Source organism: Dromiciops gliroides, chromosome 3 (genome assembly GCF_019393635.1).
Source record: "Dromiciops gliroides isolate mDroGli1 chromosome 3, mDroGli1.pri, whole genome shotgun sequence".
Classification (NCBI taxonomy): domain Eukaryota; kingdom Metazoa; phylum Chordata; class Mammalia; order Microbiotheria; family Microbiotheriidae; genus Dromiciops; species Dromiciops gliroides.
Window position 1 is genome coordinate 510,692,570 of NC_057863.1, and position 113,913 is coordinate 510,806,482.

General features: G+C 38.4%; 1 pseudogene; it reads right to left on the bottom strand.

The window, feature by feature from the left end:
- Nucleotides 1–35,541: 35,541 nt before the first annotated feature.
- On the bottom strand, nucleotides 35,542–113,406 carry LOC122747865 (annotated as a pseudogene).
- Between the last annotated feature and the right edge of the window lie 507 nt (nucleotides 113,407–113,913).

Below are 113,913 nucleotides of genomic sequence, written 5' to 3' on the forward strand. Positions count from 1 at the left end.
GAGTTCTTGAAAAAGTAAGTAGAACTCTTGTGGCTAAAGGAGTAACTATCTAGTAAGCTCCCGTTATGAGCTGTGCTACATGCCAGGCATGCAAGTATAACTATCCCTGTCATCAAGGAGCTTACATTCCAATGGTGGAGGAAATGAATACTTATTTAAAGTATTTACAGCATAAATATAAGGTGAAAAACATATATACAAAGTAACAAAATGCAAGATAGTTTGGAAAGGCTGGCACTAGCAATTGAGGTGTGGAGGAAGAACAAGAAAGGCTTCAAAGAAACAGATGGCAGAAAATGCATTGAATTGGATGGGGATCCTCATGTACAGATCTGGTGGTGGCCCTCCTTTGCTCAAAGATCTTCATTCCCTGCTGCCTAAGAATAACATTCAGATCCCCTTGCCGGGTATTGTAGGCCTTTCATAATTAGGCAGTACCTTCCCTTTTCCTCGTTTTTTCTCATTTACTCCTTTACATGCATGCTACACTCCAGACAAACTGGACTGCCATCTCTTCCCCCAAATCTGCCCTGTGCACTTTCCCATCTCTGTGTCTCTGGTGAGCCCCAGAATGAGCCTGAACTATACCCAGCACCCCCTTTTTCTTCTCTTTTTTTATTACATTCCTAATCATCCCTTACAATCAATTCAAATATTAGATCCTTAGTGAAGTCTTCTCTGATATCCCTAGATTGTAACAAGTTCTGATACTGTGCTTCATATTTTGTTTTATCAGGAGGAGATCATGGGTGAGATACTGAGAAGGAACACAAGCACTCAAGGTTACAAGTCAGGCACTTTATTACTCAGAGACATATAAACATGCAGTTTCCCAGCCCTTCAGTCACATGGGCAATCACAGGCAGCGATGAAAGTTTACAATGGATGTGTAACCAGTTAATTGCCCAGAACTCTGGGTCTCTGTCCTCATATCAGATCGCTGTTGCTGCACAGCTTCACAAGGACCAGGACGGGGACCTTAGGAGCAGTTGATCAGTGAATGACTGGACTGCCACACCTTCCTTTTCCTTTATCAGACACAAAGGTGTTGTGTTTGGAAAAGTTTGCTAAACTGGTTATGATCAAGTGAGTTTTATTTTCATTTGCTGTTGTTGTTTTGTTGGTTAGTCATTTTTCAGTCATTTACAACTGTTCCTGATCCCATTTGGGGTTTTCTTGGCAAAGATAGTGGAGTGGTTTGTCATTTCTTTCTCCATGAATTATATCTATATGCTCCCTTAAATATTATTTATCTAGGGGATGTAGTTTTAAGGTTCTGGATAAACTCCTGATCACTATTTCCTAATGGGAAAAGGAGGACACCAGGTTTTAGATCCAAGGCTTGACTTACTTCCTACAAAATGCCAGTTCTACAACGAATACACATAGGAAATAGCAAAGAAATCCATTTATTTAAGTCAATAGCATAACAGTCATAGAAAATATATACAAGGCAATACAGAATGAAGTAGCATTCCCATTGGTACCAAGGTAAGTCACCTTAATGGAGAGAGTCCTACCTCTTGCCCCAAAGGAAATTTCCCTTTGTCTCTAGCATAGAATGCTGAGATTAGGGGCATGATCACAGTTCCATGTGTTGATTCTTCCTAGAGGCTTTGTCTTCCTTTGGCCACCTGAAGAGAGATTGCTCATCTTCTTACTTGAAGCTAGAAGTCAGAAGAGCCCAAAGTGCTCAGCAGCCCAAAAGACTAAAGAGAATATATCTTCTCTCCTCAGTCTCCACCCTGCCCCTCACAGTGGCAGGGCATTGATCTCCATCAAGGAGGAGAGAGTCCCATACCATTTGACTTGGGGACTTGATAAACCAGCTGTTGGGTACATAGGAACTTCCTGGAATGTAGGTGAGTCAATACGTGATCCAACACAAAGCCACTTCTGGCAGCTGCGGTGTAGCAATAGGCCAATCCTCACATATACCTCTCTAAAGCACTTATCATATATTATAATTATTCAATACTTCAATCAACTGATCAAGTATGGAAAATAAGTTCAGGGTATATGGGAAAGGAAAGGTACCAGCAGCTGAGAGGATCAAGACGAATGATGTATAATGTGGTACTTGGGCAGAATCTTGAAAAAAAAATACAGGGATTCCAAAAGGTCTCAGAGATGTGAAGGGAGAGTAATCCAGGCATAGCCTAGACAGCCAGAGCTCAGGCATAAATGGTAGGAAAGGGAGTATCATGTGAGGAATGGATGAGAAATAGCAAAAAGCCCAGCTTGGCTGTACTGCAGAGCTTAGGAAGCATGAATGATCTATAATAGCCTGGTGCAAGGTTGTGAAAGGCCTTAAATGCCAAGCAGAAGAGTTTTTATTTGATCCTAAAGACAACAGAGAGCCTTTGTAGTTTACCAGGTAGGGCAATAATGTAGTCAGACCTGTGCTTAAGGAAAATCATTTGTCAGCTATGTGGAAGATAAATCAGGAAAGGAAAAGACTTGAGATAGAGGACCAATTAGAGCATTGTTGCAGTGGTCTAGAAGAGAAGGCTTGACCTGAGGTAGTGGCCATTTATGAAAGAAAAGGGGTCGGATCCAGGAAAGGTCATGGAGTAAAATCAGTAAGACTTGGTGACTGAAGGGATTGATGGGATAATAGTGAGGATTTTAAAATAATGCAGAAGTGCCAAACCCTGGTTTCAAGCCTGAGGTATTGTGTATGCTGCTACTTAGGCATGACTCTACGACAGATTGGTAGAGAGAATGATGATTCATCATGTCTGCAGGGGGCAGAGTTGACTCTAGAACTTTGGAGTGGTAAGACATTCTTCATTCCTTTTGAATGTGTGTGTGTGTGTGTGTGTGTGTGTGTGTGTGTGTGTGTGTGTGAGTGAGTGAGAGACAGAGACAGAGACAGAGAGACAGAGAGAGAAACACATGGTTCCAGATTTTTTTTTCTGGGAGAGACCCATGAGGAGTGAAGGGTAAAAAAGGATTGCAAAAATGGTAGTCTTTGTTGTGCATGCAGGCATACAGCAAATCATCATTCTCTCTTACCAGTTTGGGAGGGAATTATAACCAAACAGCAACATAACAAATGCCTCAGGTTTGAAACCAGGATTAAATCAGCAAAACTAATGAACATATTAACTGAGTATGGCAATTTTGCACAGTTCTACATCTCTGCAATAAAAAGGAGGGAGTTGTATTTTCTTATCTTTTCTTCAGGGCCAAACTTGGTCAATATGATTACAGGTCATTTAGTTTCATTTTTTTATTCTTTCCATTTACATTGTCTTAGTGTCACTTATGGCACAATAATATTCCATATATATGACATTTTATATTTATCCATTCCCCAAGTGATAGGCATCTACTTTGTTTTCAGTTCTTGCCTTCTGCAAGAAGCACCACCACAAATATTTTGGTGTAAACTTTCTTTCTGTCTTTGACATTTGCAAACAATCATCAATAAAAAAGCATTTAAGTGCCTAATATGTGTCAAGCACCAAAATACCAAAAATACAAATAAAAGAAGAAAAACAGTCCCTACCCTAGAGAAACTTATAGTCTAATGGGGGAAGACCATACATAAAAAAGAGCTGGAGGGGTGGGACCTGGGGGAGGGGGTGAAGGTCCCTGGAACAGGGTAGAGAACGTCCTGTGGCAAAGAGTCAGCAATGCTCCCTGGAGAGGCATGAAGCCCTTGGGGTATATACTTAGTAGTATGATCTCTGGATCTGTTTGGAGCTGGACCTGAATCAAGCCAAATCCCTGGTGGTTTAGGTTTGATTGGAATAAAATGCAATACTAGTAGATCATTCAATTGTTAACAAAAAGAGAGACTTACTTAGCCTTAGCAAGAGAAGGATATTAAAAAATGATAGGAACTGAAGACTTTTCAAGTTGATTTAAGTGAGCAAATATCCTTTGTATAAGTTACCCATCATGATCCACCAGCCAAATGTCATCATGCCTGAGAGCTCTTCCTGGATGCCTTGTACTCAGGAGATGAAGCAACATCAGCTTTCTGAGCCTTTAGTTCTCCAAAATCAACCAACTCTCCAGGAATGTCTCAATACCTTTTAATGAAAAATTAGCCTGACTTATATGGGAGAAGGGGTTAGGCTACTGCTTCTACCACAAGGTCAAAGAACATAAACTTCTTAGTTATTTTAACATAATTTCAAATTACTTTCCAAACTGGTTGAACTAATCCACAGCTCAACCAATTTGTGTCTGTTCTTGTCATGCACTTGTCTTCTACATTTTTCATCACTGTCAATAACTGTTAATGACCTTAGTTTATTTCCTAATGACATTCTTTTATCTTTTTGTTTTTGTACAAAGTGTATTTTGTTCAGTTTTTCAGTACAATAATACTGTAGCTCACATTTATAAAGCACTCAAAGGGTCACAGACTATTTCCTTTATAATAACCTTGTGACTTAGGTAGTGCAAGTATTGTTATCTCCATTTTACCAAAAAGGTTACTTAGATTCAGCCAGGTTAAGGGACTCACCAGGTTAAGGGTGACCAGGCTAGGAAAATTTCAAAGCCAGCATTAGACATATAAATTAAGCACAGCAAAGTAAACATCGTCAAATGGTGGTATTATGAACTTGAAAATGCCAAAATAAATTACTCCCCAAGGGCTATAGAACTGTGAATAACCTTTGATCCAGCAATATCACTGCTGGGTTTATATCCCAAAGACATCCCAAAAAGAAAAAAAAAGACCTATTTATACAAAAATATTTGTAGCAGCTCCTTTTGTAGTGGTTAAGAATTGGAAATCAAAGGAATGCCCATCAATTGGGTAATGGCTAAACAAGCTGTGGTATATGATGATGATGGAATGTTATTGTGCTATAAGAAATGACAAGCAGGATGATTTCAGAAAGGCCTGGAAAGACTTATATGAACTAATATATATAATGAAGTGAGCAGAACCAAGAGAATGTTGTACACAGTGACAATATTGTTTGATGAAGAACTGTGAATGACTTAACTATTCTCAGCAATACAATGATCCAAGACAATCCCAAAGGACTAATGATAAAGCATACTATCCACCTCCAAAGAAAGAACTGATATTGATTGAACAGACTGAAGCATGCTATTTTTCACTTTCATTTTTTCTTTTATTCAAATTTTCTTATGCAAAATGACTAATATGGTAATGTTTTACATAATGGCACGTGTATAACTATTGCTTATATGAGGGAGGAGTGAGAAGAGGGAAGGAAGGACAGAGGGATAGAATTTGAAACTCAAAACTTTAAATAAAAATGTTTATTATTAAAAATGAAGTTCATAGGGCAGCTAGGTGGCTCAGTGGATAGAGCACTGGCCCTGGAGTCAGGAAGACCTGAGTTCAAATCCGGCCTCAAACACTTAACACTTACTAGCTGTGTGACCCTAGGCAAGTCACTTTAACCCCAATTGCCTTACAAAAAAAAAAAAAGTTCATACAGATGAGGTAAGCACCCCCCCCCAAAAAAAAAGAAAATGCCAAAATAAAAAAGGTACATGACGATTTTTAAAAAGTAATTTTCCAGGGGCAGCTAGGTGACGAAGTGGATAGAGCACCGGCCCTGGAGTCAGGAGTACCTGAATTCAAATCCGGCCTCAGACACTTACCATTTAATAGCTGTGTGACCCTGGGCAAGTCACTTAACCCCAATTGCCTCACTAAAAAAAAAAAAAAAAGTAATTTTCCTGATCTGTGCTTGGTTTCAAAGTTTATGTTTGTACATTTTTATGTTCAGTTATTTCTGCAAGCTAGGGAAGGAATAGTATCTGCACCACAGATCTGGTGGCTAGGCAAGACTTGGAAGGAAGTGGGTTGCCTCAAAGTCTCTTTATTTAAAACAGTAGTGGGAAATTTTTTAAAAACCCAACATTTTGAAGGTAGAACAATTTAATTTAGTTATTAATGAGGGCCAATTTTGAGAACAAATGAAAAGTGCATCTTGCCCCCTTTTAACAATAAAAAGTAAAAACCTTTATTCAACAATACAACAAATAAGAGGGAAAATGCCCCCAATTCTATATTATGTATGGCCAAGACCTCACAGAGGCCACTCCAAAGTCAATGACTAAGGGTGAACTGCAATATTAAAGTATCCTTAACATATATCCAGAGAGGTGCTGGCAAATATTTCACAATCAGGCTTTCCAGGAAAAAAATATACACAGAAAGATTTAAGTTTGATCTTCATCATTAACATTTTCTCTATTATGTTCTTAAGTCAACTGTCAACAAAACAGCAAATCAAGCCCTCATTTGTAGAGTTCACAGACTTCCTAGGTGTAAATGCTTACAATGAAAATTTAAGGATTGACTCCCACAAACCTGTCAGAGCCGTTCCACTGTGCCAGTGTGTAACCATATCTTTTTGTTGCTGTTCAGTCATTTTTTCAGTTCTATCCGACTCTGTGACGCCATTCGGGATTTTTTGGCAGAGATACTGGAGTGGTTTGCCATTTCCTTCTTCACCTCATTTTACAGATGAGGAACTAAGGCAAACGAGGTTAAGTGACTTGCCTGGAATCACACATCGAGTAAGTGTGTGAGGCCACGTTTTAACTCAGGAAGATGAGTCTTCCTGCCTCCAGGCCTAACACTCTATCCATTACACTGCCTAGATGTCCCCTTTATATCTTTCTATTCTCTATATATCGAAGATAGCAAGGTGGTACAGTGGATAAAATGTGTGGGTCTGAAATCAGGAAGACCTGAATTCATATCTGACCTACCCCCATGTGAGGATCAAATGAGATAATATTCATAAGGTTCTTTGCATATTACTTAGCACATGGTTGGTGCTACATAAATGCTTATTCCCTTTTCTGTTCACAGCTAAGATTCTGGGAAATATCCCAGATCTTATGTTCATGGAGAAGAAGTAGTAGGGTAGGTATTTTCCTAGTCTCATACCAGGTACATACAGAAGAGTCTTATTTCCTCACTAAAATAGCTAAAGCTGAAGCCCAGAGGCTCGAAGCAAATAGAGAGAAAGTAGAACCACTCTTCATTCTTTGGTAAAGTGGTAGCACCTCTGCTGAGGTCTCCAGGCCTCAACTACCCAGCGCTCAATGGAGCAATAACTAACTATAGCCAGAAGACCAGAAGAAGGAACCTCAAGAGCAGGGGATCATCCGATACACACAAAACCAGTGGAAAACCACTGGACTGGATCAGCTGTGAGTTCCTCCTGCTCCTTTCTGTGCTCTGATCACATTTCTGTGTGTGTGTGTGTGTGTGTGTGTGTGTGTGCGCGCGTGTGCGCGCACGCAGGTTCCCTAGATATGTACAGTCTTCCCATCAATAGTGCATATGTTTGTTTCCCTAATACAAACCACTCATTGGAAGTAGCCCAGAGTCCCACAGATTGTAGGATCATAGGAAATGGAAGGGTCTTGAGTCAAACCCCTTCATTTTACAGATGAGGAAACTGAAGCCTCAGAGAAGCTGAGCGACTTGCCTCATAGTAATGTCTGGTGCAGAATTTGAACAGAGATCTTCCTCACTTCAATCCACTATGACATGCTGCCCTTTGTGGAAGCTCACCTATATTCCCCTATTGCATATTTATAGAAATATACAGGGTGTCCCAAAAGTCTCAATGCAGTTAAAAAAATTTTTTTTTTTTAATTTTGGTGAGGCAATTGGGGTTAAGTAACTTGCTCAGGGTCACACAGCTAGTAAGTGTCAGATGTCTGAGGTCAGATTTGAACTCAGGTCCTCCTGAACCCAGGGCCAGTGGTCTATGCACTGTGCCACCTAGCTGCCCCTCAATGCAGTTTTAAGTGGTCATGGCTGCACTAAGACTTTGGGGACACCTCATATAACATATAGTATGATGTGGTTTGCAAATAAAATGTACACACACACACACACACACATACACACACATATATATATTTACATATGTAAATGCTCTAAAGTGCCTGGCCCATTGTAGGTACTTAATAAATGCTTGAATTATAGGGAGATTCCTGTGTGGCACTGAATAACAGGAACTACTCAGGGAAGATTGGTTTCTTTCAGGTACTCAAGGTTCAGTAGAGGAGAGGAGCTAACTCTTGGGGGTAAAATAATTTATGTTAAAAGCTAGAGCTAGCATGACTAGAGCTGTGCTCCACATGTGCTCCTACCACAAGGTCAAATAGTAAAACCTTTTTACTTATTATCTGAGCATCATTCTAAATTTCCAAGATAGTTGAACACAGCTCAACCAATTAGTGCCCATGAGTGACATTGTCTTAATTTTTTTTTTTTTAGTGAGGCAATTGGGGTTAAGTGACTTGCCCAGGGTCACACAGCCAGTAAGTGTTAAGTGTCTGAGGCAGGATTTGAACTCAGGTACTCCTGACTCCAGGGCTGGTACTCTATCCACTGCACCACCTAGCTGCCCCGACATTGTCTTTCTTTCTTTCTTTTTTTTTTTTTTTTGCACAGGGCAATGGGGGTTAAGTGACTTGCCCAGGGTCACACAGCTAGTAAGTGTCTAGTGTCTGTGGGCCAGATTTGAACTCAGGTACTCCTGAATGCAGGGCTGGTGCTTAATCCACTGTGGCACTTAGCCGCCCCGACATTGTCTTTCTAATGAGATTGATCATCACCATCAATAACTTCCATTTCCCAGAATGGTTCCAATCCCTTAACTACCTTAGGCTGCCACCACCTAGGGTCCCATGCCCCAGAGCCATCCCCAAAGCCCCACCATGCTTCCTGGTGCATCACAGATCCATAGTTAATGGATATGAACAGAGTGGTACATCATCTGGGGAGCCAGCCTGCTGCTGTCCCCAGTCACCCTATAATAAAAGTCATTTATAAATTGAAAGCAATGTACTATCACTTCCTACCTCAAAAGTCACTTGGAGGGAAATATTTTGAAAGAAACTGTAAAATACTAAATAAAGATGGGTTTTTAATGTGTCACTCTTTCAGCTGATGCCCAATGACCAAAGTTCCCAGTTTCATAAAAGTCAGTAAATATCCTTGCAGTTTAGATGGACTTGAGAGATCAAGTCTAACCCTATCCTTTGAGAGATAAGGAAACTTAGATCTAGTGATGACTCAACTTACCCAGTATTTCACAGCTAGTTAGGACATTAGACTTAGAGTGAAACTATCTGGGTTCTAGTCCTGGTCCTGACATTTGTAGGTTCTAGGGATCTGGATGGAAAGAGTGCTAGACTTGGAGCCAAGACCTGAATTCAAATGCTGTCTCTGAGGCTTACTTAAGAATGTGACTCTAGGCAGTCTCTTTAACTCTCTCAGCCTTAATTTTGTTTTTGTTTTTGTTTTAACTAGGAAAATGGGGATAACTATAACTAGGGATGTGGTGAGGATCCAATGAGATGACAAGTGAAGTACTTGCAAACCTTAATGCCCCAGAGTACTTATTACTGGAGAGACAGCTGGGCATGGAGTTAGGAAGACCAGAGTTCAAATCTAGCCTTGGACACTTCCTAGCTGTCTGACCCTGGGAAAGTCACTTAACCTCTGATTGCCTGACAAAATAGATCCACTGGAGAAAGACATGGCAAACCACTCCTGTATCTTTGCCAAGAAAACCCTGAGTGGGGTCACAAAAGGTCAGACGTGACTGAAATGACTGAGTAACAATAGAAATGTTGGGAATTATTAGAAATGTTAATACTTTAAGGATTGTTTAGTTCATTTGGGAAGATATTTGCCTCCACTAACTCTGACCTCAACCTCTGTAGAACTTATTAGAAATATTTTAAGGGTTATTATGACCAAATGATTCATCCCTTTGAGGCCAATGTTCTTGATACACTATTCCAAACTTAGGTCAGTTCCCATCCAACAGCCCTTCTTTGATGTCTATTGCATCGTGAAAGTGTCCCCGGGCTGTCAAAGGCTTTGCCAGCAGAGTGTAAGCTTTGGCAGTTCCTAACAAACTGGAAATACTTCAAGTATGGGTCTAGTGATGAGAAGAGTGAATATTTGATTACAATTTTTCTATCCTCTTACTTCCAAGCAGGTTTCCCTACTCAGAAAGCTGCCTCTCTTACCTGTGAAAATCTCCAGGATTTATGACTAAACAAGTGATAGAGAGCATGACAAAATGTAAAATGGATACTTTTGGTTATATTACCCTAAAAAGATTTTGCACATACAAAACCAATGCAAGTAGGATTAGAAGGAAAGCAGAAAGCTAGGGTAAAATGTTAGTGAGTATTTGTGATAAAGGCTTCATTTCTCAAATATATAGAAAAGTCAATAAAATGTATAAGAATGTAAATCGGGACAGCTAGGTGGTGCAGTGGATAAAGCACCAGCCCTGGATTCAGGAGGACCTCAGTTCAATTCCAGCCTCAGACACTTCACACTTACTAGCTGTGTGACCTTGAGCAAGACACTTCACCCTCATTGCCCCACAAAAAACCCCCAAAAACAAGAATGTAAATCATTGCCAAATGATAAATGGTCAAAGGATATAAACAGGTAGTTTTCGGATTAAGAAATCAATGCTACCTATAGTCATATGACAAAGTGCTCTAAATACAAATGAAAACAACTCTGAGGTCTCACCTCACATCTATTAAATTGGCTAACATGACAGAAAAGGAAAACGACAAATTCTGGAGGGGATATGGGAAAATTGGACCATTGTTGGTGGAGTTGTGAACTGATCCAATCTTTCTAGAGAGCAATTTGGAACTATGCCTAAAGGGCTAGAAAACTGTACACAGCTTTTAACCCAGCAATATCATCACTAGCTCTGTATCCCAAAGAGACAAAAACATTTATAGCAGCTCTTTTTGTGGTGGCAAAGAATTGGAAATCAAAGGGATGTCCAACAATTAGGAAATGGCTAAACAAGTTGTGGAATAGGATTGTAATTGTGCTATAAGAAATGATGAGCAGGATGATTTAAGAAAAATCTGAAAAGACTTACATGAACTGATACAAAGTGAAGTGAACAGAACCAGGAGAAAACTGTCCATTGTAACAGGAATATTGTATGATGATCAATTGTGAATGATTTAACTATTTTCCGCAATATAATGATTCAAGGCAATTCCAAAAGGCTCATAATGAAAAATGCTATCTACTTCCACAGAAAGAACTGATGGAGTCTGAATGCAGATTGAGCATACTATTTTTCACTTTTGAAATTTCTGTGTGTTTTTTCTTGGTCATATCTAATATGGAAATGTGTTTTTCTTGATTGCATATATATAACCTATCTCAAATTGCTTACCATCTCATGGAGGGGAGAGAATGAAGGAGGAAGAGAACTTGGAACTCAAAATTTAAAAAAATGTTAAAAATTGTTTTTACATTTAATTGAGAAAAATATTTTTAAAAAAGATCTCCAGGGAAAAGATATTATAGTCTCCCTTAGCAACCCATTCTCATTGTCACTTAATTAACTACAATTCACAGCAGTAGTAGATAACATTGGGAAAAGTAGTAGTAAGAGAGGAATACTTCTCTGTCAGTGTTGGCAACAGGAAGTATATAACAGAAAAGGGAAGATGGGGAAGCCCAGGACCTTTAAGCCAATATCCACAGGAATAGCAATCCTTATAGCCCAGTGTACTTAGTCATCAATCCTGGGTGGTGCAAACTTTTTGGAGATTCAGCTTGGCAATTGTTCCTGCAGGTACTACAGTCAAAACTACTGATTGCTCGGGAAATAAAGTTCTTGACACCATAATCCTTAACGCTGTCAAATGATTCAACATCAGAAACTGATATCCTTTTATCAGTTGAAATGGCCTTAAAGAAAAGATATTAACAACTGCTTTAGCCCTGTAACCCGAAGATCATGGGTCTTTTCTGTCTGACTTGCGTCTGAAACCTTCCACATGTGTTGTCTCCATCCATTAGAAAGTGAGATCCCTGAAAATAGGGACTAACTTTTCTATTTGTATCCTTAGAGCTTAGCACAGTGCTTCACATGTAAATATTTAGTAAATGATTTATTCATGGAAGTGTAGAACTGAGGGTAGAATGGAAATATGAAATTGAGAGGAAAAAAAATGGAAATTGTCCTCTTTGACTGACATGATCTTTGTAGGAATGAGAAGAATTTATTACTTCCCTTTATCATCAACCTACCAACTGCAAATGAGTGTCAAAAATTGACTTTTAGGGGCAGCTAGGTGGCACAGTAGATAGAGCACCGGCCCTGGATTCAGGAGGACCTGAGTTCAAATCCAGCCTCAGACACTATACACTTACTAGCTGTGTGACCCTAGGCAAGTCACTTTACCCCAATTGCCTCACCAAAAACCAAACAAACAAATAAACAAATAAATAAATAAATAAAATTTACTTTTAAATTCGGGAAATAAGCGATATTATTGGTATTTACATTTTATATTTTTAAATAGGCAATAACTTACAAAACAATTACAACACACTTTATATTCATTACCGTGTTTATTCCCTTTAGCTGCTTCTACACATAGCTTAACTCCTTGCTCTGTGGTCTTTGTGAGTAGCTGTGGCCAAAATAAATAAATAATTAAACATCTAGCAACAAACATAGTGGTAAGAAGTCTACCAACTTAGCAAGGCTGATCCTTGATTAAATAGTATACACTGCCAGACCTGTTCTCAAATGTTTTCTACCTTGGTAGAATTTACAGAGCCTATGCTCTGCTGTCACCTCCATGCTACACAGAATGAATTGGAAGGGACTTTGGTGGCCATCTAATCTAACTTATACCAGAAAGGAATTCCTAATTATGACATGTCTAACAAATGACATGTCTAACAATGTCTAACAAATGGTTCATATAGGCTGAGCCTAAAGACCTCAAATGAGGGGGAAAAACCCACCATCTCTTGAAGTAAGTAGGCTTTACACTTTGGGACTGCTATAATTTTTAGGTTTTTCCTCCCATCAAAACCAAATTTGTCGGGGCAGCTAGGTGGAGCAGTGGATAGAACACCAGCCCTGGAGTCAGGAGGACCTGAGTTCAAAATCCGACCTCAGACACTTAACACTTACTAGCTGTGTGACCCTGGGCAAGTCACTTAACCCAAATTGCCTCACAAAAAACCAAAAACAAAAACAAAACAACCAACCAAACAAAAAAACTAAATTTGTCTTTTTGGTAATTTCTACTCAATCCTCTTGGCTTTGCCAACTGGATAGAATATGAGGACAAGCCTAAGCTTCAGGGGAAGGTGATGTAGGTGGTCTTAGTATTATTATCCTCATTTTAGAGGTGGTCAAACTGGGGCCTAGAGAGGTTCTGTTCCTTGCTGAAAGGAACACAATTGGTAGAGACTGGACTCAAACCCAGGTTTTCTTACTCAGAGTCCAATTCTCTTTCCACTATATCATAATGTCTCTCTAGCTTCATAAAGTATCATATTCAATTTAGATTATACTATGCTTTAAACATTATGTACACACACACACATATATATGTATACTTCACTGTTTTCATATATCTATATACATACATACACACATATATTCTTTTTGGGGGGGTAAGGCAATGGGGGTTAAGTGACTTGCCCAGGGTCACACAGGTAGTAAGTGTTAAGTGTCTGAGGCCCGATTTGAACTCAGGTATTCCTGAATCCAGGGCCGGTGCTTTATCCACTGTGCCACCTAGCTGCCCCGACACACATATATTCTAAGAAAACTTGCTTTTAAGTATACACTTCTCCCTCCCACCCAAAGTTAACTTATTCCTTTTGGAGATAAATATACATGTGTAAGCTTTAACACCTCTAATGAATGATGAAAACACTGAGCACCTCACCTTCTGTACTACTCCAAAGATATGAAGGAATACAGATGCTTTAAAAAATATTGTTATTTGTTTCCATTTTAAGCTTAAACCTCAACCTAAAAGGAAATAATTTCTTTTTGTTTTTCCACCCTGATGAATATATTGTTTCCAAGAACAAATTGTGTTTTCTCTCAGGCCCTGAGAATTAATGATACATACAAAAAATTAGAATTGTTCAGTATTCTGCCTCCCAATTTTAGACCTCCATCAAGGTCTGATTATGAGGCTTCCTCTGATGGGCTGTCAGCATGAGTTTTGGTGTAGCCTGCTTTTCACCATAGGACAGATCCAGGGGGTGTTCATAGACTCCTCAAAATAAATGGGTCACCACTAGTAATGCCATGCAGGAAGAATCCTGGATTCTTTGATACTTGGATCACTTACCATAGAGATTCAAGGAGCCTGTTCTTAATACATTCAGTAAGCCTGTTAAACAATAACAGAAGCACTGGGGAGATAAAAAAGAACTTTCCCTCACGTTGAAGACTTGCCTAAGAGATGCAGGTCCCCAGTGGGCCTCATTAGAAAAAAACAAAAAACACCAATATAAAAAATGCCAGCTGGTAGAAGAAAATAGGAGGAGTGGAAATTGGAAACCCTCTGCCCAAATGGTGGGACAAGTGTGAAAGCCTTACTCTGACCCTTATTCAGAAAAGATTTGAAACCAAGAGATCCCCAACAGAGAGCAGTACTGCTTTAAAACCTAAGAGCTCCAGCCTTTTTCATTTCTAGCTAATCTCAAGAACCTATTGGACCAGTTGCTTCTATTTATCTATGCTTCACTGTTTCCCAGTCTATTTGTTTATTCAGTGATAATAACATCTAATCACCAAACAATTCTTTATCTGATTTTACAATTAAGACAGTCAGATATCTGAAGCTCCTTATCTCAATGGATGCTCAGATTTTATCAACTGAATTAGATGGATCTCACTGATCACTCAGAGATTCTTCATACAGATCTGGCCGGATTCCAGATCTAATTTGCTGTCAATCAGTCTCTAAATCTTATTGTTTGTTTTGTCCGCACCACCTCCCATTTACAATACCCAGATCTATTGTAATAGTCAAACTTAGCCCTTAATTGTTTGGCTCATTTAAATTTCAAGAACCAAAAACCTGATTCCAGAATACAGCCTTTCTCCAGGGAGAAAGTTCCCTAGTCTCTACATTAAAACAGCAGTGGTCTAGAAGGCTAGGATGACAGGTTCTTAGTGATCTCTTGAGAATGATATAAATAAATTACTTCCTAGTTGTGCTAAGTTGTGTCCTTTAATGTATTGAAGAGAAATAATATAGCTAGCTTCCAATCTAATGCCTCCATACAAAGCATGAAAAGGAAAAAAAGAAAGAACTCTCTGATTATACCCAGAGCTAGGCTGAGTGCCATGTTATAGCTAAAGAATCAAGGAAATCCAGATAAGATAGATCTCAGGCATTGTCACCCAGGGTTACAAAAGAATGTACTGTTAACTGTTACTTCCAGTGGATTAATTCCTGGGAGGGTGGTTTTTGGAAATTAATGCCTTGAATAATGTTTACACATGTTTTGCTGCTAAACTGTATAATCTTTTGTGGCCATCTCATTTTATTGATAAGACTGAATCATAGAACACCAAGGTGTTTCCTAAACAGGGCTTGCCAAAAGGCTGTTGAGAAGGGGAGAGGAGTCTAACAGTCACAATCTTTCTTTTCTCCCTAGTGATTTGCAATCCCATTCTAATCCTCTCTCCCCCACAGTTATCATAAACCTTAATTTAAGGGAAATCTAACAAAATGGTGTAGATTCCTGTTTAATGTGTACCTCAACCAGGTACAGAATGATTCAACATAGTCTCAATTAAGATTCAGTAATCTCAATCAAGGATATCCTGCAGACAAATTTTGTCTGGCATTTTGAATCTACTGATCCAGATCTGCAAAGGAAGTCGATTGCTTCCATGAGGTTTACTGAGATGGTAATCAGACGTTTCCCCCAGAAACCTCCTGATTGCTTGATAAACAGAAGAGATTGTATGCAGTGATGTTTGAGCCAGAAGATGGCGGAGAGCATCTGCCCTAATTTCTCTACATTATAGTTCTGTAGCAACATTGAACAATTTGCAGAATGAGGATGCCAAACAGAGCAAGTTGTACTTAAAGGCATCAAATCTCTCTCTCTCTCTCTCTCTCTCTCTCTCTCTCTCTCTCTCTCTCTCTCTCTCTCTCTCCCTCGCTCTTTTTTTAGTGAGGCAATTGGGGTTAAGTGACTTGCCCAGGGTCACACAGCTAGTAAGTGTTAAGTGTCTGAGGCTGGATTTGAACTCAGGTCCTCCTGAATCCAGGGCCGGTGTTCTATCCACTGTGCCACCTACAGGCCCCAGCATCAAATCTCAAAGAAGCCAATGTAGGCATTAAAAAGCTGGTTTCTGTAATATCTCCCTTTCAATGCCTCTGTAATCAGAGAGGAATTCTTCATCTCACACAAAGAATCTTGGAGTGGGAAAGCTTCCAAAGGCCAACTTGTCCCTCAACAGGAATCTCTTTAACGTCTCAGATAAGAGGTCACCCAGCCTTTCCTATGACCCTCTTTTCTTCCTCATCCTTTTCCTTTCTTCCTCTTTTCCTGCATTGGCATCAGAAGGCTTGGACATCCCCAATCTCAATATCTTCTCTCTGGGCATCACTATCATATTCACCCTCCTGACATGACTGCAGAAGACCATCATAGAAGCAATAGTACATCCTCCTCCTCAGAAATCTAACATGAATCCCAGATAGGGATGGAATTTCCTACTGACATGGTTTATAGGACATTAGAGTTGGAAGAGAATCTAGAGATGATTTATCATAACCTCATAGTTTTATGTGAGGAAACTGAGGCCCTAAGAGGTGAAATGACTTATCCCAAACTGCAAAGGTGTTAGAGTGTGCTCTATAAGTATATAAGTACTACAGGCAGTATATAAGAACTACAGAATTGGGGGCATCTAGGTGACACAGTAGATAAAGCATTGGCCCTGGATTCAGGAGGACCTGAGTTCAAATCCGACCTCAGACACTTGATAGCTATGTGACCCTGGGCAAGTCACTTAACCCTCATTGCCCCGGGGCAGGGGGATGAACTATGGGAGACTAATACTAGAATTAGAAAGATGTAAATGAAAGTCCTTTCTCTGAGACAAATTGACCATGTGGTCATAGAAAAGTCAATTAACCTCTCAGTGATAAAAGTAATTCCTTAATTTACAGGTAAGTTGACAATCTGTATTGGTGAAATCGGTTTCTATAATGAGAGTTCTCTACATTTGTGAAATGTTAGATCCCTTGTATGTATGTATGTATACGTGCATAATTGCATGTTTTTTTATCTGAACCTGTGATGTGGCTGGAAACTCCTACTAAAGAGGTCAATTGAATTACCCAGTATGTGTGAGAGGCAAACCTTGAACTCAGGTTTTCCTGACTGTGAAACTAGCTCTTCATTCTTTATACCATACTGTAACAATTGGAATGATGCCACCTGCTGGAGACTTACTGTAGAAAAGCTCCGCCATGAGGTGAAGGTCTCTGAGGGCAAGACCATGCATCTTTTCTTTGGCATCAGGAAGTGACATTTGCTTGTGGAAGGAAGAAGGGGGAGCCAGGCGCTCTGACTCGCGCTCTTTCCTGTAGACTCTGGCAGAGAGTGGAGCTAGGAACGCTCTCTCCTTTTAATAGGTAGGAATCTAGGCCTTTCTCTTTCTCTTCACCAAATTCTTATTCTCCTTAATAAATGCTTAAAAGTCTAACTCTTGCTAAAGCTTATAATTTATTGGTGACCACTCATTGGATATTTTAGACAGACTAGCTAGAATTTTAGCCTTAACAATACTGTCTTTCCCCTTTAATTTATCCTCCACATAATTGTCAAATGGACTTTCATAAAGCATGTTACTGCTCTATTCAATAAACTCCAGTGTCTACTACCTCTAAGATGAAATACATATTCATCTATTTAGCATTTAAAGCCAGATAAAAGCTGACTCTAACTGACCTTTCCAATCTTATTAGATATTTCTGTACTCTGTGGTCCAGCCAAACTGGCTTTCTTGTGTCATCTCACATGTAACACTATATATCTATCTCCATTTCTTTGTACAGCTACCCCAATGCCTATAATTTATTTCCTCTTCACTGTCACCTCTTAGAATCCTTGGTTTATCTCAGAGCTTATTTCTAGTGTCACATACTATATGAAGTTTTTCTTGATTCTCCTACTACTAGTGCCTCCTCATTCCACTGTTAACAGCAATGAATTCTGGAATTAGAAAATAGCCTCAAAAGTCCACTCTTTAACATTTATTACTATATGTTCCTTTTAACTCCCAAGTACAAGATTTAATTCAGAAAGAGACTTCCTATACATCCTATTGCCTTGACCTGGTAGAGAATAGTGTAGCAAGCGTGAGTGGAGGTGTCCTCCATTCTACCCATTGTAGGGATTTACCTTCTGATGTCTCTAACCAAATTTAGTTTTCTGTCTTCTGAAATAGTCAAATGTTGAGATGATTCCTGCTGCTGTTCACAACTCTCCCATTTACAGAAAAGGAAAACTAAATCATGAAACATTTACATATCTCTGTTGAGAGGTTCTTTTCCATTAGCTCTTTTGTAAGTTTTATTTTCCTTTTATCTGAATTTTCTGAACTGTATTCATGCAAGCCGAGTTGGTGATGACCCACGAGATGGTGTTTAATAGCATTAGCTTTCCAGATTTTCTTTATGGAGTCAAAAAGCCACAGTGATTAGAACTCTCCCAAAGTATACTCACATCCCTCATGCCACAAGAGGGCCTTCAACTCAAGGGTTAACTGCGAGGTTCTGTCATTACATATTTCTAGATTGATTCATTTTATTGATATTTACCATGGGAAAGGTACGCTAAACACTGGGAGTAGGAACAAAAAAAAATCCCCGCTCTCAAGGAGTTTCCATTTTATCATTAAGATATAACATACACACAGATTAATACAACACACACACACAAAGTAAATGTGACATTATTGTGGGGAAAGGTAACTAAATGGTGGAGGGGGTGGAGGAAAAGCTCATTAAAGGTCTCCTATGTCACCTGAAGCTCAACTTGAAAAGAGGTAAGGATTTTAAGAGGCAAAAGTAAAGAAGAGCATTTTGAACATAGAAAATAAGAAGATATGGAGGCAAGGAACGAAGCTCTGAGTTTTGGGAACACCAAGTAGCCCAGTTTGCCTAGAATGTAGATTGTACAAGTGGGGGAAGTAACCTGAACTAAACCAGGGAAGGTATGATGCAACCAGATTGGAAAGGGCTTTAAACGCTAACAAATGATTTTGTATTTTACCCTATATAAAATAGGAAGTTACTAAAGATTTTTGAACAAAGAAATAATATGGTATTTTAGGATTTTCAAAGTACTCAAAATATCACTAAGAAATAGCAAATTCTTTGTCTTTCTGCATAGGATGATGGAACTACTGGGCTATAGGAAGCACAGGACTTGGAGTCAAAAAATAGGTTTGAATTTTCATTATGTCACTTACTAGCTAGCTAAGAGTCACTTAACCTGTCTGCCTCTGTTTGCTTCTTTGTATAACTGGGATAATAAGAACACCTAAGTTCCAGGGTTGTTGTGAGGAACAAATGGGGGGAGGGGGAACAAGCATTCAAAGCACTGCCAAACCCTGTGCTAAGTGCTGTACTAATATATATATATAATCAATATGACAAGATAATATTTGTAAAGTACTTTAGAATCTGAAAGCTATGTAATCTATATAAAGCTTCCCAAAGCCTCGATTTCCTCATTTGTCAAGTAAGAATAATAATGCTTTCCAATCTCATTCATGAGGTGGTTGTGTGGATCAGATAAAATAAATGTGTTCTGAAAACCCTATATAAATGAGAATTATTATTGTCTTTAATTCTTCCCTTTGATAATGTAATCCATAGCTTATTTAGCTCTGGCTTACTTCTAATATCCCTATATAGAAGTCCTTATGTGTTGTTATTGCCTGTTTATGACACATGCCCAGAGGCTCATTTCGCTCTTCCCTCTTCCTTCCCACAATCAGGTGTAATCACATTACACATGCAACCCCAGTGGTACATGCTCTGTGGAACAGGGCCTTCACTTTTCCTGTGTGTATGACATTTGAGAAGGTCAGAACTTGGGTGCCTGCCAGAAGGCATTACACCAATTTGTATCCATTCAAAAAGACTCTGGATTAATAATAATAATTAGTGCTTTTCATTGGATTACTTCATGTTTTTCCAAATACACTGCCACCGGGGGACATAGAATTTGATCCTTCCCTCTTAGCTTTCTTTACTCCACCCAACACCCACTCAACACCTTTACTAAAATTCAGGTTTGCACAAGCACCTTCCCTGGCTCTTTTTTCTCTTGGGTAATACTGAGGAAATGGTGTTACAAAAAGGAGAGTACAGCAGAAGGGGGGGAAATAATAAGCTGTGCCATCCACTTCAAGTTCTAACAAATGCCAGCAACCTTCTATTCTCTCCCTAATAATTCTCCTGCATGCTGACACTGTTTTCAGCCAAAAGGGCACTCACTGCATGGATCTTATTCCCTGGGATTGTTGGCTTGTCAGTTTCAGGTGGCTGGTTGCCTATTTAGCAGAGAACCTACCTTCATCCCCAAGGCAAAAAAATATCTGATGTCAGGGAAGGGGACTGAGCATAAGATTTAGAGCTGACCTGCAGTAGAGCCTTCCAAGCTCGTATTGGTCTAATCAGTCACTGTTGTTCACACTGTACATTGACCCCCCAACATCATGATGTCATTTTGGTCCTCTTTAAGCATGAAGGATAGACAACAGAGCTGGAAGGAAACTCAAAGGCCATCTAAACTAACTCTTTTTATAGCACAGAAAACTCCTCTCTCTCTCTCTCTCTCTCTCTCTCTCTCTCTCTCTCTCTCTCTATATATATATATATATATATATATATATATATATATATATATATATATATAAATATAAAATATATATTTTTTTGAGGGACAATGAAGGTTAAGTGACTTGCCCAGGGTGACACAGCTAGTAAGTGTCAAGTGCCTGAGGCCAGATTTGAACTCAGGCCCTCCTGAATTCGGGCCGGTGCTTTATCCACTGCACCACCTAGCCACTCCCCCCCCCCCATTTTTAAAAGTTCTAGTCAATCAGAAAGCATTTATTAAGCACCTACCATGTGCCAAGCAATATGCTAAGTGCTGGGAATACAGAGATAAAAACCAAACCAACAAACAAAACAGTCTTTGCCCTCAAAGAGCTCATAATCTAATGGGGGAGCCAACATGTCAATAAACATATACAAACAAGCTACAGAAAGGAAAAACTGGAAATTATCCACAGATTTCCTATATAAGGTGGAATTTTAGCTGGAACTTGAAGGGAGTCAGAGAGTACAGGAAGCAGAGATGGGAAGGGAGAACATTATATATTGTGGTAGCCAGTGAAAATTCCTGGACTTAGGAGATGAAGCGTCAAAGAATATGTATGTAGTCAGAGGGGGTTAGGCTATGAAGGGCTCTGAACACCAAAGGGATGATTCCCTTTTAGTATTGTCCAAGGTCATAGACCTAAATGTCAAGGATGGGATTTGAACCCTGGTCCCTCTGACCTGGAGTCACTGTGCTTTCCACCGTACCATGCTGCTTGCCCCAAATGAGGCATTCGGCCAATCCACACATCATTTTGAGCTTTATTTAGCTCCAACAAAATATGCAATGTAGACAATGGGTTTGATGTGGGATCACTATCACATTGTATTCAATAAAAAAAAATTCATTTTGTGGGATTATGAAATTTAGGGTAATTTTTTGTCATTGTGTATTTTATCAACCCAACTGATACTAACAGTACAACTGCTGTCATGTGAATGCCTTACAATTTTTTTTTTTATAATTTAAAAGAGGTTCTTGAGGCAGCTAGATGGAGCAGTGGATAAAGCACCAGCAGAAGGACCTGAGTTCAAATCTGGCCTCAGACACATGACAGTTACTAGCTGTGTGACCCTAGGCAAGTCACTTAACCCTACTTGCCTCACCAAAAAAATAAAATAAAATAAAAGAGGTTCTCAGACTTGATTCACTTAATAAATGTTTATTGACTGACTGACAAGAAGCAGTGATATAGACATGAAAAATAATCAGACCTTCACCTGACAGGTACTAGTTAACATCCAACATTAACAAAATCATCCAATCACTTTTATTAATAATAATATATTCCCCAATTGAGAAATGGTCAAAGGATATGAACAGGCAGTTTTCTGATGAAGAAACCAAAGCTATCTATTCCCATATGAAAAAATGCTCTAAATCTCTAATGGTTAGAGAGATGCAAATTAAAACAACTCTGAGGTACCACCTGACACCTATCAGATTGGCTAAAATGACAAAAAAGGAAGATAATAAATGTTGGAGAGGCTGTGGGAAAATTGGAACACTAATGCATTGTTGGTGGAGCTGTGAGCTGATCCCACCATTCTGGAGAGCAATTTGGAATTATGCCCAAAGGGCGATAAAGCTGTGCATACCCTTTGACCCAGCAATCCCACTTTTAGGTCTTTTGCCCAAAGAAATCATGGAAGGGGGAAAGGGACCCACATGTACAAAAATATTTATAGCTGCTCTTTACGTGGTAGCAAGGAATTGGAAGTTGAGGGGGTGCCCATCAATTGGGGAATGGCTGGACAAGTTGTGGTATATGAATACAATGGAATACTATTGTGCTGTAAGAAATGATGAGCAGGAAGAGTTCAGAGAAACCTGGAGGGTCTTACGTGAGCTGATGATGAGTGAGATGAGCAGAACCAGAAGAACATTGTACACAGTATCATCAACATTGAGTGTTGACCTACTGTGATGGACTATATTCTTCTCACCAATGCAATGGTACAGAAGAGTTCCAGGGAACTCATGATAGAAGAGGATCTCCAAGTCCAAGAAAAAAAAAGAAAGAAAGAACTGTGGAGTATAGATGCTGATTGAACCATATTATTTCTTTTGTTTTGGGTGCTGTTGTTTTTTTTTTCTATTTTGAGGTTTCTCATCACTGCTCTGATTCTCTCTCTTGTAACAGGATTAATGCAGAAATAGGATTAATGTTATTATGTGTATATATATGTGTGTGTATATATCTATATCTATATGTATATGTATAGAGATATATAGATATAACCTATATCAGATTACCTGCTGTCTAGGGGAGGGGGGAGGGAGGGGAGGGAGGGAGAAAAATCTGAAATTGTAAAGCATGTATAAACAAAAGTTGAGAACTATCTTTACATGTAATGGAAAAAATAAAATACCTCATACATTTAAAAAAAATAATAATATAGCTAGCATTTGTGTGGTTCTTTAAGGTCTGCAAAGCACTTTACAGTTATTATCTTATTTGTTCTGATACTCACAACAGTCTTAGGAGGTGGGTGCTATTATTGCCTGCATTTTACAGATGAGGAAACTGAGACAAATAGAGGTTGAGTGACTTGCCCAGGGATATGCAGGGAATAAATGTCTGAGGCTGGAATTACACTTAGATCTCCTTATTTCTAGGATTAACACTCTATCTGTTGCCACACTTAGCTGCCTGTTATTAGCATTTATAAGTAACATTTATATAGGGCTTGTGTGTGTGTGTGTGTGTGTGTGTGTGTGTGTGTGTGTGTGAAGCCATGTAACTTCTTAGAGAGAACAATTTGAGCACAGCTGCAGGAATAAAGACAAAAGTTCCCAGCCCCATCCTCCCCCTTCCAATCTTAATAAGTGAAACTCCAGGGTAACCAGCAAGGCTCTAGGGTTAGCTGCCAGAGGAATGATGGGAATTGAAAGGAATTTACTCACCCTTACCCAAATATCAGGTGGGCCTGGGGGAGTTAGTGTAGACCAGGAAACAAGAAAGTTAAAACCAGACAGATCTGGTCTGAGGAACTCTCAGTACACTAGTTAAGTTTCCATTTGTTCTTTTGCAATTTCATTTCTGTAGGAAACTCCCTTTGAGGAAAAGGCTTCTACCCAGGCAAGTATTCAAGACTCTAAGCTGCAAAACAGTTGGTGATCTGTATATATGGGTCTGTGGACATCCCCCCAAAATGTAATGATCACTCAAAAAACGTATTTTTTGTTGTTTTTTGTTTTTCAGTTGCATCCAACTCTCCTTGGCAAAGATACTGGAATGGTCTGGGATTTCCTTCTCCAACTCATTTTACAGATGAGGAAACTGAGGCAAACAGGGTTAAGTGAGTTTCCCAGGGTCACACAGCTTGTAAGTGTCTGAGGCCACATTTGAACTCACTGTCTTCCTAACTCCAGGCCTGGCATTCTATCCACTTCTCCACCAAGTTCCCCCCTAACCATCCCCACAAAATATTACTTATGTATAAAACATGACGCACTGACCAATGCTACACAAAACAAAGGGATACCATAAAGCACTGGAAAGGGCAATTACTCAATAGTCTCTCCTGCAGTTACCCTCCACCTCCATGCCCACAATTTTAGAAGAAAATGCTGTGTTTCACCTGGTGGTCTTCTTGGGTTATCAGCAGCCTTAGGAGCCTCTCAGAAAGGTTTGAAGGGGAAAGAAAATTATACTCACCAGCTACCATCCTAAGAGTACCTACTCTCAGCCTGGGACAACTTATTCACATGGTCACTATCTCCTCACCAGCTCCATTATCCATGTCCCTCCCTCAAATACAGTCTTTTTAGCAGCAAAATATCTGTTGTAATAAAGACAGTAGAGCCTGTGGATCCAGGAGAAGAGGTGGGTGGCTAGAAAAATACCTTGCGTTCTACTGCTCCCCCTCTGCACGTGTCTCACACACACACACACACACACACACACACACACACACACACACACACACACACACACACTTCAGTTGATATAGTCTCACAAGTCCCAGAATGTAATCACAAGGTAATAATGAGATGATAAATTCTAAAGATGCCTCTGGGCCCAGATTCCTTTATGAGGTGCAAAGGTCTTTTTGAGTCAAGAAGGAACTAACAGTGTTTGCTAAGCAAACAAATTAGTCATGAATATATTTTGTATATATGTATGTATTTAAGTACATGTTGTCTTGCTCCCTTCCCCCAATGGAATATAAACTCTTTGAAGTCAGGAACTGTCATTGAGGAACTTACTTTCAACTAGGATAGATTATATATATGGTATTGCCAGATAGAATCTCCAAATTAGATTGTTTGCTTTATTTTCATGGTAAATGAGGATAGGAAATAAAACTAAAGACAAAAGAACAACAAAATTTGTCAAAATATTTCTGCCAAGATACCTTTTTATGGCAACCAAATGCTATCTATGGGCACCTAGGTGGTACAGTAGATGGAGTGTCAGGTCTGGAGTTGGGAAGGCCTGAGTTCAAATCTGGCCTCAGATATTTACTATCTTTATGACCCTGGGCAAGTCATTTAACCTTGTTTGCCTCAGTTTCCTCATCTGTAAAGTGATTTGGAGAAGGAAATGGCAAACCATCTCAGCATCTTTGCCAAGAAAACCCCAAATGGCATCATGAAAAGTTGGACATGACATATTACTAAAAACAATAAAATTCTATTTATTTTTCTCGTATAATAACAGAATCTCAGAATTGAGGGAGGGATCTCAGAAGTCATGCAGTTTGAGGAGCAGAGCCAAGATGGAGGAGAGAATCCAACAAGTTGCCTGAACTCTCCTTCGGGGAGGGAAATGAAAGCAACACAAGAAAATTATGAAAAAAGAATTAGCAGCTTGGAAAAGGAAGCACTAGGATTGACTGAAGAAAGCAATTCCTTAAAAATTCATTTGGCCAAATGGAAAAGGAGGTACAAAAGCTTACTGAAGAAGTCATGCAGTTCTATGTATGCCTAAACAGGAATTTGACAACTCCAGCAAGTGATCATATAACCTTTGATGAAGACCTCTAGTGATGGGGAATTCACTATATCCTAAAGCAATCCATTCCATTGTTGGACAGCTCTACTTTGCTCACCTAGGTCAAGCGCTGCTATGGGTTGAAACCATTTCCAAAGGATGAACCTGAAGTGAGCTACCATAAAATAAATGAATACGTGTGCCTTGAATGAAAAACTAGTTTGTAAACCTTTCTATTATTCTCAGCCTTTCACAATGTCTCCTAGCAAGGTACTCAACAAATGTATAATATTGTTGTTGAAGGTGGTGGTGGTGGTGGTTTTAAGGCTATGTGGAAGATAATTCTGATTTAGGTCCCTTGTAGATGAGGGAATGGCTACAGCTATTATGTGCAATGAGGGGTGATTCAAGAACTTGACCTGATCCCTAGGGCAAAATGACAAAGATATAAGAAGCATCTAGTCACAGAAAGGATTTAAGCAGAAGTATAAGACTGACCCATTTGTATGTGGGTTGAGGATTAGTCTGTACTGTCATTGATGCAACATAAACCCTCTGTTCTGGTAGGATCTCTTAAAGGTCCTCCTGGAATACCAATGCCATTTAACGTGCTCATTTTCATCTTCCAACTTTGCTCATACTGTTCCTCCCAGTAGTAACTTCCCATTTTCCTCTCTGCCTACCAAACCTTTAATGATATTTAAAGGTCCAACTTAAATCCCTTCTCTTTGAATCCTCTAGATATCCCAGCCCACGATGATCTCTCCCTTCTCTAAACTCTTTTGGTAGTCAGTTAGCTCAGTAAATAGAGTATTTCACCTGGAGTAAGGAAGCCCTGAGTTCAAATCTAACCCCAGACTCTTGCTAGCTGTATGATCCTGAGCAAATAACTTGTCCTTTTATTTACTGTAATTTTGTTATTTTTGATTAATTTATGTAATTTGTCTGCCTCAGTTTTCTCATCTGTAAAATGGGGATGGTGAAAATAGCACCTAACTCCCAGGGTTTTTGTGAGGATAAAATGAAATAATATTTGTAAAACATTTTGTAAGCCTTACAGCTCTATGTCGGTGCTGACTATTATTATTGACTGTGCCTCACATTATAGTAGTAGATGTTCTACTGTCTTATAGACCTGTAACTATGGTGGGGTGACTGGAATCTTGCTTCAGGGTGACAGATTCAGAGGGTACTGAATTTAGAGGACACTGATAGCATTTGCAACCCTTTAGTAGGATGGAGGAAGTGTGTGTGTGTGTGTGTGTGTATATACACCTTAGTACCTAGATAGCAAGTTGAAATAAGTAGTTGAAATCAGTAGTACATAATGGAGGAGTGGAATGAGCCTTTCCCCACCTTGTTTTGTTACTGCCACCCTCCAAAGAGGGCATGTGTGGTACAGCTTATTCTGGACACAATTTATGATTTTTGCTTTGGGCACCAAAATTCTTAATTATGACTCTTCTATACCGTATTGCTCTTTTTTTTTGCAGGGCAATGAGGGTTAAGTGACTTCCCCAGGGTCACATAGCTAGTAAGTGTCAAGTGTCTGAGGTCGCATTTGAACTCAGGTCCTTCTGAATCCAGGGCCAGTGCTTTATCCACTGAGCCACCTAGCTGCCCCCTTATTGTGTTGCTTTCTAATGGATGCAAAGATCCCCTAGAGCTCTAAATCTTTTATTCTACATGATTCTAATTGTTGTTTTTGTCATTAGTCTTGTCCTTTCATTTACTGTATTTTTGTAACATCCCAAATGCTTGTTGATTGATTAATTTATGTAGACAATAGCTTCCTGAGGATGTTCCTTCTGTTCTCAGCATATGGCACAATCCTAGTTATTTAGTAGGAACCTAATAAATATTTATTGATTGAATGATAGCTTAATTCTCTCCCACATTAAAGGTTGCTGGGGCACTTGTTCCTCTCTATCTCTGTCTGTATGTGTGTCTCTCTTTTTGGATGAAGAACAAGTCCATAATGTAACAGTTGTTCTAGAATCCACCAAAGTTTAAACCTGCAATAAATGATCATTGGAAATTTGAGTTCAAGGGTCAGGAAAAGTTGGGCTGCTTCACAAAGTGTTAGTAGGATTATCAAGGCTGCCACCACATGTGTTCTTGAAGAAATAAATTATTACCAACATGACTGTAGAACTAGAAGATAAGCTTCCTGAAGGCAGGAACTCTTATTTTTGCCTGTGTAATCCCATAGCTTTGTACATTAGTAAAAACTTTAAAATTATTTGTTGAATGAAGGAAAAAGTATTTATTAAGTACTTGTTATATGCAAAGCCCTATGCTAGGTGCCAAGAGTACAAATAGAAAGACAGGGCATCCCCTGCTTTGAAGAAGCTTACATTTTTATAGAGAGACACAACACATGTAGGAGGTTTCAGATTCAAATCAGATGGAAAGACTCAGCAATCCTTATGGTGCAGAAGCAAAGCAGATGGTATATGCATCTGTCATTTACAATGATAAAATCATGTCTGTTTCTGATGTTGAAACATTTGAAAGTGCCAAGAACTTTAGTGATAGCAACTTTCTTTTCCAGGTCTTCAGTAGCTGCTAAGGAGGGGAGGGTCTATAGCACCTACAGAGGCAGAAGTAACATATCCACAAGGGCTGAACCCCTGGATGATGGCTGTGAAGCAGGGTTAGTCACACAGTTTGTAGTCTGCAGGACCGTGTTATTTCTAGGACTTGTGAGTTTACCTTTCCAATGCTCATAGTCGGTTGGCTTTTGGTGGTGGTGGTGGCAGGGATGTGAGGGCTTCCTCTTCAATTGGCAGGGTGGGGCAGGGAAGGAATGTGTGCTTAATAGGTTTAGTTATTTTATTTAGCTTAATCAAATCAATGTAACAGGCTTAAAATTACTGGAGATTTTAAGAATTAGACTCTCTTAAAGGTGCCTAGGGAAGATGATTCTTTAATACCCTTCAAGTCCCCATATGAATGACATAGTATGCATTGCTTGTATGGTTACATACAAAAGAAGGGAAGCCAGAGGAGATTATGTATGCAGACCTTAAAGAGTCATATAAACGTCAGCTCTTGTTATTATTATGAGTATACAGGGAAGGAATGGATGACTAAATGTGAAATGAGGCAGTCATGTGCAGAGAGAACTGAGCAAACAGATGGGGCAGGTGAGTGTGTAGGAGAAATGAGCAAATAAATAATATTATATGCCACATTACTAGAATTCATAGTGTGGTGGAATGAACATTGGATTAAAAATCAAGAGACCTACATTCTAGCCCTGGCTCTGCCACCAACTGGCTATGTGTTGGACCAAATCAACTTCCTTCTCTGGATCTCAATTTATTCAGTTTACTCAATTACTGCAAATGGAGAGGTTTTGAATACTGTGGCTGAGTTCACTTACCTTGGCAGTATACTTTCCAGGGATGTACACTTTGATGATGAGGTTGATGCATGCACTGCCAGAGCTAGTTCAGTGTTTGGGAGGCTCTGAAGGAAAGTGTAGGAGAGCAGAGGTATTATACTTCACTATCAAACTGAAGGTCTACAGAGCTATTGTGCTGACCTCATTGTTTTATGCATGCAAACAGTATACTAGCACCATGCCAGGAAACTGAATTGCTTCTGTTTGAATTGTTTTAGCTATTATGGTGATGTTTTACATAACTGCACATGTATAATCTATATATAATTGCTTACCACCTCAGGGAGGGGGGGAGGGGAGGGAAGGAAGGAGGGATAGAATTTGGAACTCAAAACTTTAAATAAAACTGTTTATTTATTTATTTATTTTTGGTGAGGCAATTGGGGTTAAGTGACTTGCCCAGGGTCACACAGCTAGTAAGTGTTAAGTGTCTGAGGCCAGATTTGAACTCAGGTACTCCTGACTCCAGGGTCGGTGTTCTATCCACTGTGCCACCTAGCTGCCCCTATTATTGTTTTTTAAAAGAATTATCTTAGGAAGATTCTGAAGATCACCTGCCAAGATAAGGTACTGGCACTGAGGTCCTTTCTTGAGCTGAACTTCCAAGCATTCAAACTCTACTTCAGAGAGCATAACTCTGATAGTCTGGCCATGTTGTTCAAATGTCAAACATATGCTTGCCTAAAAGACTATTTTATAGGGAATTCACACAAGGCAAGTGCTCACATGGTAGTCAGCAAAGGCGATACAAGGACATTTTCTTTCTTTCTTTCTTTTTTTTTTTTTTTAGTGAGGCAATTAGGGTTAAGTGACTTGCCCAAGGTCACACAGCTAGTAAGTGTTAAGTGTCTGAGGCTGGATTTGAACTCAGGTACTCCTGACTCCAAGGCCAGTGCTCTATCCACTGCGCCACCTAGCTGCCTCTGATACAAGGACATTTTCAAGGTCTGTCTCAAGAATTTTGGAAGTGATTGCATGACATGAGAGATACTGGTACAGGACTGCCCAGCATGACATGCCCTTATCAGAGAAGATGCTATGCTCTATGAGCAAAACAGAATTGAAGTAGCTCAAAAGAAACACAAGATGTGAAAATTTAGAGAATCCACCCCAAATACTCACATGGACTTTTTGTGCCCAACCTGTGGTAGAGTATTCCAAACTCATATTGGTCTGATCAGCCACAGTCGGACACACTGCAACTTGACTCTAACATCATGATATAATTTTGGTTCTCTTTGAGAATGAAGGACAACAACCAACTAACTCACCAATTCATCGTCAAATGAAGTTAGATCAGGGATTTTTAACCTGCAGTCTTTGAACTTAAAAAAACCCCAATAATTATTTCAATATAATTGATTTCTTTCATTATTCTGTTTTTTGAAAATTCTATGCATTAAAAACATTATTTTAAGAAGGGATCTATAGGCTTCACTATACTGCCAAAGAGGTCTCCACCACAAAAAAAGGTTAAGAGTCCCTGGATTATATAATATTAAGTTTCTAAAACTCTGAGACTGTGATTCTAAAGAATCCAAAGCTAAAGAAGAAAATGAGAAGGTAGGAGAAGATGGATTTAGGGTTAGAGAACCTTGTTTATAGTAGATTACTTCTTTCTTCATTCTAGTTCTAATAGATCTGTATAGGGTTTTTTTGGGGGGGGGTGAGGCAATTGAGGTTAAGTGACTTACCCAGGGTCACACAGCTAGTAAGTGTCAAGTGTCTGAGGCTGGATTTGAACTCAGGTCCTCCTGACTCCAGGGCCAGCACTCTATCCACTGCGCTACCTAACTGCCCCAATCTGTATAGTTTTCATCTATGATTCCTCTAAAAATGGTATCCACACTATTTTTTTAAATCATGGTTTTCAAGGAATCCAATGACAATAATAGCACCATCCTCAAAGAATTTGTTGTAAGGATCAAATGAGATAATATTTGTAAAATGCTTAGCACAAAACCACACATATTAGGCACTATACTAATGCTATTACATATATGAACATTTATACACATGTACAAATATATGCATGCATATATGCAAATATATCCTATATATAATTTCTTACTCTCCCTTCCTCTTTCTTCAGTGTATCTAATTTGTGCTTGATTCCCAATGCAGCTGCTTCCATCAGCCACTGCTATACTCAGGAAACACCATATCCAGTTGGAAGTCTCGATTCTTCTTACCTTTTTGAAATCTGAAAGATCTTCCTTTAGTTGTTGGGTTGGGGAGAGTAGACAGAGACTCTTTCTCCCTTTCCAAAGCTGTTCCCTCTTAAGAGCTAGGCAGGAACTGCTCCACCTCTATGTTGATCTGTTACTGGTGTTGCTGTTTTTATTTCATTTCCTGAGATGTAACTGATGATCTTCAGCCAATCCCAATATACTTCCTATGTAGCCATCTCCTTTCATCCAATGGCTTCAAGTATTTCTATTCTTCCAAACTGATTGAGGACTTTTATACACCTACCTTATACCTCTAATTTCTTGATGGCTTGAGTAGAGGTGTCTAGAAACTGGTCACACCTATTTTATGCCCTTGATCAATTTACAGAATTAATCAGAGGCCTGTCTCACCTGATAAAGGTATCAACCATATTGTTATTGTTATTTGGCCTTTGGTCTTGATATCAAGTGTTATCATGACTTGCAGTAAATTGGCTTTAAATGAGAGAGGGCTGTGCAAGGTCACCAATCTCATTCTCTCCTCCAGAACTATATGGGTCCAGTGGCAAGTTATATATCAGGATGACTGGCAATTGGGTTTAAGAGATTTACCCTGGGTCACACAGTTAGTATGTATCTGAGGTAAGATTTGAAGTCAGGTCCTCTGGACTCCAGGGCCAATGCTCTATCCATTGTGCCACCATTAGTTACATTAATGGAGGAGGACAGAAGTGATTGATTGATTCAGGGGAGAAGCCCAAGCCTTCTGTGTTTGATTGAAGCACTATGGATCCCCACTTCTATGCAATAATATTAGGAAAGGGACTCTCTTCTGAGCAAAAAATGAGACATGAAACCCATACTATTCAGAGATACCCCAGTGAAACTGGTGACTGGCATAGCCTTTGCTTTTCAAATTAGTTTCAATAGCTGAACAGCAACAGTTATGGAAATCACAGCTTTCAGGCTGAATTTTACTTGCATTCATTTGCTCCTTTCAAAGACAGTTCTTTTTTTTTCCCTCATCATAACTGTTAAATAAGCATTTTCATTAGAAGTCTTAAAATGTGAAGGCTTGAGTCACAACAAAAGTCCTATAGAAAACTCATCAGCTTGCAGGAAAGTTCTCCTTGTCCCTATCATTGTTTTTCTTTTCTTTTCTTTTTTTTTCAGGGCAATGAGGGTTAAGTGACTTGCCCAGGGTCACACAGCTAGTGTTAAGTTTCTGAGGCCGGATTTGAACTCAGGTCCTCCTGAATCCAGGGCCGGTGCTCTATCCACTATACCACCTAGCTGCCCTTGTCCCTATCATTGTTAACTCACCTCTTGGTAAGAAAAGAGGAGTGTTGTTCAAAGTCAACTGGAATGGAATGGATCTGGAAAACTAGGAAGATAATTAAATATAGTTCAAAACAGGACCACTCAGTAGCAGGCAAGACAGCAGGAATCTGAATAGGTTTTTATAAACAAGTACTACCCTACCTCTCCCCCAACATCTTTCCCTTCTGTCTCAATGGAATGGTTTTCTTTCTTTTCCAATATTTGATTGACTTCTACTATACACAACACCTCCTTTCAGATCACTCTCACACAATTATTTTCAGCTTCTCAAGCATCTACAATTTCAGTATCTTCATAATGCTTCTTCCCTTTCTTATTTAAACACTCAGATTTTCCTTATTTTTAGGTGCCTAATAGAGACTTAATAAGGAGACCAATAAAAAGCAAATCTCTCTACCCATTCTAGTTACCCTCTTCTCTTTCTCCTTTTTTCAGATGGAAACTTCCATTCTCTTCCTTCTCTAATATTTCATTGTGGTGTGAAGGTGACCTTAGGTTAGAGATTCTGCCAATGGAACAAAAGCTCTGTTAGATCCCATCAAGATGGAAATACTTTGAACCTGGGCTTGGTGAGGGACTATATGTCTTTCTTCTGAGAACCAACCTAGATCAGTTTGGAGAGACTCTCATTACCAGACTGGCTAGAGGGCAATGAATGTTTTTGGCCATAGCAATTCCCAAAGACCTTCCACTACATTATTAAGAAACGGTGATATGTACTGGTGGAGAGCGTACTTAGACTGGTGAAATCACAGTTCATTGAAGTATTGAAATTATGGATGTCAGATTTTTCTTTGAGTATGTGGTCTGCATCTGTTGTCTCTATCCTAATTATTCATTCCTTCTTTTGTTGTTCATTGTCTAACTTTTCATGACCTCATTTGGGGTTTTCATAGCAAAGGCACTGGAGTGGTTTGCCATTTCCTTCTCCAGATCATTTCACAGATGTGGAAAGTGAATCAAACAGGATTAAGTTATTTGTCCAGGGTCACACAGCTAGTGAGTGTGAACTCAGGAATATGAGTCTTCCTGACTTCAAGACTAGCACTCTATCCAATGTGCCACCTAGTACAATTCTGTCACCACTTTTTCCCTTTATAAACACCTGGGAGCACACCCTGATTCTCAGAGTAAGTCCCTCCAAATATAGCTACCCCAGGTTCAAGGTGTTCTATGGGTCTGCAACATCTAGAATTTATCTCCTAAGTCCCAATGATGTGTTTACCATTAGTAGCTAGATGCCACAATTAATTCAAAGTAAAGACATCTAATGAAATTACATGGTAAGAAAAGTAGCAACCAAACATTTCCCTCGTGAAGTTGAGAAGTTCTATCCCACAACACATGGCATCAGTGTGAAGAGCGGAAGCAAACAAAGAACTGTTCAACTCCTATCTAGATATCCTTCTTTCATAACTAGAAAGTTACTGAGGGAAGAAAAGACCTCGGCAGCTAGGTGGCACAGTGGATAAAGCACTGGCCCTGTATTCAGGAGACCTGAGTTCAAATCCAGCCTCAGACACTTGACATTTATTAGCTGTGTGACCCTGGGCAAGTCACTTAACCCTCATTGCCCTGCCAAAAAGAAAAGAAAAGAAAAGACCTTCATAATTTTTAGTTCCTTCTGTCATAACAGACACTTCCCAGGGTCTCTTTTCCAGGGGTGAATATTTTGACAAAGGTAACCATATTTATACACACATATACATCTATATGCACATGTATACATGTATATAGAGAGATAGATACAGATATAAACTCAACATAATACAATCCTACTGTGTTATATCTAATTCTACCTTTTAAGTTATTCATTCTATAAGGAAATGTTTGCTTGTTCATGCTTAAACAATTAATAATAATATACAAGAGCAAAAACCAAAGGTGTGCATAAGTTTATTTTATTCTTTCACTTTACAAATATGAGGTATTTTATTAATAACATCCATTCTTTCCATGATGGAAAAAAGAAATGGGCACAAGTTGCAGCATGAACAATTTGGTGTCATAAGAATAGAATGAGAACCTAACTATAAAGTTAAGCAAAGGGTTTGTTGGTTGTTTTTTCCCTCTTTGGGGTGGGGAAATAATCATCTCTGGTCAGGAACCAAGCAGTGCTTCATAATGATGGAGTAGAGAGAACTAGCCCAGTCATGCAATTTAGGTAATGGGTATTTATGGTTTCAATAAATCATTTAAAATGGTATTTTCTTTTTTTTAGTTATAAAAACATAGCATTCTATTTCTTAAGTTGGAATACAATGTTATTGGTGTCTTAAAAACCAATATTTTCCTGTCCTATTTCTTCATTGATGTCACTATAACCATTAACAGTTTTATATTCCTATATATTTTGTAGTCTGTGTGTAACACAGGTCAAATCTCATTTTGGAGAATCCCAAAGAATTGCTGAAATTCTTTTGTTCTTTTTGTTGAGTAAGTGGGCCGAACCTAGTACTTGGCAATCTTTATTAGGGGAAGTTTCTGTTGTAACCATATTTGACCCATAATTAAAAATAGTCATCACCTTCATGGCTAGTGTAGCCAAACCAAAGCATAATTGAGAAGAAAGAACAGAATTTCTTTGGCTGGTTCTATAGAACACATAAAGTCCAACTGAAAAGTAAAAGAACTAAGTTTTTGATCCAAATATCCAGCTATTGAGGCCACACAAAATACCAGGATGGTTTTAATCTTTTCTTCTTTTGACTCTACACATTTTTACTTTCAGTGTGGGGTTGGGAATGGGGGGGGAAGATGGCTGTGGCTGGGGAGGGGAGATAAGAAAGGAGGTGAGGTGAGAAGAGAGGAGGAGAGAGGCAGAGAAGGTAGAGGAGAGAGTGTGTATGTGTGTAAAACTTCAGTAATAGATTAGACTTCCTTCTGCGTTGCTCCTATTTGAAAATAAAATTCAATATAAATGTTTTATTTATAAACATATGATTTCAATGATTTAGATAAATGTTTCTTGAGGAACATGATGTGATAATGAAATGATTTGGTTGGCTAAATGCCAACTATTCATCAGAAAATCTGTGGCCAAAAAAAAAAAAAAAAAGGAAAATCTCTGGCCATTGGGCCTGTTATGAAGAAATCCAAAATCATTCAGAGGCTAAAGAAAATACATCCTCTGATTTGTCCATACGGAATAGGTCCATAGTACTTGGAATCTATAGATTTCTGGAGATTATCACCCTTTAGCCAAACATGACCTCTTGGGACATAATTATGGCTTTTAAGGTAATTGATAGGCCATGAATAAAAACTTTATCTCCTTCCAAACCATTTACTCATTTACTCTTTTACAAATATTTGATTTAGGATCACTCGGACTTTTGGCCATTATAATGTTTTTTGTTTTGTTTTGCTTTTTTGTTTTGTTTTAGTGAGGTAATTGGGGTTAAGTGACTTGCCCAGGGTCATATAGCTAGTAAGTGTTAAGTGTCTGAGGCCGGATTTGAACTCAGGTACTCCTGACTCCAGGGCTGGTGCTCTATCTACTGCTCCACCTAGCTGCCCCAAATGTCTTTTTGGTTTGGGGGGTTTTTTTTGGTGGCCATTATAATATGTAACATCTTTGGATAACATAAAAATGTTAGCAAAGATTTTCTGCAAAGACAATGTCAAAATTCTGGATTGTAGGTTCCATTGATAGTCCAGAACACCTAATAGCACCACCAATATATTTAAAGACTCAATGAGTTATATAGCCACACTGAAGAGTATAGCCTAGAAGTTGAAAGGTTTTTCCCAGAATACTTTGAAGCCTAGTTCTATGCAAATTCAGATACCACTGGCCTTCCTGCCCCTAAATCCAGGTCTATAATACATTCAGTTTTTGTGATAGTATCCCTAGAAAACCAGAGGCCAAAGTTTTCTCTAAACATACGTTGGTAATCCAAAATTTCAGGGAATCAAAATTTCTGGGAATCAGTCCTCAAGGAAATCACATCCTTCGTGCTATGCCAACTGGCAAAGATGACAATGTTGAAGTGGCAGTAGGAAGAGAGGTACGTTATTGGTGAAGTTGTGAATTGGTCAAACCATTCTTGATGTCAGTCTGGGCCTGATAGGTGTCCACTTGTCCCCCAGCCTGAGATTATTTTCAATGACACTAGAAGTCATTAAAAAGCTCTTGGGGGCAGCTAGATGGCGAAGTGGTTAAAGCACCAGCCCTGAATTCAGGAGTACCTGAGTTCCAATCCGGCCTCAGACACTTGACACTTACTAGCTGTGTGACCCTGGGCAAGTCACTTAACCCCCATTGCCTGCAAAAAAACAACAACAACAAAAAAGCTCTCAAACGATTACAGGAGAAATGAAATTTGTCTTTTCTTATTCTCCCCTTTCCTTTCTGCATGTTCCCTTCACCCTAGTGCTCCATAAAGTCATGCTATCTTCTTCCTTTCCACAGTCTCCTACTAACACCTTTGAACTCTCCTGAAGTACTTCCACATTCACAAATCAGCCCTTCCTAATTCTTCCTAATCAAAATCCCCATTCACACCTGATCTCACTCTCCCATTCCCATTCTACAAAGAGGAAAGCTTTTATTAAAACGATAAAGAGAATTTTTTCTTCCTTTGCTTATCTGACTTAGATATCCACTTGGGGAGGGGAAAGTCAATCAAGCATTTTGATCAGATAGACCACTAGAGCTAGTCAGTCATGACCAGGTTTGCTGGTCACTTCCTGCTCTCTTGTCACCATGCCGTTTGTTCTCTGGCCATCACATCATCATCATCATTTCCCTCCCATCACAACCTTAGCCTCTGATCCTGAGTCCCCTAGCTCTATTAGATGAATCTTATCTTACTGGGGACCAGGTCTCCATACCACATTTCCTTCTTATCACTTGCACAATAATATCCCCCTATATGTTTTCTTTGCCTATTAGAATATATAAGTTCCATCAGGGCAGGGAATATTTTGTTTGCTTGTATTTGCATCCTGTATGTATGTATGTATGTGCATGTATGTATGTCTGTATGCATACATCTATCTATCAATCTATCCTCTCTCTCTCTCTCTCTCTCTCTCTCTCTCTCTCTCTCTCTCTATCTATCTATCTATCTATTTTACAGACATTGCAAAATGACCATGAACTGGGCTCAGAACCAAATCCTAAGAGAGAAAAAGGCTGGATTGTCATTGGTAAATTGCATGGTTTTTAAAAATGATCTCAAGCTTCTCCTTGGAAAAAAAAGACCCTCTTTAATAAAGGCATATTTCAGTGATCTCATATGACTGTAAGTAATGGTGTACTTCTATCTCAAAAATGAAGGCTGAGTCACCCATAGAGGGATAGAGAGGCACACAAGGAGCACAAACAGGCTGAAATATACTACAAATGGCTTAAAAAGGAGAAATAATGTAAAAAAGGTCATCATAGGGTATATAACTGAAAAAAAGAGATCATTACTCATAGAGAATGAAGGATAGCCAATGGGAAGCTCACATACTACATTGGTATCCACAAATGTCAAAAGATGCAGGGCAAGGTCACCAGCAGCCACCAAATGCTTCCCAGGATGTAAGAACCTGGATTAGAATTGTACAACCTAAGGGGGAAGATAGGTGGTGCAGTGGATACAGCATAGGCCCTGGATTCAGGAGAACCTGAGTTCAAATCTGGCCTCAGACCCTTGACACTTACTAGCTATGTGATACTGGGCAAGTCACTTAACCCTCGTTGTCCCACCAAAAAAAAGAATTGTACAAACTAGGAGGCAACTGGGTGCAGTGGATAGAGCACTGGCCCTGGAGTCAGGAGGACCTGAGTTCAAATTCAGCCTCAGACATTTAACAATTACTAGTTGTGTTGCCCCGGGCAAGTCACTTAATCCCAATTGCCTCCCTCCCCCCCCAAAAAAAAGAATCATACAGGTTGGACAGGATCCCCTAGAGAGATCTTGAACTGAACATTGATGAAATGATAGGTCCCTTGGGGTACTGTAGTATATTTGGAACTTTAGTTCTAGCCTAAATTCAGAAATGATTTTCCCAAATTTCATTTTAACCAATAAGGACCTCAGTGACACCATTTGAATACCATATACGAGAGGAATTGTGGTGTAGTGGACAGAGAGCTAGTTGCAAAGCTAGGAAGTGGTATGTTTAAGTCTTCTCTCTGACACAAATTGGCTGTGTGGCCTTGGGCAAATCACTTAACCTCTCAACTTTCTAAGACTATATGTTGCAAAGAAGCCATTGATCTGCATGGGTAGATGGAGTTTCCTCACTTAGGAATTCCCCATTGTAAGAAAAAACAATTCAAGTCCCTATTACCTGGACTAGAGGCAGCTAGGTGGTACAGTGGATAGCGAGCTAGGCCTGGATTCAGGAAGACTCATCTTCCTGAGTTCAAATCCGGCCTCAGACACTTACAAGTTATATGACGCTGGGCAAATCACTTAATCTCTATTTGCCACATTTTCTTCAACTATGAAATGGGATAATAACAGCACCTAACTTGTCATTTTGGTGTGAGGCTAGAATAAGATCATATTTGTAAAGTGCTTTGCACAATGCCTGCTTATTTTTCCCTTTCCCATTCTAAGACAGTCTTACAAATGAGAATTGATGTTTTAATAATTAGTTCATAGATTTATAAGCCATTCTTTCCCAGTCAATCCACATGAAGCACTAGTATAATAAATGTATTTAATTTTACAATTTTATGAAATTGTCATTTTTGTTCTTCTTTTGGTATGGGCTCTTACTAGGCCCCAGTAAAAGGGCAAATGATTGTTTGCAGGTGGGCCTTAGGAGAAATTCTGGATTTTAATGACAATCCCTGTAGACTGTCCTATAGCTAATACTTTTAAGGTATCATTGAGATACGCTGGCTGTCCACTGTGGGGAAAAAAAAAACTTGTCCTATTTCTGACAGGGATAATGTATCAGATCCTTTTCCCACTCCTTTCCAACAGATCATTTCCCTAGAGATCTTTGGAGTTATTAGCAAGTGGCTCTCACTGACTCTACAAGTAATGTTAGGCAAGCCATTTCATCTTTAGATATCTCAGTTTGCTCATATGTCAAATAGAGATCATAATTCCTGCCCCGTTTACCTCAAAGGGTTGCTGTTAATGCCAAATGAGATAGTGTATGTGAAAATGCCATGAAAGTTTTTTAAAGTTCTCTACAATGGAATATAGTAAGATTTCTTTTTCAAAACTCCATCGATCTGTAGTTAAGACTTTTCCAAAGCAATTTGTTTCAGGGAAGTTTCTTGAAATGCCAAATCAATTGACCTTGGACCTTGCTGAACAATCTTTCATCAAGAGGCCATGCCTATTAAGCTCACACTTATTAAGATGCAGTTTTAAGATGCCTTGGAAGTTGCATTCCAAGACAACTGTTTTATTTATTCTTCTTTGAACAATGTACTGGCACCATCAGCACCTCTGTATTGAACCTCCCAGGTTGATACTGGGGCTATATTAAGACTTTGTGCTTTAGTTCTTCAAATGAGCCAGGATATCATTTGTGAGAGGGCTCTCTCCTTGGTTTAGACCATAGCCCCTGAGTAGATCCCCAAATAGATGTGTTCCTTTAATTCCATTCTTGATGGTGTAACAAGTTTGGTAGGGCAGAGTGGGGAGTGAGATGGGAAGAAGAGATTCAAGCACAAAGCTATAACCCCCCCCACATATATCTAGATATACAGGTCACCCCAAAAGGAACAAGTGGTTGCAGATGATTTGTACTCTGGCAAGGGGCCAAGTTAGATAAACTCTTGAGGTTCCTTCTAGATTTCCCACACAACATTCTTCTGTGAAACTACCTTCAACCATCACCTGTACTAAAGCATACTTTACATTTCCCCAAAACCACAGCTGTTAAGATTGACTGGGTTTTCCTTGTTTCTACTATTCTTTTCTCTTCTTATTAATGCTAGCACTGCATACTCCTTTTTTGTGAGGCAAACGGGGTTAAGTGACTTGCCCAGGGTCACACAGCTACTAAGTGTTAAGTGTCTGAGATCGGATTTGAACTCAAGTCCTCCTGCATCCAGGGCCAGTGCTCTATGCACTGCTCCACCTAGCTGCCCCTGCATACTCCTTTCCTAGAGGAATTAACCTTCTGTGAATTGATTTTCTACTGCTCTAACTACTAAAGTAGAATATCTGTGATCATGGAATTTTGACAGACTGAAGGGATTTGAGAGATTATCTGATCCAATCTTTAACTGATTCTTTTATCTGGTGACATGCAAAAATAAACAAAACCAGTGCCAATGAGTCTTTATAACACTATGTGATGTTGGTTCTCTTGCATAGAGATAAAGTCCATCAATGGGCTCATACTTGAAGATTTCAAGCTTCACAGGCCTTCCAAAACTCTGCCCTCTTCTGGCATAGTTTTCAAAGCCTATGGCCACCTCCATCTGATAAGAAGAAATCAGAGAAGGACTCAAGAGGAGGCTAGAATTGACGGTTGTCCATAATATCTATTAAATCAAATTAATAGCTCCCCATACCCAAAGAACTAGTAGCATCACTCTTCTGTTTTAAAGCTGTTTTCTTTTTTCAATAGAGAGTAGGAATCTTGATAACAGTCATCGTTTTGGATATCCCAGATTCCATATTGATAGGATATGATATTTTTGAGCTCTGCAAGGACTATTGTGTGTCCGTACTTGAATATTTTCATTCTGTGGCTTTGTTAGCATGTTATAGTGTCTGAATTTGGAGTCAGAGGACCTGAGTTCAAATTTCACTTGCTACTTTTTTGCCATTGGACAAGTCATTTCACTGCTCTGGGCCTTATTATTCATATATAAAATAAAACAGTAGGTGGCACAGTGGATAAAGCACCGACCCTGGATTCAGGAGGACCTGAGTTCAAATCCGGCCTCAGACACTTGACACTTACTACTGTGACCTTGGGCAGGTCACTTAACCCTCAATGCCCTGCAAAAACAAAACAAATTAAAATAAAATAAAACAGTTGAATGGGGATATTTAAGGTGCCTTCAAATGCTCACTATAATTGTACTCCCTGCTCCTAAACCTAGTAACAATCTATGATTTTTGTACAGTTCATGAGAATCATCAGCGCTGGACAAAATCATAACCTTCTGGCCAATCTAATTATAGACCTCTCAAAACTTAGACTGGTCCCAGGGTAACAGAAATATATCACTGAGATCCTATTGGAAGTTTTCCATAATGGTAGTGTTCACCATAACTTATATTCTCCAGCATAGTCTTTAAGAAGCCAAGACTACTTCTTCACCACAATAAAGCATTGAAATGGGATTTTAGTGGATGACTATTATTTATCAATGGATGAAAATTATGAAAATTATACTGTGGACTCTGCTGTCACCTAGTGGAAAATTAAATAATAATGTGTTCTTTTTTTGTTTTGTTTTGTTTTTTGTGAGGCAATTGGGGTTAAGTGACTTGCCCAGGGTCACACAGCCAGTAAATGTTAAGTGTCTGAGGCCGGATTTGAACTCAGGTACTCCTGACTCCAGGGCCAGTGCTCTATCCACTGCACCATTTAGCTGCCCCATAATGTGTTCTTTAATGACCATTAGCTTTGAGAGTATTTGCCACCCCTTAATACTCATGTTATTGTAAGATAAAACTTTGTAAATGGAATACTCTTTTCATCATGCATTCTTCCACCTGTCATTAGTAGCATGTGTGTTTTCCTGTGATGGTAGGTCTGTGTTTCATGCTAGTAATTGAGCATGAGCATGAGTTTGCATTTGTATATATATGTATGTTATTACCCTACTTTTCTCCTTATTGTCCTGGTCCCCAAATTAGGAAGCCTGAATATCACCTCTCCTGTACCCTTGATGATTGAGTAGCTTTACTGGGAGAAGAGGCACCTCAGAGAAAAGGGTAGTAAACATGGATATTCCATCACCATGCCTATGTGTCTCAGGGCCAAAATGGGCACAGAACATACTATAGGGACCAGATTTAAAACTGGGATCACAATAACCTGTGCTATGAAGCCCATGCAACTGGGAACTGCTTCCCTCTGCTGCCCAATCAGCATCCAGGAGTCTTTATAGAAGGTGTGGCAGCAGCTGCAGGAAGAGTTCCTTACTCCATCATTACTTTGGGGATACAGTATAGGATTCAAAGATTAGGCCAGCCTCCGATCACCACCAGGTGTCATGAGTCCTCAATCCTTGATGAAATTTTTCTGAATGATCAGAGGCAGATGGAGTTAATCATCTCATGCAGGGATAATATTATACCCTTTATAACCATAAAGCACTATTGAAATGTGATTGATAATGAATGTAATCAGCATAATTCAATAGAATTAATTATTGTTTACTTATAATAACTGGTTAAGTCAGTCTGGAAAAACCAAGCCTTGAGTAGAAATCTGAAGAAGAGCAAGAGGCTAAAGGCCTGGGATTGTGAAGATGGAGGCAAGAGTGAAAAGTCATATTAAGAGCATGTAGATGTCCTGGGCAATAAAATTTGATTAAGTGACTGCTCAGTGCCCTATGCTGAGTGTTAGGGATAGATAGAAAGGAGAAAAATTGTACAATTACACACCTAAAGTAGCTCACCTTGTAGGAGAGATGGAAGAGAGGGGAACCTTGTGCACAAATGACTATAGTGCAAGTTATAATGTGGTAAGTAAATAGAAGTCAAAGAAAAGGATTAAGATCACTTTTAGGTGGATTTGAGGAGCATCAGGGAATGGTTCCTGAAGGAAGGAGCATCTGAACTTGATCATAAAGAAGGAAAATTTTAGCAGGCAGAAAGGATGGGGAATCATCTCTAGGCTTTGTGCAAATGCGCAAAGATAAGTGAGGGCAGGATGAGAAAGGGGAACAGTTAGGTATCCAGGCTGACTGGAACCTCATTGGCTAAGCATAATACTAACTAGCTAAGCAAGCAGAGTCAAAGAGGCAACCTTGTCTCAAAAGACAAAAGGTACCACCACATCATTACTTTTCTATAAAGTCATTATTTCACACAGGGTTTCCAACCCTATTTGACTTCCTTGTCACCTAAGACAATTAGACAGCTGCCTACTGCCTGCAACTTCCTCCCACGACTGGGTGGCAGTTCTGACAGGGGCTCTGGGGGCTGGCAGGGAGAAGAACAATGAAGGATGTGCTATGGGTGCTAGGGAATTGACAGAGGTCTGTGACTCCCAGGTTGAATATGCTGATTTTGAAGAGAATTGCCCCAGGGACCCACTAGCAGGGGAGAAAGTGACAAGGTCAGATAGCCTGGCAAATATGATGATTTTGGCAGCTGTATTTTGAAGGTACTGTTAGTGAAGGGGGGAAATGGTGTGTGTGTGGGGGGGGGGATGAAATTAGTGCAAGCTGAGAGAAAGCCAATAAAGAGAAAGTTCCATTTAGAAGTAGCCTCTTCCCTATTAGTGGGTCAGCTCGAACCTGGGCTGATATGACCAACATGGGGATCCACCAGTCCAGCAAACAATGGGCGTGGCTGGGGAGAGAGAGAATGGGATAGGCATTGTACTTGTTGGTTATGTTATAAATATGATACATGATTTGGATAGGGGTTAGCCCATGTGATCTCAGAGGATCTTCTAGGTTTATGATTCTATGAAAGAACCATTTGTCCTTCTCTACCTGCTTTTATTTTATTTTTTGTTTGTTTTACAAGGCAATTGGGGTTAAGTGTCTTTGCCCAGGGTCACACAGCTAGTAAGTGTCAAGTATCTGAGGGCAGATTTGAACTCAGTTCCTCCTGACTCCAGGGCCAGTGCTCTGTCCACTGTGCCACCTAGCTGCCACCAAGCTGCCCCTTCCTCCTGCTTTTCTCTTCCTCTTCCTCCTCCTCCTTCTTTGTTTCTGTCTGTCTCTGTCTCTGTCTCTATGTCTGTCTGTCTGTTTCACACACACACACACCCAGAGTGCAGGAATATGGTACAATACAATACCTTTTTATTCCCTACATAACGCCACTCCTGCATCTAAAAGACATTCAAATCATTTTTGCATGTACCTTCATGCTAAAAAATAATTTCTTTCTCTCACCTTGAAGTGAGACCAAGAATGTTCCCCTCCCAGAGGCTGCCAGTATCAGGGAATCTTGAAGAGGGAACAAAGAGTGCTTCTTCCCTCTTATACTCACCAGGGAGGATGCATTACTAGTAGCCTCAAAAACTAATGAGGAGAGAGAACAAACTCTTATGTTTCCTAGCTATTACTCCATCTACCTCACAGTGGCAGTGTGAGACTTAATTAGTTGAAGCTTATGGGCTAGAAGTATGAAAAGAAAAGCATAAAATATATTTAAAGTTGGTCATAGAATTTCAAAAGAACTGGTTTCTCCTCCTGCTTTTGTCACTTGTATGCTCTGTGACCTCAGGCAATTCATTTGACTTAATTGTGCCTCAGTTTATTATTTTGTAAAAGGAGGGGGCTTATAATAAAATTTTATAATAGCTTTAACTGATATAGTGTACTTTCCACATAACACCTCTTGGGGTAGATAACACCAGTATTATAACCCAGTTTTATAGATGAGGAAACAAATTTCACAAATGTTGAAAATATAAGAGTAGAATTTTCTAACTCCAAGTTAGATTTCAACTGACTGGTTTCTGTTTGCTTTTGACCAGATCTATGATTTTAGTGAAATAGGGAAACCCCAGCGAGGAAGCTCCCTTGGCCAATGCAGAGCAGCATCTTTTCTGCAACTTATAGTTTTTGAGATCTTTGTTTAAGGCCATTGAAAGGTTAAGTGACTTGTCTCAGGCCTCCATGTTCACCCTCAAATTGCTTATTGCTCATAATTCTACGTATGGATTTGTGATATTCAACACTTGGTCCTCTATAGATAAAGAATAAAATCTTCTGGTACTAATTGCAAATCAGTTAGTGCATCTGCTTGTTAAGTACACTGAAGTTTACAAAGAACTTCCATCTACAGTGTGTCCCAAAAGTCAGTTCAGATTTAAGCTATCTTAATATTATTAATACTCTTTAATTATTATTAATATTATCAACAGTATTATTAATTGTCATATTTATAGCTAGCTTAAAATTGCACCAAGACTTTTGGCACACCTTGTATATTGTTTCATTTGATCCTCACGACTCCATGAGGTATGGTTTACTCTCTCCCACTCCTCCATACATACCCACTTGTCTTTTGATGGAGGGAATAACATTAAGCTTTAATGCTCCTTGAAACTTGCTATTAGCCCAGAAACTTGGGGATTTGACTCTTCCTTCTTTGATCTGGATCTGATACTGAGAATCAGCATGACCAGAAGCACGTCACTCAACCTGCTTGCAGCTGTTTGCTCATCTTTAAAGTAAAAGTAATGATGTCACTTGTACAGTGTGGCATAGTGGATAGAGTGCTGAACTTTTATTTGGAATTGGGAATATTGAGGTCCCAATCCTTTCCTGTATACTTAGTAGCTATGGGATCATGGTCAAGTCACTTCCCTTCTGACTGCCTCACTTTCCTCATCTGTAAAATCAGGATAATACCTGAGGCACCTCCCTCAGAGTTTTGTCGGGAGGAAACATCCCATTAATGTTATGGATATTTTTCATTCTGAAATACAAAATATCCCAAAAGTAAGTCAGTTTTAAGCTTTATCAACCTCAGAGATATAAATGCTACAAACTTATCAACCCTGCCCCTCAAATGAGATGGAATAGGTAAAGATCAGCAAAGCACATTATAAACATCGGTTGTTATTGTTGTCCACTTTCTGTAAACCTTACTGCTTTATATCAGCATGAGTCATTCATTAGAGGAAACATAGTGGGATCACAATTGGATACTTGAATATTTTGAACTTATTTATCTGATTGTTTAAAATTATAATCATTCTTCCTTCATACCTAGAGCTGGAAGATAAGGTTAACCAGAGAATGTTTTATTAAAGGAACTTCCTAACTTATATTTCATTTGGATTTGGGAGTTTTGAATTGTTTTGTGAAAACTCAAGGAGGCTTCTCCTGGTCCAGATGTTAAACAAAGAGAACTTTGGAGAAGAAAGGGACTCTAGATTTATACTAATCTCAAATTGGTATTCCATTGGCCCAAATTATATTATCATAATTTCATATTTTAAATTATTATATTTTACTGATATAATATAAATCTTGTATTTTATTTGCTTCTCCTTCTTTCTGTGATACCTCCCTTTGTATTCACAATGGAATCGCAAGCTTGTCATTGATGTCAAGTTACCAAGGACAGAAAAAAAATTCAAGTATCTAGCTGGCAACCTGGACACACTGATGTGCAAATGACTCCAGATTAAACAGGTGCATGTCTGCTCTCTGATAATTTAGTTGTGGTTCTCCCCAGAGTCAAGGGGAGCAATTAAAAGACTTTTTGAGGTTTCTTCCAGATCTTCCATGTAGCAGCCCATTCAGTAGTCATTTATTAAGTGCCTACTATGTGCTAGGCACCTCTGCTAAACACTGGGAATACAAGCAAAAATAAAAGACAGTCCCCTGTTTTTAGGGAACTCACAGTCTCATGAGGAAGACAACATGCAAACAACTATGTATAAACAAGCTATATACAAGACAAATTGGAAATATTCAACAGAAGGAAGGCACTGGCATTGAGGAGACTCAGGAAAGGTTTCCTGTCGAAGGTAGGCTTTTAGCTTTGAAGGTAGCCAAGGGAAGCCAGGAGGCAGAGATGAGTAGGGCAGAACATTCTAGTCACGGGAGACAGCCAGAGAAAATGCCTAGAGTCAGGAGATGGAGTGTCTTGTGTGAGAACTGGAAAAGAATCCATTTTTTACTAGATCACAGAGTATGGGAGCATAAGAAGACAAGAAAGGTGGGAGGGGAATGTTATGAAGGATTTTTATGATTTTTTGAGGATTTTATATTTGATCCTGGAGGTAATAGGGAGCCACATGCGTTAACTGAGTGATGGTTAATGGCAGGGGGTGAAAACATGACTGATCATGAACAGGTCTGAACCTGTGCTTTAGGATGGTGACCTTGATAGCTGAGTGGAGGATGGACTGGCATGGGGAGGGGTTTGTAATACAGAGACAAATCAGCAAATTATTGCAAGTCTCCAGGCTTGAGGGAATGAGGGCTTGCACTGAGTGGTGGCAGGCAGTGTCAGAGGTAGGAAGAGATGTTAAGAAGGCAAAAATGAAAGGCCTTAGGAACAGGTTAGATATGGGAGATGAAAGAATGAAAGGTCAAGGATGACATTTAGATTGTGAGCCTGGGTGACTGGGAGGATGGTGGTACCTTAAATAGTAATAGAGAAGGTAAGAAGAGAAGAGAGTTGACTGGAAAGATGTTGAGTTCAGTTTTGGACATGTTGAATTTAAGATGTCTAAGGGACATCCAGTTCAAGATGTCCAACTGTCATTTCCTCTAAATTACACTTTACCTTCCCTCTATACTATAAGTTTTAAGGGTGGCTTTCTTACTCTACATTATTTTTTTTACTCCCCCTCCCCCTAACTTACTAACTCATGTATCCTATATCATCTTACTGGAGAAACTCCTCTTTTGGGAGAGTTATCTTATGATGGTCATTAAATTAGAAAATCCTTTGATTCTATAGCATTGTACAATTTTTGAGGCAAAAGAGATCTTAGAGACCAGTTGGTCCAATCCTCTCAAATCATTTCACCCTTTTAGGATACTGAAGATTGCATAGTTAGTGAGTGGTAGAGGTGGAACAAGAACCCTGGTGTTTTTTTTTTAGATCTTATTGCAAATAAGTCAAATCTACAAGCATTGTAGAGTGACCTCCCTGCTCAGCATTGTGCTAAGTGCCAGGGATGTCCAGAGAGGCAAGAACAGTGCTCGGGTCTGAAGGAACCCAAGCTCTAATGAGGGAGACAATATGCAAATAAGATAAATGGAAAGTTATCTCAGAGGGAAAGGACTTGAAGAAGGGGCCTGAGAAAGGCCTCCTGCTGGAGGTGGGATTTGAGCTGAATTTTAAAGGAAGCCCAGGAAGTTAGGAGTCAGAGGTGAGGAATACAGTGCATTTTCCAAAATGTGTCCTCTTCTTAACAATTCTGCGCCTCCATTTATTTGTATCTAAGACACCTCCACTTGGGTGTTATGATTATGCCTCGAATTTACTGTGCCCTGAAAATTGAATTCATGAACTGAATCCTACGCTGCAAGTACCTTTCCAATATTCCCACCAACCTCAATAGCATGATTATCTATTTTTCAGTTTATTGTTTTATCTTAATCTTCTTTAACCCTTAATAGAGTGCTTCTCAAACTGTTCCTGGGAGTCCTATCATTATATCAGTGTGATTAGGGCTCCCATGAGGAAACATCCCATTCATGTTATGGATATTTTTCCTTCTGAAATACAAGATATCCCAAAAGTAAGTCAGTTTTAAGCTTTATCAACATCAGAGGTATAAATGCTACAAACTTATCAACCCTGCCCCTCATAATTTCAAAGTTTAATTATTTACATTTTGACACTTAGTTTTGTAAATTATGAATTATAAATGTTTCTATTAATTTTAATAAGATGGTGTACCCTGTCGTTAAGTGTTGAATGTGTGACAGTTTCTGGATGATGTAAAGAATTGTTATATGAGGTTTTTATGCCTCAGTGCGCACTGGCCTGGGGCTCCGCAAACCCCATGGTGGTCCACCCACTGGCGCACCAAGGCATAAAAACCTCAAATAATTCTTTACAATGACATATTCTCAGACCCTTAGTAGAAGAGGTCCTCTTACTTGGTCACCTCAGTTGCATGATCTATCTCCATTAGACTTTTTCTTGTGTACTCACATTAACACTGCTTTGTATGATCTTAAAGCTGGGATTACAAAAACAATCCTTTCAATCACCGAGCAGCAGCTGATGAAAGTTTTTACAAAATGTGAAAATCAACTAGAATATAGTATAGCACAAGACAATAGGTAGGTTGCCATTTCACAAGAAACTTATCAACATTTTAAGAACGTGAATAATTTACCTTTTAAACATTGTTATTATAAGCTTATAGTCATTATACTTCTGATTTTATTAAAGCTTAATACTGCAGTAAGACATATTAAATGTGAAATCATTTGCCTACCAAAAATATTTATGTGTAACAAATTTTCTGGAAAGAAAAAAAAAAGACTATGTCTGCAGACACCATGGTCCAACATTATGGATTCCATCAATATACTCCAAGCCCTGAATGTATTCAGTGGCCAAATTTAGTTTGAGAAATGCTTCTTTGATACTTTTCTCCCTCCATTTCTATCTCAGGGTTCCTGAAAGGGGTTGCTATTCATTATGAGATAGAACAATATAGAAAACAATGGAGAAACAACATTATTATTAGGCTCTGTGTGTGTGTGTGTGTGTGTGTGTGTGTGTGTGTTGGGGTTGGGTGGGAATGCAATATGATAGAAAATAAAGTTAAAATGGTGACAAGTAACAGCTGTCTACCCCTTATTATAGAAGGCTATTTCCTTCAAAGGTAATGTTAACTCCAACACAAAGGGAGCTGTGCTGTTGATGGTAATTTAGAGGAAGCTAGAAAGCAGAAGTGACCTTTTGTCACCAAGCATAAGAACTGCAGGACTGTACATACAACAGATTGTCTCAGCTCCTTTGTACAACCTGAATCCTTCTTGTGAATTCTTATTCATTTTGCTTCTGCTTTCTCTTCCAAGGAGAATGATCTTTAGATTGTAAAAGGCTAGAATGACAATGGTTAATGGGGATTTGAAACCACAGATTACTGGGAAGATAGTAAGAGTACAGAGCTCTCAGGTAACCCTCAATTAATTCAAAGCACAAGATTCAGACAAACTATAAACCAGGGCATTGGGGGAAACCTTTCAAAAAAACCCCTACAGAATGGGATTATTAATTCACTGCTGGTGATCTTGAAAAGATATTGGAGATCAGGAGGCATGTTGTAGAACTAAAGAAGGGAAGAAAGGGAGAACAGTAAAGTCTGAAAACCAAAGGTTAGCAAGCTTGATTTTGATTCTTGGCAAAAATTCTAAAATACATTTTAATTACTTTTATTTATTTCATTAAATATTTCCAAAAAAATATAAAACATTTTAACCATATTTTTTAAAATTTTGAGTTCCAAACTCTCTTCCCAGTTTTTTCTTTAGTTTTCTCCTTTCCCAATTATAAATATTAAGGAATCATTTTCTTCAGGGAGCTTTTGTACCTTCTTTTCCATTTGGCTAATTCTGCTTTTTAAGGAGCTTTTTTTCCTTAATAGTATCTTATTTTATTTTTTCCAATTACATGTAAAGATAGTTTTCAACATTCATTTTTGTAAGATTTTTTCATTCCAATTTTTTTTCCTTTCTCGCTTCCCTCCCCCCTTCCCAAGAAAGCGAGCAATCTGATATAGATTATGCAGTACAATCATGTTAAACATATTTCCATATTTGTCATGTAGTGAAAGAAGAATCAGAACAAAAGGTGAATGTCACAAGAAAGAAGAAACAAAAACCAATAAAAGTGAAAGTAGTATGCTTTGATCTGTATTCAGACTTCATAGTTATTTTTCTGGCTGTGGAGAGCATTTTCCATCATGAGTCCTTTGGAATTGTCTTGAATCATTGCACTGCTGAGAAGAGCTAAGTCTTTCACAGTTGATCACACAATGTTTCTGTTATTATGTACAATGTTTTCCTGGTTCTGCTCACTTCACCCAGCATCAGTTCATGTAAGTCTTTCTAGGTTTTTCTGAAATCTGCCTGCTCATCATTTCTTACAGCACAACAATATTTCATTACATTCATATATCCCAATTTGTTTAGCCATTCCCCAATTGATGGACATCCCCTCAATTTCCAATTCTTTGCTACCACAAAAAGAACTGCTATATATATTTTTGTTCTTGTGGGTCCTTTTGCCTTTTTTATGATCTCTTTGGGATATAGACCTAGTGTATTTGCTGGGTCAAAGAGTGTGCGGTTTTATAGGCCTTTCAGCATAGTTCCAAAATTTTCTCCAGAAAGGATGGATCAATTTACAATTCCACCAGCAATGCATTAATATTCCAATTTTCCCACATCTTCTCCAACATTTATAATTTTCCTTTTTTTCATCATATTAACCAATCTGATAGGTGTGAGGTGGTACCTCAGAGTAGTTTTAGTTTGCATTTCTCTAATCAATAGTGATTGAGAACATTTTTTATATAATTATAGATAGCTGCCTGTTCATGCCCTTTGACCATTTCTCAATTGGGGAATTACTTATGTTCTTATAAATTTGATTTTTCCCTCTATATATTTGAGAAATGAGGCCTTTATCAGGAAGACTGGCTGTAAAAGTTGTTTCCCAGCTTTCTGCTTTCCTTCCAATCTTGGTTGCATTGGTTTTTGCTTGTACAAAAGCTTTTTAATTTAATGTAATCAAAATGTTCCATTTTGTATTTTTAGTGCTCTCTATCTCTTGTTTGGTCATAGATTCTTCTCCTCTCCATAGATCTGACAGGTAAACTATTCCTCTTCTAATTTGCCTATGGTACCACCCTTGATTCCTGAATCATGTACCCATTTTGCACTTATTTTGGTATATGGTATAAAATGTTGGTCTCTGCCTAGTTTCTGCCATACTATTTTCTGGTTTTCCCAGCAGTTTTTTCAAGTAGTGAGTGCTTATCCCAGAAGATGGAGTCTGGATTTATCAAACAGTAGATTGCTATAGTCATTTACTACTCTATCTTGTGTGCCTAACCTATTCTACAGCTCTACCACTCTCTTCTTAGCCAATACCAAATAGTTTTGGTGAATGCTACTTCATAATAATTTTAGATCTGGTACAGCTAGGCTACCTCCCTTTGCTTTTTTTCCCTATTAATTCATTTGATATTCTAGGAGTTATTTTCATCAGTGAATTTTTGTGCCTCTTTTTCCATTTGGACAATTCTGATTTTTTAAGATCTTATTTTCTTCAGTATTTTTTGTGTCTCTTTTACCAAGCTGTTAATTGTCTTTTCATGACTTTCTTCCTTTGTTTTTGTTTCTTTACCTAATGTTTCCTCCATCACTCTTTTGAAAATAATTTTTAGCTTCCATAAAATCTCACTGGGCTTGTGTCCAATTAGCATTTTTTCTTTGAGGCTTTGCTTATAGTTGTTTTGATTTGGTTGTCTTCTGAGTTTGTGTCTTGATCTTCCCTCTCACCATAGTAGCTTATTATGATCAGGTTCATTTTATTCATTTTTTGCTCATTTCTCCACCCTATTTCTTGATTTGGAACTTAATGTTAGACTCTGTTGGGAGGGCAGGGAGAAGGAAGGGCTCTGTCTTAAGTTTCAGGCTTTTCTACATAGTTATTTTCAGAGTTAGTTGTAGGGATTTGGAAATTTTAAGTGATTCTGAGGTGGTGCGATCTAAGGAGAGGTGTGGTCACTGCTCTCTTGGTCTTCACTCTGGTTCTAACATAGGAAGGACTCCTGATAACTTGGGATTGTAATCAATAATGTTCCTTAGGGCCCCTCCTCCCTTGGGATCAGAAATGATACTGTATTCAGGGTCCTTGATCCCTTGGAACCATAAGTGAAACTACCACTAGGATCTTACTCTCTCTTGACTGAAGGTGCTCCTCTCTGCCCTTAAACAATGACCCAGAAGTGGGTATAGGCAATGGAGTCACCAAATAGTATCTGGTTCTGTTTCCAAGGCTAGCACAGGGATACCCTGTAATCTCTTTCTGACCAGTTTCCAGGTCCCCTTACTATTTCTGGCTTGAGAGTTCCTGAAGTTGCTTCTGCTTCTGTCTTTACCACCTAGTCCACTGGTGTTTCTATCTACATGGGCTCCAGGCCAGTCTCTGCCCCCATGTCACAGATCTCTCTTTCTGACCCCCTATGTTGTCTTGGCCTGGAAAATGTCTTACTCTAACCTTTTGTTGGCTTTGCCATTCTAGAATTTCATTTGAGTTGTTATTTTAAAGTTATTTGGAGGGGAATGTGGAGAGAACTCAGCTGAGTACTTTCTCTACTCTGCCATCTTGGTTCTGGCCCCATAAGAGGATGACTAGATGTTAGTCTAGAAGATATCTTCTCTCAAAAACATTATTGAAGGGGTAATTTGTAAACATTTTGAAAGTGAGGCAGAGATCGCTGAGTACCAGCATGGATTCATTAAGAGCAGTTAGTGATAGACTAAATTAATTTTCTTTTTTTTGACATGATAGCTGGACTAAAGAAGAAATATTTCATTCTATGTTTGGGGATATGATGGGAAAATATGGGCTAGACAATAATAAAGTTGGGTGATTAGGTAATGGTAAAGAATGGATTAAATTTTCAAACCCCCAAAGTAGGTATCAATGGTCTAATGCCAACTTATAAAAAGGTCTCTAGTAAAAGGATGCAAGGATCTGTGCATGGACTGGTGCTGTTTAACATTTGTATGCATAACTTGGATAAAGGCATAGGAGGCATGTTTATTAAATTTTCAGGTTACACAAAGCTGGGAGGGCTAGCTAATACAAGGCAGAAATAAATTAGATTGAATTAGATAGTAAACATATGATGCAAATAAATATAAATTCTTGTACTCTGAATTTTTTGTTCTCTCTGGGTGCCATGTTTTAGGAAGGACATTGATAATCTAGATATTATTTAGTGAGATTACTAAAGACCATAATACAGGGGGACTGGTTGAAGGAAGTGGGAATGTTCTCCAAGAACTATAGACCTGTCAGCATCAGGCTGCACTGCTCTGGTGTCTCTTCCCAACCTTGAATATGGAACCCTTCTGCCACAGATGTGTCCTGTGACTTGTTTCTCACTTTGCAATTATTGGAATTATTGGTCAAATTCTGCTGCTTCTTCTTTGTCTCTGTAGTTACAGAAAGGAAGGGGCTGGAGTAAGGTCATTACATTCTCTTCCCAGGGAAATATATACACTCCCTTGCCAACACATAGAATACATGTATTTGTGTATATGTCTGTTATTAGCATCATTACATAACAAACAACAAAATTGCAGGTAATTATCCTATCCACAAAGCAAAATATAAATGCAGGCACCCACTACATAGCATCCACACTAGAATTATATGAAGCTAACATTAATGCCTACAGCCAACATGAGAGAGTATCACACAAAAGTTGCATAAAGCTTCAGATACATAGATTAAATGTGGTACATACAATCACATATAGAAATAATACATACATAGCATTAATACTACCATAAATAGCTAACAAGCACCACATAGCAATAAAAGTACATTACATAATAAACACTTAGGTCATATATAGCAGACAATTCATTTGTTACATTTACCTACCAATAATACATTGTAGCCACTCCTACAATTATGTAACCATTTCTCATAGAGTAGGGATTTTCTGTGGGGTCTGTCTGTGAATTTATTTTTAAAATATATGTATATATGATAATTGTATTCTAATGTAGTTTCCTTTGTAATCCTAACAGAGACATCTATGTGACATGGTGGTTAGACTTCAGGTCAGGGAGAAGTGAGTTCATATCCTGCTTCAGACACTTGTTAGGTCTGAGCATGTCAATTAACTTCTGTCTGCCCCAGTTTTCTCATCTATAATATGAAGATATTATTAGTACCCACCTCCCAGGGTAGTTGTAAGAATCAAATGAGATAATAATTATTATAAAGCATTTAACAGTGTGAGGGACATAGTAAGCACAATATAAATATCTATCATTATTTCTGTTAATATTATTGTTATTATTATTATCTGAGAGTTATGAACAAAAATGTAGCCTGGACATAATATTTCAAGAAATCAAAGAAAATTGCACAGATCTCTTAGAACCAAATGGAAAAGTGAAAAAATGAAAGAATCTAGTGGTTACCTCCTAAAACTCTGAAATGAAAACTTTCAGGAGTATTATAACCAAATTCCAAAGCTTCTAGGTCAAGGAAAAATACTAAAAACAGACAGAAAAAAAAAGAACTCAAGTACCACAGAGTCACAGTCAGGTCACCCACAGTCACCACTATAAAGGAACAAAAGGCTTGTAATATTACATTCCAGAAAATAAAATATATTGCTTACGGTCAATAATAACCTACCCAGCAAAACTGAGCATGATCCTACAGAAGGAAAATGGATCTTTAATGAAATAGAGAACTTCTAAACATTCCTGTTGAAAAGACCAAAGCTTAGTAGAAAATTTGACGTAGAAACATAGAATTCAAGAGAAGCATAAAGAGAAAACAAGAAAGAAAAAGAAAGGAAGGAAGGAAAGAATGAAGGGGGAAAGAAAGGAAGAAACAAATAAACAAAGAAAAAAAGAACGAAGGAAAGCTTATCTATCACATAAGCATGGTGGTCATGCCCAAAAATGCATTTCTTATTCTGCATGTTAGTCCATCCTCTCTCTCTCTCTCTCTCTCTCTCTCTCTCTCTCTCTCTCTCTCTCTCTCTCTCTCTCTCTCTGTCAGGAGGTTATCAGTCCTCTGGAATCATGGTTGATCATTTTATTCTTATTTTACAAAAGTGTTCATTTTTATAATACTGATATATAATTCATTCTCTTAATTCTGCTTACTTTACTCTACATCAGTTCATACAAGACATTCCATATCAATTTTGAGGCATGTCTCATCTTTTTCTTCATTTCTTATAGCACATCAGTGTTCTATGACATTTATCTACTACAATTTGTTCAGCCATTCTCAATAGATAGATAAACCCTTACTTTTTACCTCAAAAATGGATGTTATAAATATTTTTATACATATGGGTCATTTTCCTCTTTTTATCTTTTTGGGATATAGGCCTAGCAATCGCTGAGTCAGAGGTTACTATTTACTAATTTTTTGTGCATAATTCAAAATTGTTTTTAGGAATGTTTGGTGCAACTCACAGCCCCACCAACAGTGTCCTGTCTGTTGCCAAGAATGTACTTGAAGACGTAGGAACTCTGATAAATAAAATGAGCAGTCACAATTCCAAAGGACCCACCTCCAGATAGAGAGCTGAGGGACTCACAGCAGAGACTGAAACATCTTTTCTTTTTTGTGGAACATGGATAAAAAGGGAGTTTGTTTTGTTTGACTATACATATGTGTAATAGGTTTTGTTTTTCTTGACTTCTCAGTGGGTGGGAGAGGGGTAGAGGGAAGGAAGGAATTCAGAACTGAAAATAAAATAAAATTGAATTTTAAAAAATCAATACAATGACCATTCATCATGATTCCAGAAAATTGATGATGAACCATGCTATCTATTATAGAGAAGTGATTGATTTGGGGTGAAGGATAAGATGCATATTTTTCATATGCAGCCATTGAAGAAATTTCTGTTGCTTGACTATGCATATTTCTTACAAGAAGTTTTGTTTTTCTTTTTTCTCACTGGGGTTGGGGATAGAAAGGAGAAAAAGAGGATTCTCATTTTTTTAAGTAGAGAGGTGGAGGTACTACAGATGTGGAATGCTTTATGCACTTTCTGTTGAGGTCATGGTATAATTAGTTTTATTTGATTATTTTACTTTGTTATGAGACTTTTCAGAGATTGAGAGGATCTGTAAATGTCTGTAATGTAAAAATAAAATACATCAATAAAACTTTAAAAAAAAACCCTAAAGTTTAGAGAGGCTAAGTGGCCTACCCAGAGCCAGAATGAAACCTAGGTTACCCAATATCAGAAATAATAACTATTGAACACTCATTCTCTGTGAGACCTTATGGAAGTCTATAATTTCAATCTGGCTCTAAGTGGGTCATAACCTCTCTGGCTTCAGGATTTCTTTTTTAATTTTTAAAGTTTTATCTTCCAGATTTAGTATTGATTAGATATGTTCCTCATCCATTATGGCTTACATAGAATAAATGTTCAATAACTATTAGTTAAATCAGTGAATTAATATTATTAACATTTGGTCCAAATGTCTGGATTTGTGATTTGATTAGTGTGGGGAGCTCCCAGTGAAAAACCTACTTCCACTACTGCAGATGGACAATTTCTCTGTAATTTTTAATCTTAGAGACTTGAAAGGGACACTGAGAAGTTAAGTGACTTGTTCCAGGTTACTCAGCTAGTATATGTCTGAGGAGGACTTGAACTAAGTATTCCTGGGATAAGCCATCTATCCTCTTCTCTCATCCCTTTCTTGTAATAAATTAATAAACATGCATATTAGTACTGAAAGGAAGCATGGCATAATAGATAGGTGCTTCTTCATAAATGCTTATTGATTGATTGAAGATACATTTATTAATAAATATTCAGGGAGATTTTCCTAACTGTGGGGCATAGACATAGTAATCTCCAAAGAAATGGAAATTATAAGAAATTCAAAGTTTTGGAGCCTTTTATACCTTCCCCCACTATTTTACATAGGGAAAAGATCAGGGACTGAATGAGATGGAATTGTCCAGTGTACTGAGGGTTTGAGTTATTTGCCTGAAATCATGTTGCCAGTATGTGTCAGTAGCAAACTTGAACCCAGATCTTCCTCACTTAGAGGCTGACTTAACAGCTACTACAAGGAAAAGATTGTTTTTTTCAGAAATAGAACATAAACATCAGGAGCAGCACTGAATTCAGAGAAGTGGTTCAGCAAATGGAGATATAAAAATGGGCATCAAACTGTTCAAGAGTTAGGAGGTGTGGGCCAGAAGATGTTCAATTTGATCTTAAACTATATGGAAGGTCAATTATAGGCCCAGTTGCTATTTGCTTCTTTCCCCTCCCAGTATCCCTAAATGTATGAGATTGGGATGGCCTTTCTGATTTGCTCCCCAAAAAGGGACAACTCTGTATGTAAAGAAATATATTCCTGCCCTCTGCCCTGGAGAATGTGGGGGTATATGGTTACACGACACTCAAGCAAAATACTGAGAATTAGTTGTAATGGAACCATTACTGAAGATGTAAGGGTCAGCACGTGATGCTTTCCTACACAGGACTTTCTCCTAAACCTGTTTGCTTCTGACCATCTGAACCAGTGTATTAGGAAAAGAGGTCTTTTTTAACTGACTCTGCAACTCAGCAGGATGCTTTTGATGGGGGAAGAGATGCTCATGATTTTAAGCTGTGCAAACCTCTAGGGTCTTGGGAAATCTCCAGAGTATTTAACTTAAGATAAAAATGCAAATTGGCATAGCTATAGCTCTTCATTTTTATGGAAGAAAGCACACCTCAGCAACATTTCCCTGACCCACATTTATACAGGAAATCATCATGGATTGGATTTGCAAGCCATGAGCCTGTTTCACTATATGACCATCTAGACACTTTGATTTAAAAAAAAAAAAAAGGAAAAACCAATCATTTACGTGTTTCATTTCTGTAATATCAAACAAACGATTTGGATGATTTCTCACCTGAATGGGAGAACTTTCATTTAGTAGGTACTTAATAAACATTTTCCAAGCTGCTCAGAGATCAAATATATCCAGCCTTCCTAGGCTGGCCTCCTTTAATACTCCCATTTCTATAGGGTTTACAATCCAAAGGTCACATAACCTCACAACCCTATGAGTTAAGTAGGACAACTATCACTATTCCCATTTTGCATATGAAGAAAAAGGTTCAGAGGTCTGCCCAGGGTCACACAATTTTTAAGTGTCACAGGTGGATTTGAAGCCAGATGGCCGGATATCAGGCCCTGTGGTCTTTCCATTCCACCACACTGCCTCATCTGAGATAGCCCCTGGTTTTACTTCGCATCTTTGGATATTACATTAATGCTTCAGCCACTAGGGAATCATTTAAGTTGACTGAAATAATATCTTTCTTAAAGAGTACCCTAGTGGGTACTTCTCTCAAGAAAAAGTGCTCTTGTAGCAGCATTTTGAATACCAAGAATGCTGATTTTACATCTACCAAGTGGTTCATTTAAAACTAGCTGTTAAAAGTTTTGGCCTCTGCAGTGGGATCACCCTTAGGGATAAGGAAAATGACTTCAGGAAGCAATACCATCTAGGCAGCAATTAACTGTACCTTTGGGTTTTCAGCTCATCATTGGCTAATTCCCTATTGACATCTGTGTGCCTGCATCCTTAGGCAGCTTGTCTATGTGGATGGACATAGACAGACAAGATCTGACAGGGGAAACATACTGTATAAGTAAATCTGATAGATGTCTCCTCTAGTCAAGAGGCGCTGCAGCAGTGTATAAGCTGTCATTTGTTGTTGTTCAGTTGTTTCAGTTGTGTCCAACTCTCTGTGACCCCATTTGGGGTTTTCTTGGCTAAGATACTAGAATGATTTTGCTATTTTCTTCTCCAAAGTTTGTTATTTTCCAGTTGTTTCAGTCATGTCTGACTCTTTGCCACCCCATTTGCCCATTTGGGGTTTTCTTGGCAAAGATACTGGAATGGTTTGCCATTTTCTTCTCCAGCTCATTTTACAAATGAGAAAACTGAGGCAAAGAGGGTTAAATGACTTGTCCGGGGTCACACAGCTAGTAAGTGTCTGAGACTGGATTTGAAGTCAGATCTTTCTGACTCCAGGCCCAGTGCTCTATCCACTGTGCCACCTAGTTTCCCCATAAGCTATCATAGCCCCATCCATATACACTTACATTATTGCCACTCATCTCACATTCAAGCTCTGAGTCCACTTGCTGTCCCATTTCTCAGGTTTTCCCATTTGAAAACCTCTTTTTGGCATTTAAAACTTTACAACCTAGTCTCCAAATACCTTTTCAGCTTTATTAGACATTAGTCCCCCTTCCTACACCTTACACTCCAACCAAACAGGCTTTTTTTAAAACTATTCTTCCTACACAATGCTACATCTCTTTTCATGCCTTTACACTAGATACCCCTTATCCTGAAAATTTATTCCCTTCTCACTGTCATCCCTTAGAACTAACCCCTAGTTTCCTTTAAGGGCCAACACAAATACCATCTTCTCTAAAAAGCCTTTTTTTTTGTGGGGCGATGAGGGTTAAGTGACTTGCCCAGAGTCACAAGCTAAAGTGTCAAGTGTCTGAGGTCAGCTTTGAACTCAGGTCCTCCTGAATCCAGGGTGGGTGCTTTATTCACTGTGCTACCTAAAATTATTATAAAACTATATCACTATAAATGCATTTATCTCACCCAATAGAATGTAAGTTCCTTGAAGGCCAGGATTGTTTAATTTATGTCTTTGTGTCCTCAGCACCTAGGCCAGTGTCTGGCATACAGTAGCTGCTGTGTGATTCGTTGATTTTTTAAAATGTTTGCTGATAGCTGGATAGATTGAATGCAGAGACCACATGAGTTTAGAATTTTGCCATTCTGAGGTACAGAACCTAACCAGTTCTCCCTCATCACTATTTCTCAAGGCAAAGGCATCACTGCCTGTTCAAGGCACTACAGCTCAGACTCCCTGAAGCAGTCCCTCTCACTTTAGGACTTAGTAGAGAGCAGGAGCATGCCAACCACTTTGGGACACAGCTCCTCTTGCTGGAAAATAGGCAGAGCTTGGGTTCTTTTCATTCCCTTTTGGACATACTGCTCCTCTACTCACATTTATGTTGCTATTCCATCTCTCCCTCTTGTTTACACACCATTCTCTACATTAAGTCAGCAACTCTCACTTCCAAACCTCCTCCCAGATACCCAGAGCTCATTTATTCCATGGTCTTTCATGAACACCAGTGATGAAGGTCCACATTGCTATTTCCTAAATAGGTCTGAGGAAGTAATCAGCAGCTACTGGCAGTTCTGTGCTCCCATTGCCTCATGTGAATGAGTGTTTTCCTCGTGCCAACATTCTCAAGCTCTGACATGAACACAGACAGAGAAGGAAAGGCAGTGGGCCATTTCCAGAACACTGGCCATGCTTACTTTTAAACAATTCATTTCTAAATATACCTCTCTTAGCAAAACTGTACCATGAGCATGGCCACACTCCAGTTAAGCATTTTAGCAGATGGGCTAACCCAGGTTGAGGGTAACTGACTGTGAATTAGGGAGACATCTACCCCAACCATGGGAAGACATGTAAAAACATTCTTGTGGAGTGGGTGGATGAGAACAATTTGTTCCAGTGGCCATGACGGCAGCAGAAGCGGGCACTGTGGAACCCTTAGAGATTGGTTAGATGTCTAAGATGCCAAGGTCTTCAACTGTATCCCAGGCCATTGCCAGTTGTCTTGATTTTTGTCTTATTGCTGGACTTTAATGACTCTGGAAGAGAGAGTAAGGCTGATGATTTTGTGCAACTCTGCCTCACTTAAATCCAATTCACATGCAAGTCAAGACAACACCCATATCATGATGTCATTGGTCTTCTTTGAAAACAAAGAATGAATAACACTTTTATATTTGGTACAAAGAATGGCCATTACAATTACCTAGCACAGTGGCTTTATTTTAGGGTACCTTTGCATTATCATAGTCATATATATTGCTCTCTGGTACTAATCCCTCTGTATCAATTCCAATATATCTTCCCATGTTTCCCTGAATGGCTAATCTTTGTCATTTCTTGTAGAATGATAATATTCCATTATATTCAATCATATTCCATAAGTTATTTATTCATTCCCCAACTAATGGGCAACACTTTTGTTTCTACTTTCTTGCTACCACAGAAGTGTAACTACACATATTTTGTTCTATATGAGAGCTTTATTTGTCTTTGGCCACTAATGTATGTGTGCCCAGCAGTATGATCTATAGTCCAGAGACAGGTCATTGCTAACTTGTTAAATCAGTCAGGAATCCCTTCCCACTCCTCTCATTCTTATTTACTTGTGATGGTAGTGGGTAGCAAACACAGGATTATAACCCAGGTCTTCTGGTTCCACCCTACCTTCTCCTCCTTCTCTATACAAACAGAACAAAATAAAACAACATCTATGCAATATTTACTCTGTACAAGGTGCTAGGGACATAATTCTACCTTTTTTTCCTTTCACATTCTAGCTACATGGGTAGAAAGCTCCATCTGTTCAACACTTTTAATAAAGAAAAACTAGCACATTTAATAAAGAAAAAACTAAGAAAGTCATTTTTTAAGTTTACATTTCTTTACGTGGCCATTAATTAAAGCATAACATTATTCTGGGAAGAAGAACCTGCTTTTGACCAGTTGCTTAATCCTTGATTGACAATATAGCAGTGGAGGAAGAAGTTCAGCTTTGCCCACACGTAACTAGTTTAGAACAGGAAAATAGGATGTGTGGCCCCATGTAGCACCAAACCAAAGCCTCCTTGACCTCCAGCTGATGCAAGGAAAAAATAAGTAAGTAGATCTGATTTCTTAAGAGAATGGCATAGAGAGGCACAAGATGACAGCTACATTACTTCTTCCTTTGCACTCAGGAATGTCTTCAGATTTGACTAGATTGTCTGGCCATAAATTGCTGTATAGTCCTGCCCAAGTTGTTCCTTCTGGCCATGTTACCCCACCATGACTGAAAGATCTCAAGTTGATAAGTACATATAGTGTGTGTCCTATGTAAGATATATATATGTGTGTGTGTGTCTAAATGTGTGGCTTGCAGGAGGCACTGATATATACCTCTGAAATCTTGTCCAACCCTCTGTAACAAAGACTATGATTCTGGCCTTACGGAGAGTAGAGAGATGTTCTGTGAGGCCCTGTACTTTTTCCTCTAGTCTCTGAAAGGAGTACTAGACTAGAATTGTATTACCTGTCCCCCTGAATATTGCTGATCTAAGTTCAGAACAAAAAAGCTGCTTCTCTAATCACTAACCAGTTTGACTTCTAACCAAATGCTAGTTACACAAAAGATAATCATAAATAATGAATATTGAGTCAACTCATTCATCCCAGCAAATAGCAAACAGAAATAGAACATAGCAATGAGAACATATTAGGAAAAACAGGACAAGAAAAGTCAGCTAATATTAATATTGTTATTACTTTGTCTAGGCCATCATCCTTACCTTTTCCCTTTGTCAGTCATTTCTCACCTATTTCTATGACAATATTTCAACCTAACTTTAAAATCAAAGAACAAAATGAAGATGTAGTAATTCATTCTTTCCATAGTGCCTTATATAATTATCCATTGTGGAACACTTAGCCCACCTAAATTCTTCTTCCATTTCTGAAGGGTAAAATGACACCCCTTCCAAAAGGAAAAAGGACACCAGTTTCTGTCCCTAGTATGGATCAAAGTTGCCACCCTCATATAAACCCTCAGAGGTATCCCCCATATGAGTTGGGCCAGTTTGGCTTCCAAATGGTGATGCACAGAATTATGTATCATTTGATGACAAAAACATTGGTAAATCAAGGGCCATTGAAGCACAAATAGCAAAAGAAATTGTGTCAGACTAGAACAAGAGCTTCCATTTATATAGTACTTGATAGTTTACAAGGGCTGTGCCCATGACTGATACATTAGTTTGATAATTGCTTTAAAGCAGAACTAAAGCTACTTTCAGCACCAAACGTATCAACTCATCCACCTGACTGTGTTTCTGAGTCTTCACTGTGGGAATAAGTGGTTGGGAACTGAATTTAATTTAACAGTATTTATTAAGCACCTACTATCTTCTGGTTTTGCCTTCTTTCATATCCCAATTACTCAAACACAGTGCCTGGCACACAATAAACATGGTAAATGCTTATTGATGACTGACTGATTCAAGGCACTGTGCTAAGCTAGAGGGGAAGCACAAAGATGAATAAGATGCAATCCCTGCTCTCATGGGGCTTATTTATGGTATAGCAGTGAGACAAATACTTCATCAATACTGAAAGAAATAATTCCTTATCAAGTTAGTATTGATTACCCTCATGATTTATTTTTAACTTGTAGGACCTAATTCAGATAGCTTTTAGATGTAGAGATATATAATTACTGTAGACTGAGTTACTTGTTTTTGCAGAGCTGAGCCCTGCAGCTGAACTGAGCTAGCATAAATATTTCATCATTCCTCAAGTCTAAGTTACACTCCATGTCCATCTAAGTTATCCTCTTTATTGAGCTGGGTTCAGCTAAATTAACATTTTAACCGCATTTACCACAAGTACCAGACCTTCCAGCAAGCTCAATAATTCAATGATATCAGTTGTAATTGATGTAATTCTATAGCCAACTAGATGGACAGTTTGATGATTGCTATGCCCCACAAATACTCTATAACACCTCAGTATGCCCATCAGCCCAATATTACAAATCACCCAAGTTCCCCATTCTAATCTGAGTCAACCCCCAACTAATCAAAAATAAATCAAAACAGATTCTGTAACTTTTAATTTTTCTTTATTTACTATAAAAATAGTCCCTGTAAATCTCTCAGTTTGTCTCCGCTAGGAGCCATTGACCTTATTTATTGGCAATTGCTAGCCTTGCTAATAAACTGATCATGCTCACAACTTTGTCCCTCGGTTTCCCTTATTTGCATATTTTATTGCTTGTTATTTTTGTATGTTATTTATTTTCATCTAACAATATAAATATATCTGGGACCTCAGCAACATGAGGACTACATACCTCACCTGACACCCCAAACTACAGAATATAATCCATCAGTTCTTTTGCATCCTGTGTGAGTCTTAATCATCTTTTGTCAAAAATCCTCTGTAGGGGATTGGAGGCATCCGACAAAGTGGGAGCCTCACTCTACCCCTCTTGGCATTGTCTGGATACCAGTGGATCACAAAAACTTTCCATCAACTGTTTCCTTGTTCTTTTACACATGACCTGCCCACATCCTTTGCCAATTATCCACTTCTTTGACTATGGTATCCACATACACAAATAATCATAACAGATTATGATAATTATATTAAAAAAGCTAAAAGAATGTGCAGTTTGGGGTTTGGTAAACTAGAGAAGACTTTGAGAAGTAGTTTGAAGGATATTGTAGCTTTATTTCTCCATCAACTAAAGTCTACTATGCCTACTGAGCCCTTCAGCATCCTATAAGTCAATGTTTTGTTCTCCTTGTGACAGACAATAGAAAGCTTAAGATTTTGGAAATTTATTTGTTTATTAAATGCTGGTTTTTTGAGAGTTCTCAAAGAGCACTAGCAAAAGCCCCAAGGCAATTTTGAGCTCTTCTTTTTTTAAAGCTTTAGCTGGACAGTTTTCCTCATTTACCCCTCTCTCTAGTGAATTTGTGCTGCCTACCAGGATGACAGGTGAAGTTTGCTTTATTGGCATGCTTAAGACTACATAGCTGGGAAGCTGAAAATCCCCAGTTTATTTCTCTGCTTTATCTTCTAAGGCCAGGCAAAAGTGAGTACGTGAAGTAATTTGCAAGGTTAAACAAGGATGACTGTTTTCCACCCCCAACCCCAAGTCCTAGCATTAACCATTGATCCTGAGAAGAGGTATTTGTAAAGCATTTCCTTTTATCTTATGCATCAAACCTGACTTTCTTGCCTTTATAAACTCAGAGATCTGACCTGTCTGTTAGCTCCCTTATAGAATGTTAGTCAAGGGATACTACCTATCCTTTCTCTGAACCCTTTAAATCAATTTCCCCAAACCTGGGGTATGTGAGAAGATATACAGCTTTCCTTTTCTATCACAAACAAGGAGGCTCCCATAATTTCCAACAGAGCAATTAATTCATGAGAATAAAATTCAGAGGAGAATCTCCCCTTGTTCTTCCTTCACCTGTTGAAGGAAGAAATTATCATTAAGGCAATTTGATAAGTTATTAGCTGTTCCACATTTAGCAGAGAGTTCTCATAGAAATCTATATTCTTTGTGAAGCTTGTAATCTCTTTCACTCATTCACTCAGTCATTCCATCAACAAGCATTTTTCAGTCACCTATAATGTGTCAGGCACTGTGCTAGACATTAGGGGTTTAAAAGATAAAAATTACAGAATTCCTGCCTCCAAGAGTTTACATTCATAGGGGAGATAATATGTACACAAATAGATATATACAGGGAAAATACAAAGGAGGTTTTCTTTCAAGGGGAGAAGACTAGTGACTAGAGGGCAGAATCAGGAAAGGCTTCATGTAGGAAGTGGTACTTGAGCAGAATTTTTAAGGAAATTAAATATTCTAAGAGACAGAGGTGAGAAGAGTGTGCATTCCAAGCATAGGGGATATCCATCACAAAAGCACAGAGATGGGGTTGGATGAAACAGCAAGATAGGTTTGGGTAGACAATAGTATGTAGGAATTCCTCATCTGTTTCTCTTTCTATTCACATCTCATGGCATATTCTGATAATAAAATCACTTGTTTAATTTCTCCATTGATCTCCAGCCATATGTTCCCCACCCTTGTGGTCCTATATTTTCTCAGAAAGGTATATATTCCTAATATACAGTATCATCCCTCTTCTACTCCCACCCCATTTTTACCTATTCTGGGTTTTTGTTTTTTTGTTTTTTTGGTGAGGCAATTGGGGTTAAGTGACTTGCCTAGGGTCACACAACTAGTAAGTATATAGTGTCTGAGATCGGATTTGAACTCAGGTCCTCCTGAATCCAGGGCTGGTGCTCTATCCACTGCACCACCTAGCTGCCCCTATTCTGTTTTTTTAAATAAGATATACCCTTCCAGAAGCATATTCTAGTCATGGGATCCGACCAAATCTTAGTGATATCTAGGAAGTCAAATTTGCCTCCTGGCATTAGGCCTTTTAGTTCATTATGCTTGTTCCCTAAACTTTGGGAATTTGTTTATGGACATTTAAGGCCATGAGTTTTACTACCAACTTTGGTAGTGTGGAGGAAGTGCTGGTTCTGTGACCAGAAGAACTTGGTTTAAATCATGCTTCTGACATGACCTGTCTAACCTGGGGGATGTCATTTAACTTCCCTGGGCCTCAGTTTCTTCACAAAATAAGGGGGTTGGACTAATGGTTTCTCAGTACCCTTCTAGCTCTATGATCTTCAATGATTCATCTATCTTGTTAAATGATTCTTGGATTTTGCCTCCTGTGAACATAATTTTTCAAATATAATCCATCCTGCTTTCCTCCTCCCAAGTAATTTTGGACCCAGTCATGGTCCATCTGCAATGTCTATCTGAGATATATGTACCCATAGCATAATTTCGTTATCCATCCAAATGAATGTCATAATCTAGGTAATTTACATGCCTTCATTCACATGTTTTCCTTGTGTGAATTGCCAGTAAGCAAACCTTTTGGAGTAGCTACAGATCTCATGGAGGAGAGCAAATAGTTTTTCATCTACAAACAAGAGTATCAGAGAGGTCCTCCCAAGCTGGAAAAGCTTTGGAAATGAATTCAATGACAGATTGTATGTCTGTCATCTAAAGGCCAACCTAGTCACATTCCAGTTGGTTAATCATTAGGTTGGCTTCAAGGTAATACATTTTTTTTTCAGTTATATAGCAAGACACAAAAACCCTTTACAAAGATATGGAGGGAAAAACAAAGAAAATAGAAAAAACAGGGGCAGCTAGGTGGTACAGTGGATAAAGCACTAGCCCTGGATTCAGAAGTACCTGAGTTCAAATCCAGCCTCAGACACTTGACACTTACTAGCTGTGTGACCCTGGACAAGTCACTTAACCCTCATTGCCCTGCAAAAAAGAAAGAAAAAAGACAAATGGATAGAGGACTTGTGATCAGCACTACTGGAACAAAGATCCACACCAATAAAATCATAACTGGTTCAACAAATCAGTCAGCAAGCATTTGTTAAATACATGTTATGTGCCAGTGTGTAATAAGAGATAAAGAGGTGGCTTTGGGAATTAGAAAGCTTCTTTCAAAATTGACCCCAGGAAGATGAGGTAAAGTGCTGCTTCTGGAAAATACTGTCTGCATTACCCTTGGCAAATCACTTAACCTCTTAATTCTCTAGGCAACTTTTAAAAAAATAATAAACATTTTTATTGAAAGTTTTGAGTTCCAAATTCTATCCCTCTTTTCCTCCCTCCTCTTCCTCCTCATTGAAGTGGTAAGCAATCATATATAGGTTGTACATGTGCAATTATGTAAGACATTACCATACTAGTCATTTTGTATAAGAAAACTTGAATACAAGAAAAAAATGAAAGAAAGGGAAAAATAGCATACTTCAGTCTGAGTTCAATCAGTATCAGTGTTTTCTTTGGCAGTGCATAGTATGCTTTATCTTTAGTCCTTCAGAATTTTGTTGGATCACTGTATTGTTGAGAACAGTCAAGTCATTCACAGTTTTTCATCAAACAATATTGCTGTCACTATGCATAATGTTCTCCTGGTTCTGCTCGCTTCACTATATATCAATTCATTTAAGTCTTTCCAGGCCTTTCTGAAGTCGTCCTGTTTGTCATTTATTAAAGCACAGCAATATTCTATCACAATCATATATCACAGCTTATTTAGCCATTCCCCAATTGATGGGCATTCCTTTGATTTCTAATTCTTAGCCATCACAAAAACAATTGTTATGAATACTTTTGTGCAAATAGGTATTTTCCTCTTTTTTGGGATGTCTTTGGGATATAAAACTATCAGTGGTATTGCTGGATCAAAGGGAATGCACACTTTGATAGCTCTTTGGGCATAGTTCCAAATTGCACTTCAGGATCTTTGGATCCATTCACAACTCCACCAACAGTGGATTAGCATCCCAGTTTTTCCACATCCTCTCCAACATCCAATATTTTCCTTTTTTGTTATTTGCCACTCTGATAGGTGTGAAGTGATACCTCAGAGTTGTTTTAATTTGCATTTCTCTTATCAATAGTGATTTAGGGCATTTTTTCATATGGCTATAGATAGCTTTGATTTCTTTGTCTGAAAACTGGCTGTTCATTTTCTAAGCAACTTTCTAAGCTTGTATGTTTTAGAAAATACATTGACCTTCATGGGTAGAGGGAATTTCCATATCTTCTGTTGCCCATAATAGTAAAATCATAGTTCTATTCTCTATCCCTATGTACCAGGCATGAAGGATGCAAAGATAAGACAAAAATAAGTCCTTCACTCAAGAAGGGTATATTCCATAGGGGAAAAACATGTACACATATAAGTATATGTGAAATATAGGGCTAGGGGCCAGACTTTTAGGCAGGGGGGTAGGGTCAGTGGCACCAAGGCAATCAGGAAAGGCCTTGTGGAGGCAATAGAGTTTGAGCTAAATTTTGAAGGAAGTTTTTAGGTGACCATAGCCAAAAGATTTTCATTATCAGATGGTCATGAATAATTCAGAACCTTTTGTTTTGTTTTGTTTTTTAAATCAGAAAGATAGCAAGGTCCCAAAGTAATGAAATACTCATAGATTTCAATGCAAAGTGGAGCAATTAGATGGGTCAGAAAGTGTGACAATACCCAGGAAGGACAGTGGGATTCCCACAGCTAAGGGGTAGAATGAAGTCAGTATATACTTAGGGTAGAGATAATATCAGAAGAGGAGTAAGCATGAATAAAAGGAAGAAGAGATGTGAAAGACTCTGTCTACTTGTTTTCCTGACTAAAATGTAAGCTCATTGAGTACAGAAACCACATCTCATACTTCGAAATTCCCACAATGACTTATACATAATTGATGCTCAATAAATATCAGTCGATAGGGGTATACCATAATTTGGCATAGGGCCATCCCTATCTTTGAGGAAAAAAGTATACCTTTCTGACAACCTCAATTGGACTGGAGATTTCCAATCATGTTAAATCATGAACATAACAATTTCATAAGCCTCACAATGACTACTATGGATAATGTTGCCCGATTTCATATCCATTATAGAGCATCTCTAATTTCTCTATTAGCGTAACAGTATCTAAAATCTGACTTGATAATTCCAACACATCCTTTTGTCTCTTAAAAAGGCTTTCATCTTATCACAGAGAGACATCAAGTTTTCCTACTCTTTAAATTCAATTTCAGTAATATATAAACTGAAATATGACAGTTGAAAATATTTTTATATCTTGAAGCAAATTTCTTCATCTCAGGATTTGTGAAAACTACCTTACTTATGATCATACATCTTTATGATATAATGTAATATGATTATGTTCATTTATTGAGTATTAAAATTCTAAAAAAGGTTAGAAAGACATCTCTTTGAGTGATCATTAAATAAAGTTTTCTTCCTATTAAAGTCCCAACCATATAAATGTCCCTGGTGGGTAATAGCTGTAGAAGTAAGAAAGAATCTTTCTTATGATCCTGAATCAGTAGCAATTGTATGTGATACAGATATTCACTCAAAGCTAGGTCACTTATTTAGCAAAGAGGGCCCAGTAGGGTCAGAATATTATCAAAGAATAGTTTTGTCTCACAGCAGGTATTCACCCTGATTATGGGATTTTGATACTAGATGAAATGTGGATGGGTCAGATACAGTGCTTTGTCTCTGCAAATGGGGACTTTTTTCTACCTATCCTATTTTCAACGAGAGGGCTGTGAGGCAAAAAATACTTACAACCCTCTGTGGTAATTTGTGCCACATAACTATGGGGTCAAATTACTCTTGATGTAATTTGTGAGAAAATAGGTCCTTTTAGTTACCCAAATGCTCAGCTCCTAAGTGAATCTAACTAGGGTCTTTCCAAATAAGACAAAAACCCAGGGAAAATCATCTGAGTGGACTACTATTTTCAACCTCAGGAATAGCAGTGAAGGTTGGAATGGAATCACAGAAGGACAAGACAAAGCCTAATTAATGTATATGGAAACAGTGAGAGAATATCCTATCCCTCTCATTTTTCCCCTCGTGCAATGGGTGGTAGTATATTGATGAGTCACATATCTTTTTCTACCCAAGTCAGTGACCCTAACTACTTTTCTTCTTGCTCTCCATTGCCCTTACAGGATACCTAGCCTAGAATGTAAGCTCCTTTAAGGCAGGGACTATCTTTTTGCATTTGTGTCCACAGTGCTTAATACAGTGTCAGGCACAATAAGCAGTTAATAAATGCTTTTATTCATTTATTATTCTGTAAAAGCTGGCACAATTGGCCAATTTATCCAAGTAACCACCTAGTATCTAGTACAAACAAGCATATCTAAGTATAGAACATCGCATAAAATCAAGGTTTATTAAAGTTTGTGGGACACAATAGAAATGCCAACACAATGGGCCAAATACTTTTTACAAAACACATGGACTCAAAAAGTAAACAAATTAACCCTAGAACAAAACTCTAAGGATCTATTGCCAGAACTTGACCAAAGAATTGAGCGACCTAGTCAGTGCTAAACAGAACAGGCCCTTTTATTTGTTCTATTTTAAGAGAAGACCACGTAGCTTAATTAGAGCCACTCAAGGGATCATAGAAGGGAGAGCAGAAGCAAAATGGGAAGGGTACTAGAAGAGACCATTTATTCTACCCCCACACTGGGGCCAGTACTGATACCTTAAAACCAGGTACACCAAACCAATTCTCTCACGTGTCTGTGAAAGGAAGACAGAATCCACAGTGGGTCTAGGACTCTTGGGTCTAGTCTTTGGAGCAGCTCACTAGCTTGGGAGTCCTGGCAGCATCTAGATCAGGGTTGCTTAAGTACTTTAGTGAGAGGACAAAGATTTTACTCAGGCAGGAAACTTCTTCCTATTAAAGGGCTGATTGGTTTTACACACCATTGGTCACAGGCAGGGAGATACCAATCAAATAGGAAACTGGAAGGTTTTAGCCTGGAATAGGAGATTCTAGATATGAGATATTCTGGAGAAAAGGTTGGACAAAAAGTAGGTGGTATTGGGTAGTTTTGGGAGTGATAGCCCACTGGACAGAGAATGACTAGGCCAGAAAAACCAGAGGTTTTCTATGACTACAATCAAAGGACCATAGATCCAGAGACAGAAGGGACCACAGGTGCCATCAAATTCAGCCTCTCCCCATCCCACTTTTTTTTTAGTGAGGCAATTGGGGTTAAGTGACTTGCCCAGGGTCACACAGCTAGTAAGTGTTAAGTGTCTGAGGCCGGATTTGAACTCAGGTACTCCTGACTCCAGGGCCAGTGTTCTATCCACTGTACTACCTAGCTGCCCCTTCTCCACCCCATTTTAAAGATGAGGAAACTAAAGGCTGAGGGAGGCAAAGTGATTTTCCCAAGTTCCCATCAAGCATTTAAATATCAGAAATGGAATTTGAAGTTGGGTCCTCTTATACCAGAGAGGGTCATCTTTCCACTATATCACACTGGGTCTCCTATGTATCAGGCAAAATAAAACAATCATCTATGTCAAGTAATCCCTGATATAACAAAAACATTTGATTGAAATGAAATTTAATTTACACTTTAAAAGAAATTAAGAATCTCATTATTTCCAGTTATAAGGTTATTTTAAGGGCACAGCAAAAATGCCAATATTATGCATATTGAGCACATTGCTCTGGCTTCTTGTGGTTAGTTGTACAACCCCAGTCCCAAAGCCAATTAGTATGGGAGGACAGTGGTGAAGAGAGTGGGAAAGCTCCCACCTTCTTCATTTATCTTCAGGATTCTTCAAGCTTCAGGGTGCTTCTGACTGCCATCTTTGAGAAGGAAGATGGAAGACATCTCTGACGGAATAGGTTCCTGAAAGAAAATACCTTAGGAAGTCTTGAGAGAAAGACTTGAGAGTCTCCATCATGTCCCTATCCCCAGCTTGCTACATCAGAGACTTTGGGGAGTTTTCCCTTCCGGTGAGATCTAGGACTCACTTTCTTGGTCGAGCTGTTATTCACTCTGAATGAGAGAGCTACTTTACTCTGTACCATCTGTCTTATACCCTTCAATATATACCTTCAATTTGTTTTGCTACCAAATTGGATAAACGGATTTTCTTTTATAATTGCTGCACATGTGTTCATTGTGAAACTGATATTTGGTAAGTTCAGGCCTTGGATATAATAACTGGGGTTCTGCTTCTCCCCCCCCAAATAATGACACAGAGATCAGAAGTTAGATTAAACATCATCATATCCCCTAGACTTCTAATACTTAAGGGAGCAGATAAATATAATTCTACCCTGGTACCCTTTCTCTCTGAACAGGGCAGAGTGGTAACATTTGGCCCCAACTTCCCACTTCCCCTCCTGGTGGTAAAGTCTCCTTTGGACAGGGATTGGGCAGGAAGAAACTAGAGGTGTCTATTCGGTCTCTGTTTGAGTCCTACAATGACACTGCCATCCTATATATGGAAGCTATACACATAAAACCTCTTTCTACAGTTGTAAATTCAGTGGGGTAAGATTTCCTCTTCTATCTGTTTTAATCCACAAGGCCAGACTTTATCGTGTAACCCTTTGTCCTTGAATGAAGAACGCCTAATGATTTTTAACCATTGCCTTTGTAGTCTACAAAAACAAACAAAAGCACTGATCTTTCTTTTTTCTCAACTTTTTTTGTTGCTGTTCTAATTTCTTCCTCACAAAAGGGAAGGCCCACATCTCCTTGAGATCAATAGAGTATGCAGGAAGAAATTGGACGGGATAAACCCTGAGGTCCCCAGGGTGTGATGCTACATGTTTAACAACCAGATATCCAGAAAAAAGGAAACAGCATACTTTTAAGTTTAATCTATATTATTAACATTTTCTCCATTACTTCCTTAGACAATCAGCAAAACAGTAAATCAGGGCATGATTTGTAGCAATAGCTGATTTCTGAGGTGTAAATGCTCATACTGAAAATGTAACATTTGGCTCCAGTTCAAGCTGGCTCTCAAGCACCACACCTCTGCCAACTCAATCTATTATTCTATGAATGTGATCCTAAACTCCTAGAACACCAATTAAACTGGATACTTCCTGAGAGTGTGGACTGGTTCTATCCTCCATAATGCATCCTCAATGGCTTAGCATTACCCTGTTGGGTACTCGATCCTTTTTGATTCACTGATGCCTTATTCAAGGAAACATGAAACAGACTAACCTACCCAAGTATATACAATTGAATAGGTATTCCTATGCAAAGGATAGTGGTGGGCTAGGAAGAATTGCAACATCTCTACTTTGAATCCTATAGGGTGTCAATGTAACTCTCTTACTAGCTCATTGTGGAATTAAACTTCTCTTTCTACCTCTTCTGCATCATTGGTTATAGATGCATAGATAGATTATGAGATAATTAGAACTGGAGGGGACCTTAGAGATCAAGTTCAATCCTATTACAGTACAAGTGAAGGAACTGAGAGCCCAGGGAGATCATGAAGTGTTGTAGGTCACACAGTAAATTATTGGCAGAACTGGGAAATAAACCAGGTATCCCATCTCCTACCTAGTTCAGCACTCCTTGATTACACTATTCTACAATTAAATAAACATATATTTGTGCCTTAACTAGATTCTTTGGAGAATGTGGTATTCCAAGATCCTCAACCATATAGCATCACTGGAAGGACATTTGTGCTGAAATGATGAGTCTGACTTTAGAACTCAGTTCACTGAAATGATAAACCATAAGTTCAGAAGACTGGAGATGAAACATATCATTCATATCCTGCTAGAGAGGTAATGAACTTAAAATACAGAGAGTTATACATTTGGGGAGTGACAAGTAAAACTAAATGTGTGGAAGCCTATGTCTGTCCCAAGTATAGGAAAAGGTAGTTAAGGTTTACTTATAAATTAGAAGCTTTAGCACCAGTCTGGGCATTAAGCATTTATTAAAGAGTACAGAGAGAACACATGGAGTTCAGAAAGATAGGAAAGCCTATCTACCCTAGAGGAGAGATAAGATTTCATCCTGGCCTCCTTCTTCTCCCAAGTCTTCTGCCACCAGCAGCTTGTTCAAGCCATGAACTGTCTGTCCAAACCCCCTCTGCTTCTGGAGCAGAGGTGGTCCATACACACTGCTTCAAGATGATTGGCTAGTGTCACCCCAACCCATTGGTTCACTGGACTTGAGAGTGGTCCCATGTTGATGTCATCATCCACAGCCTCTGAGAACACTCCCTCTTGAGAGTCAGGCAGGTGTGGTTTTAATCAAGTCAACTTTAAGTGAGTTAATCAGCAGAGTCAATCTCACTTAATTCAACCAATCTAAATCAATCTCCTCTTGTTGGGGCCTTTGGGTGTTGGCAAAAAGCCCATTATTTCTTAGGGGGTTGGGGGGGGGGCACATGGCCACTGTGAAAATTTGTTTTCCTAGACAATACATATTTATTATGTTTCCTTTTTCTTTTCTTTTCTTTTTTTTTTTGTTCAGTTGGTCAGGGTGGGGTGGGAGGGACAGATGATGTATGTCCTCACCTAGGTAGCCCTTCATTTTATGGTCTTATGCTAGTTAATTTTTTTTTCCTGACCTGATCCCTTGATGAGCCCATTACCTTTATACCCCATTTTCAAGCCTGGTGGCTAGGTTGTCACATCACAGACATGATAATTCTTGTACCTTGAGGTTGAGGAAGATGACTATTGTGAAGCTTTCCCTCACTGATGTAGCCATTACCTAATGCCTTCCATCTAATACCTCCCAGCATTTTAGGGGTCCAAAGGCATGGGTCAGACTCTCTGGAATTCTGACTACGTTCAGCCTAGTAGGATTGAATGGTGTATCCCAAAATAAAATCTGCATCCCTACCACCTCAGCAGTGGTCTTGAGGTTTTCCAGGGTCTCTGTCTTTTCTCCTTGGGAAAATATCCAAGGGTCTTTCCTTTATGGGGCATTGTGTTCTTTTTTTTGCAGTGCAATGGGGGTTTAAGTGACTTGCCCCGGGTCACACACAGCTAGTAAGTGTCAAGTGTCTGAGGCCGGATTTGAACTCAGGTACTCCTGAATCCAGGGCCTGTGCTTTATCCACTGCGTCTCCTAGCCGCCCCCGGGCATTGTGTTCTAAGGTGATCTTTCTCTAAGTTTCCTTTCCCTCATACTTGACCCTCACTCCATAAATTGGTGTTCATGATTGTAACACTAATTTTTAGGGTCTCCCTAATAATGTTTATAATTATCAAAAAGTCATTTTACATATATGAAATATGCATCCACCCCCACTATTTTAAGACTGACTAGTCACAAATATGAGTAGTTAAGTATTCCTACTATATGCAACAATGGATAAAAGCCACTTTTCTGTAGGAAAAAATATATTTTCAATCTTGATTGCTACTTTGAGACATTACATTTTCTTTTCTCTCCTTTTTTCTTTTTTTTTCCATTTTCTTTTAAAAGTGGGCATTTTATTCTTTTTGGATAACATTTTAAAATATGTGACATATTTGAGGTAGACAACACTTTCCCTGCTAAATCCATCCATTAGCTGTCCACCTTTGAAGTATGCATTTTCCTGTCTACATGGCTAAAGGAAGTGTTTACCATTAATATTAAAGACTTGATGGAAGTGTTTCTCTATTATAGTGAGGGGAACATCACATTAAAGTTATACTAGTTCCCTGGGACATCAACTGAAAGAAAGGGTTAAAGGTGAAGAAAGGGTTGAGAATGGGGAGGGACTTGTCTGCCAGCAATGGAACTAAATTAACAAGGAACCAGCCTGGGTCAGATAGAGTTTCTCAGATCACAGGTCCTACAAGGTAATAGTCCTTCAATAACCCACTAATAGCAATGCTGCTTGTCTACTCTCAAAAGGCTCTTGTGCCAATAGGAATCAGGCAATGGGCAATTTTCTTCAGTTGCTGGTGCTAGATGCCTTGTCCTATGCTATTGATTCTCTTTTGGAGCTACCCAAGGCAGCTATGTGGCACAGGGGATACATCACTGGATTTTGAGTCAGGAAGGCCTGAGTTCAAATTCTACCGCCAACATTTACTATCTATTTAATCCTGGGTAAGTCATTTAACTTCCGTTTGCTTCATTTCCTTCAACTATAACAAGGAGATAATAATAGCATCTCTCTCCCAGAGTTATTGTGAGGTTCAAATGAGGTATTTATAAAGCACTTTGTAAATCTCAAGAATTATATAAATATTATTATTGTTACTACTACTACTACTACTAACATTACTACTACCACCACCACCACCACCACACTACCACCTTGTCCCTAACTCCTATTAGAATTTATTTTACGAATCCTGCTTCTGCTTGCTTTTGTGTGATTCAGTACTAAGCTGCCTTTACAGCTTATATATATATATGTGTGTATATATAGCTTATAATATATATATATATATAGCTTATAATGATCACAGAATCTCAATTGAAGGATCAAATGAGATAAATGTTTCTAGTGCTTTGCAAACTTTAAAGTGCTATATAAAGATTAGATATGATTATCCAGTACTTAGCATAGTACCTGGTACATAGTAGGTGATCAGTAAATGCTTTTTGACTTGTCTTGACTTTACCTCAGTCCAATCTGTCCAGTACTTGAACAACAATCAAGAGTTTCATCTAAACTACACCCAACAAGCAGTCATTTAGCCTTTGCTTGAATATCCTCCAGTGAGGTGGATCTGATGCAGACCATTTTACTTTTGAATATCTTTAATTATTAAGAAGTTTTTCCTTACTTCTGGCCAAAGTTTGTTCCTTTCCAACCTGTTATTCCTAGTCATCCCCTCTGGGGCCAAACAAAATAAGTCTAATCCTTTTTCCACATGGCCACCCTTCAAATATTTGGAGCAAGTTTTCACGTTGCCCCTTAGTTTTCTCTTCTTCAGGCTAAACATGCACAGTTCCTACAACTTATACTCATTCAGTATCAAAGATCCTTAAGTACTCTCTTCTGGACCCCAGCTTATCAATGTCTTTCCTAAAACATGGTGCCCAGATTTAGACATAATGCTTCTGATGTGTTCTGACCAAGGAATAATAATTAGATGATCAATTTCTCATTTAAAGTAGCCTGAGGTTACATTAGGTTGTTTTGGCTTTCATATCCCATTGTTGATTCATATTTAGGTTGAGGTCCAGTAAAAACCCCGGGTCATTTTTAACCTAAATAAAGTCTAGCCAAACCTCTCTCTTGTACTTGTGAAACTGATTTTTGAATGCCATTTATAAGACCTTATATTTCATATTATTCATATTCAATTTCCAGTGTTCTAGATTGGATTCTAGACAAGACTTTTTTTGAATTCTCTTATCATTCAACAAATTTGTTATCCCTTTCAATTTTGTATCATTTGTAAATTTGATAAGGATGCAATCTATGGGTGACTTTTTTTCCAAGTCATTTATAAAAATGTTAAAGAGCACAAGGCCAGACTCATATTCTTAGAAAATTTGGGGGTAGCTAGGTGGCACAGTGGATAAAGCACTGACCCTGGACTCAGGAGGACCTGAGTTCAAATTCAGCCTCAAAAACTTGACACCTACTAGCTGTGTGACCCTGGGCAAGTCACTTAACCCCATTGCCCCCCCCCCAAAAAAAAAACCCTAAGAGACCTTCCAGGTTGATGTCGGAAGAGCAAAGTATATCAGTTGTTGATTTTTGACAGCTAGGAAACACCTTACCAAGGGTACTATCTCTTACATGTTTCACAACAAGGAAACTGAAGCCTAGAAAGGGCAAATGACCTTAACCAAGGCCAGAAAGGTAGTTTCATCAAGGCTAATGTCAAAAATCCCTAAATGTGTTTAATTTTACAGACAGCCAAAAGCAAAAACCTAAATCCTATGTTTTTAAATGAAAAACCCGGGTGTCTCCTTTCTCTGAATCATCCCCACTCTTCAGTGGATAGGCAAACATTCGTATAATGTCACAATAACAAAATCCCTCCTTCCCAGAACTCCAGCTCTGTGACTGCCCAAGTGGGGTACTGAAAGGGGGAAGGAGGCTGCAGGAAGGGGCAGAAAGGAAGACACAGTAAAGGGATGCTGAAAAAATAGATGCAGAATCACTAATGACTACTCTTTGGGCCTAGCCATACAAACAATTCAGAATCTATCTAATTGTACTACACTTTAGCCCACAGCTCTCCATCTTTAACATAAGAATGATCTAAGATAGTGTCCCTTTAAAGTACTGCTCATTTCATATTAAACACTTAAATTTGGACAGAATATGATCTGTGGTAAAAATCTAGAAAAATAACCTTGATAAATGTACAGGATGATGCCTTGTTTGTATGTCTAAAGGTTTTGATATTTTAAAGAAGCAGAGAAAGAACATTTCTTTATTAATTGCTGGAGAAATTTGAGTGGTACTTCTTATAGATCCTAGTATAAATCTGGCTACCCTTAAGCTCTTGTCTATTACCCTGTGATCATAATAATTCTATACTTAGAAATGAAGTTATGAAAAGGCAATTGCTTATGCCTCCAGTTGGAGAGCAAAACTCTCCAGTAATGAGTTGCAAGTTGAGCTCACAGACCTGAGCTAGAAAAAGGGCCCTCCAGGGTGGCTTCCAAGGCACCCTCAAGCCACATACACAGGGATACCAGACAACATAAAGACAGGACCAACCACAGGTATTTATGGTGACATTTGGAAATGAATTCTTTTTTTAAATAAAAGTATTTTATTATTTTCCAGTTACAGGTAGAGATAGTTTTCAGCATTTGTTTATATAAGATTTCCAATTTCAAATTTTTCTCTCTTCCTCCCCTCCCTCCCCCTTCCCATAGACAGCAGGCAATCCGATATAGGTTTTATTTATATATATATATATATATATATGTATGTATATATATGTATATATATACATACACACATATATACACATACCTATATCTATATATATACACACACACACACATATACATACACACATATATACACATACACATATATATATATATATATATATATATAAACAACATTAAACATATTTCTGCATCAGTCATGCTAATAAGAAAAGAATCAGAGGAATAAGGAAAAACCTCAAAATAGAAAAACAACAGCACCAAAAACAAAAGAAATAGTATGGTTCAATCAGCATCCATATTCCAGAGTTCTTTTTTTCTGGGTTTGGAGAGCCTTTTCCATCATGAGTCCCTTGGAACTTTCTTGTACCATTGTATTTGTGAGAAAAATCCAGTCTTTCACAGTTGATCAACACATAATGTTGATGATACTGTGTATAATGTTCTTCTGGTTCTGCTCATCTCACTCATCATCAGTTCATGCAAGTCCTTCCAGGTTTCTCTGAACTCCTGCTCATCATTTCTTACAGCACAATAGAATTCCATTACATTCACATACCACAACTTATTCAGCCATTCCCCAACTGATGGGCAACCCCTCAATTTCCAATTACTTGCCACCATAAAAAGAGCAGCTATAAATATTTTTGAACATGAGGGGTTCTTTTCCCTTTTCTATGATCTCCTTGGGAAAAAGACCCAAAAGTGGCATTGCTGGGTCAAAGGGTATGCACAGCTTTAAAACCCTCTGGGCATAATTCCAAATTGCTCTCCAGAATGGTTAGATCAGTTCACAGCTCCACCAACAATGCATTAGTGTTCCAATTTTTCCACAGCTTCTCCAACACTTATTATTTTGCTTTTTTGTCATTTTAGCCAATCTGATAGGTGTCAGGTGGTACCTCAGAATTGTTTTAATTTGCATCTCTCTAATCAATAGTGATTTAGAGCAATTTTTTCAAATGGGAATAGATATCTTTGATTTCTTCATCAGAAAACTGCCTGTTCATAGCCTTTGACCATTTCTCAATTGGAGAATGACTTGGATTCTTATAAATTTGATTTAATTCCCTATATACTTTAGAAATGAAGCCTTTATCAGAAGTACTGGCCATAAAAATTGTTTCCCAGCATTCTGCCTCCCTTCTAATTTTGGATGCATTGCTTCTATTTGTAAAAAACCTTTTGAATTTAATGTAATCAAAATCATCCATTTTGCATTTCATAATATTCTCTATCTCTTCTTTGGTCATAAACTGTTCCCCTTTCCAAAGATCTGAAAGGTAGACTATTCCTTCCTCTCCTAATTTACCTATATTATCACCTCTTATGTCTAAATCATGTACCCATTTTGACCTTATTTTAGTATAAGGTGTAAGATGTTGGTCTATGCCTAATTTCTGCCATATTATCTTCCAGTTTTCCCAGAAATTTTGTCAAATACTGAGTTCCTATCCCAAAAGCTGGAGTCTTTGGGTTTATCAAACACTACATTACTAATGTCATTTACTACTACTGTGTCTCCTGTTGGAAATGTATTCTTTAATAGAAATTTTTTAAAAACACAATTAAGTGGAAGTAAGTTGGGGAAGGGTAGGAAGCTCTTGTTTGTCAAGATTGGTTTCTTTCAGCACTCCTGTGACAGAAATGAGAAGCAAAAAAAATCAAACCAAAAGAAAACATATTCACTTGTCTGCCCATTTAGAAGTCATGTCTCATGGTCTTGAAAAACGGAACTGCAGATGTAGTAGAAAATGGCTGCCACAATCATGCTGTTGCCATGAGATATTGAACTCCTTTCCATTAACAACTACAATACGGGGGCAGCTAGGTGGGACAGTGGATAAAGCACCAGCCCTGGATTCAGGAGTACCTGAGTTCAAATCCAGGCTCAGACACTTGACACTAGCTGTGTGACCCTGGGCAAGTCACTCAACTCCCATTGCCTAGAAAAAAAAAATTGGAGTAACAACCACAATACTCCATATATGAAAAACCTCCACTCTCTCTTCTGAGAGTTGATGTTGTGTTAAGCTCCCCCTCTTCCCAAACTGGGGAGAACTACAGGTCCCAGAGTTTGGGGGTTCAGACAGTCCCTTGACAGAGGTTGTTATACTATACCTTGGCTACATTCTGAACTGCTTGTCTGGTCTACTTTTTTTGTTTTTATTTTTGTTTTTGTTTTGTTTTGCAGGGCAATGAGGGTTAAGTGACTTGACCAGGGTTACACAGCTAGTAAGTGTCAAGTATCTGAGGTCCGATTTGAACTCAGGTCATCCTGAGTCCAAGGGCCATTGCTTTATCAACTGCACCACCTAGCTGTCCCCTGGTCTACTTTTTTGTCCTCAGCTCCTCTCTCTAGTTGGACCTCATTATTTTGTCTTATGATTTTTATTCATCATTTCCCTCTCTTCATTAATGCTGGCTGTAAGAGAGTCCATCAGCCATCTGTACCAGGTTGCTGACCCTACTGAAACTATTTAATGACACTTGACCCCTAGTGGTTAACCTTACCCAGGCATAGTAAAATTAATCCCTGGCATTTGGGAACTTTCTGTAGGTCATAGATACTGAGCTAGAAAAGTCCTTAGAAATTACTTAGTTCAATTCATTAATTCAACAGGTATTTATTAAGTAGTAACTATGTGTCAGGCTCTGGGCTAGGCTCTGGGGATACAAAACCAAATATGAAACTATTCTTGTCCCCCAAAGAGCTTGTATTCTTTTGAGGGGAAAACAATATGAACAGAGATAAAAAAATACAAAATATGTCCAAAGTGAATGCAAATTCAGGTAAGGGCACTAGCACTAGTTACTGGAGAGCAGTGCCAGGTATCTGTAGAAGCTTTATGTAGAAGGTGGCAATTGAGCTGAGCCTTGAAGGCAGCTAGAGATTGTCCAAGCCAGAAACAGTAGGAAGACTGAGGGCCAGACTAGGACTCAGAGTAAGAGATTCTTTACATAGGAAGATTACAGTGTAGGGAGTCTTGGACTTGACTTCAGGTGATCAGCTTGTTCCAAAGTGGACTTAACTTAGATCTTATTAATTGGCTCTTTTCTTTCTGAAGCCACTGATGCTTGGCCCCCTGAATTCACAGAATCACAGCATTCTAACTAAAAGAGAACTTAGAATTCATCTAGTCCAATTTCTTTGTTTTGTAGGTGAGAAATGAGTCTCAGAGAGGTGACATAACTTGGTGAAAGTAACACAGTCATCTAGTGTCAGAACCAGGATGAAAATCCAGGTCTTCTTGGTTCCTAGGACTGTGCTCTTTCCAACTACCCCAATACTTCATGGGGAATGTAACATTTAACCTGGCTCTTAAAGAATAAATAGGACATTTAACAGGAGAACACAAGGCTGCCTAGAATGATAAAATCCCTTGGTTGCCAGAAGTGAATCAATCAGCCCTGATAAAAGAATAAAGAAAGATTAATAGCCTTTGGATATTTAAGCCTGTGGAGTTTGAGTACAGACCATTCATGAAATCGTGACTATCTTCTTAACTTGTTTTGGCACAGTTTTTGGTACTTTGTACTCCAATCCTTCAAGGACTTATAATTTTATCACTGTGGACACTTCCTCCACTGATGCACGTCATGATTCCTCCATACCTTAGTAGCTGTGCTCTGTGAGTTCCTCACTAGATGACCAATCTTGTAGTGATGAAATCTTTGGATTTATCTTCTTTGATACACAGATAACAGACATGCTGTGTATCGTTGGGTCTACACTTGAAGCATTTCCAGCTTGTTAGGACCATTATAACAAAGCTTATGCTCTGCTGGCATAGCCTTTGACAACCTAGGTTCACCTGCATCTCACCAAGAGGCATTGGAGGCAGGCTTTAGTGGAGGGGATGTTAATGTTCAGTTAAATTACGTGCCCAGTAAATACATGTTGGTTGATTCGTGTTGATGTCCTCAAAGTGTTTCGGGGGGGTTGTAGCCTTGCTATTTGAGGCATTAGTACAGAAATGATTTATTGTTGAGATTTTTAATCAAATTCATTTCACTGATGATTGGAAGAAAATTTGCTTTCCCATCATTTGAATAATTGTCTTCTATTTAGAGCAGACCTTATCATAATTTATAACTACCTGATTTTTGCTACTGCTGACAAATTCATTAAGCCTATATGATGCTATTGGAAGGAGTCCAGGAAGGTTTCCTTTCAAACATCCTTGTTTAGGACTTCTATCAGGGTATTTAAGTAGGGATGCCCTATGGCAAAACTAGAAAGCTAATGAAATGAATTTTCAATAACCCTTTACCTCTTCTCTCTGGGCTCAGGTTGAGCCCCAGAAACCCCACCTACCTACCTGCCCTACTTGTGTGAAATTCCATTTAGAGATTCATTTTTTTGGATTAAGACATTGCCTCTCCAAACATCATCTTTCTTTTTAAAGGATTTATTCATTGTCTTTGCCCTTTTTTAACATCTTGATTACTTTCTAATACCTAACCCAGTCTCAATATTCCCTTGTAACAAAGAAACATAGTTAAGCAAAATGAACCAACAAAATGACAGCATCTGACAGACAACATAAGCAATCTCCCCAAAGCTCTCTAGTGAAAAAAAAGAAAGTACTTAATCATCTGTTCTCCAGGATTGGTCATTGCAAATAAACTCTAATTGGCTATGTATGGACTGGCATAGCCATTGTATATATTTTTCTGCTACTATTTACTTTGTTTTCTACCTCCATTCACACATCTTCCTATGATTCTTTAAATTTGTTATTTATTTCTTCTTTCTAGGCAATAATTTTCCATTTCATTGATATTCCTCAATTTATTCAGCTATGCACCAATTGAAGAGTACCCACTGTTTCCTGTGTTTAACTACCATGAAAAAAATGCTGCTATGAATTTATCAGTGTGTGAGTATCATCTTTTTGTTTCATTTTGTTTTTGTTTTTGCAGGGCAACAGGGGTTAAGTGACTTGCCCAAAGTCACACAGCTAATAAGTGTCAAGTGTCTGAGGCCGGCTTTGAACTCAGGTCCTATCCACTTATCCACTGTGCACCTAGCTGCCCTAAGTATCATCTTTTAAGAGACAAATTTATCCCAAGGAAGAGTAGCTCTTCTTGATAATTAACATCTGACTGCAAACTAGTTTATTAGATGGATTTCCTCTTAACAGCAACCTAAGACTAAGTCCCTAATTTGGAAGATTTTCAACAGAAAAGAAAGGAATAATGGGCTCTGTCCATGAAAGATAATACCCAGAGGCCTGCCATCATAGAGGGCTCTAGCTAGGTACAATACTGGAAATCAGGGGAGGGGGAGAACTCAAAAGAGGCTCAATTTGAGTCCACAGAAAGGAGACGAAGGGTCATTGAAAACAAATTTTATCAGGTTCTAGTTTTGCCCTAGGCTAAACCTGCATAAACATACTGATAGAAACCCTAGACAAGTATGTTTGAGAGCAGAGGGAGAGAGGAGCTAAGCAAATGTATTCCCCTGGCATTCCCCAAGGCAAACTGATTGGCTCTTCCATGAGCCTCCAAAGAGGTCAGGCTGTGAGATTCTGAAATTAGAAGTCAAGCTCTCCTAGTTAGCAGGTGTGGAGAATGCCAAAATAGGTGGTGAAATGCCCCAGGGGAAGTATGTGGGAGAAATATGTTCTCTGTTGCACTTTAATGGATCCAAGAAAGAGAACTGGGCCACATTTTGTATGAGAGAAGGTATGATGATATTGAGTCTTTAAGAATATAATTTCTAATATGTTATCTGGTTTATAGCTTGACATTGCTTTTGAGCTTTTAGTTCCTCACATGTACTTACTCCCTTCTCAAATGTTTAAAATCTCATCTCCACTAGTACCAATCTATTGACACAACTCTCTGAAAGATCACTTGCTAGTCAACTACTAGTCACCAAATTCATTGTTGGATGCTTTTCCCTCATTCCTTGAGATCTTTATAATATTTGACAATATGGCCACCCATTTCTTCTGGATAGTCTCCCCCCTGAATTTAGAAACTTCACACTTTTTGTGTTCTTCTCCTACCCTTCTAACTACTCCTTTTGTCTTTTTTTGTGGGTTTTTCTTTTTCCTAGACCTTTAAGGTGGGTATTTCCCAAAGTCCCCTTCTCATCCCTTTTATCTTCTCTTTATATACTCTTTCTCTTAGCAATCTAATTCACTTCTTATGGCTTTAGCAATCACCTCTAGACCAATGACTCCCAAATTTGGCCTTCACTATATATTAGCTGTGTGTTCCTGGAGCCTTCTCTAAAGTTTCATATTTAAATCTGTAAAATAATAATATTTCTTCTAAATACCTTAATGTTGTGATTAAAATGATTTCTTTCTTTTAAAAAAAATTTTTTTGCACGGCAATGAGGGTTAAGTGACTTGTCCAGGGTCACACAGCTAGTAAGTGTTAAGTGTCTGAGGCTAGATTTGAAATCAGGTCCTCTTGAATCCGGGGTCAGTGCTTTATCTACTGCCCCACCTAACTGTGCCACCTAGCTGTCCCCTTAAAGTGATTTCTAAACTTTAACCACCATAGAAAAGAGAATATCACTTCTCTCCTTTCCTTCCTTTTCCTTTCTCCCCCTTCCTCCTTCCTTCTCTCTCCTCTCCTCTTCCTCTCTCTCTCTTAATCTTTCTCTCTGTCTTTCTGTGTGTCACTGCCTCCCTGTCTCTGAGCATCTGTGTCTCTCTCTATCACTCGGTCTCTCTGTATTTGTCCATCTCTAACTCTCTCCTTCCCTCTCTGTCTACTCTTCTCTATTTCCACTGCCAATATGCCCTTCATTAACTGCCTCTTAATACTACCTGTATTGGACTATTGTAAGGGTCTTTCAGCCTCTACTTCCTCTCCCCTGCAAACCATTCTTTTCACCTCTGGAATTTCCTTATACTGTAATCTGGTCATGCCACTAATCAAAAGTCTACAGTGGTTTTCCACAACATAATGGGCAGCTTGTTTAATACTACTGTCTCCAATTTATTCTACAGTCAAGCCAAACTGTAATATTTGTCCCCTCAATGAATCCCAAAATTTCCTTCCCTCTTCCTCATGCTTTTGCTATTATTACTATTATTACTATTCTCCATGCCTGAAGTGCCCTCCCAACTCCCTTCTCCCCCCCCAAAAATCTGTTGAATTCCTACTTATTCTTCAAAGCCAAACTCAATGCTTTTCTCACAGAAATTTTCCTTAGTCCCCAGCTGACTAATCACCTACTAGGGTTGAGATATTGAGCTATAATAGGAATATAAAACATGAAAAAAGACAATCTCTGCCTTCTAGGAACTTATATAAATGCTAGGAATACAACATATACCCTGATTAGTAAATTCAGAGAAGATTTGACTAAGAAGTGGTTGCTGAACTGAAGACAAGGGTTCTGAGAGAAACAAATGAGGAGGAAGTACATTTCTGAAAGGGGGTCAAATTGTGTAAATGCAGGAAGCAAGAGGCAGATGGACTGTTAATTTCAGGGGCACAGCTGGCATTTTAGTTTGGCTGGAATATAGTCTGTGAAGAGGAATGAAATGAAATAAGGTTGGAAAGGTATATTGGAAACAGATTGTCGAGGGCTTTGTAACTCTGGCTCATAGGGCCAATTATGAGGGACTCTCTTCATTGGTGAAGACTCAGGGTCTTGCACCTGTGTGTAGGGTAGGTGGAGTTGGCAAAAGTGGGAATGAAGATAGATCTGGGCTTTACTCATTTTCAATTCTTCTGGCTTCCAGCTTTGAGATAGAAGACAAGCCATTCCACCCTCTCTTCAAGGTGCTGAAGAGAGAGAAAGACTGGGAAGAAGCTGATATTAGAGGAACTAGCAATTTTTGTTATCCCTGTTCTTAGCTTGCTATATTAGAAACTTTGGGGGATTTCTCCTTGGGTAAGATCTTGGAGTCTTGGTTAAACTGGGTTACTTTGCTCCCACTAGGAGAGTTCCTTCAATATATATTATCTGGTATATATTCTCATATGCATACTATCTCAGTTTTGCTCCGATTTCTGTTTTGCTATCAATTGGGATAAGAGGGTTTCTTTTCTATTTACTATGTGTTTTTATTATGAAATTGTGTTTTATGAACAGGCAATCAAATCTTGGATACAAAGCTTGAAGTCCCTTTTTCCTATTAATGAATAATGATCAGGACTTTAGCTTGAACCTTAATATTATATCTCTTAGCCTAATAGTATTTAAGGGAGCAGAGAGATATAATTCTGGCCCAATACTATCCCTCTCTAACAGAAAGGCAGAGTAACTAGCCTATGGCTCCAATCTCCTGCTTCTTCTTCTGGTAATTAAAATCTCCCCTGGAAAAGGATAAGGGTAGGAAGTACTATAGGGTGGGCCAAAAGTCACAGTCACAAAGCGGGTCTTGATATTTAATAACTTCCTTATTTTTTGTTTTAAATCTATAATACCACAGCATCATATACAGTACATATATGTGTATATATGCAATAAATAAAAAATAATTTTCAAAAAGTTTTTAAAAACCAGACCCTTTAGTGACTTTTGGCCCATCCTGTAGATAGGTTTATTCTTGTCTCCTTGTGAATCACACACACAACAGCTCTCATTATAGCTTTAAATACTTGATTGTGGAGTTTGAATTTTATCATAGAATCAATAGGGAGCCACAGAAAGTCTGAGCAGGAGTATGATGTAGTCCATCCTCCACTTTAAAAGTATCAATTTAACAATCAAAAGTATCAATTAATCAATTGTGGACAATAAACTAGAGAGTGGAGAGGCCAGATGCAGGGAGAACAATTAGGAGGCTCTCATATAAGTCCAGGTGAAAGGTGACAAAGACCTTATAGTGAACATGTGAAAGAAGATAAAGCAACATATGAAAAAGCTGTTGTGTTGGTAAAATAAATAAAACTCAACAACTGATTGTATTGGGCTTGGGGTGGGGGCAGCAAGTGAGAGTCAAGAGTCAAGAGTAACTCCTAGGTTGAAAACCTGGGTGACTAAAAATAAAAAATAACAACACAGTAGCTTGTGGTGCAGAAACAAAACTAGGGAAATTCAGAGAATGGTGGTGTTAAGGGGAAAGATAATGAATTGTGTTTTGTTCTTGAAGGTATGGGAATATGACTGTGACCTGTAGCAATGGTGAACACCATGTCTAACACTGTCTTCTCTTTCTATGCCAAATGGGGACATTTACTGATTATCAGGGAACATTTATGACCTTTACTATTGCTGACTACAAGTATACAAAAGAGGCTAATGAAATTATTCTTTCCCCTTAACAACAACAACAATTCTTAACATTATAATACAAAGTCTTATTATCGACTGATGTTAGAGTCAGGAATGTTATCTATCAAGATGACCTCAAGGTTCTAGGCTGTAGAAATGGAATAGATATGCGCTTATTTAGTTCATTAAAAGAAACAGTTCAGAAAGGACAAATGTCAAGGACATCCTCTGAGCTCAGCCTTCATCCAATTTGAGAAATCTGGCATACGTCCAACTATGATCTTAGTGATATAGTCATGTAGTGCTAAAAGCCATTTCTGGGTCAGTAGAAACTGAAAAAAACATATTTAATTGTCACCTGCACATAATATCAGAATGTATGTCATCCAAAGGTTAGCCAACTAATATAAGAGAAGGTGTAGAGTGGATGAAGTCATTAGAAGGCTTCAGTGGAATTTTTTAAGAACAATTAGTTACTGGATATCATGTAGAAAACAGATTTATTATTTTCTTTACAATATTCAGATTTTGATAAAATAATTGTGGATGAAAGTGGCTCCTGGCATTGTAACCACCTGGGATTTAGGTGGGGAAGCTATATAGAACTCAGGTTGGTTTTTCTAATTTTTTTTTTGGCAGAGAGCATGCATGCAACTTGAATTGTAATGATTAATAAATAACAATGATAACAACTCATTCCTATAGTTCTATAAAATTTATAAATCTTTTTTCTCACAACCCTGTGAAATAGGTAATACAAGTATTATTTTTCCCAATTTACAGATGAGGAAACTGATGCCTGAACTTGTCCAGGATTGAACCATATGATCCCAAGTGCCACATTTCTCCCTGTTAGCTGGTATCAGAGCTGACTTATTTGAATGGCACCATGGCATAAGAAGAGCATGCAGAAGATGGTATCAAGATGATAAAAGGCCTTGAGTCCATGATATATTGTTGTTATTGTTTGTCCTTTGTTCTCAAAGAGGATCATGATATCAGGGTGATGTCATGATTGAAGTGAACTGGATTTAAGTGAGGAAGGACTTTGTAAGGTCACCAACCTCACTCTCTTCTCCAGAGTCATCTGGGTCCAGTGGCAAGATATACATCAGGACCACTAGAGATGGCCCCAAATATTTAAGGCAATTGGAGTTGAATGACTTGCCCAGGGTCACACAGCTAGTAACTGTCCAAAGTGAGATTTGAAGTCAGTTCCTCTTGACTCCAGTGACCTAACCACTGTACCACCTAGCTGCCCCATGATATATAAGAATGAGTTGAAGAAATCGGGCATGTTTAACCTAGAGAAAGACTAAGAGGGATTATAATAGCTGTCTTTAAATATTTCAAGGTCTGTTATGTGAAGAAGAGATTAGACTTGTTCTATTTGGCTGCAGAAGCCAGAACTCGGAGTGATGGTAGAAGGTAAAAAGAGGCACATTTAGATTTGAAAAACTTCCTAAAATTTAGAGCTGACCAGAAGTGAAATGGGCTTCCTCAAGACGTTGTGGGTTCTATATACAATTGACTAAGTGTACTTATTCCCATTGTTTTGAATTTTTCATAAAATGGGTATGAACTGTGTGTAACTTAAAATTTTTGAAAGGACTCAATACTCATAATCTGTTTTCTATCAGGTTTACTAGTTTCTGTGCTCAAATATATGATGTAGCTTTTTCAAAAAAGAGAGTCTGTAGGTGCTCCCTACTTGGGGGTCTTCAAGGAGAGGCAGGATCAGCCTTTGTCTGATATGTTATAGTGGTAATTTCTTTCACATAGAGGTTGTACTAAATTGTAATGGAGGTTACTTCCCATTCTCAGATCTTGTTGTTCTGAGTGTCATTTGTAATTTCCTTTTCAATTCAGAGCCCTTCATCAGTGAAGTTTGATTAGTGAAGTCAAACAGTCTCAGAAACCATCCTTCAAGCAAATTCCACCTTCTTCATGATGCCTGACCTGGTGCTCCAACCCACATTGCTTTGTCACTTCTGGGAAGAACAAAGAGTAGCACATATGTCCTAGTCCCTCTTCCAAATAGGGCAGGTTAAAAACAGATCAATAATAGCTGTTAAAGCAGGTAAAGTTTTACATCACTAATTGTGCAAAACTATTTTCTAGCTATCAAGTTAGATTCAAAGAGCTTTAGAGTTTGAAGAGATCTTGTGAATTATCTAGTGATAAGGGGTTCTTAACTTGAGGCCTATGAACTTGTCTTTAAATAGACACATATGGATAGATAGATTAGATATAGATCAATATAGACAAGAAAGACATATAGATATGTAGATAAGATATAGATATATAGAGATTGAGATATAGAGATAGAAATGATTGAGATAGTGATATGGATATGGATATGGCAAGATATACATATATAGATACATAGACATATACATATAGACAGATAGTTGACTATTTCAATACACTGTTTTCCATTATAACTCTATGTGTTTTATTTAATGTATTTAAAACCTTTATTCTCAAAAGGAGTCCATAGGTTTCACCTGACTGCCAAAGAGAGCCATTCCACAAAAAGTTCAAGAATCCTTGATCTAATAAAACTTTATTTTTCAAATGGATCAAGTCAAGTCAAGTCAACAACTGAGAGGATGGTAATCAACAATAATGGAAAGTTAGAAAGAGGGGAGGTTTGGAGAAGATGTGGGACAGATAATGAATTTGGTTTGGATATGCTGAGTTTAAGATGTCTATGGGACATCCAGTTTGAGATGTCCAATAGGCAGTTGGAGATATGAGTATGGAAGTCAGGAAAGAAGTTAGGATTGAATAAGCAGCTATGAGAATTTTCAGCATAGAGATGATAATTTAATCAGTGGGAGCTGATAAGATCACCAAGTGAAACAGAATAGAGAAAGAAGTGGATTCAGCCCAGAGCCCTGGGGCACACCCACAGTTAGGGGGAGTGACCTGGAAGAAGGGCCAAGAAAGGAAACTAAGGAGTAGTCAGAGAAGAAGGAGGAGAATCAGGGAAGTTTAATGTCCCTGAGAGAAAAGTTATATAGCAGTGGGTGATCCACAGTGTGAAAGGCTGCAGAAGCCAAAAAGGATGAAGATTTTTTTAAAAGGTCATTAGATTCAGCAATTAACAGATCGTTGGCAAGAAAATTTGTGCCCAGAAAACTTATAGACATAAATGTTTTGTCAAAGGTCATCTAAGTTCCCCATTCGAGGCTAGAGCTAAGCTGCCAGACTTCTAGTGTAGTACTTTGGTTACTATGTCATGATGCCTATCATTGTTGTACGGATATTCAATTCAAAACAAGAAAGATTCAAACAAAAATTTACATACATGTTATGTGCAGAGCCCTGTTCTTAGTGCTTATATAGGTAATAAGTTTAGATAATAGTAAGGAGGGGTTGCCTTTTTCCTTTTTAAACAAATACATAGAACAAAACAATGATTTAGAGTGAACTGTATATTTAATATGTGGGAAGATGCACTATCAAAAGAAAAGAAAGCGACTATAACTCAAAGGCAAGAGATATTATTTACATAATCTTTTGCTAACCTTTTACATCAGGAAATTCTCCTTTATATTCAACCCAAATTTTAATTGTTTCATTTAAAAACAAATCCTTTTTGTTTTGTGTTCATAGAAAGGAAGAGTCCCTAACCCTTTCCCCATGTAATAATTCTTCATATGCTAAGTCTCCAGGGTTAGGTCCCTCTCTTTCACTGTACTTTCTACCCCACCCCATAGCCAATCTGTCATGAAATCTTATGCATTTTCCCTTTGAAATGTTTCTCAGTTATCCCTTGCTCTTTGTTTCCATGGTCACAACTTTTTCCTCTCTTCACAATTTACCTTGGATTACTATAGTTTTTTTGTTTTGTTTTGTTTTTTTAACTTCGGATTACTATAATGTCTTCTTCACCGGTCTCCACTGTGTCTCTCCCTCTCCAGTCTATCTTACAGTGGTTTCTAAGTGTGGTGTGCAGACTATAAGTAGAACTCAAGCCCAAAGAATGAGGGCATCACTAAGCACCCTACATCCTCCAAGTGATCATACTAAGCCTAGCAAAATATTGTTTTCATAAATGTTTCATCATTTCAGTCTCTTATAGAAAACCTATCCCATTCAATGATTATGCTCCTCCAACAATCAAGCCACAATGTTCTTTTTTATCTCTCTCCTCTTTAAGGAGAACCTTCTACTTCGGTTAGCTACTCATCCACTGCCTCTTATACATGTCCTCCTTCATTTCATCTCCTATCTTCTCAGAAGAGAATGGCCTCCCTCCTATTCGAATCTTGAATCTTCAAGACTTTTCCTTCCCTGACTACTCTATTAGAAGCTGCTCACTTCCCTGAACCTGTACTGCCTGTCTGTATCTCATCACTTAGTAGCTGCTTGTTTTTAGCTTCTCCCTCTCTCCAATCCATGCACTGCAAAGCTGTAAAAGTGGTATTCCTAAAATAGATATGACCATGAAATTATCCCTCTCTGAAAAAATCTTCAATGGTTCCCTATGGTCTCTTTTTTTTAAATTTTTTTTTTTTTTGGTGAGGCAATTGGGGTTAAGTGACTTGCCCAAGGTCACACAGCTAGTAAGTGTTAAGTGTCTGAGGCTGGCTTTGAACTCAGGTCCTCCTGACTCCAGGGCCAGTGCTCTATCCACTGTGCCACCTAGCTGCCCCTCCCTATGGTCTCTTAAAGAAAATACATTAATTAGCTGTGTGACCCTGGGCAAGTCACTTAACCCTCATTGCCCTGCCCCCCCCTTCAAAAAATTACAAAATATTCGATCCAGAATGTAAAACTCTCCATTTTATGGCTCCTCCCTCTATGGGTTCCCAGGCTTATTTTCTATTTTTCCCATTCATATGCTGTATTTTCAAGCCACACTGAGCTGTTAGCTAATCTTTGTATATAACATGCCAATTCTGGCCTCCATCCTTTGGCACAGGTGGTTTTTCTTGTCTGTAATGCACTTTTAGAATGTCTGGCTTCCTGCACTTTCTCCTACTTGATGCCTTTCTTGTTATTCCACTTATCAGGTACACTCTGCCTTTTGAAATCACTTTGGATGAATTTTTATGTGTATGTTATATTCCCGAAAACATCAGTTCCATAAGGGTAGGGAATTGTTTCATTTTTTTCTATTGAATTGAACCAATTATATTCTGTCTTTTGATGGTCTCTGATTGTTTCATATGTTAGCTTTGTTTCCCAAATTAAACTCCTTGAGGGCAGGGACCCATTTGAGACATAGCCATTCTTCATCATAGCTTTAGGTCTCTTTCAGCAGCCCTCTTTGCTTCAATGACCTCCCATTCACTAAGTACCACCTTTCCAGTAAGATGGAAGGACTACCTGGGTTCTAAGGACCATTGGTAGCCCTTATGATCTGCCTTGTCACTGTTTTTTGCAGACCTTCTGCCCCCACCTTCAGGCACTGCCATCCCGTCTGCCACTTTACCTTTCGATCTGCCTTACGGCACAATTCTCCTATGTGTGGAGTGTCGTTGTTTTTGTTCAGTCATTTTCAGTTATATCTGACTCTTTGTGACCCCATTTGGGGTTTTCTTGGCAGAGATACTAGAGTGGTTTGCCCTTTCCTTCTCCAGCTCATTTTACAGATGAAGAAATAGATAAACAGGATTAAGCTACTTGCCCAGGGTCACACAGCTAGTAAGTATCTGAAGTTAGATTCAGTCTTCCTAACTTGAGGCCTGGTGCTCTATCCACCTAGTTGCCCTAACCTTATAGAAGTGATTCATTCTTTTTCTTCTTGTTGTTCAGTCTTTTTAGTCATATGACTTTGTGACCCCATTTGGGGTTTTCTTGGCAGAGATACTAGAGTGGTTTGCCCTTTCCTTCTCCAGCTCATTTTACAAATGATGAAATTGAGATGAAGAGGGTTAAGTGACTTGCCCAGGGTCACACAGCTAGTAAGTGTCAAGTGTCTGGGGCTGGATTTGAACTCAGGTCCTCCTGACTCCAGGGCTGACACTCTATTCACTGTGCCACCTAGCTGCCCATACATATGTAGGAATCTCCCCCAATTAGAACATGAGTACTTTGAGACCAAAGATAGCCTGAATTATCTATTTTTATCTCCAGGGCTTAACTTATGGTAAAGGCTTAAGAAATGTTATATCCTTTGTTAATTAATTTACTAAGTACTTTTTATGATCCAAGCACTTTCTAAGCCCTGAAAATATATATAGAAAAGCAAGTCAGTCCCTGGTATCAAGGAGCTCACATTCTAATAATCAGAGACAATACATATGAAGGGTTTCAGCTGTAAGTCAGATGGAAAGGGCCCATAATCCATAGGCTATAGTGGTCAAGCAGATGTAATGAATCTTTTAAAATGTCATTTACCTTGATAAACCATGTCTACTTCTTATGGTGAGCCATTTGACAGTGTCAGGGACTTGGTAGTAAAACTTTTTTTTTCAGTTCTTCAGTTACTATTCCTGCTGAGAAGACAGGGCTGTCATACCTGTAGGAGCAACTGCCAGGTCATATCTTCACACAGGGTGTTTCCTGGAAAATAACTGTGTGAGCCAGGCTGGAAGCAGGGCTTCCACTGTTTGGAGGATGTGGCTATTCTCAGAGTTTTGAGGCTCAAGTTCCTGGGCTGTCTCTTTTTGGGTATGAGAGTAGGTAATGGTTGAGGTGATTCTGGTTTGATTTGCCTAATTCTCTATTACTCTATGCTATCATGATAAAATAATTATATTGAGTTTCCACAGTAACTGTACACAGTGTTGGGCACATAGTAACTGCTTAAAAATAATCAATGGATGGGGGGAGGGAGTGGAAGGAGAGAGAATTTGGAATCGAAAATAAAATTGAATTTAAAAACTGGTAATTAAAGGTTGACTAATTATCATTTCTACTCTTTAGCTTCCACTTATACAGGTTAAATATTCCCATTCCATCTCCGAATAATTTTACCTATGTGGGTAATAAAAGGCGTGATTAAATGAAGCCTCCTGGGACTCCACTGTAAATGTGCTGATGAGCAATTCCCTCCAAACCACTTTTTAGATTTCCTCTGAAACTTCCAAGCCAATACAACAAGCATTTATTAGGCACTTACTGTTGTTATCAAGGTATTGTGTGTCAGACACAGGGGTACAATGACAAAAGGAAACATAACTCCTGCCTCCAATGAGTTTATAATCTACTGGGAGATTCAATGCAGATAAGTGTACACATGATAATTAGATAGGAGAGGGAATACTAACAATCAGGGGTATCAAGAATGACTTTCATAGGAAGTGTCACATGAGCAGAGCCTTGAAGGAACCCAAGGATTGGAAGAGACAGAAATAAGAAGGGAATGCATCCAAGAAATGGGAAGTGAGAAAAAAAGCTGCTATAGTTATTCAACTGATGATTCCATAAACATGGTCCCCATCAGCTCTTTCCCAGTTTCAGTTGTTCACTTTTTAGTGTCTGATGTCTAAAGAGATCTCTTATATTTGAAGTAATCCCTAAAGTCCAATTAATCTTTATCTCTGAAGTAAAAAAAGTTATACTTAACATGATTGAAACCAATACACAATAGAGCTGTTCTCCTTTTTTCATTCTTTTAGTACACATTTGTTGAGTCCTTGCCATATCAGACCTTGTGCCTACCTATTTCCTCTTGTTCCCCCAACTCCAACTTTGTGTCACTTTTCTGTTCTAATTTGCTTTATCTTCCAATGAAAATTATGCATATATCTAGTCTAGAAATAGAAAAAATGTTTAAATTAGTCCATGATAAGCTATTTAGTACAGATGAAATTTTTTCACTTGGTTTGAGAGCATAACCTTAGAGACTATCCAGGGCTAGTATTAGATTGAATGGGCTCAGTGTTGCTCACTTCTGTGGTAACTATTTTTTTCTCCTGAATGATATATATATATATTTTTTAAATTCAATTATGGCAATTTATTTTTGCAAAGTTTAAATTTATACAAAGTTTAGATTTCTTTTTATAAAATTTAAATTCCACAATTAGGAATTTTTACACCTGAGGAAAGCATGACAAACTATGGCCAGAGGAGCTGACACAAAGGACATCTTCACTTAAAGGTATAATATTCCCCCAAACTTTACAAAAATAAAAAAAGCCTGAAATTTTCAAGAATCATGGACTATTAATACTAGTTTATATTTAAGTATTGCATTAAGTTTTCTACACAATAACTTGTGAGGGAGGTATTCCAAATACTTTAATTTTCAAGATGAAGAAACAAATTGGTTAAGTAAGTCACAATAACTCAACCAAAGTGTCAGAGACAAGGCTTGCATCCAGGTCTTTTAACTCTAGCAACAATGTTCTTTACAATATGCAGGGGTGTACTAGAATGAGCTGCTACAGGCTTCTGATTGTCTAGATTTTAGAAAGTTCTGAAGAAAACATCAATCATGCCAATTAAATTTGTGATAAAATAATGGAATTTGGCAGATACCCAGGGGTCCCACATGATTGATTTAGTATTGTTTGAATTGGGTGAGAATGAGAAACTAAGTACCTACTTAAGGATGACTGAATGGACGCCATACCTGGCCGGCCCTGAGTGACATATTGGTGTTCTACTGATGTCAGCAAGAGACCACTATCAACCAACCAGCTTGAAGGGCCTCCCCTTTGGGGGAGGGAGAGAGGAACTAGGAAGTGGATGCTCTCTCATAGAAGAACTCTCTTTTTGGTGAGGAGGAACAAGTGTGGTGGCAGATGGAGAACAGGGTGGTGGGATGGGAGGGCCCTCTTAGTCGTTCGGACACCAGCTTAGTGGTGAGAGATTTCATGTGGGCTGCTAGGAAAGGAAATTGCTTTCTTTCTCTCTGGTTATACTGAATTAGATCTGAGCTAGGAGTTCCATGCTATAAGCCATCTGTTCTCAATCTCTCTTCACTAACTTATAATATATATTTTAATAAATCTTTAAAAGCTTAAACTCTTGCTGAATTTATCAGTGATTTTAGCCAGCTTCCCCCCAAGACTGGGGAGGGGCAGATTAGAACCCACAATTTAGATTTTAAACAACACAAATTTAAAAGTGCAGCCTGAAGAATTTTTTTTCCAAAAAGCCAGTTGTTATACACTTACTAGTCTGTCCTTGATGCTATGCTACATTACCTCAAAAGTAAAGTTTGAATAAAAATGTTAGAAGCTAGAGATAGTTCTCAGATTTAGCTTTGAAATTGGAAGGTACTGCACTTTGTAGAGTAATAAGATTTAGAGAATATTTTATAAAAGCATAAATCTAAGTCTCTTAGCAAGGAGGTAGAACAAAACTAGCCTAGACTTTGAAACACTTTTTTCTCCTGAATAAAATGGCAGGTCCTATAGGTTGAAGGTACTAAGCAATTCTTTTTGGGTGGGGCAGTGAGAGTTAAGTGACTTGGCCAGGGTCACACAGCCAGTAAGTGTCAAGTGTCTGAGGCTGGATTTGAACTCAGATCCTCCTGAATCCAGGGCTGGTGCTTTATCCACTGTGCCACCTAGCTGCCCCCTACTCTTAGCTAATTTAGCCTGCATCCTCTCTACTCCTCTCTGTCACATTGGAATTACTTGCAGATTATTCTACATTCTTGCTTTAATAAGCCTTGAAAGATTATAATTAACATGTAAAAATAGTTCAAAGTGACTTCTGAAACTGGATTGTTTAGTCTGAAAAATTGTGACTGGAAGCTTTTTAGTGTAAATCTTGAAAGCTACAGTTGACAGTTCACTGGTTGCCAGGAATATTGTTGTAATTGGTGAGAATTATTGTCCCTATATTGCAAAATGTAAATATTCTTGATTGATTTAACCACCTAAATTTTTTAGAAACCTAAACAATATTAATTTATGAGTTTTGAGGAAGGTATTTTGAAAAATTATGAATGTTCTTTATTGGAAGATACCAAATCAATACATGGACTTCTAACCTTCAGATTTTAATTAAAAGATATATCTTTATAGGAAACTACTACTTCCAGCCAACAGTACTCTTGAGTTATAACTATAAGGTTTTAATTCTATTAGTTTGGTAAATTATCTACTTATTATATGTATTTCTGGGAAGTCTAAAATACCTTATTTTTTATTACTGTTTCTGTCAGGTCTTCCATAAAACTTCTACTCTGATGTCATATAATGATGTGCAGGTGACCCTAATTTCTTACTATGTCAATGAAGCACAAGCTTTACTTAATGAGGATGATGATGGTGGTGGTGGTGGTGTTGATGATGTTATTTTTGTGGCATTGCAAGGTTTACAAAGTGCTTTCCATGTACTATGTCATTTGAGTGGTACAACCATCCCATGAGGACTGAAGGAATATTATCCCCTCTTTATAGAAGAGGAAACTAAAGCTCTGTGAATCAGTGGACACCAACTTGAATGGTATAGCCCCAGCTCCCCAGGAAGCAAGCATGCTATGGCTAATAAGGCTAGAAACTGGGCATTGCCTCTCACCCTCACTCCTAGCTTGTTGCTGGATGGCATAGTTAGAATTAAGTTCCTTATGTCCCTGTTCCTCACTCTTTATTAGACAATTTGGAAAATACCCTTATTTTACTTGTACCCCCTTATACTATCTTACATTATGTATGAAAGGAAGTTTCCTATTGATGCCATGTTGGCTCTTTGTTTAAACTTCTATGTTTGAGCCCTGAGAGGCTCTGAACTTTCCATCAAAGATTTCCCTACTGGAAGACATGTACTATATTTTGTCCTCAGATGAGGACAATACGGCCACACACCCAAGACTGTTCCCTGTTGGCATCTGTTTTCCTCCTCCCTTTGTGAGTAGTAATAAAAATGTTATTGTTATCCCTTTGTGGCTATTTATCCGAACTCTTCTGAGCTGTACTCTCAGAGAGATTAAGTGATTTGCTCTTATCACACAGCTGCTGTCAGAGATAGGGTGTGAATCTAGGTCTTCCTGACTTGCCCAGTCTTGGTAATGATTTTGAGTATTCATTACCTAGTGACTAGCTGAATCGTAATACGTCTTTCTGTATTTAGTGAGGCTAGTCCTTAAACTAAGCTAGCCACTAGGTTATGAATTCATGGCCCAGATCAAAAACTGGTCTTCACTTCTTAAGGTCCTGTTCCATTTTAACAATGGTAGGCAGGAAAATGAACAGAGAATGATAAGAATTACAATTTTAAAACTATCTTTAAAATTAATTATTGAAAAAGTCTTTCACTTTTTTCTATTACATATATGTGAGCTTTTGGTTTGAGATTAATACTATTTACTATATATTAAGGAAAAATTCATTTATTCTATGCCATCTAGTGTATTGTGTTTTTTTTTTAACAAAAATGGGTGTTGGGTAAGATCTGAAGCCATATTACAAAGCAGTAATTACCTAAATAATTTGGAATACATTAAAAAATAGGGAAGTTTTTCAGTGGAACAGATTAGGTACAAACAGTATGCACAAACAAACACAGTAGTCTAGTATCTGGGAAAAAATAAAAAAACAACCCAAACTCCAGCTACCGGGCTAAAAACTTACTATTCAATAAAAACTGGGAAAACTGGAAATCAGTTTGGCAGAGATTGGGTGTAGGCAAGCATTTCATACATACACCAAGTTAAACTCAAATGGATGCATGACAAATATAGGTGCCATCTTTAACAAATTAGCGGAGCAAGGAAGAAGTTACCTTTTTGATCTATGGGATAAAGAAATTTACAGAAGATAAAATGGAAAATTTGATGATATAAAACTAAAAAGGTTTTACACAAACAAAATCAGTGCAACTAAAGTTAGAAGGGAAACAGGTAACGGGAAAATATATTTGCAGCGAGTTTCTCTTGTAAATAATAATAACAAAAAAGCATCTACAGAATGCTTTAACATTTGCAAACTACTTTTTATATGCTATTTCATTTGATCCTTAGCACAACCCTATATGAGGTAGATAGTGTTAATATCCCATTTTACAGATGAGGTAACTGAAGCTGAAAGATGTTAAGTGACTATCCAAGTTCATACAGTTACGAAGTATTTCAGGTAGTATTTGAACTCAGGTCTTCCTAATTCCAAGTCCAACACTCCAGTTACTGCTCTGAGATATAGGTAAGGATTCACATTTATAAGAAGAAGAGTCATTTTCCAATAGAAAAATGGAGGTATAAACAAGTCATTCTCTGTTAAGTGAAGTTAGCAGAACCAAGAGAACACTGTACTCAGTAACAGTAACATTGTGCAATGAGCTCTTCACAGCAATACAATGATCCAAGACAGTTCCAAAAGACTTGTGATGGAAAATTCTCTCTACATCCAGGAAAAGAACTATGGAGTCTGAATGCACATCAAAGCATACTGTTTTCACTTTTTTGTTGTTATTTTTGTTTCATCTTTCTGTGTGTTTTTTTCCTTTTGTTCTGATTCTTCTTTTACAACATGACTAATGTGGAAATATGTTTAACATAATTGTACTGTATAACATCAGATTTCTTGCTGGCTTCAGGAGGGGGAGGGATAGAAGGAAGGGATAAAAATTTGGAACTTAAAATCTTATAAAAATGAATGTTGATCCTATCTTTACATGTACTTAGAAAAAACTAAAATGCTATTTAAAAAAACAAGTCATTCTCATTTAAAAAAACATTTCCCCAATGTAATTTTATATTTTTTTGGTTAATAAGTATTTTTTCTCCTTTTCAATCTTTATCAACTGAAAAAAAATTTTAAAAAGAAAAGGAAACCCCTCATAATGATTATTCATAGTCAAACAAAACAAAATCCCACACTCATCATATTCCAAAATGTATGTATTTTCTACATCCTAAATCCATCACTCCTCTTGCAGGAGGTGGGTAGTGTGCTTCATCACTAGTCCTCTGTAATCACAGTTTGTCACTGCATTAATCAGAGTTCTCAAGGCTTTCAAAATTATTTTTCTTTCTTTTTAAATATATTTTTTTCATTTATTCTCTCATTCTTTCTTTCTTTCTTTTCTTTTTATTTTTTTGGTGAGGCAATCGGGGTTAAGTGACTTGCCCAGGGTCACACAGCTAATTGTGTCAAGTGTCTGAGGCCAGATTTCAACTCAGATCCTCCTGAATCCAGGGCCGGTGCTCTATCTACTGTGCCACTTAGCTGTCCCAAAATTATTTTTCTCTATGAGGTTGATGTCCTTGAATAAATCATTCTCCTGCTTCTGCTCACTTTACTCTGCATCAATTCATATAAGTCTTCCTAGTTTCCTCTGAAGCTGTCCATTTCATAATTTCTTAAGGTACAATAAATAGTTGCATAATAAAACATTGAATATAATTTGTTTAGCCAGTCCCAAATTGGTGGGCACCCCCTTAATTTATAGTTTTCTGCTACTATGAAAAGAGATACTCCGCATATTTTTGTATATATCACCCTTTTCTTTCTTTCTTTGATCTCTTTGGGGTATATAGGGTAGTTTTCAATTGAACAAAATCAAGCTATCAACAAACATATGAAAAAATGCTCTGAAAATTAACTTTGATATCAGTACTCTAAATAGATCACCAACAGGTTGATCTCTGGTCTATTCATAGCCTAGCACTGAGGTAGAACATGGCACTTCAGAGGGAGACCATCTCTGAGCAAATTATAATGAATAAAGGTAGATCTCTGAGAGGAGGTCCTAGTATAGCAGGAAACCATTCCAAAAATGTGGAAGGTCATTCAGTCTTTGGCAACTTATTTTGGATTGGAAGAGGAAGGGTGAAGTCAACATGGTCTCAGCACAGCTTGAGTTTGGCCTTCAATGCTCAAGGAACACAACCTCTGAGTCAATTGGGGCTCAGGTCAATGTACCTAACTGAACCTGCCTCAGAGGATTGCGTTTTCCTTTTCTATATTAATAGACAAAGGCTCTGAACTTCCAGGGGCAGAGCCAAGATGGTGGAGGAAAGACATTAAAGACACAGAGCTCCTGACACAATAACCACAAAAACAGCAATAAAACAGCCCCTGGAGTAGCAAAACCCACAAAAGGATGAGCTGAGATTATTTTCTGGCCAAAGACAGATTAAAGGTAGCCATGCTGGACTGTAAGAAGAGTCCAAACCTGTGATCATGCCAACACAGACCCCAGGAACACTGTGCCAGAGGAACTTACCCCCAAGCTTCTGAATCAGCTGCAACACCAGCATCTTCTGGAACTGATCTTGTGGTCAGGTGAGAAGACTGAACAGCTGGCCGGGGGGAGGGGGGAATAGAGGGGTGTCTGTGGGACCTAAGGAAGAATTCAGCTATCCAAGCCCATCAGGGAATCAGGAAGAAATCTTGAGCAGCAGGAGGCCCATGGGGGAGAGGGGCGCAGCACACAAAATTCTGCTGGCTGTTTAATTAGCAAGTTGGCTTGAGATTATCTTCGGACCAGAGAAAAGGCCAGGCAAGAAAAAAACCTGCTCTCCCTCAAACCGAAACCACCTGGGATCCTCTGAAGCTTGGGACAGTGTAGTTTGGAAGTATGGCCCCACTATAAGAGGGAGTTAAAAGTCCAGTAACAGATGGTGAGATGAGCAAGCAAAGAAAGCTGAGAATTATTGAAAGTTTCTTTAGTGACAAGGAAGATTGAGGTGCACCCTCAAAAGAGGATAACAACCTTAGGGCCCCTACATACAAAGCTTCCAAGAAAAATAGCACTTGAAAGAGACTTTGAAGAGAAGGTAGGCAAGATAGAAGGAAGATTTAGAGACGTGGAGGAAAGAATGGAAAGAGAAATGAGAGCGACGTAGTAGTCATGAGAAAAAAGTCAGCAGCTTGAAAAGCCAAATGGAAAAGGAGATACAAAACCTCTCTGAAGAAAATTATTCCCTAAGAATTAAGATTGAACAAATGGAAGCTAATGACTTTATGAGAAACCAAGACACAGTAAAGCAAATCCAAATGAATTTTAAAAATAGAGGGCAATATGAAATATCTCCTTGGAAAAACAGTTGACCTGGAAAATAGATCTAGGAGAGATAATTTGAAAATCTGAAAACCCGAAAACCATGACCAAAATAAGAGTTTAGATAGCATCTACCAAGAGATTGTCAGGGGAAATTGTCCTCATATTCTAGAAGCAGATGGTAAAATAGACATTGAAAGAATCCACCAATCACAGACTGAAACAGATCCCAAAAGGAATACCTGCAGGAATATTATAGCCAAATTTCAGAGCTCCCAGGTCAAGTAGAAAATATTGCAAGCAGCTATAAAAAAGCAATTCAAATACTGTGGAGCTACAGTAAGAATAAAACAAGATATAGCAGCATCTACATTAAAGAACTGAAGGGCATGGAATATGATATTCCAGAGGGCAAAGGAACTTGGACTATAGGCAAGAATCATGTGCCCAGCAAAAATGTGTATAATCTTTCAGAGGAAAAAAATAGGACTTCAATGAAAAAGAGGACTTTCAGGCATTTGTGATGAAAAGACCCAAACCCAAACTGAATAGAAAATTTGACTTTCAAATACAAGACCCTGGAGAATCATAAAAAGGTAAACAGGAAAAAGAAATGGTGAGGGATATTAAAAGATTAAACTGCTTACATTTCTACATGAGAAGATAATACTTCAAATTCATAAGAACTTTTTCAGTATTAGGTCAGCTGAAAGGAATACACATAGAGGACACAGGTCTGAACTGAATATGAATGGATGATATCTGTAAAGCATTTTATTTTTTGTTTATCCTTGTTCTTTGTGGGGCAGGCAGGTTGGGGTGTCTTATGTCTGGGGCTGGATTTGGGCTCAGGGCCTCCTGGGTCCTGGGTCAAGGATTGGTGCTTTGCCCACTGTACCACCAACTAACCCATGATAACATCTTTAAAATAGGGTTGAGGAGGTAGGAGGAATGCACTAGGTGAGGGGGAAGGGGAGAGATGGACTGGGGAGAGGTAGTTCACATGAATGAAACAAGAAAAAAGCTTATGGAGGGGAGGGGAAGAGGGGGAAGGAGTGGGGGAATGAGTGAACCTTATCATCATCAGAATTTTCTCAAAGAGGGAATAACATACATAATCAAGTGGGTATAATAATATATTTTGCCCTGAGGGAAAGTGGGAGGGGAAGGACATAAGGGGTGGGGGGAGAAGAGGGGAAAGAGGGAAGGGCAGATTGGGGGAGGGAGTAGTAAAAAGCAAAACACTTTCAAGGTGGAGATGTTCTGCATAACTGCACATGTATGACATATTGAATTGCTTGATTTCATAGGGAGGGTTGAGGAAGAAAAATTTAGAACACAGAATTAGCTCAAAGACCTTAATCTCATCAGAGCAGGCTCAAGGAGGGAATAACATACATAACCAATTGAGAGGAGTAATCTATTTAACACCACAGGAAAGTAGGAGGGGAAGAAGGTAAGGAGGGAAGGGTGAAAGAAGGGAGGGCAGAGTGGGTGAGGGGGCAGTCAGTAGCAAAACACTTCTGAGGAGGAATAGGGTAAAAGAAGATAGAAACTATAGTAAATATCATGGGAAGGGAATAGGATACAGGGAAATAGTTATGATGATTGACTATAATGCCAAAATGTATGGTCCTGTTAAGGGCTAAAATTCTAGCTAGTCTGTCTAAAATATCTAATGAGTGGTCGCCAATAAATTATAAGCTTTAGCAAGAGTTAGACTTTTTTTTTATGTATAAGGTATTTTATTTTTTCCATTACATGTAAAGATAGTTATCAACTTTTGTTTATACATGCTTTACAATTTCAGATTTTTCTCCCTCCCACCCCTCCCTCCCCCCCTCCCCTAGACAGCAGGTAATCTGATATAGGTTATATCTATATATCTCTATACATATACATATACATATATAGATATATATACACACACACATATATATACACATAATAACATTAATCCTATTTCTGCATTAATCCTGTTACAAGAGAAAGAATCAGAGCAGTTAGACTTTTAAGCATTTATTAAGGAGAATAAGAATTTGGTAAAGAGAGAGAGAAAGGGCTAGATTCCTATCTATTAAAGGGAGATCACATTTCTAGCTCCCTTCTCCACCAGAGTCCAGAGGAAAGAGCCCGAGACTGAGCGCCAGTCTCTTCCTTCCTCCTCCCACTAGCCCGCGTCACTTCCTGACGCCAAAGAAAAGACTCCTGGTCTTGCCCTCAAAGACCTTCGCTTCATGGGCAGAACTCTTCTACAGTAAGTCTCCAGCAGGTGGCGTCATTCCAATCGTTACAGTCCCCCCTCTTGTTCCTCAAGAAACAAAATGTTTCCTTGACGGAACAGTAAAACAATATGATAACTATTGCTAACTAATAATATGTGAACAACAATATAGAAAAGGAAAAGAGGAAAGTTTTGTCCAGAGGGGCAATTTTTTTTTGTCCTCATGAACCGACGCTTTGACATTAGTCTTGCAAAGGGAGGGCCTCTGCAGAGAATACATGTTACAGATGGTGTATATTATAACAGAAAGAGAAAAAAACAACAAAAACAACAAATCAAAACTGTTCATTTAAAGTCTCTGAAAGTCTTTTCTTAGATGTCCTCTAGGTGTAGTCATGGAATGGAAGTCTTTTCAGGGGTTGATGTGTGGATGCTGGTAATCAGCCAGGAAAACTTCCTACAAAATTGAGCTTAACACAACTTTAAAATAGCTTTGTCAATAATCAAATCAAACAATGAAAGTTCTCAAAAACATGTCTAAGGGAATACAGAATCTTAGTTGTTAACACGTGAAACATACAATAAAACAAAAATTGAACCATTCTTTAAAATTATATTATTATTATAGTCCCCCCTTATGGAGAGTAATTGAGAAGACAATTGCTGTGATATTAATTTTTAAAAATAATTTTTATCTTTGTTTCATCACTTTTTGCATCATCTACCTAATTATCCTCATGCCATTATGAGAAATTAGAAAATCTAATATAATTGGTAACAGGTGTCAAGGCCAAATTCAGCACTGTTATTTATCATGACACCTGAAATAATTATGGGGGTTACCATAAAAGAACAGAGAAATGATGGGATATGAGCATTCCCACACTTGAGCAATATGTACTGTCCATGCAGTATGCCAGGCTTAAAATAGGTGGATGGAATATACGTCCATGCCACCGAACATATTGGAGGAAACTGAGTCAGACTTAATCAGATGCATGGGATTGAGATGTCCATGGCATCAGGCATATAGGAGGGAGCATAGAAGCCAGGTGTAGAAGTGAGATGGGTGGGATGAATACTTCCAGCCATCTGTACAATATTGTGGGGAAAAATAAAATAAAATATTAAACCAAGAGAATCCAACCTCAACATTAGTCAAAAGCCGTTCCTTCGGCCATACCTTGAGTTCATGCATGTCTCCCCTCATGTGACAGTTCAGTGTCTGCTCTTGCATGTATTCCTCTTATGATTGGATGGCATCTTGGCCAACTGGCATCTGATAACTCAGAATAAAGGCAATTAATACCTTAAATGATAAGTTCCCATAATCCAAGTCTCATATGGATTTAAAAATTGAGGATAATAAATGATTGCAAAAAATGTGAATACATCTTGACTCAGAACACAATATATAATTATGCAACAATTTCAAATAATACCCCTTTTTTTTACTTAGTATACAATTACTTTTGTGAAAAATCAGAACATATTTAAATACAAGTTAAAGCACAACAGAATCTCAAAGAAAACTTTTTTTTTGAAAAAAGAAAACTTTTACAAATGTTCCCCTCTTTTTTTTTTTTTTGGAATATGCTTATCAAAAATAATACTTCTAGAATCAATTTACACTTGCCATGGCAACCAATTTGCCAAGGAAATGCTTTAAAGAGTTGGATCAAATAATCAGTTGAGAAAAAATAACAGAAACAAACAACTCAGAATATGGGAGCACAATACTCCTAGAATTAATACTGTATTATGAAATCAAAACCATCTTGCAATTTTTTAAAAATTAGATAAATGAATAGAAGAAAATACACATGGAACAATAAAAGACAGTGAAATTCAAACTAAGGAAATCTAAATGAACATGAACTTAATATTAATGAGTATTATAAAATATAAACTTGATCACATGACTATTAAAAGCTTTTACAAATATTCTCCTTGTTTTAAAAACTAAGTATAAGACACAATCTCAAAAGCATTGAAAATCTTTATGAAAATAGACCCATACCATTAATTTCAAAATGTATATGTAATAACATAGAAATCCTATGTAACCTCTGAACTGACATTAATACTCTGAGTGAATTCAGAACACTTTTGATTCTGATATCTAAAATCCCCAATACTCATATCAATACCTTGCTGCTTACTTCTACATTTCTGTAAAATATATACCCTTCCATGGCAAAAGAAGTGGAGTCTTGAACTGTGTTGATGGTTGTCATTCTTATTCAGGTTAAGTTTTTCTTCTTTAACCCCTCTATATTGTCTGTCAGTCTTTTCACCATACAAATGCTTTATAATATTACTAATTAAAGACAAAAGCAGGTTAGCAAAATTATGAACAAAACGGGCATATGTGGAACTTAAAGGGCTTTCTAAGGTTGTCTCAGAAGCACAGCCAGGCTGGGGAAGGGCTGAGCCTGAAGCTGCAAGTGTAGTTAGAGAAAGCTGAGCATGCCCATTAGATCTCTGGACTTCCCAGGCAGGGGAAGCAATGGGCTTGGCCATGGGAGGAGTAGAGGGTGGGGTCTGGAGAGGGGAGGGACCAGCACAATTTGAATCATACTTGATTTTGAACTCAGGCCTGGATTCCTCTTCCCCCACTTTGCCTCCAGGTGCTAGGGGATTAAAAGCTTCTAGAGGGTGGGTCATTGCCTCCAGGCATGCAAAATTAAAGCAACAATTAGTGTTAGAACTGGGAAAAGCTGTGGGAATCTCTTCAGGTTTCTCTGAAAAAGCATGGTTGGGAGAGGGAGAGATATTTCCTTGTGTGAGTAAGTTGCTGGCTCTTTTAACAAAAATAAAAAGAAAAATAGAAAATCCACAAAAACAAAGCATTAACATGATCTTATCTCCCATTTGTCTGGTTAAACAGACTAAAATCAAAAATAGGGTAATTAGGGAGTTTAAAGGGTCCATTTGAAAAAATTTAAAGGAAAAACACAGCCAGTACGCCAGTACTTAGTTAAAGGGAGAGGGAGGGGAAATTTCTTACCCAACCAGAAGATCAGAAGACTGAGGTTTAGCTTTCCTCTTCGTGGTCAGCCATCTGTTAAGGGCTAAAATTCTAGCTAGTCTGTCTAAAATATCTAATGAGTGGTCGCCAATAAATTATAAGCTTTAGCAAGAGTTAGACTTTTAAGCATTTATTAAGGAGAATAAGAATTTGGTAAAGAGAGAGAGAAAGGCCTAGATTCCTATCTATTAAAGGGAGAGCACATTTCTAGCTCCTTCTCCACCAGAGTCCAAAGGAAAGAGCCCGAGACTGAGCGCCAGTCTCTTCCTTCCTTCTCCCACTAGCCCGTGTCACTTCCTGACGCCAAAGAAAAGACTCCTGGTCTTGCCCTCAAAGACCTTCGCTTCATGGGCAGAACTCTTCTACAGTAAGTCTCCAGCAGGTGGCGTCATTCCAATTGTTACAGTCCCTCCTTTGCTAGGCTATTGTGAAGAAAATCCTCTGTCAAGTTTAAGGTATTATATAAAAGTTATGATGAACAGAATGCTATCAGAAAAACCTGGAAAGAAGCAGAGTGAAATGTACTGTATACAAAATAAATAGTGTAAGATGATCTGCTGGGAAGCATGTGGTTATTTTCGGCAAGGCAATGATCCAATATAACTCTGAAGGACTTATGAAAATTGCAATCCATCTACAGAGAAAGAACTTATGGTATCTGAAAACAGATTGAAACACACTTTTTTGGACAATTCCTTAATCTGAAGTTTTGTTTTTATCTGTTTTCTCTCACAACCTAGCTAACGTGGAGATGTTTTCCATGACTACTCATGTATAACTTATATTGAGTTGCTTTAGTTCTTGGGGGTGGGGGTGGGAAGGGAGGGAGGATGAAAAGTTGAAACTGAAAGTTTTGAAAAATTGATGTCAAAGTTCGTTTTTACATGTAATTTGGAAAATAAAATTCTAAACAGAGAAAAAAATAGACAAAGGCTCTATTGAAATAACTGAAACCTTGGGTCAAGGGAACCTGGAGGAAGATTCCCATTAGTGTCTTACTCACCACAAAAGGGGCAGCCCATAAGTCCCCTTACCAAAAGGAGATGTTCCCAGCAGGAAAAAAACCAACAACATTTAATTTTAAGCCACTACCTGAAATTAAGAGTGTTCAAAAAAAAAAAAAAAAGAAAACGTACAAAAATCCAGCAGTGTGTGTTTGTGGGCCAGTGATGCCCTCCCTAAGTTTATACTGAGGAGGAGGGGGTGAGGGGTGTTCTACTGTAAATTTCACCTTACTTTTCCAGTAAATGCTTTTGCTTTGAGCTAATTATATCTTCTGGCTGAGTTTTGCAAGAGAAACATATTGGTAGGTGTTTGTGAGCTATGGTTTTAGGAGAATAGTCCCATAGTGTATCTTGAAGCTGGGATAGTCATCCCCTGGCATTCTGTGAGCTGGGATGATTAGCCTAATGGAACAGTAAAATGCAATTAAGTGTTTTTCATGTTTAAAAAGGTTCACTCTCACAAAATGTTCCATTGTCTTTGAAAACATCCTCATTACTGACATATATAGATGGATACCATATAAGCATTTTGAAACTTTCCATCAGTGATGGAAAGCCTCTGATGGGTGTCTCTGATGAGTAAACTACTTAAGAGCCATTTTATTCAGTGCTTTATTGTGACTCGATATTAAAGTCTGATAAGTCACAAAATTAGGGAAACGATTTAGAAGAGAACTCCAAGGTCATATGGTTTCACAAAGCTGAATAAAAAAGCCTGTTTATAAGACATGAATTTGTTAACTTCCCTCAATTTACATATTTCTCACTAGATATATTTCCCTCTCAGCCCCTCGTTTGAAAACTTAACTGAATTTACATGAATAACTTGGGACAGACTTTTTACTCCTCATCTAGCTTATAGCAAAGTTAAATTATGTGCACTGATGTTGGATGCTAATCTTTTTAATGAGGAGGGGGGCGGTAAGGAGGAACCTGTTCCATAAAGGTTAATGCCTCCTTAATATTTATACACTTGAGTCACACTTTAAAATGAATTTTAAAATTCTGGAATCTCGAATTAACATGACAACCCTCAAAGCCTATGTGACACCATTTGTAATTCATTAGCACCACACTTTCCAATATATTAGCATCAAATGTGAACAGATCTGCCATAGCTCTGGCAAACCTTTGAGTTTCATCACACCATCACAATGGATTCTCTGGCACTTTAATGCTTTGACATAGATGTCCAGAGACAATTTGCAAATGATATCTGCAGACCAGGAATAAATTAATTAATACCGCAACCTGCTATGTATAATATATTGCCCTAGAAAACATGCTTACCCAGCAGCCACCTGGCATATGTTTGTCGCATTTCCAGCAGATTTCTAACTCCAGACTGCCATAATGTGAATGAATTGTGACATGATCCTGGTAAATTGGAGGCTACATCTGTTATACTGCACCTGGCACCACATATACCTTGTGTCGTGAGGCAGCAACATGATTTATGGGTCCTCCAACTCACATCATTTTGAAACAGTGCCTGAATAACCTCATGTGTATCGTCAACAGCTCCTGGAACAGATGGAAATTTAACACTGTCATAGATTTCATAAGTTTATTCTCTGCTGATGCGAAAACTCTCTGGAATAATTATTATAATGACACCCTTCTGGGAAATTGGAAACATATCTGAGGGACTACTAGCTCCAATGTCCAGGGCAGTGGTTTGCTAAGGACTCTGAGCAAAGATTGCTTAGGTAAAATGCAACTTTCAGATAAATATCAGGTCCATTGCAATGTTTCTACATTGTTCTGTTTGTTTGTTTGTTTTTTGCAGGGCAATGGGGGTTAAGTGACTTGCCCAGGTTCACACAGCTAAGTAAGTGTCAAGTGTCTGAGGCTGGATTTGAACTCAGGTATTCCTGAATCCAGGGCCGGTGCTTTATCCACTGCACCACCTAGCTGCCCCCCCCCCAGGTGCCTCCCTCTACATTGTTCTTTATTTTTTTTTTTTGCGGGGCAATGGGGGTTAAGTGACTTGCCCAGGGTCACACAGCTAGTAAGTGTCAAGTGTCTGAGGCCGGATTTGAACTCAGGTACTCCTGAATCCAGGGCCAGTGCTTTATCCACTGTGCCACCTAGCTGCCCCTACACTGTTCTTTTAAAACACAATTTCTTTCTCTGTCCTGTCCCCAAAAGCTCTTTTTAATTCAATTCAATTTGACAGGCATTTATTATGCAATGATATTATTAAATGCACAGTACTAGACACCAGGGATACAAAACCAAAATGGAAACAGTCCTTGCCCTCAAGGAACTTACTTACATCTTAGAAGGATTTACTCCCTGGAATATTTTCAGATGGAATATAGAATAACTGAGTATGTACATAGGTGTTTATAAGAAACTTTCTAGCTAATTTTCTTGATGGAAGTAAATTAGTCTTTTCAGTAGGCATCTGTATCGCAGAAAATGACAGAGTTGGTGGATATTTATTTATATTAAAGAACTGTTTGCAACTGTACTGTTCTTTTTTAATTCAAACTATTTGTGTGTATGTGTTTACATACGCATTTGTATCTACCCCAATGCAGGTCTTCCTGAGTCAAACCAAATTGAGCAGAGGGGAAACAAATACTTATAAGGGTGACCTTGTCTTTATGGCCAAAGTGATTGAGTGATGAATGCACACTAGTATTGTTGACCTCTTCTTACTCTAAGAGCAATGACAGACAGCATTGCTACCAACCTGGTCCCTACCACTAAAATACCCTTCATCTACCTCTTGGATTCCAATTCAATTACATACAATTCAATAAACATTTCTTGAACATCTACTATGCCTCCTAGGCACTGATGGATGCAAAAATGATTAAAATGCAATCCCTACCCTTTAGTTGCTCAGAGCCTAATAAGGGAGATAAGGAATTCAATTCTGTTTGACATTCTATTCAGCACCTATATTACAGAGGAGACTTTTAGTGTTAGAGGTGTAAGTGGCCACTTATTACATGCATATTCCATGGCCACCTGTGTTCCGCATGCATGTCTCTCTCTACTTATAAACTCACTTTCTCAACTGATACTGAATGTATTTCTAAGTGACTGTGTACCAGGTTTATATGAGAGATGTTTTGTTTCTTACTGCCATTTCGGCAAAATGACTGCTTTTCCCTGAATGTCAGCTGGCTCACTATTGAGAGCAAACCTATTGGTGGAAGCTTGTGAGATATAGCTTTTTTTATGGATAGCAATCTATCCATGTCCTCGTGTGTTGGGTCATTTTCATCCATGTTCACTTATCAGTTTGTACAGGTAGCCATTCTTTAGGTCTCTTAAAATTGGTTGGTTATCATTAAAGCACACCAGCTGTCCATCTGTCATTTCCCATTCTTGCTACAAGACCAGCCCACCTCATTTTTGCATGTAAGTCATTGTTGGTAATATACTTCAAGCTATTTATTCCCACCATATGTCTCCCCATTGCCTTTTAGTGACCTACAATTTTGATTCTTTGGAGACTGTTGTATTCCGTGATTTATAGTCATATTGTATCACTGGAAGAATATTGAGTGAATGAATGAATAAGTAAGCGAATAATATTTTCATCTAGTTAAATTTACAATGAACCTATGTGGTCAATGGGTCAATCGGTTGCAATTCTATCACTTAGAAAATAATCATCTTGCCACATGGTCCATCTGTTTCTGTCATTAAGATGGCTAAAATAATGGCTACAAAACAGTTGGTCCAGTTATTTGGCCATCTTAACAGCTGAATTATGTAGTAGTTCAATTAGT